Source organism: Pseudophryne corroboree, chromosome 1 (assembly GCF_028390025.1).
Source record: "Pseudophryne corroboree isolate aPseCor3 chromosome 1, aPseCor3.hap2, whole genome shotgun sequence".
NCBI classification, from domain to species: Eukaryota; Metazoa; Chordata; class Amphibia; order Anura; family Myobatrachidae; genus Pseudophryne; species Pseudophryne corroboree.
Genome location: NC_086444.1, coordinates 412,682,465 through 412,826,643, shown reverse-complemented (window position 1 = coordinate 412,826,643; position 144,179 = coordinate 412,682,465). Strand labels below are relative to the sequence as shown.

At 44.0% G+C, this 144,179-nt stretch overlaps 1 protein-coding gene and 1 long non-coding RNA gene across 4 annotated transcripts; one reads left to right on the top strand and one right to left on the bottom strand.

Annotated features, from left to right (window-relative positions):
• Positions 1–95,087: 95,087 nt before the first annotated feature.
• LOC134888417 (uncharacterized) lies at positions 95,088–133,206 on the bottom strand. 3 transcript variants are annotated; one of them, XR_010171141.1, is made up of 6 exons: positions 133,121–133,206; positions 108,306–108,790; positions 107,634–107,696; positions 107,337–107,411; positions 95,824–96,030; positions 95,088–95,197 (listed from the first exon to the last, which is right to left on the bottom strand). It is a non-coding gene; the product is annotated as an uncharacterized LOC134888417 (long non-coding RNA). The 3 variants fall into 3 exon arrangements; XR_010171140.1 differs by lacking the exon at positions 95,088–95,197 and having other exon boundaries at positions 95,217–96,030; XR_010171143.1 differs by lacking the exon at positions 95,088–95,197 and having other exon boundaries at positions 95,217–96,030; positions 107,337–107,408.
• Positions 133,207–133,444: 238 nt separating this feature from the next.
• Positions 133,445–143,830, top strand: TBX3 (T-box transcription factor 3). Its single transcript, XM_063913294.1, has 7 exons — positions 133,445–133,836; positions 134,866–135,133; positions 136,439–136,585; positions 138,005–138,081; positions 139,609–139,766; positions 140,435–141,081; positions 141,979–143,830. Exons 1-7 carry the CDS (start codon positions 133,445–133,447, stop codon positions 142,402–142,404), a joined length of 2,115 nt encoding a protein of 704 aa, XP_063769364.1. The 3' UTR covers positions 142,405–143,830.
• Positions 143,831–144,179: the final 349 nt, after the last annotated feature.

Sequence of the window (144,179 nt, the reverse complement as noted above, 5' to 3'; positions counted from 1 at the left end):
ACGTCCGCAAAATCTGCATAACACCCAGGCAATCCTGGCAAACTTAGCTGCGAGAGCCTGACTGGAAGGCTCAAGCAACTCCTGAAACAATCAGTACCCCAACTAAGAATCTCCCTAGAGACCCAGTCAAATTGAGGATTGTGGGCCCTTAACCAGGGTAACCCCAACACCAATGGGGCAAAAGTACAGACAGTCACATAAAAGGACAATTTTTCAGAGTGTGTGGCTCCAATAAACAAAGAAATCTGGCTAGTGCAAGAGGTAATTTTACCTTGGGATAATGGTTCCCCGTTTAACCCACAAATCTCAATTTCCGATGCCAAGGGTACTAAGGGAACAGAGTGTTTCAGGGCGAATTGGCGGTCCATAAAAACCCCGTCGGCCCCACTGTCCACAAAGGCCTCAGTCTTGACAGTTTGACCGAGGATCTTCAAGGTCACCGGAATGATAAAAGTCTTCTTGGGAAATTCTGACTTCTGGCCTGACAGGATATTTCCCATCACCCTCAGGCCCTGAAGTTTTCCGGCTTTTCTGGGCATGATACTACCACATGACCTTTATTCCCACAGTACAAACACAACCCCTGCTGTCTCCTCCGCGTCTTCTCACGCGAGGAGAGGCGGGTAGCCCCAATCTGCATAGGCTCCTCAGAAAATTCCTCAGAGTCTGAGGTTCCCTTGGGAAGGAAGGAAATCTCAGTCTCCCTTTCAAGCCTACGCTCTCTCAGCCGTCTATCCACCCGGATGGATAACTGCATGAGCTGATCCAAGCTATCAGGCAAGGGATATTGTACCAGTTGGTCCTTTATCTGGTTAGAAAGACCTCTTCGGTACTGGTGTCTCAGGGCTGGGTCATTCCACTGGGTATCATGGGCCAACCTCCGAAACTCCGTACAGTAAACCTCAACTGGCCTTCGCCCTTGCTTAAGGATCGAAATCTGAACCTCGGCTGAGGCCGTCTTGTCAGGGTCATCATACAACATGCCCAGTGCCGTAAAAAAAGCATCAACACTTTTAAGCGACGGACAGTCAGGCTGCAACCCATATGCCCAGACCTGTGGGTCTCCTTGTAGCAAGGAAATCACTATGCCCACCCGCTGAATCTCCGACCCAGAAGACTGAGGCCTAAGCCGGAAGTATAGCTTGCAGCTCTCCTTGAAACAAAAGAACTGCGAGCGATCTCCAGAAAAACGATCCGGGAGATTTACTTTCGGCTCCTTAACCCCTGCAGGTGCTGCTGCTGCGGGAGCTCCGCCAGCAGCCTGGGAGGTGTGCATTTTAATGGACAAATCATTAAATTGTCGAGTCAGGACCTGCACCTGATCGACCACCTGTTGCAACGTATTTTGAGGGGTATGCTCCATATTCCCACAAAATTTCAACAGGAGTATTAGGCTGCTGAATATGTTATGCACACCAGTGCCTGCAGGAAAGTACTGGTGTCAGAACTGTTATGCACTCCAGTGTCTGCAGGAATGTACTGGTGTTTGAACTGTTATGCAAAACAAATGGACTCACAGACAAACTGGGGAATATGACATAACATACACAGAAGGTAATAGGGTAACAAAATACACACAAAGTGAACAGAGAAGCCCAGAGGCTAGGGAACTGGGTATCTCCTTTGTATTAGAACTGCACAGATGGAAAAAGCAAGATGTTGTGTTTTAATACATAGAGAACCCGAAATGCTGTTGCTAAGGGCAACAGCAAAACCCTAAAGGGTTACCAACGGGTGTGGCAGTAAACTCCTTGGTCAGAGATGGAATGATAGACACAAGGAGAGTCTCCACAATCCTATTTCTCACTTGCAGTGCACAGGTTTTAGCTTACTGCCACTAAACTGACCCCTGACACCTAGCACAGTGAGACAGGATTAGACAGGCAAGTCTTAGAATACAGCCGCAAACTTGCTAAGTTCACAGAGTGGTAACAGAACCCCAGCAAGCTAAACGACTGACTCCAGTCTTACTGCTAGGTCTGGATTGGCAGAGTGTAATACCAAATCCCCAGGCCTATTTGCAGTAAGCAACAAACAAATACAAAGCTACACAGTACTGGCTAACTTTCATGAACTGACTAACCAACAAAGATTCAGCAGCATCTGCTTACCCTGAAAAGAGGCCTTATAAAGCAGGTGCTGTCCACGCCCCACTCAGACCTCACAGACTGTGAGCACAAAAACCAGCACCGGATCCCCTGCCGTGCACAGAGCCTATAACCACTGCACAGCAAAAGACCCGAACCGGAGTATCAGCTGCGCTCAGGTTACTCCACTAGCACTTGTCTCCCGGTTGCCATGACGACGTGGCAGCACAGGGCAGGAGACCCTAACAGCCACACTGCCATTGTGACCACACTGACCACCAGTATATATTGTGATTGTCTGCTTAGGAGTACTACTTGCAAGTTGCTGATAGTGTGACCAGTGACCTGACCACCAGTTTCATTAATCACCACCAGTTTAATATATATATATAATTGTATATAATATATATATATAATTGTATATGTATACCACCTACCCGTGTTTTTTTTTTTCTTTCTTCTTGATACATACTACTATAGTAGCTTACTGTAGCAGTCTGCGGTGCTGCTGAGCTGACAGTGTCCAGCAGGTCCGTCATCAGTCATTACATAATAAATATATATACCTGTCCGGCTGCAGTACTAGTGATATTATATATATATATATATATATATATATATATTAATTTCATCTCATTATCATCCAGTCTATATTAGCAGCAGACACAGTACGGTAGTCCACGGCTGTAGCTACCTCTGTGTCGGCAGTCGCTGGTCCATCCATAATTATATACCACCTACCCGTGGTTTTTTTTTTTCTCTTTCTTCTTGATACATACTACTATAGTAGCTTACTGTAGCAGTCTGCGGTGCTGCTGAGCTGACAGTGTCCAGCAGGTCCGTCATCAGTCATTACATAATAAATATATATACCTGTCCGGCTGCAGTACTAGTGATATTATATATATATATATATTAATTTCATCTCATTATCATCCAGTCTATATTAGCAGCAGACACAGTACGGTAGTCCACGGCTGTAGCTACCTCTGTGTCGGCAGTCGCTGGTCCATCCATAATTGTATACCACCTACCCGTGGTTTTTTTTTTCTCTTTCTTCTTGATACATACTACTATAGTAGCTTACTGTAGCAGTCTGCGGTGCTGCTGAGCTGACAGTGTCCAGCAGGTCCGTCATCAGTCATTACATAATAAATATATATACCTGTCCGGCTGCAGTACTAGTGATATTATATATATATATATATATATATATTAATTTCATCTCATTATCATCCAGTCTATATTAGCAGCAGACACAGTACGGTAGTCCACGGCTGTAGCTACCTCTGTGTCGGCAGTCGCTGGTCCATCCATAATTGTATACCACCTACCCGTGGTTTTTTTTTTTTTTCTTTCTTCTTGATACATACTACTATAGTAGCTTACTGTAGCAGTCTGCGGTGCTGCTGAGCTGACAGTGTCCAGCAGGTCCATCATCAGTCATTACATAATAAATATATATACCTGTCCGGCTGCAGTACTAGTGATATTATATATATATATATATTAATTTCATCTCATTATCATCCAGTCTATATTAGCAGCAGACACAGTACGGTAGTCCACGGCTGTAGCTACCTCTGTGTCGGCAGTCGCTGGTCCATCCATAAGTATACTAGTATCCATCCATCTCCATTGTTTACCTGAGGTGCCTTTTAGTTGTGCCTATTAAAATATGGAGAACAAAAATGTTGAGGTTCCAAAATTAGGGAAAGCTCAAGATCCACTTCCACCTCGTGCTGAAGCTGCTGCCACTAGTCATGGCCGAGACGATGAAATGCCAGCAACGTCGTCTGCCAAGGCCGATGCCCAATGTCATAGTACAGAGCATGTAAAATCCAAAACACCAAATATCAGTAAAAAAAGGACTCCAAAATCTAAAATAAAATTGTCGGAGGAGAAGCGTAAACTTGCCAATATGCCATTTACCACACGGAGTGGCAAGGAACGGCTGAGGCCCTGGCCTATGTTCATGGCTAGTGGTTCAGCTTCACATGAGGATGGAAGCACTCAGCCTCTCGCTAGAAAAATGAAAAGACTCAAGCTGGCAAAAGCACCGCAAAGAACTGTGCGTTCTTCCAAATCCCAAATCCACAAGGAGAGTCCAATTGTGTCGGTTGCGATGCCTGACCTTCCCAACACTGGACGTGAAGAGCATGGGCCTTCCACCATTTGCACGCCCCCTGCAAGTGCTGGAAGGAGCACCCGCAGTCCAGTTCCTGATAGTCAGATTGAAGATGTCAGTGTTGAAGTACACCAGGATAAGGAGGATATGGGTGTTGCTGGCGCTGGGGAGGAAATTGACAAGGAGGATTCTGATGGTGAGGTGGTTTGTTTAAGTCAGGCACCCGGGGAGACACCTGTTGTCCGTGGGAGGAATAGGGCCGTTGACATGCCTGGTGAAAATACCAAAAAAATCAGCTCTTCAGTGTGGAAGTATTTCACCAGAAATGCGGACAACATTTGTCAAGCCGTGTGTTGCCTTTGTCAAGCTGTAATAAGTAGGGGTAAGGACGTTAACCACCTCGGAACATCCTCCCTTATACGTCACCTGCAGCGCATTCATAATAAGTCAGTGACAAGTTCAAAAACTTTGGGCGACAGCGGAAGCAGTCCACTGACCAGTAAATCCCTTCCTCTTGTAACCAAGCTCACGCAAACCACCCCACCAACTCCCTCAGTGTCAATTTCCTCCTTCCCCAGGAATGCCAATAGTCCTGCAGGCCATGTCACTGGCAATTCTGACGAGTCCTCTCCTGCCTGGGATTCCTCCGATGCATCCTTGCGTGTAACGCCTACTGCTGCTGGCGCTGCTGTTGTTGCTGCTGGGAGTCGATGGTCATCCCAGAGGGGAAGTCGTAAGCCCACTTTTACTACTTCCACCAAGCAATTGACTGTCCAACAGTCCTTTGCGAGGAAGATGAAATATCACAGCAGTCATCCTGCTGCAAAGCGGATAACTGAGGCCTTGGCATCCTGGGTGGTGAGAAACGTGGTTCCGGTATCCATCATTACTGCAGAGCCAACTAGAGACTTGTTGGAGGTACTGTGTCCCCGGTACCAAATACCATCTAGGTTCCATTTCTCTAGGCAGGCGATACCAAAAATGTACACAGACCTCAGAAAAAGAGTCACCAGTGTCCTAAAAAATGCAGCTGTACCCAATGTCCACTTAATCACGGACATGTGGACAAGTGGCGCAGGGCAGGGTCAGGACTATATGACTGTGACAGCCCACTGGGTAGATGTATGGACTCCCGCCGCAAGAACAGCAGCGGCGGCACCAGTAGCAGCATCTCGCAAACGCCAACTCTTTCCTAGGCAGGCTACGCTTTGTATCACCGGTTTCCAGAATACGCACACAGCTGAAAACCTCTTACGGCAACTGAGGAAGATCATCGCGGAATGGCTTACCCCAATTGGACTCTCCTGTGGATTTGTGGCATCGGACAACGCCAGCAATATTGTGTGTGCATTAAATATGGGCAAATTCCAGCACGTCCCATGTTTTGCACATACCTTGAATTTGGTGGTGCAGAATTTTTTTAAAAACGACAGGGGCGTGCAAGAGATGCTGTCGGTGGCCAGAAGAATTGCGGGACACTTTCGGCGTACAGGCACCACGTACAGAAGACTGGAGCACCACCAAAAACGCCTGAACCTGCCCTGCCATCATCTGAAGCAAGAAGTGGTAACGAGGTGGAATTCAACCCTATATATGCTTCAGAGGTTGGAGGAGCAGCAAAAGGCCATTCAAGCCTATACAATTGAGCACAATATAGGAGGTGGAATGTACCTGTCTCAAGCGCAGTGGAGAATGATTTCAACGTTGTGCAAGGTTCTGCAACCTTTTGAACTTGCCACACGTGAAGTCAGTTCAGACACTGCCAGCCTGAGTCAGGTCATTCCCCTCATCAGGCTTTTGCAGAAGAAGCTGGAGGCATTGAAGGAGGAGCTAAAAGGGAGCGATTCCGCTAGGCATGTGGGACTTGTGGATGGAGCCCTTAATTCGCTTAACAAGGATTCACGGGTGGTCAATCTGTTGAAATCAGAGCACTACATTTTGGCCACCGTGCTCGATCCTAGATTTAAAACCTACCTTGGATCTCTCTTTCCGGCAGACACAAGTCTGCTGGGGTTCAAAGACCTGCTGGTGACAAAATTGTCAAGTCAAGCGGAACGCGACCTGTCAACATCTCCTCCTTCACATTCTCCCGCAACTGGGGGTGCGAGGAAAAGGCTCAGAATTCCGAGCCCACCCGCTGGCGGTGATGCAGGGCAGTCTGGAGCGACTGCTGATGCTGACATCTGGTCCGGACTGAAGTACCTGACAACGATTACGGACATGTCGTCTACTGTCACTGCATATGATTCTCTCCCCATTGAAAGAATGGTGGAGGATTATATGAGTGACCGCATCCAAGTAGGCACGTCAGACAGTCCGTACTTATACTGGCAGGAAAAAGAGGCAATTTGGAGGCCCTTGCACAAACTGGCTTTATTCTACCTAAGTAGCCCTCCCACAAGTGTGTACTCCGAAAGAGTGTTTAGTGCCGCCGCTCACCTTGACAGCAATTGGCGTACGAGGTTACTTCCAGAAAATGTGGAGAAGATGATGTTCATTAAAATGAATTATAATCAATTCCTCCGTGGAGACATTGACCAGCAGCAAATGCCTCCACAAAGTACACAGGGAGCTGAGATGGTGGATTCCAGTGGGGACGAATTGATAATCTGTGAGGAGCGGGATGTACACAGTGATATATCGGAGGATGATGATGAGGTGGACATCTTGCCTCTATAGAGCCAGTTTGTGCAAGGAGAGATTAATTGCTTCTTTTTCGGTGGGGGTCCAAACCAACCCGTCATTTCAGTCACAGTCGTGTGGCAGACCCTGTCACTGAAATGATGGGTTGGTTAAAGTGTGCATGTCCTGTTTATACAACATAAGGGTGGGTGGGAGGGCCCAAGGACAATTCCATCTTGCACCTCTTTTTTCTTTCATTTTTATTTGCGTCATGTTCTGTTTGGGGAGTGTTTTTTGGAAGGGCCATCCTGCGTGACACTGCAGTGCCACTCCTAGATGGGCCAGGTGTTTGTGTCGGCCACTAGGGTCGCTTAGCTTACTCACACAGCTACCTCATTGCGCCTCTTTTTTTCTTCTTTGTGTCATGTGCTGTTTGGGGAGTGTTTTTTGGAAGGGCCATCCTGCGTGACACTGCAGTGCCACTCCTAGATGGGCTAGGTGTTTGTGTCGGCCACTAGGGTCGCTTAGCTTACTCACACAGCTACCTCATTGCGCCTCTTTTTTTCTTCTTTGCGTCATGTGCTGTTTGGGGAGTGTTTTTTGGAAGGGCCATCCTGCGTGACACTGCAGTGCCACTCCTAGATGGGCCAGGTGTTTGTGTCGGCCACTAGGGTCGCTTAGCTTACTCACACAGCTACCTCATTGCGCCTCTTTTTTTCTTCTTTGCGTCATGTGCTGTTTGGGGAGTGTTTTTTGGAAGGGCCATCCTGCGTGACACTGCAGTGCCACTCCTAGATGGGCCAGGTGTTTGTGTCGGCCACTAGGGTCGCTTAGCTTACTCACACAGCTACCTCATTGCGCCTCTTTTTTTCTTCTTTGCGTCATGTGCTGTTTGGGGAGTGTTTTTTGGAAGGGCCATCCTGCGTGACACTGCAGTGCCACTCCTAGATGGGCCAGGTGTTTGTGTCGGCCACTAGGGTCGCTTAGCTTACTCACACAGCTACCTCATTGCGCCTCTTTTTTTCTTCTTTGCGTCATGTGCTGTTTGGGGAGTGTTTTTTGGAAGGGCCATCCTGCGTGACACTGCAGTGCCACTCCTAGATGGGCCAGGTGTTTGTGTCGGCCACTAGGGTCGCTTAGCTTACTCACACAGCTACCTCATTGCGCCTCTTTTTTTCTTCTTTGCGTCATGTGCTGTTTGGGGAGTGTTTTTTGGAAGGGCCATCCTGCGTGACACTGCAGTGCCACTCCTAGATGGGCCAGGTGTTTGTGTCGGCCACTAGGGTCGCTTAGCTTACTCACACAGCTACCTCATTGCTCCTCTTTTTTTCTTCTTTGCGTCATGTGCTGTTTGGGGAGTGTTTTTTGGAAGGGCCATCCTGCGTGACACTGCAGTGCCACTCCTAGATGGGCCAGGTGTTTGTGTCGGCCACTAGGGTCGCTTAGCTTACTCACACAGCTACCTCATTGCGCCTCTTTTTTTCTTCTTTGCGTCATGTGCTGTTTGGGGAGTGTTTTTTGGAAGGGCCATCCTGCGTGACACTGCAGTGCCACTCCTAGATGGGCCAGGTGTTTGTGTCGGCCACTAGGGTCGCTTAGCTTACTCACACAGCTACCTCATTGCGCCTCTTTTTTTATTCTTTGCGTCATGTGCTGTTTGGGGAGTGTTTTTTGGAAGGGCCATCCTGCGTGACACTGCAGTGCCACTCCTAGATGGGCCAGGTGTTTGTGTTGGCCACTAGGGTCGCTTAGCTTACTCACACAGCTACCTCATTGCGCCTCTTTTTTTCTTCTTTGCGTCATGTGCTGTTTGGGGAGTGTTTTTTGGAAGGGCCATCCTGCGTGACACTGCAGTGCCACTCCTAGATGGGCCAGGTGTTTGTGTCGGCCACTAGGGTCGCTTAGCTTACTCACACAGCTACCTCATTGCGCCTCTTTTTTTCTTCTTTGCGTCATGTGCTGTTTGGGGAGTGTTTTTTGGAAGGGCCATCCTGCGTGACACTGCAGTGCCACTCCTAGATGGGCCAGGTGTTTGTGTCGGCCACTAGGGTCGCTTAGCTTACTCACACAGCTACCTCATTGCGCCTCTTTTTTTCTTCTTTGCGTCATGTGCTGTTTGGGGAGTGTTTTTTGGAAGGGCCATCCTGCGTGACACTGCAGTGCCACTCCTAGATGGGCCAGGTGTTTGTGTCGGCCACTAGGGTCGCTTAGCTTACTCACACAGCTACCTCGTTGCGCCTCTTTTTTTCTTCTTTGCGTCATGTGCTGTTTGGGGAGTGTTTTTTGGAAGGGCCATCCTGCGTGACACTGCAGTGCCACTCCTAGATGGGCCAGGTGTTTGTGTCGGCCACTAGGGTCGCTTAGCTTACTCACACAGCTACCTCATTGCGCCTCTTTTTTTCTTCTTTGCGTCATGTGCTGTTTGGGGAGTGTTTTTTGGAAGGGCCATCCTGCGTGACACTGCAGTGCCACTCCTAGATGGGCCAGGTGTTTGTGTCGGCCACTAGGGTCGCTTAGCTTACTCACACAGCTACCTCATTGCGCCTCTTTTTTTCTTCTTTGCGTCATGTGCTGTTTGGGGAGTGTTTTTTGGAAGGGCCATCCTGCGTGACACTGCAGTGCCACTCCTAGATGGGCCAGGTGTTTGTGTCGGCCACTAGGGTCGCTTAGCTTACTCACACAGCTACCTCATTGCGCCTCTTTTTTTCTTCTTTGCGTCATGTGCTGTTTGGGGAGTGTTTTTTGGAAGGGCCATCCTGCGTGACACTGCAGTGCCACTCCTAGATGGGCCAGGTGTTTGTGTCGGCCACTAGGGTCGCTTAGCTTACTCACACAGCTACCTCATTGCGCCTCTTTTTTTCTTCTTTGCGTCATGTGCTGTTTGGGGAGTGTTTTTTGGAAGGGCCATCCTGCGTGACACTGCAGTGCCACTCCTAGATGGGCCAGGTGTTTGTGTCGGCCACTAGGGTCGCTTAGCTTACTCACACAGCTACCTCATTGCTCCTCTTTTTTTCTTCTTTGCGTCATGTGCTGTTTGGGGAGTGTTTTTTGGAAGGGCCATCCTGCGTGACACTGCAGTGCCACTCCTAGATGGGCCAGGTGTTTGTGTCGGCCACTAGGGTCGCTTAGCTTACTCACACAGCTACCTCATTGCGCCTCTTTTTTTCTTCTTTGCGTCATGTGCTGTTTGGGGAGTGTTTTTTGGAAGGGCCATCCTGCGTGACACTGCAGTGCCACTCCTAGATGGGCCAGGTGTTTGTGTCGGCCACTAGGGTCGCTTAGCTTACTCACACAGCTACCTCATTGCGCCTCTTTTTTTATTCTTTGCGTCATGTGCTGTTTGGGGAGTGTTTTTTGGAAGGGCCATCCTGCGTGACACTGCAGTGCCACTCCTAGATGGGCCAGGTGTTTGTGTTGGCCACTAGGGTCGCTTAGCTTACTCACACAGCTACCTCATTGCGCCTCTTTTTTTCTTCTTTGCGTCATGTGCTGTTTGGGGAGTGTTTTTTGGAAGGGCCATCCTGCGTGACACTGCAGTGCCACTCCTAGATGGGCCAGGTGTTTGTGTCGGCCACTAGGGTCGCTTAGCTTACTCACACAGCTACCTCATTGCGCCTCTTTTTTTCTTCTTTGCGTCATGTGCTGTTTGGGGAGTGTTTTTTGGAAGGGCCATCCTGCGTGACACTGCAGTGCCACTCCTAGATGGGCCAGGTGTTTGTGTCGGCCACTAGGGTCGCTTAGCTTACTCACACAGCTACCTCATTGCGCCTCTTTTTTTCTTCTTTGCGTCATGTGCTGTTTGGGGAGTGTTTTTTGGAAGGGCCATCCTGCGTGACACTGCAGTGCCACTCCTAGATGGGCCAGGTGTTTGTGTCGGCCACTAGGGTCGCTTAGCTTACTCACACAGCTACCTCGTTGCGCCTCTTTTTTTCTTCTTTGCGTCATGTGCTGTTTGGGGAGTGTTTTTTGGAAGGGCCATCCTGCGTGACACTGCAGTGCCACTCCTAGATGGGCCAGGTGTTTGTGTCGGCCACTAGGGTCGCTTAGCTTACTCACACAGCTACCTCATTGCGCCTCTTTTTTTCTTCTTTGCGTCATGTGCTGTTTGGGGAGTGTTTTTTGGAAGGGCCATCCTGCGTGACACTGCAGTGCCACTCCTAGATGGGCCAGGTGTTTGTGTCGGCCACTAGGGTCGCTTAGCTTACTCACACAGCTACCTCATTGCGCCTCTTTTTTTCTTCTTTGCGTCATGTGCTGTTTGGGGAGTGTTTTTTGGAAGGGCCATCCTGCGTGACACTGCAGTGCCACTCCTAGATGGGCCAGGTGTTTGTGTCGGCCACTAGGGTCGCTTAGCTTACTCACACAGCTACCTCATTGCGCCTCTTTTTTTCTTCTTTGCGTCATGTGCTGTTTGGGGAGTGTTTTTTGGAAGGGCCATCCTGCGTGACACTGCAGTGCCACTCCTAGATGGGCCAGGTGTTTGTGTCGGCCACTAGGGTCGCTTAGCTTACTCACACAGCTACCTCATTGCGCCTCTTTTTTTCTTCTTTGCGTCATGTGCTGTTTGGGGAGTGTTTTTTGGAAGGGCCATCCTGCGTGACACTGCAGTGCCACTCCTAGATGGGCCAGGTGTTTGTGTCGGCCACTAGGGTCGCTTAGCTTAGTCATCCAGCGACCTTGGTGCAAATTTTAGGACTAAAAATAATATTGTGAGGTGTGAGGTATTCAGAATAGACTGAAAATGAGTGGAAATTATGGTTTTTGAGGTTAATAATACTTTGGGATCAAAATGACCCCCAAATTCTATGATTTAAGCTGTTTTTTAGTGTTTTTTGAAAAAAACACCCGAATCCAAAACACACCCGAATCCGACAAAAAAAATTCGGTGAGGTTTTGCCAAAACGCGGTCGACCCCAAAACACGGCCGCGGAACCGAACCCAAAACCAAAACACAAAACCCGAAAAATTTCAAGTGCACATCTCTAGCAATAATACGCTGACAGTACATGCGGTGACAGTCATGTAACATTAGGTGCAGTAGTGCGCTGTAAAATTAGGTGCAGTAGTACGCTGGCAGTACATGCGGTGACACTCACGTAACATTAGTAGGTGCAGAAGTGCGCAGGTAGTACATGAGAAGACAGTCATGTAACAATAGGTGCAGTAGTGCGCTGGCAGTACATGCGGTGACAGTCATGTAACATTAGGTGCAGTAGTGCGCTGGCAGTACATGCATTAACAGTCATGTAACATTAGGTGCAGTAGTGCAATAGCAGTACATGCGGTGACACTCATGTAACATTAGGTCACAAAGTAAACCTTTATTTTTAGTTTCACAGATGTCTTCATAGGGTGGCCCATATGGTCACATGATGCGAGGGTTCTCACCAACTCCCATCTTTACAATATTGCTGAGGACAAGCTCGGTGGATGGCTTTTGCCTAGAGAGGTAAGATTATTTACTCCTTAAACTAATGTTCACCCATAAACCAATATTCATGTTTTACCCCTGGAATAATATTAATATTTTATTTACAGAAATCGGTGATCGTAGATGGTGTGGACATCCCGTTCCACCTCATTGGTGATGCAGCATACCCGTTATAGCGCTGGCTAATGAAGGGTTACACCCAGCATGTTGAGTTATCGCCCGAATAGATATCATACACCCATGCCCTAAGTTTGGCCCGTATGGCAGTTGAGAATGCTTTCAGGAGTTTAAAAGGACGCTGGCGCTTCCTCATGAAGAGGAATGATGTGGACTTAAAAATCATGCCAGATATAGTAGCAGCCTGCTGCATTCTCCATAATATATGTGAGATACAAAAGGAAAACTTTCTCCCCTAGTGGAATGTGCATGATCATGGCGTGGGGGTCACTGTACGTGATGCATCAGGCTTGGTGGGGAGGGGGGTCGGGGGGGGGGGGCATGACATAGGTGGCGAGCGCATCAGGGCCACCACTGCAGCCAATCTTCCCTCAATGTTGCAGTAGATAGAGAAGACAAAAAAGTTGTTGTGTGCAAACAGTTTAGCGTTTATTTTGTTTTCTACAATTTCTCAGTTCTAAAAATTGTTCAAAAGTTATTAGTTGTATATTTTTGCTTTTAAGCAGTTGGCAAACAGTTGACACACATTTTCTGAGGTAACAATATTAAATACTGAAGTGCAAACAGAACTCTCTGTAAAAATCCCCGTAACACAGGGGGTCTTCAACATGTGGCCCTCCAGCTGTTGTGGAATTACATGTCCCAGCATGCCTTGCTATGTATTTCCACAACAGCTAGAGGGCCACAGGTTGAAGACACCTGCCCTAATGTTTGGCAGGTATCAGGGTAATCCCAATATTTGGATCCCACTGCCGCACATCCTTGAGGTAACAAGATAAAAGCATAAGTGCAAACAGAACACTCTGTAAAAATCCCCTAACGTTTGGCATTCTAGGTATCAGGGTAACCCCAATATTTGGATCCCACTGCAGCATATTTTCTGAGGTAGCAATATAAAATAGTAAAGTGCAAGCAGAACACTCTGTAAAGATCCTTATAATGCAGGGGGTCTTCAACATGTGACCCTACAGCTGTTGTGGAACTACATGCCCCAGCATGCCTTGCTATGCATTTCCACAACAGCTAGAGCACCACAGGTTTTCTAGGTATCAGGGTAACCTCAATATTTGGATCCCACTGCCTCACATTTTTGAGGTAACAATATAACATGTAAAAATGCAAACAGAACCTTAACACGCAAACATTGTTTTATCAACAGCTGGCCTTATTGAAGGCAATTGTCTATACACCCGATATTCTGAAGATTGCGAAATTTGTATTGTGGGATTTGAGGGAGGTTCATAGTTGTATGGACCATATGGGTGCTGTGGGTAGGCTGGGTCTTGCTGTTGTGCTTGTGTTGTATTCCCTAGAGTACGTACAAACGTACGCTCAAAAAATGACATCTGCCTATCATGCATGGCCTTTAACTGCGTCATAAATGATTAATGCATTTCCTTTTTGGACGCATGATATCTCTCTTCCTGGGAATTAAGCTCACTATCCACCTCACGCAGGAAAACCACGATAATGGACGTCATTGCTGACCGTTTGTTCTGTTTTGTTCATTTTCTTTTTCCGCTGTGGAATGTTATAGACTTTGAAGGGAATGAATTTTTTTTTTAATCAACAATGACTATATATAAAAATAGCAGTGGTAGTATATATATATATATATATATATATTCTGACGAAGTGATACACGAAACGCGTTGGGGCGTGGCCTGTCAGACGATCTTTCCCTGCAAGTGTGCTGTATGATCTGCTCGATTCCTCGTCACGGTGGCTTGACGGGTCCTGGTCAACTCAACGGCCGGATATGGTGCTTGGTCCCGGACTGCGGTAGGCGATCACAGCTACAGCCTTGTGGAATATTCACTAACCATGTGGTAAACAGCCCACAGTGTGGGTGTTAAGGGTACGAGTTTTAACTACCTGTGCTGGATTGTATATACAAGTGTTTTATCCATTAAAGTACTGATTTGCACTATGAGCGCACTTTCTCCTCATTTTTATTTTTAGAAAACATTTCTCCCGGAGTCTGGAGTGAATATAGGAGAGACGTGCAGCGGTAATTAGTTTTACCTGTGCTTCAAACCCGGACTGTTGGTCTGTGGATTGCATATTAAAGAGTCACCAGCGCACCTGTATATGCTTCATCAAATATATATATATATATATATATATATATATATATATACGTGTTTGTGGCCTTCTCCCACCTGCACACTAGCTATACTCTGCAACATTTCCATGCTCCAATCAGTGGCGGAACTAGCAAGCGATGGGCCCAGGTGCGACAAAATGCTTGCCCCCCCATCCCATCCAAGTCCACCCCCTCACCCCTGGAGAGGATCTGGTGAGGGGTGACCTGCTCAGGGCCAGGGAAATGGATACCTAGCAACAGTGCTGTAACTAGACATTTTAGCGCTGTGCGCAAGAAACGGCATCGGAACCCCCCTCTATGTAAAACAGGGCCAGTGCAAAAAATATAGGGCCGTGGCCACAAAATAATACCAATTTATATAACGGTGAACTGTAGTCTCCATTATTCAAATTACGCCACGCAGTAGCACCACTTCACCAGGTAGAGCCCCTTTCACACATTACGGCGGACAGATTCCCCTTTTTACACATTACGGCAGAGAGCATCCCCTTTTTACACATTACGGCAGACAGCGTCCCCTTTTTACACATTACGGCAGACAGCGTCCCCTTTTTAAACATTACGGCAGACAGCGTCCCCTTTTTTACACATTACGGCAGACAGCGTCCCCTTTTTACACATAACGGCAGACAGTGTCCCCTTTTTACACATTACGGCAGACAGCGTCCCGTTTTACACATTATGGCAGACAGCGTCCTTTTTTTTACACATTACGGCAGACAGCGTCCCCTTTTTACACATAACGGCAGACAGCGTCCCCTTTTTACACATTACGGCAGACAGTGTCCCTTTTTTACACATTACGGCAGACAGCGTCCCCTTTTTACACATTACGGCAGACAGCGTCCCCTTTTTACACATTACGGCAGACAGCGTCCCCCTTTTTACATATTAATGCAAAGACAGACAGAATAGATAGATAGATAGATAGATAGATAGATAGATAGATAGATAGATAGATAGATAGATAGAAGATTATACTTACTGTCTCCGCTGGCAGTCAGGCTCCTCGATGCAGCTTGATGGCGGATGATGATCCCAGGCAGGGGAGAAGAAGGAGGAGGGAGGTGGAGGAGGGAGTCGCAGCAGCCAGTGTAATTGGTGGAGGCGCTGCTGCTGCTGTCCCTCTCCTTCACCATAGGCTGTCCTCCACCGCTGCAAATGCTGGGATGCGCTTCCCAGCAATCACAGCGGCGGAGGGCAGTCTATGGTGAAGGAGAGGGACAGCAGCAGCGTCTCCACCAATTACACTGTGCTGCTGTGGCTCCCTCCTCCTCCTCCTCCCCCCCCCCCCCTGTGGCGCAGCACGCCTCTCCTCGTGGGCGGCGGACAGTGGCATGTAATGAGTCAGTTTGACTCATTACATGCCGCGCTGGCTTTGGGCCCCTGGACAGTGGCGGGCCCCAGGGCAAGGCACTACTTGCACTGGCGGTAGTTCCGCCACTGGCTCCAATCATTGACAAGGCACAGTATTGACTGGAGCACCCCCACTGCTACTGAAAAAGCTAAAACTTGTTGAGAAATGAGCCTGTAGGGCTGGAGTGTTAAACTTGCAGCCCTCCAGCTGTTGTGGAACTACACATCTCAGCATGCATTTACATAGATTTTATATAGGGACTGCTGCAACTGTGGCACAGGGCCATATTTAGGGAGGGGGGGAGAAGGGGGCAACAGCCCCCCCTAACAAAGTCATAGCCACGCCCACTTTTGAGCAGAAGAGAGCTCTGCCTCAGGGAGAGCCTGAGGCAGAATGCTGTGCTGCAGCCTGTGCTTCCTGGCCAGCGGAGATTGCGGATGCACAATCCCAGTTATGGGCAAGGTGAAGGATGAAGCCTGGGGACACAACTTTGTGCAACATCGCCCAGACTGAGACATGGAGGGGATGCCCGGCCTGCAGACCTTGTATCAGGCAGTGCAGGCACTAAACTATGACCCGGAGCCGAGCGGAAAGGAGAGGGTATCGCTACAGCTGGGGGGAGCTGCAGAGAACGGTAAGAGAGGGAGACTTTCATGCTGGCTGGGGACAGGGCTGGGAGCCGCTGCTGCTGCCTTTGTGGGAGTGTGTGTGCTCTGCTCAGCATCCTCCCCTGTGGTAACAGAAAGGAAAATAAAAACATGTGAACCCGGTGCTTTCTCAGATGTATAGTTTACAAACTGCAGCTCTCTTGTTGGTGGGTTGTTGAGCCATGTATAATAAGAAAGTTAGACTAGGAGATGGAGGCGCAGTGTCATAAACATACAAACATACGTTTATTACAACATGCTGTAAACCACTGCAGCACAGAGGAGCCAGGAGAGCAAGGGTTACAGAGCATTCACCCCTCACTTACGGGTGTGTGGGTACTAGGGCTAATAAATACAATTACCCCACAGCACAGTCACATGGACATAAAACAATCTCAAAGCACTATCTCAGTCTCACTCAAAAAGTTTACTTTTTCAGAAATTAAGAGAGGAGGAGTTAGGATTGCAGATGGGAGGAGTTGGGACTGGAGAGGGGCGGAGTCAAGATTAAACAGTAAACCGCTCCCCCTAAAAGAAAAATCTAGATCCGTCCCTGCTGTGGCAGGTCATGTTAGTATGTGTAGTTCTACATAAGCTGAAGGGCCTGGAGTTTTTACACCCCTGCTGCACGGTGGTTTGTATGTATGTAAATAAAAAATGTTTGTAAATGTTAATACTTACTATATGAGCGCAAAGTCATGGTCTTGGGGGGTTGCGGCATCTCCGCCTGAGACTCTGGTACGTCCTCAATAGTGGTGCTGATGGAATGATTGTTGCCAGTTGATTCTTTGAAACTGCTGTCCGATATAAGCAGCGGGAATGGTGGGCTGCATTGTGAGCTGGGAAGGTTGTGCTGTGTTTCCTCACATTCCTCCTGTACTGACATCTGGTACTGGCACAGCTGGATGACGATAGTGCTATGGGATTTGTTAGCGCAGTTTTGCCGAAGGTACTATAGCATAGGTCATAATATGCCCATTATAATAGCATAGGTCATAATATGCCGATTCAATCTGTCCAGCGCCACTTTTCTTGCGGTTATCGTGTACTTTAGTAAATTGTTTGTGTAGTGCCTTCAATTTGTTAAGGACTTGTTGCTGTTTTTTTGGGATGCCTCTCTCTGCCAGAATAAGTGATATGTTCTTAAACATGACAACATCCTTAACTCTTCCAGTCACCTGCCTTCTAGTTTCTTCCTCTCCCTGAATATTAAGCAGCTTTTTTATCTCTGTGTTGTCGAAGTCGAAAATATTATACCCACATGCATCAAGTACAAACACCACACAGAGTGGCATCCGTGCGTGTGCTTGTTCTGCCATGCGTGCACATGCCCGCACGCTGCGTACATTGGCTCACAAAGTCCTGCGTATTAGCGCGTGGTATGAGTAAATACGGTAGCATACGCATTCGCATGGAAAAGCCGCAAAGACATAACTGACATTTCATCCCCATAGTGCATAATTTACACATAGCCCCCACACACCACACCAGCAAGTTACATTTACTTAAGAAATGGAACAATAGAGATATTCAACTTTACAGGATATGAGGGGACAGAATTAGGTTAGGAGGGGGTGTTTGGTATCCAGTTGTACAGTATTTCAAGGGCAATATTCCGATGGCAGTTTGCAGAAAGTAGCACGCTCCTGCGCATAGATATGTGCAGGAGTACAGTATTAATATTACACTGTATTTACTGTACTCTTGATATTTGGCGGGAACCCAGTGGAGGACATCTGCAAGTGCACCTGGACCAGGCATCGCCCACCTATTCAAACCGACCTATGACCCCTCATGTACTGTAAATGACCAACCCTTTAACCTATGGATGAAGAGATTACAGTTTCCTTTGTTTCATGCTTTGGACCATTGTATAAAAACCAAGCCTCCTGGCCGGGCTCAGTCTATTCTCTGAAGGTCATCTATCCAGAATGATTGAGGACCGGAACCGGGTGGCGCAGGCGAACAAATGTATGTATCCATTGGTTGTAGCCTTTTTCTCTTGTGTTATTGTATTTCTGTTGTACCCCCTTTTAAGTAAATATTTGTTGCTGGGTTGGACCACAACATTACATATACAATTGGTGTTGCATTTCCTTTCCTGTTAGGGGTTAAAGTGTATAGGCCGCACGTGTAGCTATTTTGTGCTTACAGCGTGACGGTGTGCTTATGCAAAGTGTACGCATTTCATAGAGGTTTAACCCACACACGCTTAGAGGTTGCAGCAGCCTGAACATTTCTGTATTTAAGGTATTGCTTTTTCTTCCTGTAAGTTAATTAAATTTAACAGTGTCTGACCAGGTATGGGTAGCCATGTTGATGGGCTGGAGCTTCTACTGCTGTATAGTGTCTGTGTGTTTGGAAGTTGCTGCAATATCTGCATGTGCCCAGCGTGACTTCAGAGTGTCTGTTTGCAAGCTGCTTCAATGCCTACATGTGCTCAGCGGAGTGTCTTTCTGCAAGCTGCTGCAATAGCTGTACCCAGCGTGTCTCCCAGCGTGTCAACTCCGCCACATTTAGAAGCTGCTGCTGCAATGCCTGCATGTGCCCAACATGTCTCCCAGGGATGACATCATCTTCCTGTGCCCCAGAAGCACCAATCAGTGTCTCAGAGTGTTACTCGGGTCTGAAAACACGGGTAATGACTGTTTCCACTGCACAATTACCCGGGTCATTACCGTGTTCAACCCAGGTAGCTACCCGGGTAGGATTCCAGGGTCACTCAACCCGTGTTTTTTGTTTGGGAGCTGTTTCCACTTACTAAAAACCTGTGTCGATGCACACCCCCGCACAAAAACACAGGTAAATTTAGCTAGTGGGAAAGGGGTATTAATTTATGATTGCCATCACCTGTGTTGAACAAGTTAATAGATCAGAAAGGTGTTTCACCACAGGTGAGGGAAATCATAAATTAAGAGGGAAGTGCAGGAGCAGAGCATACTGTCCTTCCTGGAGAGGGTCATGTTGGGAGGTATGCAGTGTTGACAGCAGACGATCGACATTTATGATGCCAACATGTCAACTTCATTAATCTTGACACCTGCAAAATGTTGGCATTAACAGAATATTGTCATTGGATATGTCGACACTGTCATAATGGTAACATTTCCAGAAGACTTGGTGCTAGGACTAGGAACAGAGGGAGAAATGTAATAAGCCTTGGAGAGTGTTAAAGCTGAGAGAAATAAACTACCAACCAACTAGCTAGATCAGAGTTTCCCAAACGCAGTCCTCAAGGCACCCTAACGGTCCAGGTTTTAAGTATATTCATGCTTGGCCACAAGTGATTTAATTAGTAACGCAGTCAATCTGATTTAGCCATCTGTGCTGAGCCATGGATAACTTTAAACCTGGGCCATTTGGGATCCTTGAGGACCGTGTTAGGGAACCTCTGAGCTAGATAAACTACCAACTAGCTCTTAACTGCCATGTTATAGGCTTTGTTTGAAAAGTATGTTACAGGCTGTGGGGGAGATGTACTAAGCAGTGATAAGAGTAGAGAAGTGAGCCAGCTGCTCTGTATACTTTTATAGTATGCAAATTATAAATGTTATGTCAATGCTGATTGGTTGCCATGGGCAACTTCTCTACTAGCTCACTTCTCCCCTGTTTTCACTGCTTAGTACATCTTCCCCTGTGTTTGAAAAATGACAGGAGCTGATTGGTTTGTAGTTTATCTCTTTCCAATTTATCACTCTCCAAAGCTTAGTACATCTGTTCAGGGCCATCTTAACGTATGGGCTTCCTGGACAGCTGCCCAAGGCCCCAATTCAAGTGGCCTTCAAAAAGGGGCGGGTAAATAATGTTGCCCAGGCACTCTGATTGTGAATGATACACAAACAGAATGGCCAGGCAGCATTCTCTATCTTCCTCCCAGTCTGCAGTGAGAAAGGGGATAGCTGTCGGCATGCTGATTGGTGGATGGCTAAAGCTATCCACCAATCACAGTGCTGACAGGCATTCACTTTATGGAAGCATGTGGACAGAATGGCACAAGATACCTTTATAAAAAAAATGTACATTGTTCCTGTGAATGGGTGGATAGGGGCCCCAGGGCATTGCTGTTAAGACTGTCCTGCTGATTTGCCCAAGCATGAGAACAAAAGCAGTATATCAACATTGTAACTATGTTGATGTAACATTAGTGTAAACATGCTGAATGTCAAAATTTTTACATTATAAAGTTCTAGACATGTTCAACATTATGAAATTACGACTATGGGGTGTATTAAATTGCAGTCGGAAACTGCCTTCTTGACGGAAAGACAGCAGGTTCCGACTTTTTTAGGTTGGTAGGTGTTCCGACCTATTCAATCCCCCCTCCATTTTTCCAACAAGTTGAGAATTCTGACTTGTTGGAAAACACGTGGATTGGTGGAATAGCCGCGGATCCACAGGTTTTAGCCCCATTTGCGACAATGTCAATCCAACTTTAAAAAAAGTCGGTTTGGCATTGTCGGGAACGGATTGAATACTGAGATGTCTGATCCTTTTCGTTGTAAAGAATCCGACATCTATGGAATACGCCCCTATGCTGACATTCTCATTACAACATGATGAACCTTGTGACTGTCTGACACAAAACCATATGAAATACAGAGGATAACAACTGTCCTTAAACTTTGACATTGGAAAGATAATAGATATCCACAACAGAGTGGCTTGTGTTGCTTAGGCCATGTGCAGTGCAAGGTTAATTATTCAATTACCTGTTAATTAAATAAATGGAAATATTCTGGACTGGAAGCAGGGTTCCAGAGGAAGTCATTTCTAAATGCATGGCAAAGATACAAGGTTATCCTTAATAAAAGAAGCTAATAATGTAATAATACCTAATACAAGATTTTACTGCACAATAAAGATAAAATTGTGCAATTTAGAATGATTAACATTACCTGTTCTAAAGTTTTACGCAATGCATTTTGTGTCGTAATGGTATGTAATATTGGTGTTGACATAAAAAAACTAGAATATATATTTATCATAAGTAAATACTAACATAAAGCTATATATGCAAGGGCATGCAGCTAAAAATGGGAAACCCTGAGTCCTATGAATAATGGCCATACAATACCTGTAAGTGCAGGATACATCATGGACATACTGTATGATAATAGTGCTACAGTGGATGGTTGTGTGATGTCTATGGAATTCAAATGTGGTAGCAAATAAATCAATGTCAATAATAATGTGTGTGTACATGGTTGTATTATATATATGTGTATGATCATCTTGATGTATGTTGTGTATTTAACACTACAACATACATCAAGAAAATCATAAACATATTAAAATAACAACCATGTTGATGCAGTACTTAGCAGTGATATTTTTTATTAGATGACAATTATATAATTTCAATTTGTCAAGATGGAATTTCATTTAATCAAAAGTAGTGGTCATTATCAGTACAGATGGAGTCTCCCACACTGTTTTTTTTTCAGCTCAACTGAAATAGTGACAGCTTTGCTCAATGTACACACACTTAAGGGGGGTACACACGGAGAGATCAGTGTTTAAAATCTGTCGAAGTCAAAAATATTACCTAGAGAGAACATACAGACTCCGCACATTATAAGTCGCTAAGCTTGCAAATACGCGCAGCGAGCACAGCAATATATGGTAACATATGCATTTACACAGACATGCCACAAAGATAGATTCGACACATATTTCATACAGCACATAAATTGAACATATCAAGCGCCAGACATCATAATGTTTTAAATTATATAATGGAGTACTGTCATGTATGTGTATTATTGGAGCGGAGCAAGATGGACATGTCGTGCTTGGTGTCACAGTAACCAGATTAATGTGTAGATTAATTTGATGCCTGTTATTAAATTGTAGCACATTGCCATGAGTAGTTATGATTGAATGTAGAAATACAAAGCCACAATTCTGATGAGAACAATGAAAATTCCATTTAAAGCATGTGAGGGACAGGAAACTCAGGCCAACCCTTTTGATGTCTTCAAGGATTGCATATGAACTGACCAATGACACATCATGAATGAGAAAGTTCCCTCCCCTAGACTAGTAACAAGAGATCTGTATACGCCCCCAAGAGACTCAGTGTATATGTGATCACACACACAACCGGCTGCTTTCTTTGTCCCAGATGATGGTGGAGATGCTGACTGTCCAGTGGCTGCATGATTTTACTGAGAGAGAGAGAGTGATATGGAGCGTAGTGAGCATTTGAACAATATATGGTAATTGTATTGCTGGCCATGTATGTATTTGAATTAGTTTGTAATAACTGCTTACTGTGTAAATTGTAACCATGTAACTATATATATATATATACACTGTACATTGTGATCTATTGAATACATATCCTTTTAATAACAAATATATACATCAATGAGCTTTGGAACTTAGATAATGTGTGGGTGTATTGTTTTCTCTTATGGGATGCAGTGTTTTGCGATGTATAGCGCACATTCATAGCACATGGTAATAAGATGCGCAGGCGTCCACAGTATATATTAGAGCTGGCATTTTAAATATTTGTTAGAAAGCAATTTGACTTTTACAAATCTAAGCAATCTGACTAGATTGCTTAGATTTTAATACGGATCTGTTGAGTGTATGCCCCCAGCGATAGCGATGCGCGGCCCCACGCATCACTATCGCCGGTGCTAGATTGAGCCTGCATGCCATATCATATGTGATACTGACACTGGATTAATATCTCCTTATACTTGCTTTAAATGTTTTTCCACACTTTTGGACCACCCTGTATATATATATAGGTGGAGGATGGCCACCGTGAGCAGTAGTACCACTGGCTGGGCGCGGCTCTGTTCTGTGGCTGTCTCAGCCCCAGCTCCTACGCGCCTCCCTCCATGGCTACATCGAAGTCCCGCCGGGCTCCCCTGTGCTGGTGCTGACTATCATGAAAGTGGCTACCGGGGCGCCATGCATCTGCTGCCGGAAGCTCCGTCCAGCTAGAAGACGGAGGAGGTCACCACTCAGGTGCAGCGGGCTGTGTATATGTGGGGGATAATGTGTGTATTAGGGAGGCCAATCCCGGGATCGGGATCGGCGGGATCCCGTGATTTGGGCCCAAAAATGCCGGGATTTGAATCCCAGGATTGGAGCCTCCAATCCCGGGATTCACGGGATTAGAGTGCGCATACGCAGTTTTTACCAGACAGCGCTGATCACTATAGCTCAGTGCTGCCCGGCTGTCATCGAGGTAGTTCTACACACACACTGACCGCGCCGGCTGCCAGCCAATCAGAGCTGGCAGACCGGCAGCCAATCAGGGACGCGGCAGCGGACGCGGCTCCTGATTGGCTGCCGGACTGCCAGTTCTGACTGGCTGGCGGCCAGCACTACATTTGAAATGCGGCCAGCGCGGTCAGTGTGTGTGTGTCCATGGCTGCTGCCCGCGGCCCGCCGCCCAATTAGTAAGTACTATCGCTACCTACACCCACACTCCCTTACTGCTGCAGGCATCCTCCCTCTCTCTCTCTACTCCTGACATCCTCCCTGCTCGCTACACCCACCTTCCCTTCCTGCTCCTCACATGCTCCCTACACAGCCACCCTCCCGCTGCTCCCTACAACCACCCTCCCTTCCTGCTCCTTACATTCTCCCTACACCCACCCTGCCTTGCTCCCTACATCCACCCTCCCTCCCTCGCTGCCTTCCACCCCTCGCTGCCCTCCACATTTACTCTCTCTGCTCCCTACACTGATCCCTACTGCAATCCCGGGATCCCGGGAATCCCGGGATTGAGCATTTTTCAATCCCGAATCCCGGGATTGAAAAAATGCCCCGGGATTGGCCTCCCTAGTGTGTATGTAGGGGGACAGGGAGACATAGTAATGTGTGTAAATGCATATGGGGTGTATTTGGGGAACAGGGGGAGTAGAGCATGGGGTTATTGGGGGGGGGGGGGGCTGTGTGCTGCAGGATTGCAGTCCCAGGGGTTATTAGAGGTGATGGAGTTTCTGCCCCCAGGGTAAGAGTCCTGTGAGTGAAGTCCAGCTTGTGAACCATATCTTTCAGTGAGAGGGTTGTCTTCAGTCACTGTGGCCCTTGTCCAGTGCTTGTGGTATGTGAATTTCGGCTCATACCGTGTGCTATAATGTGAATTTTGGCTCATACCGTGTGCTACAATGTGAATTTCGGCTCACATTGTGCGCTATAATGTGAATTTCAGCTCACATCGTGTGCTATAATGTGAATTTCGGCTCACACCGTGTGCTATAATGTGAATTTCGGCTCACACCGTGTGCTATAATGTAAATTTCGGCTCATACCGTGTGCTATAATGTAAATTTCAGCTCACAACGTGTGCTATAATGTGAATTTCGGCTCACACCGTGTGCTATAATGTGAATTTCGGCTCATACCGTGTGCTAGAATGTGAATTTCGGCTCATACCATGTGCTATAATATGAAAGGGGCACCAGTAATAGATAGTATAAGGGGTCCTACTACACTGAAGGACACACCCACTTTTGAGTGGCCATGCCCCTTTTTCCGAAGGAGCGTGCATAATTACAACTTTAACTTTTCCATACCCCCACTTCAAAATTTCCACTTTATGTGTATATAGTAAGTATACTGTGTTTATATATATATATATATATATATATATATAAGCAAAGGAAATCAGCGGCACTCAGCAGACTTGTAGTAAAGTAAAAGAGTCTTTAATCCGGTCCTACGCCGTTTCGGGGACTGCGCCCCGTCTTCAGGGACAAATCATACACAAGTACAATCCACAAAGAATACACTTATATACCCACCCAGACAGGTACTCAGTATCAGGATTAAACTCACCTGTCCCACGCCGCCGCCGGCGTCCCGTCCGTCAGAGCGTGTACACTCGTCCCGGAGCGATGACGTCAGAAGACAGCGCCGGGCAAGGAGCCAATCCGGAGTCGTGAGGTCTGCGTTACTAGGTAACAACTGTAATCAAACCGACCCGAGGGTTGGTCTTGCGCGCTGTCATAAAAACATAACAAAACAAAAAAATGTAACACTGACATCACATGACAAACCAATAGACACGTACATCAGTTAAAAAACACGGTCAACCAGCAGAACAAAGCAATTCCCGGCATCACAGCTAATACCTAAGTCTAAGCTATTGTGACTTAGTCACCTGATAATTACTTGATGTTAGAAATACTTTTCACTATCCTGTTGTATATTTAAGTACTTAAAGGTGATTTTGAAGAATTTAAAATTATATTCAGCAATTAGGGGATAAAGCATTCAAATGGAGTACTATACTGTTTTTAATGTTTATAAGAAGCATTTTAGACCCAATGTCTCATTCAGCCCCCTCGGTGACAGGGTGCCAAGGACATAAATCCACCTGCTTTCCCGTTGCATGAGGATTTTGTTCCGATTCCCACCCCGATGGGAGAGAGGAACACGATCAATAATGATAGCTCGCATGCTGGCTACCGTGTGCCTTGCCTGTAGGCAGTGCCGAGCAATCGGCTGTTCACTCGTACCCTTTTCTATCGCTTGCTTGATGGCACTGCGATGCAGTGCCATCCTTTCTCGGAATTGCCTCTGTGTCTTGCCAACATAGGCAAGTCCACAGGGACATTTTAACATATAAATTACATGTGTAGTGGTACAAGTGACTCGGTGACGGATCTTATATTGTTTCCCCGTTATGGGGTGACTAAAAGTGGACCCTGTCATGAGTGTGTTGCACGTAGAGCAACCAAGGCAGCGAAAACAGCCTACTTTAGGGCGCAAAAAGTGGGATGATATTTGTTTGGTCAGTGGAAAAACATCCAATTTAACCACTTTATCTGCAATGCTTTGTCCTTTAGTGTAACTGGGGAGTAGTCTAGTACCTTGTAGGGCTGGTAATGTGTGATCTGTATTGACTAGTGGCCACAATCTCTTAGCCTGACTGACTATAGAGGTGGTGGCTGTGGTGTACCTATTGACCCACGGGATCCTAGGAGCCTCGTGTGTCAAGGCTGCCGATGGAGTTACTACAGAGGTCAGTAAGGACTCCCTGGTGTGTTGCATGACTTTGGTCTTGCTGGCTAATAGTTCCTCTCGTGGGTATCCTCTTGCCTGAAATTTATCCACCATCTGGTCTAGTGTCTCAACTAATTGCTGTGGGTCAGAGATGATACGCCTGGCCCTCAGCATTTGGGAATATGGTAAACCCTTACGTGTGGAATACGGAAGAAAACTGGCGTGATGTAAAACCGAGTTCCTGTCAGTTGGTTTAACATATAAATTGGTATGTATCACTCCTGATGTTACCTTAATGGCTACATCTAGAAAGTGAATCTCGGACTCAGACATCTGGTAAGTAAGTTTAACTGCCCCATCTGTTGCGTTATGCTTATCTAATAATGTTGATAAGGACTCAGCACTGCCCCTCCAGAAGATAGGTAGGTCGTCTATGTACCGTGCTGAGTCCTTATCAACATTATTAGATAAGCATAACGCAACAGATGGGGCAGTTAAACTTACTTACCAGACGTCTGAGTCCGAGATTCACTTTCTAGATGTAGCCATTAAGGTAACATCCCTAGGATCCCGTGGGTCAAAAGGTACACCACAGCCACCACCTCTATAGTCAGTCAGGCTAAGAGATTGTGGCCACTAGTCAATACAGATCACACATTACCAGCCCTACAAGGTACTAGACTACTCCCCAGTTACACTAAAGGACAAAGCATTGCAGATAAAGTGGTTAAATTGGATGTTTTTCCACTGACCAAACAAATATCATCCCACTTTTTGCGCCCTAAAGTAGGCTGTTTACGCTGCCTTGGTTGCTCTACGTGCAACACACTCATGACAGGGTCCACTTTTAGTCACCCCATTACGGGGAAACAATATAAGATCCGTCACCGAGTCACTTGTACCACTACACATGTCATTTATATGTTAAAATGTCCCTGTGGACTTGCCTATGTTGGCAAGACACAGAGGCAATTCCGAGAAAGGATGGCACTGCATCGCAGTGCCATCAAGCAAGCGATAGAAAAGGGTACGAGTGAACTGCCGATTGCTCGGCACTGCCTACAGGCAAGGCACACGGTGGCCAGCATGCGAGCTATCATTATTGATCATGTTCCTCTCTCCCATCGGGGTGGGGATCGGAACAAAATCCTCATGCAACGGGAAAGCAGGTGGATTTATGTCCTTGGCACCCTGTCACCGAGGGGGCTGAATGAGACATTGGGTCTACAATGCTTCTTATAAACATTAAAAACAGTATAGTACTCCATTTGAATGCTTTATCCCCTAATTGCTGAATATAATTTTAAATTCTTCAAAATCACCTTTAAGTACTTAAATATACAACAGGATAGTGAAAAGTATTTCTAACATCAAGTAATTATCAGGTGACTAAGTCACAATAGCTTAGACTTAGGTATTAGCTGTGATGCCAGGAATTGCTTTGTTCTGCTGGTTGACCGTGTTTTTTAACTGATGTACGTGTCTATTGGTTTGTTATGTGATGTCAGTGTTACATTTTTTTGTTTTGTTATGTTTTTATGACAGCGCGCAAGACCAACCCTCGGGTCGGTTTGATTACAGTTGTTACCTAGTAACGCAGACCTCACGACTCCGGATTGGCTCCTTGCCCGGCGCTGTCTTCTGACGTCATCGCTCCGGGACGAGTGTACACGCTCTGACGGACGGGACGCCGGCGGCGGCGTGGGACAGGTGAGTTTAATCCTGATACTGAGTACCTGTCTGGGTGGGTATATAAGTGTATTCTTTGTGGATTGTACTTGTGTATGATTTGTCCCTGAAGATGGGGCGCAGTCCCCGAAACGGCGTAGGACCGGATTAAAGACTCTTTTACTTTACTACAAGTCTGCTGAGTGCCGCTGATTTCCTTTGCTTCTATATTGGATCTTGCCTTTGATCCTCGGAGGGCACCGCAGCAAGTAAACTGACACCACTACCTCTGAGTGCCGAACCACAGCCGCTACCTATATATATATATATATATATATAACAAGCAAAAAAGACTGCGGCACTCAGAGGCTTAATGCAAAGTTCTTAGTGTATTAAAAGTAACACCTGATATCCAACGTTTCGGGGTTGGCACACCCCTTTGTCAAGGAAAAACAGCAATGAAGTGAATAAGAGATAACTTACCTAAATACCCGGAAGAAGCCCGCCAAGTGAACAGCGCCGCCCTGGGTTCCGTTCCCTGAGCCCTGGTCCGGCGCGCACCATACGCGTCATTGATGACAAGAGGTCGGGTTGTCAGGGAAACCGAGACGCCCGGCACTCCTGTCAGCTAGCGTTAAGTAAACAAAGCTGTGTGGTAACTATAGTACCCGTGCTTAGAAACCCGGAGACCAAAAGAGAGATCATGCAGAAAAAACATATATTGAGGGACCCTGCTCGCCAGGCATGGACCTGATAGAAATTATATTAAAGGCAACAGCATGTAACCAGTGAAAAAGTGTACGGGAGCCGTGTCTATATATAACGGACCCGTTGATAAAGCATTAGTGCGCTCTGAAAGACGGATATTGTCTGACAGGAGTGATGTGGGCTGAGCTTGAGTCAGAAAGTGCCTGCCATGTCAAAAATGGTACACGGCAGTTGTGAATGCCAGCGAGAGCTGGCTGAAGCATATTGGTAAGAATAAAAATAAAAATCCACAACACGAGGTAAGTGACTGGAAACTTAAGTGAAAAAACATACCAATGTGGGGGGTGATATGGAAAAGAATTTGACAGAAACAATTAACTGATGTCAGTGTGGTAACATGTGATCCATGCCGGATGCTGGTTTTAAATGCTGGTGCCTCGCAGCACTGGCGGCAGGGAATCTCTTTCAGGGAATGTCAGATGGGTGACTCGTGCAGAGTATAAGGAGATAGAATAATCATAGACTGTAACACTGAGGAAAATATGCCACATCCCATCTAGGGGAAATCAATAGGCGCCATAATAGCGGGGGAGGGTCTGATCTAAAAGTGAAGCATATTCAAAGAAAAACATTCCACGGCATAATTTCATTGAGGCCGTGGGGGTTAATGGTTTTCAATCGGTATATCCATCTAGCTTCTAGCTTCAACAGGAGTCCGTCCCTGTCACCCCCTCTGCGGTTCTTGGGGATATGGTCAATCACCATCTGTCGTAGATCACTCAGCGAATGTCCTTTTTCCAGAAAGTGTTTCGCCACTGGTTGGTCGGAGCCCTTCCCACTGGTCGCTTGCTTGATAGCGGACCGGTGGAGGGCCATCCTTTCTCTTAAAGACCTGATCGATTTGCCCACATAAAGTAAATTGCAGGGGCAACTAATGATGTACACTATATGTGTCGACGTGCACGTCAACACATGGTTGATCTTATACGTGCGGTCTGAATGAGGGTGTTTAAAGGACGTGCCGGTAATCATGTGTGAACATGTAGTGCACTTGGGGCACTTATAGCAGCCCGGTGGCCGTTTGAGGAAACTGATGTATTCTTTGGTCTCTGGGTGAAAGTCCGTTATGTCGGCATGGACCACTTGGTCCTTGATGCTCTTTCCCCGAGTGAAGCACATAAGAGGGCGTTTATGGGCTAAGCCCTGAAGGTTTTCATCGGTGGAGATCATCGGCCACAAGGCTCTCACTGCCCTGGGCAAGATCGTGCTGACTGTGTTCTGTCGGCTCACAAATGGAATCACCGCCTCTTCTGTTCTAGTTCGGGTGGACAACAGATCCCTCCTTGGCATTAACAAGACCTCTTTCTTCTGTTGTACTAATTGATCCAGGTTGTATCCTCTGGCGACAAACTTCTGGATCATATCATCCAGTGTTGCTTCTACGGTTGATCGGTCGCTGATGATCCTGCTGGCTCTGATCATCTGGGACCACGGCAGCCCTCTTTTGAGGGATTTGGGGTGATGGCTGTTGGACCTTAGGAACGTGTTTTTATCGGTCGGTTTGGTGAATAGTCCCGTAATGATACCATTGTCCTTTAAGGTGACTCTAACGTCCAGGTAATTGACAGAACTGTTGCTGAATTGGAATGTGTACTTGATGGGCAAGTCTCTGGAATTGATGTCATTAATGGTATCCTGGAATTCACGTTCCGTTCCTGTCCAAATCAAAAAGAGGTCGTCTATGAACCTAGTATACATCAGAATGTTGGCAGATATTTCTGGAACGTTGAAAAAAATCTCCTCTTCTTCTTGGAACATAAAAATGTTCGCTACCGACGGGGAGACGTTGCTCCCCATGGCACACCCGTTTTTTTGGTGGTAAAAATGGGCGTTAAATAAAAAATAATTTCTAAGGAGAGTCAGTTCCAGTAATTGCATGAAAAGGTCTAAGTCGATGGTCTCCATTTTCTCTCTGATCAAAAACCTTTTTATTTCCTGTAGTCCCTCTTTGTGTGGGATGCTCGTGTATAAACTACACACGTCCACCACACAGAGAAGGGATCCTGCCGGAATGTGCACTACCGACTCTAGTTTAGTAAGAAAGCTGGTTGTATCTTTAATGTATCTGTGATGTTTGGATACCAGCTGCTGGAGTATGGCATCCAAAAACACCGAAATGGGCTGAAATATAGAGTCTCTGGCCGAGATTATGGGTCGACCCGGAGGAAACTCCTTATTTTTATGCACTTTGGGGACCGTGAAGAACACCGGGACTACCGGGTGGTTTTGCTTTAACGCCATACATAATTTTGAAGAGATTGTACCCCTGGTTTGGGCCTCGTCCAGAAGCCTGTCTACCTCTCTCTTGTACACGGAGGTGGGATCTGACGGTAATATCTTGTATGTCACTTCATCCGACAGTTGTTTATAAATGTCTTGCTTATAATACGACAGGTCAAGAACCACAACCCCGCCCCCCTTGTCGGCGAGGCAGATAACAACATCCTCATATCGGCTAAGATTTTTCAATGCTGTCTTCTCTGATCTAGATAAGTTGTGGTTGATGTGCGGATCTGCGTGGTGGAACTTCATCACCGATTGATCTAACAATCTGTTAAACGTGGTAATCGAGGAATTGGAGGAGTTGGGGTCAAAAGTTGACTTGTGTCTATCACTGATGAATTGTTGTTGTATATGGTTACTGGCACTGGTTGCATGGGTGGCCGGCTGGTGCTGAAAAAATTATCCTAGCCTCAGCTTTCGGGTAAACTTGTGTAATTCAATTTTCCAAGTGAGCTCGTCAAATCGGGTAGTGGGTACAAAGGACAGGCCTTTTTCAAGGACCCTGGTTTCATCGCCTGTAAGTACCCTGTGGGACAAATTGAAGACTAGCGAGTCCGTTTGGCACCTGGACCTTTGGATCCTGTCGTTTTGTTTGGATCTATGGGTGGGCGACCGCGGTGGCCTCTTGGTGTTTCTGGTTCCGCGATCTTTTTTGGGCGTGCTCCTAAAGGGATACTGCCAGAAGAAGAAGGGCCATCGGTGTCCAATGTGGTAACCTCATTGACACTATTTGAAGTGGCAGAAGTACCCCGTTGGAGTTCCCGCCTCCTGCGCCAGCCTTGTTTGGCCCTGGGATGCTGTGTCCTCTGGTCACCTGGAGCACCCCCCATTAGCCACCTATACACTCTGTTCGTCTCGTAGTCCTCTCTCACCACCTGTATTTTATTGCACTTAAATTTGATGAGATCTTTCCTATACGATTCAGATTGATTTTTCAATTTAAGCAGCCAGTCTTGGTGACCATCACTCTGTAAGGTGGTATGGTGCTCTGCCTCCATCTTGGTCATTTATCTCTCCATATCACCCCCCACGTTGGTATGTTTTTTCACTTAAGTTTCCAGTCACTTACCTCATGTTGTGGATTTTTATTTTTATTCTTACCAATATGCTTCAGCCAGCTCTCGCTGGCATTCACATCTGCCGTGTACCATTTTTGACATGGCAGGCACTTTCTGACTCAAGCTCAGCCCACATCACTCCTGTCAGACAATAGCCGTCTTTCAGAGCGCACTAATGCTTTATCAACGGGTCCGTTATATATAGACACGGCTCCCGTACACTTTTTCACTGGTTACATGCTGTTGCCTTTAATATAATTTCTATCAGGTCCATGCCTGGCGAGCAGGGTCCCTCAATATATGTTTTTTCTGCATGATCTCTCTTTTGGTCTCCGGGTTTCTAAGCACGGGTACTATAGTTACCACACAGCTTTGTTTACTTAACGCTAGCTGACAGGAGTGCCGGGCGTCTCGGTTTCCCTGACAACCCGACCTCTTGTCATCAATGACGCGTATGGTGCGTGCCGGACCAGGGCTCAGGGAACGGAACCCAGGGCGGCGCTGTTCACTTGGCGGGCTTCTTCCGGGTATTTAGGTAAGTTTTCTCTCATTCACTTCATTGCTGTTTTTCCTTGACAAAGGGGTGTGCCAACCCCAAAACGTTGGATATCAGGTGTTACTTTTAATACACTAAGAACTTTCCATTAAGCCTCTGAGTGCCGCAGTCTTTTTTGCTTGTTTTACATTCCATGTTTTCTGGAGGCAGCAGAGCGTCTGAGCCCATTAGGAGTGCCGGTCCGCACATTGACCATATATATATATATATATATATAGATAGATAGATAGATAGATAGATAGATAGATAGATAGATAGATAGATAGATAGATAGATAGATATGGGTGGTATTCATGTGACCGGCGGTCGGGAGACCGACGGTCACATGACCTACACCGACATCCCGCCCCCTCACTATCCCGATGGTCGGCATGCCGACCAACAAGGACTATTTCCACTCGTGGGTGTCCACGACACCCATAGAGTGGGAATAGAACCCGTGGCAACCGCAGGTCGCCACCGAGCCCGCAGTGTGACGAGCGCAGCGAGCCTGCAAGGGGCTTGCTGCACTCGCCCCTCCCCGCCGGGATCCCTGCGTCGGTATGCTGCCGGGATCCCGGCGTCGGTATGCTGATCGGCAGTATCCTGACCGCCGGTCAGACATACTACACCTATATATATATATATATACACTGCTCAAAAATATAAAGGGAACACTTAAACAACACAATGTAACTACAAGTCAATCACACTTCTGTGAAATCAAACTGTCCACTTAGGAAGCAACACTGATTGACATTCAATTTCACATGCTGTTGTGCAAATGGAATAGACAACAGGTGGGAATTATAGACAATTAGCAAGACACCCCCAATAAAGGAGTTGTTCTGCAGGTGGTGACCACAGACCACTTCTCAGCTCCTATGCTTTCTGGCTGATGTTTTGGTCACTTTTGAAAGCTGGCGGTGCTTTCACTCTAGTGGTAGCATGAGACGGAGTCTACAACCCACACAAGTGGCACGGGTAGTGCTGCTCATCCAGGATGGCAAATCAATGCGAGCTGTGGCAAGAAGGTTTGCTGTGTCTGTCAGCGTAGTGTCCAGAGCATGGAGGCGCTACCAGGCCAGTACATCAGGAGATGTGGAGGAGGCCGTAGGAGGGCAACAAGCCAGCAGCAGGATCGCTACCTCCGCCTTTGTGCAAGGAGGAACAGGAGGAGCACTGCCAGAGCCCTGCAAAATGACCTCCAGCAAGCCACAAATGTGCATGTGTCTACTCAAACGATCAGAAACAGACTCCATGAGGGTGGTATGAGGGCCCGACGTCCACAGGTGGGGGTTGTGCTTACAGCCCAACACCGTGCAGGATGTTTGGCATTTGCCAGAGAACACCAAGAATGGCAAATTCGCCACTGGTGCCCTGTGCTCTTCACAGATTTAAGCAAGTTCTCACTGAGCACATGTGACAGACGTGACAGAGTCTGGAGACGCCAAGGAGAACGTTCTGCTGCCTGCAACATCCTCCAGCATGACCGGTTTGGCAGTGGGTCAGTAATGGTGTGGGGTGGAATTTCTTTGGGGGGCCGCACAGCCCTCCATGTGCTCACCAGAGGTAGCATGAATCCCATTAGGTACCGAGATGAGATCCTCAGACCCCTTGTGAGACCATATGATGGTGCGGTTGGCCCTGGGTTCCTCCTAATGCAAGACAATGCTAGACCTCATGTGGCTGGAGTGTGTCAGCAGTTCCTGCAAGACGAAGGCATTGATGCTATGGACTGGCCCGCCCGTTCCCCAGACCTGAATCCAATTGAGCACATCTGGGACATCATGTCTCGCTCCATCCACCAACGCCACGTTGCACCACAGACTGTCCAGGAGTTGGCGGATGCTTTAGTCCAGGTCTGGGAGGAGATCCCTCAGGAGACCATCCGCCATCTCATCAGGAGGGGTGGTCTTCTGTATGCCGGCGGTCGGGCTCCCGGCGCTCAGTATACCGGCGCCGGGAGCCCGACAGCTGGCATACCGACACTTATTTTCCCTCGTGGGGGTCCACGACCCCCATAGAGGGAGAATAAAATAGTGTGATGCCCGTAGCGTGGTGAGCGCAGCGAGCCCGCAAGGGGCTCATTTGCGCTCGCCACGCTGTCGGTAAGCCGGTGGTCGGGCTCCCGGCGCCGGGATGCTGGTCACCGGGAGCCCGACCGCCGGCCAGCCGTAGTGAACCCCATCAGGAGCATGCCCAGGCGTTGTAGGGAGGTCATACAGGCACGTGGAGGCCACACACACACTACTGAGCCTCATTTTGACTTGTTTTAAGGACATTACATCAAAGTTGGATCAGCCTGTAGTGTGTTTTTCCACTTTAATTTTGAGTGTGACTCCAAATCCAGACCTCCATGGGTTAATAAATTTGATTTCCATTGATAATTTTTGTGTGATTTTGTTGTCAGCACATTCAACTATGTAAAGAACGAAGTATTTTAAGAATATTTTATTCAGTCAGATCTAGGATGTGTTATTTTAGTGTTCCCTTTATTTTTTTGAGCAGTGTAACTGTATATATATATATATATATATATATATATATATATATATACATACAGTGGTACTTAAAAGTGCACTCACCAGTCCATATTGTGGTCAGCAAAGAAGAAAACGTCTGAATGATGTTTCTCTTTATGCCACAATAAACCTTCTTTGCTAACCACAATATGGACTGGTGAGTGCACTTTTAAGTACCACTTTATGCATTCATGCCTGAGGATACTCTCCAAAACATGAAGATTGAGTGACACCCCAGCAAGCTGATTTTTGTATTGTGTGCGCAGACATCTTTGATTTTATATATATATATATATATATATATATATATATATAGTTTTAGGCAAGTGATGAAAAAAAAGCTGCAGAATAAGAATGCTTTCAAAAGTAGAGGTGTTAATAGGGAATACATATGGAAGACCGGCAGATAGGATGCCGGCTGTCACTATCCCAACAGTGACATCCCATCAGCCGGAATCTCGGTTGCGTGGCAGCGATTCCCCTCATGGTCTCACTGTGCTCACCATGGTTCGGGCCCAGCGGTGATCTTCCTTCACTCGCCACAGGTTATATTCCCACTTGGGTGGTGGCGTGGAAACACCCCCCGAGTCGGAATACGGGGCTGTGGTCAGGATTAAGACCACCAACATTTCACCAGCTGTTGGGATTCCGATGTCAGTATCCTGAGTGCTGGGATCCCAACAACCAGTATATTAACTGCATCCCATTAATAGTTTATTTTTAGCAATTAACAAAATGCTATGTGAATGAACAGAAGAGAATTCTACATCAAATCAGTATTTGGGGGGTCATTCCGAGTCGTTCGCTCTGTATTTTTCTTCGCATCGCAGCGTTTTTCTGCTTAGTACACATGCGCAATGTTCGCACTGCGACTGCGCCAAGTAATTTTGCTATGAAGATAGTATTTTTACTCACGGCTTTTTCTTCGCTCCGGCGATCGTAGTGTGATTGACAGGAAATGGGTGTTACTGGGCGGAAACACGGCGTTTTATGGGCGTGTGGATAAAAACGCTACCGTTTCCGGAAAAAACGCGGAAGGGGCTGGAGAAACGGAGGAGTGTCTGGGCGAAAGCTGGGTGTGTTTATGACGTCAAACCAGGAACGACAAGCACTGAACTGATCGCAGATGCCGAGTAAGGTTGAAGCTACTCAGAAACTGCTAAGTAGTTTGTAATCGCAATATTGCGAATACATCGTTCGCAATTTTAAGAAGCTAAGATTCACTCCCAGTAGGCGGCGGCTTAGCGTGTGTAACTCTGCTAAAATCGCCTTGCGAGCGAACAACTCGGAATGAGGGCCTTGGTGTGACCACCCTTTGCCCTCAAAACAGCATCAATTCTTCTAGGTACACTTGCACACAGTTTTTGAAGAACAGCTGTCAGCCTCTCTCCTATGTGTAGTAATGTATGGTGGGGAGGCAATCTCACCTGCCTCCCAATGCCTACCAAATCTAACATAGGTACCCCCACGCGTGGGCACACATAAAACATATTTTTTCTTATTTTGTTAGGTAGGGGCCTGGCCACACCTCCCCATTGGCCACACACCCTCCTATTTGTGGGGCCCAGAAGATCCGTCGGCACCCTGGGTACACACAGGTAAATTTCCAGAGATGTGACACCAGAGTAGTAGCAGTAGTCAAGGATGGATTGGGCCACCGGCAGCGTGGTACTGTTGCTGCTGGGCCAGGCCCCATGCTCTCTCAGTGGCTAGCCAGAGTGTTCGTCCTCCCCACCAGGACCAATTCACAAGCCCCCAATAGACGTCTGCCTGAGCCACTGCAGTGATCAGCAGTCACAGGCATGATGTCTCACTACACAGTTCTGCTGAGAGGCAGAGGAAAAGGTAAGTGACTGTGGGCTGGAGCTAGAGGGATTTATTGGTAGCTAGAGATGGAGAAACACTGGGTGGGGGGGGCTGAAGCTGGAGAGACATTGGGGAACAGAAGGGACAGAAGGGGGCTGGACAGACTGAAGGTAGCTGAAGCTGGAGAGACACTGGCGGGTTGGAGGTGCACAAGTAGGCTGAATCTGGGAAGACACTAGGGGCTGTACAGACAGAAGTGTGCTGGAGCTGGAGAAATTCTTGGGGGCTGGAGAGACAGAAGGAGACTGCAGCTCGAGAGACACTGGGGGCTGAAAAGATAGAAGGAGACTGGAGCTGGGAAGACACCGGGTGCTGGAAAGATACAAAGGGGCTGGATATGGAGAGAAACTGGGAGGCTGAAGCTAGAGAGACACTGGGAGCTGGACAGACCAAATGGGACTGTAGCTGGAGAGTCTCTGGGAGTTGGCAAGACAGAAGGAAGCTGGAGAGACTCTGGGAGACAGGTGAGGCACAAGGAGACCGGAGCTGTGAAGACACTTTAGGGCTCGAGATGGAGAGACACTGGGGGAGGGGCAGGAGAGACAATGGGTGCTGGAGAGACACTGGGGAGCTTAAGAGACAGAAGTAGGCTTGGTGGCAAAAGGAAGGGGGAGCTGGGAAGACACTGAAGGCTGGAGAGACAGGAGGGTACTGGGGCTGGAGAGACAGAAGGGGGCTGGAAAGACAGAAGGGAGTTGAGGCTGCAGCTGGAGAGACACTAAGGGCTGGAGGTGGAGAGATACTGGGCGTTGCAGTTGGAGAGACATTAGGCAGTTGGAAAGGCACAAGGAGGTTGGAGTGGGAAGACACTGGGGGTCTAATGAGATAGGTGGGGGCTATAGCTGTGGAAACACAGGGGAATGAGACTATGTATAAACTCCTAGGCGCTGAACCACATAATGTCTATAAGGCTGCAGCTATGAGCGGTTGTAAACCCAACACAAAAAATGTATAGCAGTGGAAGCACTATATAAACACTAAACAAAGTACAATTCAAATATGCTTGAGCTAAATTTTATATTTAATATATCAAGAACAATAAATGATCATAAATAAATTAACATATAAACATGCACATAATATAGAAAAAACTAAAAATTACCAAACTGAATAATAGTAGTAAAAAAAACTCATGTATTGTTGTAAATTAGAACCAACAAAAACTGGCAATTAAAAAACAGATACATCTGCATAAATGTTCACACAAACAAAATATTCAAACAACCATATTTTGTAATCCACAGTTCATTGTGTATGTACAGTACAGTGGGGGAAATTTACTAAGCTCCCGATTTTGACCGAGATGGTGTTTTTTCTTCAAAGTGTCATCTCGGGAATTTACTAAACTCAAATCACGGCAGTGATGAGGGCATTCGTATTTTTTGGAACTCTAAGAAAAAAAATACGAATGAATACACCATCGGTTAAATACGCCTGTTATTTGGTAAAACTCTGTAATTTACTAAAAAGTGTAATTCACAAACACTGCCGGCAATTGCCAAACACTGCCGTGAAACAATACAAATCGTAAAAAAATGCTAAAATAAAACAGACCTGCTTTTTTTTACCGTGTTCTGATAGGCATGCATGGATCCATGAGATCCGTGCATGTTTATCAGTGGGAAGGGGTGGGAAAGTGTTAAATTTGCAGGAAAAAAATGCGTGGGGTCTCCCCTCCTAAGCAAAACCAGCCTCGGGCTCTTTGAGCCGATCCTGGTTGAAAAAATATGGGGGGAAAAATGACAGGGGTTCCCCCATATTTAATCAACCAGCACCGGGCTCTGTGCCTGGTCCTGGTTCCAAAAATACGGGGGACAAAAAGCGTAGGGGTCCACCGTATTTTTGAAACCAGCACCGGGCTCCACTAGCCAGGTACATAATGCCACAGCCGGGGGACACTTTTATATTGGTCCCTGCGGCCCTGGCATTACATACCCAACTAGTCACCCCTGGCCGGGGTACCCTGGAGGAGTGGGAACCCCTTAAATCAAGGGGACCCCCTCCAGCCACCCAAGGGCCAGGGGTGAAGCCCGAGGCTGTCCCCCCCATCCAAGGGCGGCGGATGGGGGGCTAATAGCCTTTTTGTAAAGATGTGAATATTGTTTTTAGTAGCAGTACTACAAGTCCCAGCAAGCCTCCCCGCAAGCTGGTACTTGGAGAACCACAAGTACCAGCATGCGGTGGAAAACCGGGCCCGCTGGTACCTGTTGTACTACTACTAAAAAAATACCCCAATAAAAACAGGAGACACACACCTTGAAAGTATAAGTTTATTACATACATGCACACCGCCAAACATACATACTTACCTATGTTCACACGGGGTCGGTCCTCTTCTCCATGTAGAATCCATGGGGTACCTGTTGGAAAAATTATACTCACATAATCCAGTGTAGATCGGTCCTCTTCTGTTCTTTATATAATCCACGTACTTTGCAAAATAAAAAAACGAACACCCGACCACGCACTGAAAGGGGCCCCATGTTTTCACATGGGACCCCTTTCCCCAACTGCCAGGACCCCCCCCTGACTCCTCTCTAAGAGGGTTCCTTCAGCCAATCAGGGAGCGCCACGTCGTGGCACCCTCCTGATTGGCTGTGTGCTCCTGTAGTGTCTGTCAGGCAGCACACGGCAGTGATACAATGTAGCGCCTATGCGCTCCATTGTAACCAATGGTGGGAACTTTGCGGACAGCGGTTGACCGAAAGTAACCTCACCGCTGTCCGCAAAGTTCCCACCATTGGTTACAATGGGGCGCATAGGCGCTACATTGTATCACTGCCGTGTGCTGCCTGACAGACACTACAGGAGCACACAGCCAATCAGGAGGGTGCCACGACGTGGCGCTCCCTGATTGGCTGAAGGAACCCTCTTAGACAGGAGTCAGGGGGGGGGTCCTGGCAGTCGGGGAAAGGGGTCCCATGTGAAAACATGGGGCTCCTTTCAGTGCGTGGTCGGGTGTTCGTTTTTTTATTTTGCAAAGTACGTGGATTATACAAAGAACAGAAGAGGACCGATCTACACTGGATTATGTGAGTATAATTTTTCCAACAGGTACTCCATGGATTCTACATGGAGAAGAGGACCGACCCTCGTGTGAACATAGGTAAGTATGTATGTTTGGCGGTGTGCATGTATGTAATAAACTTATACTTTCAAGGTGTGTGTCTCCTGTTTTTATTGGGGTATTTTTTTAGTAGTAGTACAACAGGTACCAGCGGGCCCGGTTTTCCACCGCATGCTGGTACTTGTGGTTCTCCAAGTACCAGCTTGCGGGGGAGGCTTGCTGGGACTTGTAGTACTGCTACTAAAAACAATATTCACATCTTTACAAAAAGGCTATAAGCCCCCCATCCGCCACCCTTGGATGGGGGGGACAGCCTCGGGCTTCACCCCTGGCCCTTGGGTGGCTGGAGGGGGGACCCCTTGATTTAAGGGGCTCCCACTCCTCCAGGGTACCCCGGCCAGGGGTGACTAGTTAGGTATGTAATGCCAGGGCCGCAGGGACCAATATAAAAGTGTCCCCCGGCTGTGGCATTATGTACCTGGCTAGTGGAGCCCGGTGCTGGTTTCAAAAATACGGGGGACCCCTACGCTTTTTGTCCCCCATATTTTTGGAACCAGGACCAGGCGCAGAGCCCGGTGCTGGTTGATTAAATATGGGGGAACCCCTGTCATTTTTCCCCCCATATTTTTTCAACCAGGACCGAGGCTGGTTTTGTTTAGGAGGGGGGACCCCACGCATTTTTTTATTTTTTTTTAACAATGTTTTTTTTTTTACGAAAGGTGCACAATGAAGCCCAGCACGGATCTCACAGATCCGGCCGAGATTCATTGTGTTAATGTCGGCAGTGTTTTACAATTCACTCCCATAAAACACTGCCAAAAAATACGAATGACATCGACATCGGAAAATACGAAAATGCAGAATACGACAGCTTCGTAAATTAGTCGGAATAAATTCAAAAAGTTGCAATTTTACACTTTCGATGTCATTCGTGTTTGAACTTTAACCTCATTCGGAAAAATACGAATTTTAGTAAATATACCCCAGTGTCTTTAAAAGAAACACATTTATCAGATGTAAGATCTGTTATGAAGTAATGAGCCACAAGGAGCTAAGATATTGAAGTCAATACAATATAGGCAGCTGGTAATTAGCCGCTGTAGTGGTGGTAATAATAAGTACTTGTGAAGGAGGCTGCTGTAGCTCTAAATATGTCATGGAGCAATAGATGATACAAAAAGTAGGCAGGTACAAAAGACCACTGATAATAAACACCTTGTAAATCTGATCAAATAAGTAATAATTGCAACTCCTAAATCTGGTAACTCTAAAGGTGATATTTAACCTTTATAAAATAGTGCATACAATTTATAATATACAAGTTACCAGCCCATCCAAGTTACAGAACAACATAACAGTAATATCAGCGCTAATGGCTGTGTGCCCGAATGAAGCAACACTTAAATTGCCCCTTTGGGCGCTATCTAGTGGCAAAACACTTGAATTCCCCCCCCCAAAGAGGTGAGGAGCAACATTAGCCTTTTATTATATAGGACTAAACATAAATTTCAACATTTAAAGCTGGCTGCTCTGCTATTTACAGCAGCAATGAACAGGTCATACCACCCAACAATTCTAAATTGTAATGGGAATTACATATCAATACTAGATTAGCTGAAGGCTTCATAAGCCTGAGGCCATATAAGAGCCCAACTTTTTGTGATTGGTTGTTTTATGACTAAGCAGTTGCTAGGTAAATCATGGTTTCCGGTTGTTTTTTCCTATATGATCATAGGGCTGTCCGTCAAGTTTTAAGGGGTTGGTCTCAGGATAATATATAATGCATAGTCATGTGCCTCAGACTTCCTCTTGCCATTATTGTATGGCCCAGGAAGGCTGAGTATATTGCATCTGTGTGATTGCATTGTGTACTGTACTGTTTTGCCTCCCCCTTTATTACAGTGCCCAACTTGCTGTTTTCTCTGCGGTGTCACAGTTGCCGTATACCTCCCCCCCTCCTGCTTCTCTAACCATTGCTGTTCTTGCTAATTTCTTCCCCACCTCCAGCATGCCTAGACCCCGCAGGTCCGCTCCCCCCTCCCGCCGCCTCTTAGAAGAACCCAGTGCCCAGCGCTCCAGTTCCCCGAGCGCAGCCTCCCCCAGGTTGGTCCCCGCGACTGTGGGATCGCGGCGGAGTCGGGCCGCTGCGGCCCGCGCCGCTGCTGCTACCTGCGCTGCTGCTGCTGCTGCTCGTCCGGCCGGGGAGCGCGCTGCCCCGGCCGTGACGGGTGTTGTCTCTGCTGGTCTTCGGGCGTGGGCGGCCCCGGCGAGCGGTGTTCGCCTGGCGGCCCCCTCGCCCGGCCCGGCTGCTTTCAGTGCCTCCACTGTCTCTTCCCCGCGGCGGCCCCGGCCAGCGGCGCTGGCGCCCACGTGGCGCCCGGCGTTCGCGGGCGGGCTGCGGGGGGGAGGGGGGGCGGCCACCGCTGGGAGTCAGTGTCACTATGGGGCAGCAGGTTTTTCCTGTGCCCCCACTTGAGTTGGGAGGTCCCGGTTTTTATGGACCCCCCCATGCGGGGGGGCCTTTTCGCCCTGCATATATAGTGGGTGCTGCGACGGATGGGGTTGGCAGCAGCACTTTAACAGGGATTGCTGCCTCGTCCGAGCCGCCAGGTAGGGGGTCCACGGCTGGGGTGTCCCCGGCGGGTGCTCTTCTGCACGGCCCCCATTCCCCCGCAGGTTCGTTGCGTGCTGCTGCGCCCCCTTCTGTCGGGCCCAATGTTCCACCTGCCGCCCCGGTGAGTGCAGGGCGAGTGGTAGCGTCGCGGTCGTCCATTACGGCTACGTTCCACTTGCCCGGCCCTCCTCTGTCCTTTGCTTTGCCCATGGGGGTTGACCGAGGGTCCGTGGTTCCCCGGTGGCCTCTCCTGGCCCGTCGCGCAGGCATTCCCTGCAACCTCTTGGGCGCTTTCCGCGGGGCCCCCAGTTTTCTCCGTGCCGCGTTTGGCGACAGGTTTCCCTAATTCGGTAGCTGGGGTCCTGCCCACGTGGCCGGTCAGCGGCCCCAGGGTTGCACTTCCGCCCCAGCGTTTTCGGGCCTGTATCCCTGGTCTTCCCCAGCCACTCCGGCCCCATTTGCCCAGTTTTGGCGCACACTCCCCTCTCCCGCTCAGTTACCCCCCATTTCGGCAGGGTCTCCTGGGTCGACTGGCTACATGCCCTCGGCCCCGTGGCTGCCTGTGTACAACAGCGGTTGCGCGCCGGCGGTCCCCTCCCGCCGCTGCCCCCTGGCCCCCCGCCATCAAGCGAGGCTGCTGTGCCCCCGCCCCCGCCTGTTTCCCCCATTGCTGTTGATGCGCAGGTTTCTCCTGCACCTGTTGTCCCTTCTGTTTCCTCCGCTCGGATGATGGCGAGTTCGGAGACATCGGGGACTTCGTCACGGAAGGGCCGGGGCTCGGGGAGAGTGGCTGCCGCGGCACCGACGGGAGATGTTCCGCCCCGACCGGAGGTGGGTGAAGCGGATGACGCTGTTCCGGGTCCTTCAGGCGCTGGTGAGCATGCTATTCCTTCTCATTGTTATTCTAGCACTTCTTCCACCTCTTCAAGTAGTGTTTCTTCAGGTCCTCCGCGGCGCCCACGTAAACTGGCTAGGCTGATTGCGCGGCACATGGCTAAGGAAGCGCGGAAGGCGGCGGCGCCGGCGATGTCGGTTCCCTCTGATCCACCCCGTTATACGGAAATGGTGCATTGCGCCGATACGGCCGTTACGCGGGGGGTTCGCAAGCGGACCAGGCTTTTGACGCAGCCAAGAAAATGGGGGGCATGGGCGGACGCCACGGGCAAGACGCCCTTGGCGACCGGTGCTTCGGGTTCCCACTCCTCGGGGTAGGGCAGGTGTTTTGCCTACAACGAAGGTAAATGCACCAGGGGGCGTAAATTGTAGTTTTCGTCACTCATGCAAGTTGTGCGGGGCCAGTCACCCGGCCAAGGACTGCGCCTCGGCGGCGAGCGGTAAGTCCTCTGCTCCAGCCGAGGCTGGAGGAGTTGGTAAGTAAGGCTCCCTCCCCTATTCTGCTTCCCGAATTGCGTCGCTGCCTTAGTTTATACCCCGACAAGTCGGCAGCGTTATTCCGTTTGGAGGGTTTTAGTCATGGTTTTCGCCTGCCCATGTCGGATTTGGAGTACGTGGTGGCGCGCCGGAATTTGAAGGCAGCTCGCGAATACCCGCACAAGGTCCGGCGGAAAGTGGACGCGGAGATCGGCGTGGGGTGCATGTGTGGGCCCTACGCCTTTCCCCTTCTGCCCTCCTTGTGCATCTCCCCCTTTGGGGTGGTGCCCGAGAGGGCCCCGGGTAAGTTCCGCCTGATACAGCACTTGTCGCATCCTCCTGGCATTTCGGTTACTGACTCCATTCCCGAGGCCGGGTGCAGGGTGCGTTTTCAGTCTTTTGATGAGGCTCTGCGTTTGGTTCGGGACTGTGGTCCGGGGGGCCTGTTGGCAAAATTAGACATGGAATCGACTTTTTGGCTCCTTCCCCTGCACCCTGGGTCCCTGCGGTTTCTGGGTTTCAAATTGGGGGCAGAGTTTTACGTGGGTCGGTGTCTCCCCATGGGCTGTTCAGTCTCCTGCACCTATTTTGAGAGATTTAGCACCTTTTTGCATTGGTGCGTCCAGGCCGCCTCCGGTCAACCGAGGTGGCCCACTACCTGGACGATTTTCTCTTCATGGGCCCAGGGGGAAGTTCGGTCTGTGGCGATATTCTGTCGGTTGCCAGGTCCTTGTTCGAAAGTTTGGGGGTTCCCACCACGACGGACAAGTGTGAGGGCCCCTGCAGTTGGCTCAGCTAATTGGGAATTGAAATAGATACGGTGGCGGGTTGCTGTCGCCTCACCGATGATAAAGTGCGTAAGCTTTTGGGTTTAATTCACGATTGTTTGGGCAAGCGCAGGGTTCGGCTTAAGCAGGTACAGTCATTGCTGGGTTCCTTCAACTTTGCGTGCCGGATTATCCCCATGGGTAGGGTTTTCTGTCGCAGACTTGATCGGGCCGCTGCGGCGACGGTCAGGCAGCGTCACACCGTGTACCTCTCCCGCAAGATCAGGGATGATTTGCGAGTTTGGGTTTCTTTCCTGGTGTCCTTCAACAGGGAGGTTTTGTGGCCTCCCCCTTCTTGTTCCAACAGTTGGCTCCAGTTGTTCACTGATGCCTCGAGCAGTCATGGCTTTGGGGCATTTTTTGCCGGGTGCGCTGCTGCTTGGCCGTCCTCTTGGGTGGCACGGGGTTTCACCAAGAACCTCCTTTTGCTGGAGTTGTTCCAGATCATAGTTGCCCTGGAATTGTGGGCCTGCCAGTTCTCGAATCGGGACATCTCATTCCGTTGCGACAACTTGGGAGTGGTGCATGCTATCAATAATCAGCGTTTCTTCCTCTCCACAGGCTTTGTGGCTTTTGCGATATCTGGTGCTAGTTTGCTTGCGGCGCGATATTAATTTCAGGTCCCATCACGTTCCCGGAATCGACAACGGAATTGCGGATGCGTTGTCTCTGTTCCAGTTTGATAAATTCCGGGCATTGGTTCCGGGAGCAGCGGCGGAGGGTTTCCCGTGCCCGCCTTCTGTCTGGCAGATTGTCGAGTCGGGTTAGCTGCTCTGGCCGGGTGGGCGTTGGCTCCTTCCACGCTTTCAAAGTAAGTACGGTGTGGCAGGTGAGTCCCCGGGTGACGTTTTGCTGGCCTTTGTTTGGGAATATTATCAAGGGGGTAGGTCAAAAGCGGCCATGTCTTCTGCCCTTGCGGGCATTTTCCTTTCACTCTCGGCTCCACGGGATGTCGGACCCCACCGGGTCTTTTGTCCTTTCCAGAGCACTTAAAGGATGGGCTAGGACTCCCGTATACCCGTGACTTTGCAGCTTCTAACGGAGTTTCTGCGTGTGCTGCCTCGAATTGCGACCTCGGAGTTCGAGGTGGCCCTATTTAGTTGTGCTTTTGCCCTAGCTTTCTTTGGGGCTTTCCGAGTGAGCGAGTTAGTGGCGTGCAGTAAGTCATCTCGTGAGTCCGGTATGCTTTACGAGAATGTGCGCCTGCAGGATGGCCTGTTGCTCTGTAGGATTGTGCGGTCCAAGACAGATCAAACAGGTCGGGGTCGCTTGGTGTCCTTGGAGGCCCGGGAGGATGCGAGTGTTTGCCCGCTGCGGCTTGCTCAGGAGTATCTCCGGTCGAGGCCTTCCGGTGGCGACCAGTTGCTAGTGCACGCGCACGCTGGCCCGCTGACTAAGTTCCAATTTGCTGCAGTGTTTCGAAATGTTTGGAGGCGATCGGCTTGCGCGGGGCGGACTTCGGTACCCATTTCTTTCGGATTGGGGCAGCTACCCATGCCGCGGCTACGGGCTCCTCCCTGGCGGCTATTCGGCAGCTGGGCCGTTGGAAGTCTGCCTCCTATAAGTCTTATGTTCGTTTTGATAAGATGTAGGTGCGCCTGTTGCGCTAACCCAAAAACTTGTTTACTCGTCGGTTTTTGAACGCTTACCGTTCAGGAATTGAGGGTGTGAAGTGAATTTTAAATTTTCCTCCGAGGGGCCCTAATTTCAATTGGCTGTTCTCTTAAGGTCCACGGGAGGTTTTTTGAGTTTTCTCCTTCACTTGGGTTATTTCTGTTTATTGCATTTATCTAAGTTTTGTGTTCAAATTTCAGATGTTAGGGTGTTTTTCTCTTTCAGCTGTCGTTGATTTTGGGGAGCAAGTGTGGCTGGTTGGCCATTCTTATATTTTTTGGGCGGCAAGGCATCCTATGGCACTTAGGGCGGCTGACGTTTTTGGGACTAGAGAGTTGCGTTGGTTAGGTGTTAGGGGCATGCTTTGGGGTGATTTGTTGTCTCCTTTTTCACCGTGAGCGCCGCTGGGGTCGCCCCAGCTGTCTTGTGCTGCATTTAGGCGGCAATGATTTGGGCCGAGTTAAAGGCATCGATTTAATTTTGTCCATTAAGGCGGATTTGGTGGCGATTCATTGTCATTGGCCGGGAGTCCGTATTGTGTGGTCTGAGATAGTTCCGCGTTTTCATTGGCAAGGTGCGGTGTGTTTCTCAGCTCTGGAGAAGGCTCGCAAGATGGTGAATTCGGCGGTGTCGCTGTTTGTTAGGGCAATAGGTGGCGTAGCTGTCAGGCATCCTTTACTTGTGCTGCGTAACAGGCAGTTCTACAAGGAGGATGGGGTTCATCTTTCTCCGGCCGGAGTTCAGGTTCTCCTGGAGGATGTTTTTGGTCCTTTCCGTTAGGGCTCTTTATTTTGTTCTTGTTTGCTTGTTTGGATGGCGGTGGCGGTTTGTTAAACCTTTGTGGCGGGAAGTCGCTACCAACCAGCGGTCAAACAGGCATAAGTGGTCATTGTGAAACACCCTCTTTAGAAGGACGGCAGGTGTGTCCTTCTCTTGCTGTTGGACATTTAGACGTTCCCCTGCGGGAACCGAACGTTTGCCAGAGAAAAGAGTGGTGAGGCCAGCACAATGCGGGTTATGCAGGAAGGAGGCGGGGTTTGGGTACTCCCCTCCTTGGTTTGTTGGATTTCATCTAAGTGACTGGAGCTGGTGTCTGGTAGCGACTTTTCCTTTGCCATCCTCCAATCTAAATTTAACTTTATAATCTAATTTAATTCCAAGTTCAATTACAATTATAGTTTAAAGAGTTGGTCAGCGATCAATAAATATCGTCTGACCTTTAACTCCAGCTACCGTGTCCGTGTCTTTATTTCAGTGTGTGTCATTTTAATTTAGTGATAAGCTAGCTTAAGAAAGGTTTATGTTAATCACAATAAAGTTATGGGCGCCTTAGATTAGCTGAAGGCTACATAAGCCTGAGGCCATATAAGAGCCCAACTTTTTGTGATTGGTTGTTTTATGACTAAGCAGTTGCTAGGTAGATCATGGTTTTTGGTTGTTTTTTCCTATAGGATCATAGGGCTGTCCGTCAAGTTTTAAGGGGTTGGTCTCAGGATAATATATAATGCATAGTCATGTGCCTCAGACTTCCTCTTGCCATTATTGTATGCCCTCCCGCCCTCCCTGATTATTTTTCATTTGTTCTTGTCCTCTACAGTTGGCTATTGACATCCAGATTGGCGGGAAGTCGCTACCAACCAGCGGTCAATCAGGCATAAGTGGTCATTGTGGGGCACCCTCTTTAGAAGGATGGCAGGTGTGTCCTTCTTTTGCGGTTGGACATTTAGACGTTCCCCTGCGGGAACCGAACGTTTGCCAGAGAAAAGAGTGGTGAGGCCAGCACAATGCGGGTTATGCAGGAAGGAGGCGGGGTTTGGGTACTCCCTCCTTGGTTTGTTGGATTTCATCTAAGTAACTGGAGCTGGTGTCTGGTAGCGACTTTTCCTTTGCCATCCTCCAATCTAAATTTAACTTTATAATCTAAATTAATTCCAAGTTCAATTACAATTATAGTTTAAAGAGTTGGTCAGCGATCAATAAATGTCGTCTGACCTTTAACTCCAGCTACCGTGTCCGTGTCTTTATTTCAGTGTGTGTCATTTTAATTTAGTGATAAGCTAGCTTAAGAAAGGTTTATGTTAATCACAATAAAGTTATGGGAGCCTTATATATTGTGACATTCACATGTGCAAGGGTAAAATGTATACATTGCAGTTTTCATGATTTACTATTTTTCTTCTTTCTAATACAGTCTCTGATTTAACACTGGGACTTAAGAAGACTGAATTCAGATCCATCTGCTTTATTAATAGTACTAGTAGTAACTGATTTAGCACAACAAAGGAATAGCAGCTATTATTGAATGAACTTCATGTCACATACTTGTCTTGGGTTTTCTGTTTCAAAATACTGAGTTCCCTAATCAAGACACTTTCATTTATTGACATGCAATCATTTGTAAAGGAGGAAAGGCTGGTACTTTTCCCCTGTCGACTGTGGGTAAAATAGAGATCGACACCCCCCTACACTGCGAGAGGCAAAGGCAGAAATGGTCCGAGGCTGGTGGTACACATGGGAGCCCAGGTAAAGAGAGAAGTGCACATACAAAACTGTACACAGAGACAAATATAAGTAGAGAGACAATCAACTATATTTTGGAGTGAGCAGAGGGCTGCTGACATAAGGCTCATTACATGCAGCAGTGACTCCAGAGATGGGGCTGTAGCACAGTTCAACATTCAAATAGGGAAGCCACACAAACTGCCACCCCAAACACTGCCAAACATCACCTGGATCTCACTGGCCGTTGGTGTGTGACTACCGGGCTGACAGAGAGGTAAACTGTACATGAGGTAAACTGTACATGGGGGGGTGGAGGGGCTGGATGGGCAGGTGTAGGCTGTGGGTGTAAGGTTAGGTTTAGGCTGCGGAAAGTGGAGGTTAGGTATAGGCACCACAGGGGTGGGTTAGGCTGTGGGAAGGGGGGGGGGGGGGTTAGGTTTATGCTGCTTTAAGGCAGGGTTAGGGTTATGGGGTGAGGGGTAGCATGCTTACCCGACCCCTGATGGGATTGTACACATCGGGATGCCAGCGGTTGTCGGTAGTCTTACCGCAGGCATTTCAGCCCCAACCCACTGATACTGTATAAATAATAAAGGCAGTTCTATTAGATCCAGTTTACTCTGAATCATTCATGCTAGCCAATAACACAAACCAGACAGTTAGATAAAGAATAATGATTTCAATCATTTTTTTTATAAAATATTAAAATATTTAAACAGTTGGGGGGAGATTTAAATGTTTAAAAAGTCAGTTGGGAGTCTCTTTTTTCCTATCTAATAGACAGGAAAAAACAGACACCCAACCGACTTTTCAAACATTTGAATCTCCCCCTTAGAGTGCGACTTTAAAACATGATTTCATTGTGCGTCTAACTGCCATGTTACAGGCTGTGTTTGAAAGGATGACAGGAGCTCGTTGGTTGGTACTTTGGTGTAGACTTATTAAGCCTGGAGAAGTGATAAAGTGGAAGGTGAAAAAGTGCAGCAGCCACTCAGCTCCTTACAGTCATGTCACAGGCTGGGTTTGAAAAATGACAGGAGCTGATTGGCTGGTGCTTTATCACCATACACTTTATCACTTCTCCAGACTTAATACATCTGGCCCTTTATCTCTCGCCACTTTATCTCTTTCCAAGGCTTAATAAATAGTCCCCGTAGTAGGCTAACATACAATGTGGTTAGTGAATGTAGAAATACTTTATTATAAGTAAATCTTGCTCTTGTTCTGTAGAACTGTAAAATACTTGCCAATTGCTGTCATAGCGCGAGTTACCTGTTACCTGAGACATGAGTGGAAAACAAATACCAACATACTGATAATAAATGGCAAAAAAAACAATTACTCTTTAGTTGTCAGTTTCCCAAATTGGACAACTGGTGCTTGAGACATTTATGTTAACCTTTTCATTGCCACTAAATCATCTCAATCTGTGATTGGGGTAATGTCACAGAGATTTCAGGAGCTTTGGCTTTCTTGATTAAGTGACCCCCCCTCTATCCATAGGATCAGACATGAGATAATGAGCCCTGGACAGGCTCCTTTGCTTCAGCTTTCACTCTTTTTCCCATGCACCAAACATGTAGCAATGTGGAGAGACACAGTGCCGCCCCGCTCAAATCCAATTTACCTCAGACAAAAGCTGATCGACCAAATCCCCTACTAACAAACCGGTCACCACAGACAATTCGTATAATGTTTGGTTTTTATTCATTTCGAGACTAATTAACTTGAATCCCCCACTCTGCTCTGTACAGTACCCAATTAATTTGCAATGCATGTCAAAGGGCTTCAACCTTCTGAGTCTGTGGAAAGCTTTGTTGAGAATTGTATTGATCTAACTACAGTTTCCTACACATATTTACTTTTTATTCTCCATGGCGTAAGCAGGGATTTTTTTGTTGTTGTTAAAAGCTCAGCCTTACAAAGTTTAATAGGATTTTAAAGCCACCCTTAACCCTCCCCACCTCTTTTTGTTTCTAGTGCCCTCTAAACACAAACTCTTACGGGGTCTTACAAATCCATTGCATTAGAGGCATTTATATATGGGAAATCTTGGAATGGAGAGGTGTAAGTATTGTGAAATCCTAAAAATGAATACACTGAAAAGAAACACAAATTATTGATGTATGTAATTCCTTTAGGGATTACATTTTCTCTTAACCCATTTGTTACCAAGTGAGATACTGCTAAAGTTCCCTGAAGCTTTTTAGGGGGTTAATGAATCTGATTTGTTACTCAATTAAGTATAAAGGGATTTTAAGATCTAGTCAGCACTGCAGGGACCTCTCGCCTTTTGTCCCACTGCTTGTCATTGTATTGTTAGTACTTACATGCTCACATTGTTTTCTCTGATTAAGCATTTTGCAGAACATGCTATATATAAAGATGATAATACAGGTTGAGTATCCCATATCCAAATATTCCGAAATACGGAATATTCCGAAATACGGACTTTTTTTAATGAGAGTGAGATAGTGAAACCTTTGTTTTTTGATGACTTAATGTACTTTGTTTAATACACAAAGTTATTAAAAAATATTGTATTAAATGACCTTTAGGCTGTGTGTATAAGGTGTATATGAAACATAAATGAATTGTGTGAATGTAGACACACTTTGTTTAATGCACAAAGTTATAAAAAATATTGGCTAAAATGACCTTCAGGCTGTGTGTATAAGGTGTGTATGAAACATAAATGCATTCTGTGCTTAGACTTAGGTCCCATCACCATGATATCTCATTATGGTATGCAATTATTCCAAAATACGGAAAAATCCGATATCCAAAATACGTCTGGTCCCAAGCATTTTGGATAAGGGATACTCAACCTGTAATAAGTTTTAGAAGAAGAATTGATGTCCTCCTCAGAGTTAAGTGGTACCGTGGTTTTGGCCTGAGCATGCTAGGAGTTATAGTCACAGAAGAAAGCAGACATATACCGGTGAGTTCTCCACTAAGGATCCGCCTTCTACTATCATCTGGGCCTCTGAATCTATCTGGAGGAGGGATGGGACATGGAAAGAAAATAATAGTAGCAATATTTTTAACATTGATTCAGAGTTATACGTAAATCGATGATTTACACACAACTCCATCATTTACAGATTGTCACGTGTGCAGGATATGTACTGCAATTGTGCCAATCTCTGTCTGCGAAATCACTCGTAGTGCCCCAAAGCCAAAAAATGATTGACATGTTGCGGCCATCTGGGGGCTGAGCAGTGGCAGAGATGGAGACCGCTTTGTAGTGTGTGCCAAGGTCAGGGTCTACGTCTTCCGATTAAGGAGATTTCCTAGCACCCAGCAGAGGAGTTCCATCACCCATTCTGAGTAAGCATAGACATTCTCAGATGGACAGATGGACAATGACTGCCGCCATCGTGACCAGTGATCCGATTTTGCATCTTCCTATGCAGCTCTTAGATCTGCGATGGCAGCAGAGAGTGTCTTTTTTCTTCAGATGCCTCCTGCGGAATTAACATATTTTCACTGCGTCCAAAGACACAGCATCGATGCAAATAGGGTCCACCTATGAATCAGGCCTCTGAATCAGAAACAATGATTCAGGAACACCGATAGTTTCCGCTAACAAATTGTTTGATGTAAACTAGCTACTTAGCCACATTACCCTCAAGGGACTTGAACATAAAGGGCATGATTTAGAGGTGGATGCAATGCCGATGTATGCTCAGTAGAGTGATTTTTTGCTACTGCGATATTATTATTATTATTATTATTATTATTATTATTACATTATTACATGCATGCCAAATCATGTCAGGTTGCTCACTTCACCGCTGTGTGAAATGAGCAGACCCCAATGCTCAGCACACATTGCGAGTGCTGAGCGGGGGGAGAGATGTGTGCTGAGCAGTCTGTGATAGATCGCTCAGCACACATCTCTACATGTTCCAGCAGCACACTGCACTGAATTCACACTTTAGACTATGCTCTAGAAAACACCCAAGACATTGGGCTCCATTGTGAGAGTATCGACCTCAGGACTGAAAGTGGTGAAATATTTACCTACATAATAGATAAGGAGACAAATACTGGTAGCAAAATAAAAATTGATAGTGGCGCAAAGTGTAACGTGATATTATGCAAACTCCTCTGGTGCACAAACCCAAAACACCTATTGACTGCTCACACACTGTGAATCTAATTGCTTATGGTGGCCAGGTAATCAAGATACTGGGTTTGGCCATGCAGCAATCTACAAATTTTCTGCTGCGGTTTCAAATAGTAGACAGTAATGTCAAACTGCTCCTAGCAAAAAGCTGGGGTTAATAACTAAGTGCTGATGTGTGTGTCATTCAAAAGGATGTTCCAGAGTTAAAGGACTTTGCTGATATTTTCAGTTATAATACCATTGGGAAATTCCAAGTCACCTATCATATTTTTAGATTTAACTGTTTCTCTCAGAGTATGTGCTCCCAAACATGTGCCCATGGCCATAATGGACAAAGCGGAGTTAAATTGCATGGCTGCAGTAAGTGTCATACAGTGGTACAGACGCGTTGGGTATGGGATATTAGCATACCGATGCCGGGATCCTGGCCGCTAGAATGCCGGCAGGGGCGAGTGCAACAAAGCCCCTTCCAGGCTCACTGCGCTCGCCACAGGTTCTATTTCCACTCTATGGGTGTCGTGGATACCCACGAGTGGGAAGAGCTCCTGCTAGCTGGGATTCTGGCTGGCGGCATTGTCAGTGGTCGGGATTCCGCCGTCGGTATACTGACCGCCGGGATCTCAACTGCCGGAATGGTAACTACATCCCGTACAGACAACCCCGTGGATGTAGGATATGGTTGCTGCAGTAAAAAAAGAGGGTTTGGTACACATCTGCATTGACCCTGTACATCTGAACAAAGCTCTGATGAGACCACATCTCCCCTCAGAACTGTGGTGCAAGTAAGAGCTGATATGCCAAATGCAAAGATATTTACCTCTCTGGATGCCAAATGTTTATTCTGGCAGATCACATTGGACAAGGAATCATCCATGCTCACCACGTTCTTGAAACCTGTTTGCAGGAACCCCTTCCTCCAAATGGGCTATGGCATATGCACTGGCAATAAAGTACTATTACGCTACATGGAGTAACTCTTCGAGGGATACCCTTGAGAGATCATTGTGTTTGACAACCTAGTTTAGGGTCGCACCATGGAAGAACACAACATGCGCATCCGCAACGTCCTTCAAAGAATTTGTAAAATCAACATGGTAAACCCTGACAAGTGTTGTTTCAGAGTCACTTAGGACCTGTATGTTGGTCAGCCCCTTATTTCAGAGGGTGTTATGTTGGATCCTGCCAAGACACAGGCTATCCAACACATTCCTACCCCCACAGATAAGTTAAGTTTGCAGCACTTTTTGGCTATGACCAACTACCTCTCAAGATTTCTGCTGCACTACAGTGCTTTGATGTGCATATTCCTGTTGTAGTCTCTGCCTATGCCTTCAAGCATGGTCTTGACGCTGTCTGCCTACAGTGTAACCTATCCATCAGTTTTGCTTTAAGGGCCCTTAATGAGTTGCATTATGCCCAGATTGAAAAGAAACCACAGTGTCGACACTAAAATGACAACATGGTTCAATGTGTCGATATCAGAATGCTGACATGTTCACACTGTCAACCTGGAGTATAATTGAAGTTCTTAGCACACATTTGCGCAAATGTGTGGGCCCATGTACCGCGGCCAGGTGACTTCATCACATGGGTCCCTAACATTCCTAATACTATCACATTCTATAAATGTATTAAGGACTTACCTCTAAATAGGGCCTTATCAATGTGTGATCTGAAATGCAGGAACCCATTAATTAAACACCTGAGGGTGAATGGGAGGAGTGCCAATCCAGAGGAAGGAAGCCTTGCCATCCAGTGTACAAATATAGTGGAAAAAAGGGGGGAATCTGGATTGCACATCCTATAACTAAAGATATCATGAGGTGCTATCATGCTGAGGTTTCTAATACTATGCTGGAGGAAGAGAGATGCAGATGCACACTCTTAGCACTAAGTTCTTAGTGCTAAGAGTGTGCATCTGCATCTCTCTTCATCCAGCATAGTATTAGAAACCTCAGCATGATAGCACCTCTTGATATCTTTAGTAATAGGATAATACATTGATAAGGCCCTATTTAGAGGTAAGTCCTGAATAAATTTATAGAATGTGATAGTATTAGGAATGTTAGGGACCCATGTGATGAAGTCACCTGGCCGCGGTACATGGGCCCACATATTTGCGCAAATGTGTGCTAAGAACTTCAATTATGCTCCATGTTAATTGTGAGGGTTTATTTAAATTATTTTTACTATCAGTGTTCTTAGTGCTAAGAGTGTGCATCTGCATCTCTCTTCCTCCTGCATGTTCACACTGTCGACTTTCTCAGAATGCTAATGTTAGGGTTAGGCTGCAAGGATAGTCAGGGCTAGGCTTGAAGGGGGTTTAGGATTAGTTAATAGTTGGAGAGTTAGGGACGCGGTAAAAATACTCACCCAAAAGGTTTTGTGTCGGCAGTGATTGCTAGGACCCAAAAGCTGTGCTGGAGCTGCTGCAGCTGCCGGTGCCAGATAAGTGACCAATGGGATGCCAGGGACATTACATCGACAGTCTATCATGTCGACATGTCATCTGTGTAGACATAATTAATGTTGACATGCTGCATATTGACATTGTGACCATGTCAACATGAGAGCTGCCAACCTAACATACCTTCTATGGATGTTGACAGCACATAGCACATATCCTACCATTGAAAACAAAGAAAAACCTTTCAATGAGGCTCCCAGAGCAACCCAGGCATGGAAAATAGCAACATCCACTGATCCATCAATGGGGGTAATTCTGAGTTGATCGCAGCAGGAACTTTGTTAGCAGTTGGGCAAAACCATGTGCACTGCAGGGGGGACAGATATAATATGTGCAGAGAGGGTTAGATTTGGGTAGGTTATTTTGTTTCTGTGCAGGGTAAATACTGGCTGCTTTATTTTTACACTGCAATTTAGATTTTAGTTTGAACACACCCCACCCAAATCTAACTTCCACTGCATTTGTTATATTTGCCTCCCCTGTAGTGCACATGGTTTTGCCCAACTGCTAACAAAGTTCCTGCTGCGATCAACTCTGAATTACCCCCAATGTACAATATGCAAGTAGAAAGTGTGATTAGATATTAGATACTGGTAGACTAATCAACATGAATGGACTTGGAAACTGTATTTAAATAAATAAATAAAAATCTGAGCAAAAATTGGTGTAACAATTTCCAGTCTAGTTTTGTCAGGGATTTTTGTCCACCTTCACCCTGCTTAGAAACATTTTGCATGCTTGTATTAGAAAACATGTCTGCCATGGCCATTCCATGTGTAATGTGTACGAGGAAATGACGAGTTAGAGAAATTTAATTGAACCTGCTAGATAGTCTTGAAGGGGGATGTCATTTATTAGCTTCCAGGCCAGGAAGGAATAAACATTGATTTCATTGACCAAATTAGGATGTACGTGACCTTTTGTGTGGCTCCATTGAACTACACCATAAAAAGGTGAAAGATGAGCATGTGTTTACATTAACTCCTTCGTGGCTGAAACTGATCAAATCATGTAACAAATATAAGTAATTTGCAAAGTTGTGCGTTAGAATAGATTGTATAGGACTATGAAGCACATGCTTGGCTTTATCAGTCTGGTTTAAGGTTAGACTTCATGGTTTTATACCCATTCTCCCACTTTTCATCCAAAACCAAAAATACTATAGACACATTGGGGTTCATTTTAAAGGGGATGTGTAATGAAAAGGCGCCTGTACCTTGATGCATGTAGCAGAGGCACCGGCCGTTACACTTATTGCCTCCCCTTTCTGCTCCTTCCATCTCCCTGAGCCCCTGTGTCAGGGACGTCAGTGAAGTAAATGGCTGGTGAGGCACTGGCTAGTACCAGAGCCAGACTTACAAACAATATATGAGCCCAAGGGTGCATGTAGGCATTATACACATGTGCAGCAGTATATGCTGCTGAAAATTTGGTGAGTGTTGATCTAAGATGTGCGGAAAAGACAGATAGGTGCCTCACCTGCCATAGACTTTTTACTTCAGTGTTTTGACTATAAAAATTATTAGAATAATACAAAGAAAATATTTATCATATATTCTTTTTATTTTTCATATACTTTATATAGTCAAAACTCTAGCGTATACGTTAGTATGACAGGAAAGGCTCTGCCTGACCTGCCTCACCTCACCACACATCACTGCGTCTGCACCCATATTCTATTGCCCCAATACCTGGCTGTTCTATATGACCAATTACCAGAGAGATATCTTCAATGAGAGGTAAGAGAGGAGTTGGAGTATATTATCTTAACCTGGGACTGGGTGTAGTGTGTATAAAATATTATATCTGGATGGGATATACTGAAATTATTTGAAGGGGAGAAAGGTAAAATTAACCACAAATGCTATGTAAGTTTGTGTGTGCATTTGTGTATGTGTTAAATGAAACATAAATATAGCAACCACGTTTCCCAAATGACAAGTATTGGGAGTAGATGGTTACGACTTCATGTAATGCAAACGCCATGCTAATGGATTAGATACTATCATCCAGAGGGGTCAGTATGAAAGTAGATAATCAATAGTGGCTAGACAGTTATGTTGATTGTCATCTTCATCATTTAGTATTGTTGCGCCTGTTCTCCAGCATAAGCAAGACATATTTAAAAAAAAAAAAAAACTTCAAATCTTCGGCTGCGTCCACATCGAATTATGTAAACATGCCATTTTTATACTCGGTTTCTTCTTTATTATCATTGCCCTCTCCCATTCCATCCCTCTAGGCATACGGAGCTAGAAGTCAATAATATGCAAAATTGTATACATGGAAGTATGCATACATATTTTTGGCACAATACAGAGTCGACTGTATCCTAATGGTCTCCATGCTTAAACAACTAGGTCCAGAGAAGATCTCCAACATAAGTGACCCACTGATGAATTCTACAAATAGATTGCTCTCTGAGCTGATTGGTATTTCGAATGGCTCCAGACAATAATGGCAATATCCCCAGTAACTATACATTGTAACCAGTGGCAGCTCCAGAGGTGGAGCTGCAGCGCAGTCCCAAGTTCAAAGAGGGGAGCTGCGCCAACTGCTACCAGCTATCATCCCAAACTGACTCACTGGCAGTTGGTGCGCCTCCCCTATTTTAACTTTGGACTGCGCTGCAGCCCCAGCTCTGGAGCCGCCACGGATTGTAACAATAGAACACGTGGTACTGTGGAGATTAGCAATAACTCAAACATATTACATTTCTCCCCTGGTGGCTCCCGCCACCTGACAACCTTCTCTTTTCCTGATCTGCTCTCCCAGTGATGGAAATGCAGAAATTCAGCCCTTTTGAAACTGATGTGACCACTGATCTCACTTTGACTTTCTAATTCCAATTGTCGATAATCCTCTGAGCACAGTATTGCACCAGAGTTGAAGGTCTCTTCTACTCTTACCTTCATGTGATTTATCTTCCATTGGGATTTGCTGTGTGTCAGCTAACGTCCTGTTCTGACTTTGCTTGTGACCTTGAACTGGATTGCCCTGGCCACTTTTCCCCCTACCAAATTTGTTCCTTATCTGCCTGCCCATTACTGAGCTATGGCCATGGCAGCCAAGCAGCATCTAAAGTATCTTTTCTTTTCTAGAATGACTTGATAAAAGCTAACTCAAAGCTGATTGGCTATTATGGGCAACTTCTCCACTGGTCCACTTCTCCACTCTTATCACTGCTTTATACCTCTCCCCCCAGATTGCTTGATCAGCTGACAGTATAGGACCTGCAACTTCTTAGCCTTAGAATAACATTCCCATCTCCTGCTTTATTCATTCATAATAGATATGTGCTGGTGGCACTCTCTGTACAATATTATTTGATGTAACATGAGTGATGGGCACTGCCTGCATTGAATTAGAAACTGGCAACACATATCAGGTAGCTAGAGGGCTCGTATGGCTGGCACCAAATCTAAACAAAGTCTGAGTCTGCTGCCATGTATAAAGAAGTAAGCTTCCTAAAACTTGCAAAAATCATAGAGAAATAAATTACTTCACCAGCACTTACTAGGAACATGTGTATAATAACCCTTTTCTTCAAGATTTTGGGGTCTATTTGCCAAGCCTTGGATGTAGATAAAGTGGACAGAGATAAAGTATCAACTGCTAAATGCTGTGTCACATGATGGGTTTGAAAAATGACAGTTCGGAGCTGGTTGGCTGGTACTTTATCTCCGTCTACTTTATCTCAATCCAAGGCTTAGTAAATAGACCCCATTGTGGCCCATGTATCAATTATCAGGCTTTTAGTCCATTAAGTATAATTTCATATCGTAGCACATCGCAACAACAAGAAAATATTTTTCAGCAGAATGTATTAAAAATGTACAGCCAGAGCAGCCAATGCAAAAATGGCTCTTCCACCCATGTCCAGATGACTTTCAAAACTACTGTTCAGCAGCTGTGGAAGTAATCCTTCATTAGATGGCCACTGCTCATGCACTTATCACAGTTCGGGCATGCTCAGTGTATGTCGCAGAAGATTCGGAGCTCTGTGGACAGCGGTGGAATGGATGAAGAAATAAATATTAAAAAAATGTAGATGATCATTTTAATTATACAGAAAAAAATGCAATTTATTTTATTTTAACCCTCAAGTGCCTGCTTTGTTGCAGACTCCACGAGAAAGCAGGGTAATAGGATTGGGAAAGACAGGACCAATAGAGGAATCCCCCACATGCTGGACGCTTAAAAAAAGATAGCTTACAACAGCTCAAGGTGCCATAATCTATCCAATGCTAACTCTGATAGATATATATATATATATATATATATATATATATACAGTATTTCTTTGGGGTTTGCTACATTGGAATAATATTGCAAGAAACATTGTGCTCTATGGTTCAGGCAATATTTAGCAATAATTTGTTAATGCTAAGATAATGTAGAAGATACTTGTGATACTGTATCTCCTATGTTTCAGCATTAATACATGAAGCTGAACTTAAGTAATGCAAAGAAAATGCATTCATCAGCCCCCATAATGTCCAAAAGCTGTTATGTGGAACAGCCTTGGGATATTATGGGGTAAATATAATAGCCAGCGTGAGGCAGGCATCAGCAAGGTCTTGGCAGGTTTGCTCATCGTTTTAAAGGGGCATTCATTTAAAAGGCAAAACCAGGTTGGTTCTTGCCTTTTAAATGATTGCCACTGTTAGGGGTCTATTCATGAAGCAGTGAAAAGAGTGGAGAAGTGAGCCTGTGGAGAAGTTGCCCATGGAAACCAATAAGTTGCTTCATACAATTGTATAGTATGCAAATTTTAAAATGTTACTTCAATGTCAATTGGTTGCCATGGGCAACTTCTCCACTGGCTCACTTCTCCACACTTTTCACTGCTTCATGAATAGACCCCTAAAACATTAGGCAGACTCTCCAGGAACTCTAATGTCTGTATTGCGCTAGCCAGTATATTTACCAATCTTCTCTAGAAGTCCATTCTACTTTTGGAGAAGCTTCTTCCAGGCATATATTATGTATCAGATATTATCTCACAATAATAAGGCGTTTATGTGCAGTATGAAGATTTTATGATCGTTTCAAGTTATATAAACATACCCATGATATTATATGCCTTCAGGACATATACCTCTCCCAGCTTTTTCCAAAATATTTGCTTTTCATCTTCATTAGGAAAGGACAAGACAGAGTTGTGCTCTGTCACTTCTTGTAATGACTGATTAAACTGCTACGGGCCATGGGCAGTACTCGAGGCATGGGCCCCTTCTTACATTCAGTTTTGTGTGCTTCATCACCCACTTAAACAGTCATAATTCTCTCCATTACAGACCACTTGAATTTACATTAGCAACCAGCAATCCCTCACTATACTACTATTTTGCTGACCCAGGAGTAACCCCTCTGTGCGATTTGAATCAGGTTATCATACAGCATTCAGCTTACTCAGCAATACGCCTCTTGTTGGGAGGCCAGCAGGAAGTAGGCCCAAGAGTGCATAATGCTCAAAGAGCATACTCAATTCAAATGCTTTTTTCTGTGCAGGTAAGATTAAGAACATGTTCCTTACACCTTTCCCCAGGGTCTGGCTCATAGTGCTGGAGCAATACTTACAGTTATCGGGCTAGATGCATCATCGCTTGGAAAGTGATAAAATGGAGAGTGAAAAAGTGCCAGCCAATCAGGTCCTACCTGCCATGTCACAGGCTGTGTTTGAAAAATGGCAGTTAGGAGCTGATTGGCTGGCACTTTTTCACTGTCCATTTTATCACTTTCCAAGCAATGATGCATCTAGCTGATCACCTTACACCAGTGGTTCCCAAACTGTGTGCCTAGATACCCTGGGGTGCCTCAGGACACTTGCAGGGGTGCCTTGGATTGGTGGTCCAGGACCAATTCAAACTATTTGTGGTCAAAGTAATAGACAAAACCAGTGCTTGTGGATGCCAATTATAAAATGAGGACAAAGAGAAGCAAATATTGTGCTGCACCACACTAAAGAAACTAAGGATGACACATAAACATAATTTACTTATTGTTTCATAAAATTCTCAATAAGAAACCTTTGGCCTAGGGGTGCCGTGAAAAAATTCTGATACTCTATGGCGCCATGATTCAAAAAAGTTTGTGAACCACTGCCTTACACACATTGGGTGGAATTCAATTCTATGTGATGGCTGCAAACTACTTCCGGAACGGTTGGGCATAATGGACAGCTATGTGCACAGCACTGTGATGTTTGCACACTGCAGTGTCTTGAATCCCTCCCTTAGTGTATTGATGTAGCCTCAGAGTTGAATACACTGTATTCCTTACAAGTAAGGAGCACAGTAATGGCATACATAGGATTACTCATCTGATCACCTACAGCTGTGTTGACTGGATTACGGCAAATGCCACTGTCCGTTTCCATGTCAGCAATATATATTTCAAGCTACTATTAAACCAGCAAGAACTGCAACTGAATTGTTATTACTTAGTGCAATTTTAGGATGGATTCAGTATGATTTGCCGATGGACAGGTTGCCGGATGTCAGTATACTGAAAGCGGCATCCTGTCCATCATAATCCCGGCAGGCCTCCATAATCCCAAACAGCGACATCCTGTCCATCATAATCCCGACAGGCCTCCATAATCCCAAACAACGGCATCCTGTCCATCATAATCCCGACAGGCCTCCATAATCCCAAACAGCGGCGTCCTGTCCATCATAATCCCGACAGGACTCCATAATCCCAAACAGCGGCATCCTGTCCATCATAATCCCATAAAACCCCTAACCCTCCTCTGCCCCCTACCCTAACCCTCCCTTGTGGGTGCCTAACCCTAATCCTCCCCGCTTGGTGCCTAACCCTAACCATCCCTTCCCCGCTACCTAAACCTAACCCTCCCTCCCTGGTCCCTAACCCTAACCTTCCCGGCCCTGCACTCTAACCCTAACCCTCCTTCTCCTGCCTAAACCTAAAATTCCCCCCTCCACGGCAGGACGCCAGTGCGTCCTTCTGTTAGGACGTTCGGAATGCTTGCTGTCTGTAATGTGACACTGGCATCCAGAACGGCGTCGGTATCTAGACGCTGGCATTGCGTCCTACTTCGGGATCCTGGCAACGGTATATCAACCACAGGGATTGCGTCTGTCGGAAAGCTAACTGCATCCCCTTTGGATGTGACTCTTGTCTCACTTGTTTTCACATAAGCACAACTCAGGCAAGTGTCAAAGTTTGGAAAGGGCAATTTTATCTTAGGCAATATTCACTGTTAACCATTTTCATTGGTTGAATGGTTAATGGACTAAGGCCTTTTTGTGATCTGCCATATAATCCATAAACTACAGTGACAAACAGTGTCGGACTGGGACATGTAGGGCCCACCAGGGGAATGCAGTGGTAGGGGCCCATGTTAGGGGTGTGGCCATTCTGCAGAGGGGGTGAGGCTTGCTACCTCATTGGTTTGATTAACCATTAGAGAGTTCAAAGTTTGGGCCCCTTCATAAAAATATACAGTAAATTCAGCTGCTGCATGCATGATAATGTGAATGCCAAATTGCTTTCTCACAAATATTTAAAATGCCCGCTCTAATATATATTGTAAACGCCTGCACCTCTTATTACCATATCCCATGAATGTGCGCTATATATCGCAAAACACTGCATCCCATAAGAGAAAACAATACACCCACACATTATCTGAGTTCCAAAGTTCATTGATGTATATATTTGTTATTAAAAGGATATGGATTCGATATATTACAAAGTACAGTATACCTATAGTTACATGGTTACAACTCACACAGTAAGCAGTTAAAACATACTGTTACAGTCACAGTTACATACAGTTACAGGCCAGCATACAATACCATTATCCTTAAGTTATATAAATTCGTCTTTCCATATCACTCTCTCTCTCTCTGTAAATAAATGCAGGAACTGGTCTGCCAGCAACTCCTTCATCCTCTGGTACCAAAAAAGCAACTGCCCTACTGTGTGGTCAGCAATGTGTTATCTAGTTTCTGGGGGAGGGGACTCACTCATTCATGATGAGTCACTAGGCTCTTTGTATACGCTGAACAGGTTCAGCCTTGGGGACGTCCAAAGGGGCTGGCGTGAGCTTCCTGTCCACTACCTGTTTGGAATATCTATTGTTCTAATAAAAGTGATTTTAGCTTACATACATTTAATCATAATTATTTGTTGCAATGTCCTACAACTTTATAACAAGTATCAAATGAATCTACACATTAATCTGGTTGCTTTAATAGTAAATATGAACGGTCTATCTTGTTTCGTTCAAATAATACACATACATGACATTACTTCATTATATATCATTTTAAATCATCATGATGTCTGGCGCTTGATATTATTATAGTTATGTACTGTAGGAAATAAGTGTCGAATCCCTCTCTGTGGCATGTCCGTGTAAATGCATGTGTTACCATATATGGCTGTACTCGCTGCGCATATTTGCAAGTATAGCGACTTATATGTGTGTAGTTTGTATGTTCTTTATATGTAATATTTTTGACTTCGACAGTCCACCCTTTGGAAGCAAACAATAACTGCCATCAATTATTAACATAAGAAAAAAATATTTCATACAATAATCTGTGACCTAGACACAAGTATGTATGCATTTCGCAAATCAGACACTTGACTATATTTAGGGAAGACAGGGAGGAGGACGAGACATCCTCTATATGCACTCGGCGGTCACGGGACCACTGGTTGGGTGTGGGACAACATTCAAATTATAGAGTATGCTGGGACAGTGTTTTGGCCTATAATGTCTGATTTGCGATGAACATTTCACACATACATGTACCTACGTCTTTGTACACTGATGTTTGGATTCGATTGAGGTTCTGCTGGGTAGATGAAGAAGACACAAATAAATCGTGACAGTGAAATTTTCATGATCTACATATTCCTATCATTTTCTGAACATTGTTTCCATTTCTGGAACGTATGCTAGGTCTGTTTCATCATTGAACAAAGGTTATAAGTAGTGTCCTTCCTAAATAACATAAACCTTCGGAGTTCGGGGAGAGCCACTCATAAACCTTTCTTCCACATAAATGAATGAGCTCTTTATCTGCAATGTGTGAATAGCCATTGTCTGATTGTTCCTGATCACCACTCCATAACTACTAGAACTTTGATTTTTCTCTGACTTTAACAAACTGATCGGCTAATCCTGGGATCCTATAAGGAAATCACTCCTTCCTCCAGAACCAGTTCCAGTCCCACACTCGACTCCTCATAAAAAAACCTTGCAAAAATAGAATATCCTGAAAGAAAATGTTTGTCAGCGGGAATGAGAGAAAAGAGAAATAGAACAAAACAACTCTTGTTCATAACAAATCAATTACAATGACTGGTCTTTCTGCAATCCTTTAGTACGCTCAGGTAGTGTTCAACAGTGCCGCCTCTCAGTCTTCACGGAACAGAGTCTCTAGTGATACGAGGTTCACTTTGCCTTGCTCTTTGAATACACAGTTCATTTGGAACATACAGTTCACTTTGCACTCCACCTTGCTCTTTGAACACACAGTTCACTTGGAACACACAGTTCACTTCGAACACACAGTTACCAAACTACACAAACTCAATGAATGTGAGCAATAAACTACTTTGTCACGAGTTCTCTCCGGGTCAGCGACCTTTTTGCAGTGGGACGAGTGGACCTAAGTCTCTCTTTCAGCGACCTTTAGTGCTGTCAACAAAACTTGGTATGGTCCTTCCCACCTGTCTATTAGGCAATCTGAACGTAAGAACAATCACACAGTCTCTTGGTTCACAATCAAGACAATTAGTATTTGGCATACCAGCAATCAACAGTTTCAAGTTCTTTTGTCAAGTTCTCAAATGCTGGCTCATCTCAATAAGGTACTGTACTGTCACCTCATTGGTGTATTTTTGATCATTGTGTAGATCAATCATGACATGAGGTTGTCTTCCAAAAACAACCAAAAAAACACAAATACCAAAACAAAAACAAATTTCGAAGAGGGTGATTCGTTAAGTGAAGATCTGGGAGTGGTTCCGAAGCTACATAATACTAGTGGCAGTATCTATGATCACAATAGTACAATTTCAAGCTTTGCTCCTACTTCTAGGGGTACCATTATCTACACACAAATTTCTGCGCAATTTTCCTTTGCAGTAAACACAGCAGCATCAGTGGCGGCAGGAAATGCCTCTACCCAGTTTGAGAAAACATCAGTGCACACCAATACATAACAATAATTCCTAAAGGGTGTTAACTGTACGAAGTCGATTTGTATTTCCTAAAAAGATCCGTCTGCAGGAGGGAAATGGGATGGCTCTGTTGGTATTGCTTTACCAATATTCTTCCTCAAGCAAGCAAGACAGGTCATTGCTCTCTTACCTGCATGAGAATAGAATCCTGGCTCACACCAGTAGGCTCTCATCAGCCTGCACCTACCCTCTTTGCCTAGATGAGTCAGACCGTGTGCCACCTCAGCTAGACTTGGAAGGTATGCTCTGGGGGCTACTGGCTTACCGTGTCCTCCTGCCCACAGTCCTGAGGACTCCTGCCTTTTCCTGTAGGGAACACAATTTTTTTGTATCTTAATTTAACTATCGTGTGTTTGCAATGTAGAGTACCATGAGCATAACTCAAAAAAAAAAAAAGAAAAAGAAACATCTGTAGAGGAGAGAAAGGAGAAGAAAATGAAAAAGAAAATGTCAGGTTTGCCATTCACCAACAGGCATATCAGTGTCTATACAAAATTTCCCTTCACCAGTATTCCCATTCTCCACCCTTTGTGCATGACAAGGCACACTGCAGTAATACTGGTGTCATAGTGCTGTTGAGATATACTGGGTTCGGGCAGAACTCTGAAGGACCTAGGCATGTGGAGTTTGAACTGTACTTGGGTCCATGTATTGTACCACCCTGTGTGAACGCAAAAGATGAAGAGGAAACTGTAGAGAAACAGAATAGAGGTTGGTGACAGATGAGTTTGTAGAGGTGAAGAAGATTTTATAAAAATTTGACAACTGGATTGGGCACTACGGGGAAGTGATACTCTACTTGGTCTACTCCCCTTAAAAAAAATTGTGTTTGTCGTATCACTATTGGGACTATCCCAGCCATCAATCCAGTGTCCTGTCCATCCTAAGTTCATGGGGAACCCGGTATCTGTGAGATAATTTCCTCTACCTGTGATGGACATGCATCTAGAACAGTAGAATGCGACATTAGTCTTCGTGGGTGTCTAACATACTTTGTACTTCCTGAGCGGGAGCATAGTATATGTATCATATCTAACAAAATTAAGTTAATCAGGGGCCATTTTTGCTAGGAAAAAGAAGCAAAAGTTTAGAGGCCCCATCTTAACCCCAGCAAGTTTTGTCAAAGGGTAATGTTGCATTTATTTTGTTCTTCCCATTAGCCGAACCTTTGTTTTCTATATGGCTTATGATTCCTTACTATATGTCCCTTGGTCCCGTCTATGTGTTTAATAATGTGGCTTGTGTTTTCTGTCTAGGGGATCTATATTGACTATGTGTCCTACTACTCCTACAATCTCTGGCAAAATGCCCTTCCTTCCTACAAGTGTAACATATTATTGACCATTAGGGATCTGCGGTTTGGACTGATGGGTCTTTCCTGTATGTGCCAGTATATTTACCGTCCTCAACCTCTCCACCTGTTGTTCTCTGCGCCTAGCACTATTCTTGTGATGTTCAATTGCACACTATCTAAGATTAGCTACTGTGACCCCTTTCCAATTTTGCAAAGAAGTCTGCACCCTGACACTCAATGCCTTATTGAGCCCATCCATTTGCACAGAGACAGCCACCTCCCATTTGCCGAATTAGTGTTTACCAGTGGTCTTATCCAGATGGAGAGTTTTCTATTACTGCAAGAGACAAAAACAAAAAAAAAGTTTAACAAGCTTCTAGGTCATGTGAAGTATTTCATTCAATCCTTTTCATCCCGTATTAAGGGTCTGTACATGGTCCAACAAACATTTCCGAGCTCATCTTTACTAGGGGCATTACTAGGAATGAATACTTCTTATATGGTACCTGAAAGAAATACCCGGGGGTTACCTTGTCTCTGTCCGCTTTCCTACTGGCAAATACTAATGTGCGGACAGGTTTTTCTCCATTTCTGACGTTACTTTCTTGATTTTTTTTTTTTTGGGGGGGGGGTTTTACCATATATGTACACAAATGATACCATACTTACCTGTTCCACTGGTCACAGCCACTTCCCCCACAGGCTACTGCTCTTCTTTTACCGGTTGGATACTCCTCTGGGTGCATGAGAAATGGCTGAAAACAATCATGTCACCTTCTCCTCCTAAATAAAACTTCAACATTCATTAGTCATATTTTTCATATTTTTATTATTTTCTATAGTTTGTATGCTGGCCGTAACTGCTTCCACATCTACATATGGCGGTGTACTTGCATTCTCTTTTTTTTTCCTGCTTGTTTATTGGTGCTACATGTTCAAACAGTTCTTATATTTCCATTCTTGTCTTATATGACTTTGGTTAAACATACCACCTGCAATACCTTAGCATCAAACTCACCAACCCCTTTTGCTGCCACAGGTTTAAACACTTTGTATGTCTAACCCTTTGTTTTCTGGATTTTATCAGACATTCTTATCCTTAAGTTCTGCAATACCTCTGGTTCAAAGCTGCCCACCCTAGGGAATGGTACCCTATCTTTGTCAGTCATACATAACCATTCATTGCAAAAAGCCTCCGTGTGTGAACCATACTTTTCACACGTAATAAACCTTGCTGACCCTCTCGGTCGCAATTCTGACCTTTTCGGTCCCTCTTCTTCAGCCTGAACCCTAGCTACTAAAGGCCCACTGCTTGTGCAATTGGATCTCATCGCGCACTTTTTGCCAATAAACGCAATCCCCAATGGACACCGCAGATAGACGGTGAGAGACACCTATCGCTTTCACTCGCTCCTTCTCCGCTGAGTACCACGACTCACTCCAATAGTGACCACCGCGTACCCAGTGAGGCCCTATCTAGTTTCTATTTACTGGAAGTGTTAGAAGTAGTGATGAGCGGATTCGGTTTTACTCGGTTTTACTCGGTTCTCAAAACCGAATCTTATTGGCTATCCAAAACACGTGACATCAGTGAGCCAATAAGATTCGGTTTTGAGAACCGAGTAAAACCGAGTAAAACCGAATCCGCTCATCACTAGTTAGAAGTGACTTACCTTTTCCAGTAAATATCTGCCGCTGGAGATTTTCTTGAGAGAGACCAGCGAAAACTCCCTATACACTTATACACAAATCACGCTTGCTTATGCTCTATACAGCGCTAATGATACCGCGATTTTACGCAAAAAGCTCGTAAAAGGGGTATCAAGTTGAGCTATATATCGCACCCACAAACGCGCGGTCCAATCGCACAGCATATAGGTACTTGTTACCTATCTGCTGTACAACCACGGGTCGATGTACAAACTGCGACCCTCAGCTCGGAGCGTAACAAAAATCCTTTTTACTTCAATACTACACAATGCACAATTCCCTATTACGCTCCTCTGCAAATCTCCTCATGATTTGCGTATTTCAATCTATATTAACGTGAGTCAGCCGCCTCACGCCACCAAGCCTCCACTTACTTGGTGTACCACGGGACCCGATTTCCGGAGTTCAAATCCACTCACTCCTACGTTCGCTCACTCAAATACACTTTGGTTTTTCTGTACAGAAAATTTTAATTCATTCAGATAGGCAGCTTTACCCCAGAGGCAATACAGTTTAAACAAAAGTTTTATACTAATCTGCTTTAGAAACCGAGTAGTTTTGTGCTATTGTAGCATGGCTACTGTCCCACCTTTGAACTTAAATGACACAATTGTGTAATTTGTACTTATCGCCCACACTTCTTACGCACTTTGCGTAAACACGTGACCGTGCGTGTCTTTTTACCCTGCGTCCGCAATAAAACAAATCACCCAGCTCTATAAATGTGAACAATACTAATTACTATTGCCCACTAGACACAACTTGTTCTGTATAAACTTTTATGCAGACCTGCGTTTGTGTCTTTACACTTACTTCCTTAAAATACTGTTATTTCAAATTTACCTATATAGCAACAAATGTATACTATTTCACACAGATCTATAATGACTCTAGCAATAATTTAAATGATATGATTCAGATTGGATAGCTATCTTGCAGAACATACACTGATATAAATATACACATAATTATAATAATATTATATATATGTACCATTCACTGGTCTCCTATGAGACACCTTACCTCTTATTTGCATATCAAAGCTATTTGCTTTTCCCTGCTAAGAAAAAGCAGTTACACAGGTTAATTTGCATTTCAATGGCTATCTTATAGCAAGCAGATTCTACAAGTCTTGGAAGGAAAAAGAGGGAAAAGAAACCAAACCCCTTTCTTTCCTTTTTCTATCTGTGCAATTTCTTTCCCCAAGCTAAGCATTTATCTTACCATTTACTCTCACTAGGCCCAATTGAAACTATTTGTAATTGACTATGGCATGGGTTAAATAAATGCATTGGTAACTCATAAATAGTGTTTGATGTGACCAAGGAAAGCTGATTGTTCTGAGCAGAATTAAAATCAGCTATTTAGAAAATGACCTTCCTAAAATGACCACTGCTCCTCCCCCTTCCACATCCATGAGGTTTACACAAAATGGTGGACAGGCCATGTGGTTAGTCCAAAATGGAGGATAGACCGTGCGGCTTCCTTTGTCACAAAGAAATCACACATTATACAATCACCAGAAGTTATTTTAGGCCTGAGTTTAAAAAAACTATATCAAGGCTATGCAGCAACTTTTAAATGTACTTTTAACCCTACTTAACAGATAAACAATCCAATCTGAATCAAACACAATATGACTTATTTGAACTTTGTTTTGCAAGAATAAAAATACATTTTAGCATCTTAAATATTTTGAGAAACGCATTGTACCTTGAAATTTCATATCATTGGCTTACTGATACCACAACAATACACGTGGATGTTATTTTCATCAGCGTCGCGATGCGTCCATTGGAGCCGGTCAATTACAGCCACCTTTGTAATGTACAGTGCATCATTAAGACCCTGATATCCCGTAAGAGCCCCCATCTGTGAATGCCAAATTGCTTTCTCACAAATATTTAAAATGCCCGCTCTAATATATATTGTAAACGCCTGCACCTCTTACTACCATATCCCATGAATGTGCGCTATATATCGCAAAATACTGCATCCCATAAGAGAAAACAATACACCCACACATTATCTGAGTTCCAAAGCTCATTGATGTATTTATTTGTTATTAAAAGGATATGGATTCGATATATTACAAAGTACAGTATACCTATAGTTACATGGTTACAACTCACACAGTAAGCAGTTAAAACATACAGTTACAGTCAGTTACATACAGTTACATACAGTTACAGGCCAGCATACAATACCATTATCCTTAAGTTATATAAATTCGTCTTTCCATATCACTCTCTCTCTCTCTCTCTCTCTCTCTCTCTCTCTCTCTCTCTGTAAATAAATGCAGGAACTGGTCTGCCAGCAACTCCTTCATCCTCTGGTACCAAAAAAGCAACTGCCCTACTGTGTGGTCAGCAATGTGTTATCTAGTTTCTGGGGGAGGGGACTCACTCATTCATGATGAGTCACTAGTCTCTTTGTATATGCTGAACAGGTTCAGCCTTGGGGACGTCCAAAGGGGCTGGCCTGAGCTTCCTGTCCACTACCTGTTTGGAATATCTATTGTTCTAATAAAAGTGATTTTAGCTTACATACATTTAATCATAATTATTTGTTGCAATGTTCTACAACTTTATAACAAGTATCAAATGAATCTACACATTAATCTGGTTGCTTTAATAGTAAATATGACCGGTCTATCTTGTTTCGTTCAAATAATACACATACGTGACATTACTTCATTATATATCATTTTAAATCATCATGATGTCTGGCGCTTGATATTATTATAGTTATGTACTTTATGAAATAAGTGTCGAATCCATCTCTGTGGCATGTTGGTGTAAATGCGTGTGTTTTCATATATGGCTGTGCTCGCTGCGCGTATTTGCAAGTATAGCGACTTATATGTGTGTAGTTTGTATGTTCTTTTTATGTAATATTTTTGACTTCGACAATAATGTGCCAGATTAATAACAGATTCATAACAGTAATGCACTGTAGAAAATACACCATAGTCCAGTATAAGGTAACATATGTATAATGTTTAATTCAAGTGCACAGTCTGGAACCTGATCCTTAGAGCAGGAGGCGGGCCCCCAGGCAGTGGGGCCCACTGGTGGTTTCCCCTGTACCCCTGTGGGCCAGTCTAAGCCTGGTGACAAACACCAATAATGTTCTACATAACCTTTTTGAAAAAAATAGATATTGCTAGACCAAAGCATGCACTCACTGAGAATTATATAAACAAGGGCTCTATTATTTATTTAAAAATACACATGGGCACTAGTTTTAAATACCAAATACCAACATAGGGGCAAATACTACTAGGAGCAGGGGCCTCATAAAACTTGAAGCACCGGGACAGACGCTAGGTGGCACAACATAAAGAAATGGGAGGGAAATACTCTACACTATATATATATATATATATATATATATATATAACAACAACGGTATCATAGAATATGTCACTCATAAAAGTCAGCCTTCTGCTATTATTATTATGTTGTTGTTATTATTATCATCTATACATTATATTAATAGCAGAAGGCTGACTTTTATTAGTGACATATTCTATGATGCCGTTGTCTGAGTATGGCACATCATATACCAAACTAAAGGTTTTGGTACTTAGATTTACAGAAAAATATTGGTGTTGTAACTGATTGCTTTGGTTCAGACTTATGTGACAAAAACACCTGCCATTTACAATTCGCTTGAAAATGTGACAGTTGGTGAACTCTCCCTGTGAACCTGCTGGGTGACATGGAACATGTGACCCGCTGGGTGGTCTGGAAACTGTGACAGTTATTTGCAGCCATCCACTAAACAGGGATTTTTTTTAAATTCGCCTCCTAAGGTTGTGAAAAGGGGTAAAATGTTCTGCCCAGGAAACCTTTGCCAGGTTTAAACTGGGCACATCAGCTAGTTATTATTATTATTATTATTATTATTATTATTATACATGATGATAGCCAAGATCCTTTGAACTTATTGTGATTTCATCTATCTTACTGCTATTATTTTGGCTTTTTTCAGCTGGTTTACAGCATTTGTTCAAACCGATGCTTCATACATGTCACAATTTGTATTTTTATAATGGCTAAAAATCAGTATGGTGATTTGTAATGTAGCGCTTTTGAAAATGAAGGCTTGCTGTCCTATTGCGTTTTCATACATCAGCAGTTCCCATCAGACCACGCCCACCAAAAAAAAAAATGTAACCCAGAAAACTGTAGCTTGATACATTTGCCCCTATGCTCCAGTACCAACACTGTTGCAGTCTTCCGAATGCTTACACCCACAGGAAAAAAATGCTTTGTTATTACAATAAAGCATTTTTCCATTTCTAGCTATTCTTCTTGTAGTTGAACCTTGTACTAGAAGTCAAGGCTGAACTCCCAGTACCAGGGGATGTAGGTCCCAAAAACTGACACACCGGGCCGGATGTAATGATGTCCGAGTTGGCAGAAGGTGTGGATTCTCAGTCTAACTCAGACGTTATAAAACCATGCCTTGTAAATTATTGACGCTTTTAAAAAATGTCAGAATTCGGACAGGAACATGCACTTTCGTCCAACTCGGGCGTCATTACGTCCGACCCATAGAATTTGAAGACAGATAAGAACCATTTAGACCATCTAGTCTGACCATGTACACGCAAACACACACTAGAGTTCATTTGTGTCAGGGGCAGTTAACCTACCAGTATATTTTTGGATTGTGGTAGAAAACCCACGCAAGCAGGGGGAGAATATACAAATTCCACACAGTTAGGGCCATGGTGGGAATTAAACCCATGACCTCAGTGCTGTGAGGCAGTAATGCTAACCATTAGGCTTGGGCCACATATAGGTTTTCGCATGACTCATTTTGCAGGACCCATTGATAAAGCTGAATATTTATCTTATATAAAACCCTTTGTGAGGTCTAAGAACACTGTACGCTATTCACGTATGGAGTACCGTAAGGGTACGCTCGTTGCGTAGCAATCGCTTAGCCGTAGTCGAGACGCTCAAGCGTCACGTTCGCTCATGGCCAAGAGATCACAGGCAGGCACGCTATTGGCTGCTGACTAACGTAATGATTCGCTATAGCGTAGCGGACGCTCGGGACCACGAGGAGATCACCAGCGGCGCTGAACGCTAACAATGTTAAACCTTTGTATCTAAACCATAAACAGTATATTATGCAGTAAAACCTTTGTGTAGAAATAGGGTGTAGATGCAACCTAGTGTAACCTTATTAACTTAAAAGCTGTTTGAGCGTCACCGACGCTCTGAGAATACTTAGCACTATAAGAAATACACAGATACCTGGGCTTAGGGTCCAACGCCTAATATATATATATTATGAATGATATACTTGCATAAGAATTAACACAAATACAAATCATACACTACAATATAACATAGACTACCTAACCAGATAACTACACAGGAAATACAATACAATACAATTACGTTTTTAAGGGAAAATAAGAGAGAAAGAGGAGAAGAGAGAGACAGAAATTGGCCCACAATAACAAGAAGATCAATATGGCTGCGGAGAAAACTTACGCACAAAGGAAACGATCGCATGCGCCTCTGGACATCTAGCTCCCGATTTTCAGCAATGATAACCGTTGAAGAGTGAGAGCTGGATGTGATCGGCTTGTCTATTTATGCCCCACACACAATACAATTCAATGGTCCCTACAATCTCATTGTTCATTGGACACAGGAATTCCTCCTCGCATTATAACAAAAGGTCATAGGTTGATTCATACAGGTGGGCCGTGACTATTTCCAATAGCTCAGGTGGGAGGGAAACTGGGTTTCCCGCCGCATGGATAAGTAAGTGCAAATACAGTAAATGTTCATAAACTTCTTATGTCCATAACTATTCGCACGAGCGATTAATCTGCTTCAAACCAACACCGGAATATTGCTAATTAAATACTCTTCCGATGGGTACTAAACACCACTGTATTACTCCTGTCTGACCCTTCGTATCAAACAAAGAGGGATTTCTCTGTTCAGGAACATTCTATATTAACCAAACTTTCAGGATCTATCAAAGGGACCATGATCTACAAAATACATTATATAGTGGAAATATGTAATGATTGAGTCGCACTCTACGATCACATAAACTCTACCGTAAATACGCATACCGTGCGCCTGCGGGTGCCCGCGACTGTGAGTATGCGCACGTACGGGAGAGCGTACGCATGCGCAGCACGGACCTGTGTGAGGTGCAAATATGGTAGTGTGCATAGAGATATTTTTCTGACTTTGACAGTCCACCCTTTGGCAGTCAACAATAACTGCCACTTCCTAAAACATTTCAAAGGGAGAAAAATATATGTCAGGGGTTAATACATTTACATGGTTGGGTAGGGGAGGAGAGGAGAAGGTAGGAAAAAAAAGGGTATGACCTAGTGAGATAGCAGAAGCATGTGTGTATGAATCCGTGCTTGGGGGTCATGTATCATCGTGCCGTACGTGTTTTAAATCAAGCTTCGAGGTATTGCGAAGTATACATTTGAATTCCTTTTTATCGCGTGGTACGGGTCTGTGGATGGGCTGTCAAACTTTACCGAGCTCTTTTCGGCTTTGGTTGTAACAAAATGGGGGAGCACATTTTAGTTGATGATACATGAATGGGGGAGATATGTGATTGCTGATATCTGTGCCTGTATTCCCTATCGACTATGTGTGTCATTACCTGAGGGTTGTAGAAATGAAGAAAAGACATAATTACGGTAAATGCGGTGGTATTCTATGTCAGGTAAATGTACATTCGTCGATTGAGGTCTTGTTTGGTGTCTGTTGGTTGCAGTCTTCTTTGTGCTTTTGCCCATAAGGTGCGAGCAAAAGCTGTCAATGTCCATAGATTTACAAAAGTGTTGGGCTAGCGTAATTTTAAAATTTCTAGGGAAACTGGGGATCCATGGCATAGTTCATCAAAAATCTGTGTATCAGGTTGTCAAAACTTCTTCTTTAATCCATCTGTTGTCTGTATATCGGCTCATCAAATTCCTCGTTCAAGTGGGTCTTTTTACCTTGGAGGAAACGGAAAAACAGGTGAAAGAAACGGACCGTAGAAATCGCATTTTCATCACATCATTGTTTCTACATTTGGGTCATAAATCAAATCCATTGGAATTACAGTTTCCTTACTCCTTAAACTCATCACCCTAGTACGACGATTGCACTTCATTAAAGCCTGACCGCATCTAAATATCAAGCCAATCGTTATGATAACACCTAAGATACATAGGAGAAACTTCCCAACATCCATTATGACTCCTTGAGCCCAGTCTCCTAAACCAGAGAACCAATTTCGCGGGTTCAACCATGACACCCAACCAGTCAGCTCATTACCTACAGCAGCAAGAGTGAGATTGTGTCTCCTGCGAAATTCCCACTTCAGTTGGAGAATATCGTCCATCTTTTGGTCTATGACCTCGACCGGATCCTCGGTGCTATTCGTAATATATGTGCAACATTTCACGCCGTATTGTGTTGCCAGTGTGACACAATATCCGCCTGTTACTGCTGTGAGGTAATTAAGAACCATTCTATGCTGTACCAGTTCTGTTTTATAAGCTTGAAGTTCTCTTCCAGCATACCTAAACGTGTCATCATACATTTCAGTGATATTATCTAACAAATTTGCAAGTGCAGATATGTATTTATAATTCAACACTCCTCTGGCGGTGCGAGTGATGTCTAACGCGATTAGAAACTGAATCCCGGTGGATTCATGGATCATGTCAGAGGCCGGATGCTCTGTTCTTTCTATCAGGTGCCGTTTAACTACGTGCTCGTAATGGGTGTGAGTATAAGGAGTTTGGGCAACACGGTGTATGTCTTTCATTTTGTCATGTGATACAGTCATTACTTCAGGCAGTACTTTTCCAATATAACACAATCCTTCAGAGTTTGGGGCAAGCCACTTATACGCCTTTCTCCCGCATATGAAATATGCATCATCGGGGAGAAAATATGGGACGGAGTAGGACATAACCATATTACACACCTTCCATGTGAAATCTCCTAACCCTAATTCTTCCATCTGCTTAGTACAAGTATCAGGTTGTACGATATGTGCACAGTATCCTGGTGATACCTCTCCAACTCTCGTAATCCTATTTCCTAAGGTATACCTATATCGGAAAGATTTTCCTCTACTGGCTATGTGGCGTATAAGCTCTGTATCTGTAGGCATTCTATCTGCTCTATGTGAAAAGGTCATGGTTTGATTACTCCATGACACTTCCCAATTTCCCGGCTTTCGGGGATTGGAGATGTTAAAACATAATAGGGACCTATCCACATGGTATTGGTGGAGCTTCAAACTAGGAGGGCTGGAGATATTAAACCTCCTGTCCACCGGTCTCCCACCACTTAACTCAAGTACCTCCCCTAACGTTAAAGGAAATGGTACTAGCCCTGATTTGCTATGACCTTGAGGTACTTGAGAGCATACCCAACAATCTGTTTTATTTAACACACTACCCACTAAGGAGTGATAGTCACTCAATGGATGCCGGTCCATATGGATATTAAAACTGGATTGGCATTTCTTTATGCACCCATCCTCAATGACATTGTTACAGAGCCGACAGATACAGTTTTCTTCAGCTAACAATCCTTCACAATTCCTTCTATGGTCAATGCTATCGGATTGTTTTCTGATACTCGCCTTTACTTGTTGGTTAAGTTGTTCTTGGAAAACTACGCCTCCATCTTTATCATCAGAACCCATTCCAGAACCTCTCTCGACCTCCATGGTACTCTCGCCGGAACAGACTGCTCTGGTCAACATCATGGTCAACAGGAAAATCTGGATCACAGTCTCTTGGGGCAAGTCCATCTTGTAGGAGGAAACGGAGAAGAATGAGAAGGGGGAAAAAATAATTTGAGGGAGAGGGGATGGGAAGTTGGAGAAAAACAATAAAAGGGAACAAGGGATCGACAACTGCTTTTGGTCTTGTGATTTTCAATGCTCAGGTGCTGCCTCAATCCTCCTGGAACAGACACTCCAGTGATACAACCTCTACCGTCTGTTCCTTATCACGGGACCTCTCTGGATCAGCAACCTTCTTACAGTGGGACGAATGAACCCAAGTCTCTCTCTCAGCAACCTTCAATGCTGTAGTGCTAGTCAATAAGACCTGGTATGGTCCTTCCCATCTGTCAATAAGGAAACCTGAGCGTAGAAAATTCCGTATCATTACATAATCCCCAGGTTCAATGTCATGACAATTACTATCTGGTAAATCAGGAATCACTAACTTCAGATTATCATTTTGATTCCTTAACTGTTTACTCATGTTAATCAAGTATTTTACAGTCACTTCATTGTTACACTTCAAATCATCCTGAGGGTTAATCATAACATGCGGTTGTCGACCAAACAAGATTTCAAAGGGAGACAGATTAAGAGGGGACCTGGGAGTGGTTCTGATGCTGTACAGTACAATGGGTAAAGCTTCTGGCCATGTCAATCCTGTCTCTGCCATCACTTTACTCAGTTTATTTTTAATAGTGCTGTTCACTCTTTCCACTTTCGCACTCGCCTGTGGACGGTATGGAGTGTGCAGCTTGCTATCAATTCCCATCAACTTACACATTCCTTGAAAGACATCACCTGTAAAATGGGTACCCCTATCACTTTCGATAATTCTAGGGATACCATATCTACATACAAATTCCTGCACAATTTTCTTAGCAGTAAACATAGCGGTATTTGTGGCCGCCGGAAATGCTTCGACCCAATTTGAGAAAACATCTATACAAACAAGTACATATTTCAAATTTCGACAAGGGGGTAATTGAATAAAGTCAATCTGTATTACCTGGAAAGGGCCGCCGGCAGGTGGGATATGAGATGGTTCTGTAGGTATTGCCTTTCCAATGTTCTTTCTCAAACAGGTAAGGCATGACATTGCTCTTTTACTCGCATGAGATAAAAATCCTGGGGCACACCAATATGCTCTTACCAACTTGCACATCCCTTCCTTGCCCAGATGAGTCAGCCCGTGAGCTGCCTCAGCTAAACATGGAAGGTATGCCTTGGGGGCCACTGGTTTACCATGTCCATCCGTCCAGAGTCCTGAGGACTCCTGGCCATATCCTTTTGCCTTCCAGACTGCCTTTTCCTGTGTGGAACACAAATTTTGCATTTCACACAACTTCTGTGTGTTGATGGTATTGAATACCATCAGTTGTGTGGTGTCTGTCTGTCTGGGGGTAGCAGCTGCTAACTTAGCAGCTTCGTCTGCTCGGCTGTTACCAAGTGATACTGGGTCTTGGCTATATGTGTGTGCTTTACACTTGATAACAGCCACTCTGTCGGGTTCCTGTATCGCTGTTAGAAGCCTTTTTATGTGGGCTGCATGCGCTATCGGTGTACCAGCTGCCGTCATGAAATTTCTGAGGCGCCATAGGGCTCCGAAATCATGGACTACCCCGAATGCGTATCTAGAGTCGGTGTAGATATTAGCTGATTTGCCCTTAGCCAATTCACATGCTCTGGTTAGGGCGACCAGTTCAGCAACCTGGGCTGAGTGAGGTGGGCCTAGCGGTTCCGCTTCTATGGTGCCTTGGTCATCTACGACTGCGTATCCAGTACACAAGTCTCCCGAGTCTGACTGTCTATGACAACTACCGTCCGTGTAGAACGTAAGTTCTACATCTTCCAGTGGGTTTTCACTGATGTCAGGCCTTGCGGTAAAATTTTGGGTCAAATATTCCATACAATCATGTGTGTCTTCCTTTGTATTAAATCCTCCTTCCCCACCACTCTCATCCTCCACCCTTTGTGCCTGTCCAGGCACACCTGGGAGATATGTTGCAGGATTTAATGCACTGCATCTCCTTATGGTGATGTTTACGGGGGCCATTAGTGCCAATTCCCATCTTGTAAACCGCGCTGATGAGACGTGTCTGGTTTGGGCAGAATTTAACAAGGCTGACACTGCATGTGGTGTATGAATTGTGAGGTTGTGACCTAGCACGACGTCTTCGCTTTTCGTTACTAGCAATGCTATCGCAGCAACGCTTCGCAAGCATGTGGGGAGGGATCGCGCTACCGTATCTAGCTGAGCGCTGTAATATGCTACCGGCCTGCTGGCATCACCGTGCTTTTGGGTTAGTACGCCTGCCGCGCAACCAGCACTTTCTGTTCCGTATAGTTCAAAGGGTTTCCCATAGTCTGGCATACCTAATGCTGGTGCCTGCGTTAGGCACTGTTTAAGTCTCTCAAATGCTGTCTCAGACTCGTCTGTATGCGAAATCCGATCAGGTTTGTTTGAGGAGACCATCTCCTGCAAGGGTAACGCTAGAATGGAAAACCCTGGGATCCAATTACGGCAATACCCACACATTCCTAAAAACGTTCTGATCTGTTGCTGGGTTTGTGGCAGAGTCATGTCTCTAATTGCTTGAATTCTATCAGCGGTCAGGTGTCTCAGTCCTTGTGTTAGACAGTGTCCCAAATATTTTACCTTAGTTTGGCATAATTGCAACTTGTCTTTGGAAACCTTGTGTCCTGTGTCTGAAAGATGAAACAGGAGCTGTTTCGTATCCTTCAGGGATGCTTCCAATGAATCAGAACACAGTAGTAGATCATCCACGTACTGTATTAATACTGATCCACTCTCTGGTTGGAAAGACTGTAAACAATCATGCAAAGCCTGGGAAAATATACTTGGACTATCTATGAATCCTTGTGGTAATCGAGTCCATGTGTATTGGACTCCTCTGTATGTAAATGCAAACAAATATTGACTGTCAGGGTGCAGAGGTACCGAAAAGAAAGCGGAGCAGAGGTCAATAACAGTGAAAAATTTCGCAGTGGGAGGGATTTGCATAAGGATGACAGCTGGATTTGGCACTACGGGGAACTGACTCTCAACTATTTTGTTAATCCCCCTTAGATCCTGCACTAGCCGGTAACCCCTCCCCCCACTCTTTTTAACAGGGAAGATGGGACTATTGGCAGTGCTGGACGTTCTTACCAGAATGCCCTGTTGTAGCAAGCGCTCTATTACTGGGTAAACTCCTAATTCCACCTCTGGCTTCAGAGGGTACTGTGGGATTTTTGGAGCTATCCTACCATCTTTTACTTGTACAACTACCGGAGCTACGTTTGCCATTAATCCAGTGTCCTGTCCATCTTTAGTCCAAAGTGACTCTGGTATCTGAGATGTCATTTCTTCTACTTGGGAGGGAGTCCTATTTGTCATAATGGTATGTGACATTAATTTTGATGGGGAGTCTAACATGTCTCGCACTTCCTGAGCGTGATTCTCAGGTATGTCCAAGAATACACCTTCAGGAGTACAATAAATGACGCACCCCATTTTACACAGTAAGTCTCTTCCCAGGAGATTAGTCGGTGCTGATGCAGCCAGCAAAAAGGAATGCTTGGTATGTAACGGCCCTACTGTAATCTCGGCTGGTTTGCTAACAGGGTAGTGCTGGACTACTCCCGTTACCAGGGGTTAAAGTGAGCCGGAACGGGGCGGAACTGCCTTCCGTCAGTTCCACTTGGAGACGGAACGCAGTTCCGCCTCCTCTGGCTCACCTAACCCGGCGATGTGTCCCCCGTCGCTGCAGGGAGATGACGGGCGCCCGCGGCAGCCGGAGGCAGGAGCTCAGTACTGAGCTCCACCTTCCGGCTCAGTCAGTGCGCGCTATGGGAGAGACGTCATGACGTCTCTCTCATAGTGCAGAGGATGGGCGACGAGAGGACTGCAGCGGCCGGACACGGAGCGGGACTTGGTAAGTATGGTGTGTGCTGTGTTTTTTTATTTTTTTTATTTGTGTAGCAGCTGGGGGGCAAACTACTGAGAGGTCATTACTACGGGGGCATTATTACTGGGGGGGCAAACTACTGAGGGGCATCTACTGGGGTCATTACTACTGGGGGGCATTTACTGGGGGACATTACTACTGGGAGCAAACTACAGGGGGCAAACTACAGAAGGGCATTACTACTGGGGGACAGACTACTGAGGGGCAGTACTACTGGGGGACATTACTACAAGGGGGCAAACTACAGGAGGGCATTACTACTGAGGGGCAAGCTACTGAGGGGCATCTACTGGGGGGCATTTACTGGGGGGCATTACTACTGGGGGACATTACTACAGAAGGGCATTACTACTGGGCAGGGCCGTAACTACGTGTGTGCCAAGGGGGCTTGGCACACAGCGCAGTTGCCCTGGGGGCGCAACGGCCAGCGGCATGTAATGAGTCAAATTGACTCATTACATGCCGCCTCTGTGTGCGCCGTGCGCCGCGCTGGAGGAGAGAGACCAGCGCCGGGTTCAAGGAGGAGGAGGGAGGGGGAGCAGGGAGCCGCAGCAGCGCTATTTGATTGGTAGTAAGCGCCGCTGCAGCATCCCCCTCTCCTTCTGTATTGGCTGCCCGGCGCTGCTATGGATGCTGGGATGCGGTTCCTTCATCCCAGCATCCACAGCAGCGCCAGGCAACCAATACAGAAGGAGAGGGTGATGCTGCAGCGGCGCTTACTACCAATCAAATAGCGCTGCTGCGGCTCCCTGCTCCCCCTCCCTCCTCCTCCTTCTCACCTCACACAGCCTGCACCGAGAGGGAGCTGCACGAGGAGCCTGTCAGCGGGGAGAAGGTAAGTATGTCTCTCTCTCTCTTTCTCTCTCTCAGGGGGACACCGGCTGCCGCAATGTGTAAAAAGGGGTCCTGGCTGCCGCAATGTATAAAAAGGGGGTCTGGCTGCCGCAATGTGTAAAAAGGGGGCTGGCTGCCGCAATGTGTAAAATGGGGTCCTGGCTGCCGCAATGTGTAAAAAGGGGGACTGGCTGCCGCAATGTGTAAAAAGGGGTCCTGGCTGCCGCAATGTGTAAAAAGGGGGACTGGCTGCCGTAATGTGTAAAAAGGGGGAGTCCTGGCTGCCGCAATGTGTAAAATGGGGTCCTGGCTGCCGCAATGTGTAAAATGGGGTCCTGGCTGCCGCAATGTGTAAAAAGGGGGACTGGCTGCCACAATGTATAAAAAGGGGGTCTGGCTGCCGCAATGTGTAAAAAGGGTGCCTGGCTGCCGCAATGTGTAAAGAGGGGGCCTGGCTGCCGCAATGTGTAAAGAGGGGGCCTGGCTGCCGCAATGTGTAAAGAGGGGGACTGGCTGCCGTAATGTGTAAAAAGGGGGACGCTGTCTGCTGTAATGTATAAAAGGGGCTCTACCTGGTGTAGTGGCGCTACTGTGCAGCGTAATTTGAATAATGTAGACTACTGTGCACCGTAGTATGAATTGCTGTTATTTCGTGGCCACGCCCCTTCCCCGTGAAGCCACACCCCTATAAATTTTTCACGCGCCTGCGGCGCGCACTGCCACTTTCTTACATGGGGGGGGGGGGGGGGGGCGCCACTGTCGTTTCTTGCACACAGCGCTAAAATGGCTAGTTACGGCACTGCTACTGGGAAACAGACTACTGAGGGGCAGTACTACTGGGGGACAGTACTACAGGAGGGCATTACTACTGAGGGGCATCTACTGGGGGACATTACTACTGGGGGGCATTACTACTGGGGGACATTACTACAGGAGGGTATTACTACTGGGGGGGCATTACTACTGGTGGGCAAACTACAGAGGGGCATCTACTGGGGTCATTACTACTGGGGGGCATTTACTGGGGGACATTACTACTGGGAGCAAACTACAGGGGGCAAACTACAGAAGGGCATTACTACTGGGGGACAGACTACTGAGGGGCAGTACTACTGGGGGACATTACTACAAGGGGGCAAACTACAGGAGGGCATTACTACTGGGGGGCAAGCTACTGAGGGGCATCTACTGGGGGGCATTTACTAGGGGGCATTACTACTGGGGGACATTACTACAGAAGGGCATTACTACTGGGGGACAGACTACTGAGGGGCAGTACTACTGGGGGACATTACTACAAGGGGGCAAACTACAGGAGGGCATTACTACTAAGGGGCATCTACTGGGGGGCATTTACTGGGGGACATTACTACTGGGGGGCATTACTACTGGGGGGCATTACTACAGGAGGGTATTACTACTGGGGGGCAAACTACAGGAGGGTATTACTACTGGGGGGCAAACTACAGAGGGGCATCTACTGGGGGCATTACTACTGGTGGCATTACTACTGGGAGACATTACTACTGGGTGCAAACTACAGGGGGCAAACTACAGGAGGGCATTACTACTTGGGGCATAACTACAGTGGCATTACTACTGGGGGCGTAACTACAGGGGTTATAAACTACTGGGGGCATTACTACTTGGAGGCATTACTACTGGGGGCTAAACTACAAGGGGGCATAACTACAGGGGCTAAACGACTGGGGGCATTACCATTAAGGGCATTACTACTGGGGGCACTACTAATGAGGGCATTGTAAAGGGGGCACTTCATAAGGGGCATCAATCCTGGGGTCATAAGGGGCACTGCTATTGCGAGCATTGCATAAGGGGCACCACTACTATGGGCTCTATATAAGGGGCGCTACCACTGTGGGCATTGTATAAGAGGTGCTACTGCTGTAGGCATTATGTGTATTATGGGGTGCTACTACTGTGGGCGTTATTACTATTGTGTAACACGCCCCTTTTTTGAGACCACGCCCCTTTTTGCGGCGCGCGCCTACGGCGCGCGCAATACCTTTGTTGAATTGCCACCGTGGGGAGGGGGGTGAGTTCCACCACCTCTCTAGGACCACTTTAAGCACTGCCCGTTACCCCTATGGCTGGAATTGTCTTACCAGTGGTTCTCATGCCCACTGTCGAATTTATCACTGATTTGGCCGCCCCTGTATCTACAAGAAAGTTTAATGATTTACCAGCTACATTGATTGCAATTTCTGGTTCACTCCCAAGACTTGCAATCAATTTTACTGGCTGCAGATTACAGGTATGGCCACACCCCTATTGGGTATGGTGACCTCCCTGAATCCCGCTGGCAGCAACTACTTGTGATGGAGTTAATTGGGAGCTACCAGAGGCTTGCCAGTCTCTGTTCGGGGGATATCTTTTTGTTTCCCCTGCATGTGGCTCATAACTCCGTTTCTGCGGACCCTGATCCCAATGTCGTGTGTCGTGTCGTTGTCTAGGGGGTTGATAAGATTTTTGTATATTTCTCGATCTACAGTCTCGTGCAAAGTGTCCCTGTTTGTGACAAAAATAACATGTTACCACATTTGACTTACCCACAGGGTTTGGTGATATTAACACAGGCTGTTTTGTGGTCAAGGCCTGTATACTTACTGCCATTAACTTATCACCTTGTTGTTCCCTGTGTCTGGTGATGTTCCTATCGTGATCAATAGCAGCCTCTCTCAAAGTAGCCACAGACAGACCTCGCCAACATGGTTGTGTGGTCTGTACCCTAGTCTTTAATGATTCTTTTAAACCATCCATCAGTACCGATACTGCTACTTCTCGATGGTTTATGTTTGTTTTAATGTCCTCTATGCCTGTGTATTTTGCCATCTCTAATAATGCCCTGTGAAAATACTCTGTAGCTGTTTCTGACTCCTTTTGTTTAATGGAGAAAATCTTGTTCCACTTAACTACTGCTGGGAAATACTCTTTTAACTGTAAACTTATTCTTTTTACGTTGTCTTTGTTGTACACATCTGTAAGAGGTACATCCTGATCTAATCCACAGTCAGCTAAAAATTGAGTTGCGTCAACATTGGAGGGTAAACATGCTCTCAGCAATATCTGCCAGTCTTTGTTGTTGGGCTCTACCGTGTTACCTAGGTCTCTGATGTATTTTTGGCTGGCAACTAAGTCTTTTCTAGGGTCAGGGAATTCAGACACTATGGTCCTTAATTCCATTCGGGAAAATGGGCTATACATGGCAATGTTCCTAACAGGAGTGACTCCTGAAGTGTCTGTTTTCCCATTTGGAACTACTATTACCTTAACAGGATTAACTCTAACAACCTCATTCTGTGTAGATTCTACAGGCTGTGGTGAAATAGTTTCAGCATAGTGTATGGTGCCGTACTTACCCGTTGATACGACCTCACCTATCCCTCCGCTAGGGGCCTTTGTTACTAATCTCGGGGGTGGAGCTGTGCCTACTGTGGTCTCTGCTATGGTGGCTGCTAGAGAGAGCGCTGAAATTGTTGCCGATTCGTCCTCTTGATCACACTCCTGAGGAAAGTTCAAAACAGGGTACAACTTGCACGGGTTAATACTTGCATTGGTTAATTGGTTAACATTATCTTTAACATTTACACAGTTGCTAAGAGTTTGTTTGTTTGTTACACCTTAGTGCGTCATTCTCCACAACCAATTTCTCTCCTGATATGTATGGTGGCGGTGGGGCCGTGGCTATCAGTTTCCTGATTGAGCCAGATCCCGGCGCCTGAGCCAATCCTCTCTGTATGTCACCCTCCTGTTGCCACAACTGCAAATAATCATAATGCTTGATTCGTCTCTTTGCTGATTTAATGAGACATATCCTTCTCCTTAAATTCGTTAACACTTCTGTGCTGAAGCTACCTACTCTTGGGAATTTCTCCCCGTCATGTACTGTCATTCTCTCCCATTCATCACATAAAGCTTCTGTGTGACTTCCGTACTTTTCACACATTACGTACCTTGCCGACCCGACTGGTCGGTTTATGGAATCAACCCGAACCGAGGTTGATCGCCCCCTTCCTGAACAACTGGCCCCCATAATTTGCAGGTGTTACGGACCCTTACAAAAAACCAAGATATTCACGATAGGTTGACGGTAAGGTTTACCGAGCACCTTACTCACTCTGCCCACGCCGACCAATACGACCTGATCACACCGATATGGTGCTGGCGTACTCGACCCAGGGCACCTATTTAACCTTTGTTTACTGGAACATGCGAGGGATATCCGCAGAACACTTACTCTTTCCAGTAAAGGTGAGGTTGTTGGATAATTCCTGAGTGACCAGCGAACTTCCCTTTGTAAAAATAAAAAATTACACAAATCACGTCAGAATGTACAAATAGCGTTTATGACCTTCGTACACAAATAGTACCGGTCAGGTTTACTAATGTACACAATTACGTGCGGTACAATCGTTCAGCACATAAGCAACTAATCTTATGTACGGAGCGACCAGCGGAATCGAAAATTGCGGCTGCGAATTCCTTCAGCAAGAGCTTGTATGGCCTATATGGGTGTTGCACCAACCCTTTTTTTGGTGTTGTGCCTGTGGACTGTATAGCGGACTTCCTTGTCTGCTGTACCTGAACCTGCTGGTCTGTTATGACCTCCTGGTCTGCTACAGTATGACCTCCTGGTCTGCTATACTCTAATGCTCAAATTTTATGTTTAACCAAGGATGCCTCCCTAGCCACCGTGCATGTCACTTACACGTATGTACCTCACGAGAACTCGATGATTTCTTTTGGTTCAACCTCAAAATTGTATGTAAAAACACTCACTCACCACATGTACACTTTTGTTTCTATTTCTATTTCTGCGCAGAAATTTCTCTTTAGACCAGATGTGTTACAAATTAGGAGAAGGATCTGTTAATTTAAATTTCGAATGTTAAAATAAATTTTTCGCTATTTATCGCCTGTTGCGTTATTTATCGCGTGTTGTTTGAGTTACGTGGGCGTACCCAGACGCTCCGTTGCGTAATTTACGCTGCGTGCGTCGGCCTTTGCGTACGCGAGTCTCTCCCTTTGTTAGAGACATGTGTACACCAGTCTTTGTCTACCGTAACACAACTAACACGTTTTATCAATGTAGATGACCCTTGATCATCTACCAAGCACCACACCAATCTCTCTTTATACCTTTAGGTAGAGTTGCGTGTGCGCTTTACACTTTATCCCTTTACTTTTACACTTTAACTATGGAATAGCGACAAATCTCTCTTAGTACGTTTATCAATTATACAATGGCAAACAGGAGAGTGATATATGAAAATACACGAATGAAAAGAAATGCAGATATGCGTGCGTGTGTACGCAAAACAGAAATAAATAGTTTTAAAAAGACACTATCGTTTTGTTCTTACCTCCGGTCCCGGATTCCTTCAGCACCCTTTACTAAGCGAAGCAGACGCTTATCCAAACAGCACTATGAGGAATATGATCTCCCGCCCTTTGCTGCTGGATAATGTCTGCTGAAATTACCTAGTGCAGATATGTGAAGGACGGGCGAGCCGCCAATTGATAAAGCTGAATATTTATCTTATATAAAACCCTTTGTGAGGTCTAAGAACACTGTACGCTATTCACGTATGGAGTACCGTAAGGGTACGCTCGTTGCGTAGCAATCGCTTAGCCGTAGTCGAGACGCTCAAGCGTCACGTTCGCTCACGGCCAAGAGATCACAGGCAGGCACGCTATTGGCTGCTGACTAACGTAATGATTCGCTATAGCGTAGCGGACGCTCGGGACCACGAGGAGATCACCAGCGGCGCTGAACGCTAACAATGTTAAACCTTTGTATCTAAACCATAAACAGTATATTATGCAGTAAAACCTTTGTGTAGAAATAGGGTGTAGATGCAACCTAGTGTAACCTTATTAACTTAAAAGCTGTTTGAGCGTCACCGACGCTCTGAGAATACTTAGCACTATAAGAAATACACAGATACCTGGGCTTAGGGTCCAACGCCTAATATATATATATTATGAATGATATACTTGCATAAGAATTAACACAAATACAAATCATACACTACAATATAACATAGACTACCTAACCAGATAACTACACAGGAAATACAATACAATACAATTACGTTTTTAAGGGAAAATAAGAGAGAAAGAGGAGAAGAGAGAGAGAGAGAGAGAAATTGGCCCACAATAACAAGAAGATCAATATGGCTGCGGAGAAAACTTACGCACAAAGGAAACGATCGCATGCGCCTCTGGACATCCAGCTCCCGATTTTCAGCAATGATAACCGTTGAAGAGTGAGAGCTGAATGTGATCGGCTTGTCTATTTATGCCCCACACACAATACAATTCAATGGTCCCTACAATCTCATTGTTCATTGGACACAGGAATTCCTCCTCGCATTATAACAAAAGGTCATAGGTTGATTCATACAGGTGGGCCGTGACTATTTCCAATAGCTCAGGTGGGAGGGAAACTGGGTTTCCCGCCGCATGGATAAGTAAGTGCAAATACAGTAAATGTTCATAAACTTCTTATGTCCATAACTATTCGCACGAGCAATTAATCTGCTTCAAACCAACACCGGAATATTGCTAATTAAATACTCTTCCGATGGGTACTAAACACCACTGTATTACTCCTGTCTGACCCTTCGTATCAAACAAAGAGGGATTTCTCTGTTCAGGAACATTCTATATTAACCAAACTTTCAGGATCTATCAAAGGGACCATGATCTACAAAATACATTATATAGTGGAAATATGTAATGATTGAGTCGCACTCTACGATCACATAAACTCTACCGTAAATACGCATACCGTGCGCCTGCGGGTGCCCGCGACTGTGAGTATGCGCACGTACGGGAGAGCGTACGCATGCGCAGCACGGACCTGTGTGAGGTGCAAATATGGTAGTGTGCATAGAGATATTTTTCTGACTTTGACACCATTCAATAGGAAGGAGCCTTTTGGATTCACACATATGCTTTTTCGCCGCAGAACAGGATCCGGCCAGTGCCACGATGGGATCAGACAGAACACAGGCCCTCATTCCGAGTTGATCGCACGTAGCAACTTTTTGCTACTTGACGCCGCCTATGGAGGAGTGTATTTTAGCATAGCAGTGCTGCGATCGCTTGTGCAGCCCTGCTATGCTAAAAAAGTTTCCTGCAAAACAAGACCAGGGTCAGACCTACTTACCCTGTGCGACGGATCCAGTGACGAAGGTCCCGGAATTGACATCAGACATCCGCCCTCAAAACGCTTGGACATACCTGCATACACCGAACCACGCCTGGAAAACGGTCAGCTGATGCCGCGGCACGTCTCCCGCCTGTCAGTCTTCTTGTGATAACCGCTGCGATCACTTTTTCCGCTGGCGGTGTCGCTGCCTGGCGACAACCATCGCTGGGCAATGCCACGCGTGCGCAATGTGTCCACCGCGCATGCGCAATTCCGAGCCGTTCGTACCGCTGTGAAAAACTGCAGCTTGCGAACGGGTCGGTATGACCCCCACAGTGCGGCACAGCCACACTGTGTGACGACATACATTCAAATGTATGTGTTCTACTTGAAATCCGGTGATGCTGTCATCCTGTTCAACCGCAGCATGCTGTGGTTGGATCTGGCGGGTGCGGCACTGACGCATATGTGTAGACGGCCAGATAGAAGACCATGTGCAGGCTCCTTCCTGTTTACCTGGTCCTGCAAAATGGGTCCAGCGAAAACACTATGGGGGTAATTCCAAGTTGATCGCAGCAGGATTTTTGATAGCAATTGGGCAAAACAATGTGCACTGCAGGGGAGGCAGATATAACATGTGCAGAGAGAGTTAGATTCGGGTGGGTTATTTTGTTTCTGTGCAGGGTAAATACTGGCTGCTTTATTTTTACACTGCAAATTAGCACCACACCCAAATCTAACTCTCTCTGCACACGTTATATCTGCCTCCCCTGCAGTGCACATGGTTTGCCCAATTGCTAACAAAAATCCTGCTGCGATCAACTTGGATTTACCCCCTATGTGTGGCCCAAGCCTAACACCGTTCGTACTGCACATGTGCTGTTTGGCAACCAGCAGGTCTGGGGAACCTGTGAGTGTTATCTGGCAGCTGATCGCCAGCTTTTTCTTTTTCTTCATATATATAAATCATACCTCCCAACATGACCCTCTCCAGGAGGGACAGAATGCTCTGTTCTGGACTTCCCTCTAAATGTATGGTTGCCGGCACCTGTGCTGAAACACCTTTCTTATCCATTAACCTGTGCAACACTGGTGCCGGCAATCATAAATAAGATAAAAGTGCAGAAGCAGAGCATTCTGTCCCTCCTGGAGAGGGTCATGTTGGGAGGTATGTATAAATTACACAAACACAAAAATGTATATCATTGTGAGGAGCAGCAATATTGTTTTTTGTTTAAATTGTTTGATAAATAGACTCCTGATACTTGAAATATTCTGGCATGTACACCCTCTCCCACCTGTTGTGAAAGTTATGCATGTTTACAAACATAAGGCTTTCCTATGATGTTTTATGATTTATAGCAGTGACTCTCATCCTCAAACCTCAAGTTTTCCTAACAGGTCATATATGCATACCTCCCAACATGACCCTCTCCAGGAGGGACAGAATGCTCTGCTTCTGGACTTCCCTTTTAATTTGTGATTGCCATCACCTGATTTTAACAGGTGAATAGATAAGAAAGGCGTTTCAGCACAGGTGCCGGCAATCATACGTTAGGTGGGAAGTCCAGGAGCAGAGCATTCTGTCCCTCCTGGAGAGGGTCATGTTGGGAGGTATGTATATGGAGGATTTCTGTCTGTGGGAGCAGGTGGGATAATTAGAGACCCAGAAAAATAGATTAACTCACCTGTGCATGATTAAAGAAATCACCAGTGGTTTAGATGCCATTTTTTGCTCAATCTCTAATCTGTTGAACATAAGGCATACCTCCCAACATGACCCTCTCCAGGAGGGACACAATGCTCTGCTCCTGGACTTCCTTCTTAATTTATGATTGCATCACCTGTAGTGAAACACCTTCCTTATCCATTACCTGTTCAACACAGGTGCCGGCAATTATAAATGAAGAGAAAAGTCCAGAAGCAGAGCATTGTGTCTCTCCTGGAGAGGGTCATGTTGGGAGGTATGATAAGGGTGTATTTTTTACTAAAGTGTGGGTTTGTAGAGATATTGCCTATAACAATCAACCAAATTCTAGATATTATCTTTTAGAAGGTCCTAGATAAATGATAACTAGAATCTGATTGGTTGCTGTCTGCAACATCTCCACTTTTATAATCCCACACTTTAGTAAATGGGATTTGGTCTCTAGGTCGACAAGACTTAGGTCGACACTGTCTAGGTTGACCACTATTGGTCGACAGTAAGTAGGTCGATATGGTTTCTAGGTCAACAGAAACTCTAGGTTGACATGTACTAGGTCAACATGACAAAAGGTCGACATGAGTTTTTCACATTTTTTTCCATTTTTTGAACTTTTTCATACTTTACGATCCACATGGACTACAATTGGGATTGGTAACCTGTGCGAAGCGAGCCATGCGAGGGAACATGGTGCACTAATTGGGGTTCCCGATCACTATACAAAGAAAACGACACCAAAAACAATTTAAAAACTCATGTCGACCTTTTTTCATGTGGACCTACTACTTGTCAATCTAGAGCCCCTGTCGACCTAGAAACCATGTCGACCTACTTACTGTCGACCTAGACACTATCGACCTAAGTCTAGTCTATCTAACATACCATACCCTTAGTAAATATACACACAGGTCTCAAGAACTGAACATAGTATGACATACACAGTCAGTGGCAAACACAGGATTTCTATAGGGGGGTTTCCAAATGCAGTCCACAATCTCCCACTCTGCGGAACATTGGAACAAGTGTGGGAGTCTGGGGGAGTGGTAGAAGAACCATTTTCACCCGTTTTTAAGGCATTTTCTCCTATGTCTTTTCACCTTTTTTTAAGTAAAAAGGCATTTGCTAAAATTGCCTCAAAATTGGCTAAAAATGGCCCGTGTTTTCGCCGGTGTAGGTGGGAAAACACGTGGATTCATCGATCCACGTGTATTTTGCTCCTGCTGCATTTTTTGCCTAGGCAAAAAAAAAGCCCTAAAAAATAGCGAAAAAGTGCGTTTTTTCGACTAGGTGAAAAAAATTTACCTAATTGAATAGCCCCCTACAAATAACCTCCCACGTTTGCCAATGATAGTGGCATTTCCACCTGTGTCTTTCTGCTACTAAAGAGCATAAACGTGAATATATTTTGTTTGTTTGTTACATTGATATATAACCAGTAGTTTCTTGTAAATGTGATTTGATGTGTATTTTTTTCATTATGCATTTATACAGTATTATGTTTTGTTCCTTTACAGTAATGGAACCTTCCTAGTTGTATTGAGTGTTCAGTCCTGACCAAACCCTTGTCCACAATTTCATAGTTTAACATCATAATTAATACCATCTTAATGTATAAACTAAGCAGTTGTAATTGTTGAATTACAAATAACAAGAGGAAGTTTTGCCTCTCTACGGAAAACGACCATCTGCAGAACAGTTTTAGAGAGACCTGCATTTTTATATGGGAGGTCTTGAAGTCCAGAGACATGCCAAAACCCACTATACAGAGATTGGAGATATGACTGGCAAGCGATCAGTTATAATTTCTACAGTAACACCCCGTTTCCATTGTGTGAAAGCAATAGACTGTAAAAACATAAGGGTTCAATTGCCTCCTAGTAGTGTCTGCAATTACAAAAATAAATACTGTTGTGCTGTACTGAGCTATTGTAATTATTGTTGTTATTAAGTATCGATACATTGATGAAGATGTAAAAGGCTATGACATCACTAAAGATTTTAATGTTTTCTGTCATTCTCCAAACGGAAGGAAATATTGGAAGGGATATTTAATTGTCACCATGAAAGCGACTGCCAGGAACCAATCAGGAATTTTCCCCTTATGAACTGGTAGAAAAGGCTTTTGCTTTATCAGTAAATTTACTGAGTTCTTACATGTACTGTGGACTTGAGGTATTTCTCTTTGATATCTCGTGCCTTAGGCTTTTCTGAAATAGCTCCCTCTGATACCAAAATATGCCTAAGCCATGCGGAAGCAGCATAATATTAGGCTTCATAAATAAGCACCATACGTTGGGTCTGTCTATGTCTGTGAGCGACTTCCCAAGTCTAAAGTGCTCTTTAATTATTGTGTGACCTATTTACATTATGTAGAGACTACAATACTGAAGGACACTTTCTCTCTTGGGGAGCATTTGCAAAGGCTGACCCTATATGGGGATGTGTACATGAACATGTTGGTGGGGGATACATCACACTCAGGTGGTGTTAATTTAAATCTATCATTAAAATGTTCAAATAAAGTAAATATTGTACTTTATATACAGACTAGTTACCAGCCCGTCAAAATGACGTGACAACATAACAGTAATGTCAGGCACCAATGGCCGTGCGCACCCAAACGGAACAACACTTGAATTGCTTTATCGGGCACCATCTAGTTACTGCCGGTGCGCAAACCACTTTAATTCCCCCCATAGGGGTGAGGAGCAGTGTTAGCCTTTTAATATATAGTATTTTGCAAAACAAGAATGCCTCCTCTTCTGATTTTGATGTTTATCTGCAACACTATGTAGCTTTTGTAAGTGGGTTTTCCAACCATCAATAATATTGATCAGTTCTACAGTATGGGCATCTGTGTCTTCTGTTCTTTACTTCTTTTTTTCTTTGTAGGCATCCTGCTAATGGAGTGGAAACCTGAGTTATAGTGGATGGAACTTCTGCTTCCACTGGTGGATCACCACAAGATAGACCAGATACACTATGCGCTTCTCCATTTGAAAGCCTCATTGATTCATCCTCTACTTTAGCAGGGGCATTAGTAGAGCACAAGGAGGCATTAATTGACATCCTCTACAATGCCAGATGTTGTTTGCAATGTAAAAAAAAGAAAACCGGCAATCGCAAAAATAAATATTTTTTTAAATAATATCCGACACACATCTAAATGTCTAGAGTCTCAGGACCTTTGTTTAAAGAACTCTAATTGGCGGAACAAAGGGTGAGTATGTATATTCTGTGGTGCAGAGGTGACTGCCTGAGGACCTATCTAGAACTATTTTTCATTGTTACTTACGTGAGCACAATTTCTACAACTGTAAACACAAGTCCCCTATCAAATATAGCAAACTAGAGAAACTATATTTGTTTCTGGCTTATTTCCTAAGGATCTGAATGCACAATGGATTGACTTTGACATTGAAATAACAATTATGAATATGCCACTGCTGAGTGGCCATTTTTGCACCGGATTTATTGAGTATTTGATTTACTTTTATTGTTTGTCAGTGAGAACTCCATTGTTATAAAGGTCACTTCATCACAAGTCTTATTCATCCCTTTATTATAGCAAGACTTTCTTCAACTTTCTTAAATATGATTTGTTGTAATGTTTCCCCACTAATATGCATTCATATTTGACCGCAGTCCGATTGTTCTGAAATAAAACAAGAGGAACAAAGTAACACAGTGAGGTGCACATCAGGCTGACACAAACAGTATGCATGGTTACGTGTGACACAATGATTTGTTCATCTATATCCATCTACATGCATTTAATTGGTGACACACACACACACACACACACACACAGCAAACACATTTTAAGCACTTCATTTTGACACCAGTGGATGTGTTCCACAGGCCGCATTTATTCTGAAAATCAAAAGCCCTTTTATCACATGGGCCAGACTGTCCAGTCAGTCTTGTAATATTTCAAGTAGAGCATGCAACTAATATCAATCAGATACATGGAATCTCCTTTGTAATGGGTGATAAAAACAAAACAGAAATGCCTTGAATTTATAGTCTGTTAAATGTCAAAAAGGGTTATTGTGGAGCCACCCGGTGGTTACTCTGGTTTGATTGCTATGGTGCCTGCTGCACATACTGTAGCTGTCTCTCCTGTGCTCAGAACCAGGCTGATCTCCCAGCAGCTGGAGACTTCCCTTACACTGGTTCACATTTCATTCAGCCCCTCCTCTCTAATAATGAAATGTTTTATGTAAAACAGCTGGAATGGGAGGCTTGATACATGAGTGCATTTATGCAACCACTTCCTACCCCCTTCCTCTCTCATGTGGCTTGTCTCTGTTCTCCACAGCATTTGTGGCATTTCTGTCTTATTTAGATGTTTATCCATGTTGAACTCTGCCCAGGACATGTCCGGCTGGAAGTATGGTTGCACTCTGGTGGCATGGAAGTGATTTCCCTTTTCTTTTTGATCCATGAAGGATGGGATCACTTCAACTCAGCGCTGAATTCAGTATCCTAAAAAAGAGACAAATTGTTATTGACCAACAGTAAAGTTCGGAAGCTAGATTGATTCTCTCAAACTATACCACAGCCCAACAATTGTGGACTTCTGTTTGGTGATAGAAATTTGAACTTGTGATCCAATATGTACTGTATTTACAGGTTGTTACAGATAGATAGATAGATAGATAGATAGATAGATAGATAGATAGATAGATAGATAGATAGATAGATATTACATTTTATTTATAGGGCGCCACAAGTGTTTTGCAGCACTGTACATACAGCAGACATTAGAACAATACAGGGTACACAGAGCTTAGTATTACAGTAACAGAAAAACTAAAACAGAGCACAGGTAACAATTAACAACACCATTCTCAGTATACACTACAGCCGAGATAAAAGGAAGCAAAGGAGTAGTCATCACACTACTAGGGGCAGTTAGCCACTGGAAGAGATAAACAGTAATGAAGTAGAGTAGATGCAGGTATAGACATTTGGTACGTAGGAGAGAGCTATAATTGAAGTGTGAGAGAAGAGGAATGTGAGACCAGAAGGGAAGAGGACCCTGCTCCAAGGAGCTCACAATCTAGGGGGTGGGGGGAGACCGACAGGTGAAATAGATAGATAGATAGATAGATAGATAGATAGATAGATAGATAGATAGATAGATAGATAGATAGATAGAGGAAGAAGAAGAAGAAGATTTTTACTTATATAGCGCTTTTCTTCCGCAGGACTCAAAGTCGTTTTACAGACATCAAAAAAATGGTACATGGGCCCTCATTCCGAGTTGTTCGCTCGGTAATTTTCTTCGCATTGCAGCGATTTTCCGCTAATTGCGTACGCGCAATGTTCGCACTGCGACTGCGCCAAGTAAATTTGCTAAGAAGTTTGGTATTTTACTCACGGCATTACAAGGTTTTTTCTTCGTTCTGGTGATCGGAGTGTGATTGACAGGAAGTGGGTGTTTCTGGGCGGAAACTGGCTGTTTTTGGGAGTGTGTGAAAAAACGCTGCAGTTTCTGGGAAAAACGCGGGAGTGGCTGAAGAAACGGGGGAGTGCCTGGACGAACGCTGGGTGTGTTTGTGACGTCAAACCAGGAACGACAAGCACTGAACTGATCGCACTGGAAGAGTAAGTCTCGAGCTACTCAGAAACTGCACAGAAAAATCTTTTCGCAATATTGCGAATACTTCGTTCGCAATTCTCCTAAGCTAAGATACACTCCCAGAGGGCGGCGGCTTAGCGTGTGTACTGCTGCGAAAAGCGGCTAGCGAGCGAACAACTCGGAATGAGGGCCATTGTACAAAGAAATTAGAATTTCAGCAAGTAATAGTAATAATAATAATAATTTTATTTATATAGCACTCTTTCTCCAATAGGCCTCAAGGCACTTTAGTAAAAAGTCATACAGAAATAATGAAATCAAAATGTAGTGAGTACAATAAGCATACAGCAGTATTGCTTCAGCCATTTTTGGTAATAATATCCATGGGTTGTATATTCCACCCACAAAATGTACCAGACGAGGCAGACGTCTTAAGCGCACTACAACTACATAGGATTAACCTGGGTGGAATAGGTTACACCTAAAAAAGATAGCCCAAAGTGGGTGGTTGCAGCATCCTAACGCTAGAAGTATTGCCAACATGATCGTCAGGTCCATGTATTTCCATCCCATCCAGACAAGGCAGCAATGCTGGGTCCACTACAATGGTTACACTGTGGGAGCCTTTTCATACAATGACCCGAGGCATATGTGGGAAGACTGACACGTGTGTAGTAACATGGTATACCATATGTGAATAGAAACAGGTGAGGCAGCTATGTCGGGTGCACTAAACTGGCTACAATGAGCTAAAAATTGCTTAAAAAACACTATAGCAAGAAATGATACTTCTTGATTAAAACGAATAGCCAATATGGGATATGTTGCGACTGAACAATGGCTGTCACCGTCTCTGAAAAAAATTACTCAGCCGATCGGGTGGGTTCTGCCTACTCAACCCCCCCCCCCCCCCTCCCCAATTTCAAAACTACAGCAACTCAGTCACGAAGCGGAAGACCACATAAAATCACAAAGCAGGGTCAACAATTGCTAAGGCGCATTGTGCGTAAAAGTTGGCAACACTCTGCTGATTCCATAGGTGAAAAGTTCTGAACTTCCACTGGCATTAATGTAAGCACAAAAACTGTGCGGTGGGAATTTAATGTAATGGGTTTCCATGGCAGAGCAGCTGTATGCAAGCCTCACTTCACCAAGTCCAATGTCAAGCGTCGGATGGAGTGGTGTAAAGCACACTGACACTGGACTGTAGAGCAGTGGAAATGTGTTCTGTGGACTGATGAATCACGCTTCTCTGTTTGGCAGTCAGATGGTCTGGGTTTGCCGGGAGAACGTTACTTGTCTGATCTCATTGTACCAACTGGGAAGTTTGGAGGAGGAGGGATAATGGTATGGGGCTGGTTTTCAGGGTTTGGTCTAGGCCCCTTATCTCCAGTGGAGAGCAAACTTGATGTATCAGCATACTAAGACAGTTTGGACAATGCTATGGTTCCAACTTTGTGGCAACAGTTTGGGGAAGGCCCTTTTCTACTCCAATATGACTGCTCCACTGCGCAAAGCAAGGACTAAAAAGGGAATGAGTTTAAGATGCCGGCTTTCAGAATCTCTGCAATTGGAATGCCGATGCTGGAATACCGACACCCGTCAAAATGTCAACGGTGGAATTCCGGCAAGGTCAGGAAACCGACGCCTGAACCTGACAGCCGGCTTCCTGACAACTGGCACCACGAATGTAAGTATAGCGGGCAGGTTAGGACTGGGGGAGAGGTTAGGTTCCTCCCGTGGGGGTTATGGTTAGGCGGTGGGGGGGGGGTTAGGGTTATGCTACAGGGAGGGGTTTAGGGTTAGGCACCGCTGGGGGAGGTTAGGTTTAGGCACTAAGGAGGGGGGGGTAGGGATTAGGCTGTGTTGCAGGCGGGATTAGGTTAGGCACTACTGGGGGGAAGTTAGGATTAGGCACTAAGGAAGGAAGTTAGGGTTATGGGAGAGGGGGTAACATACTTACCTTGCTCCAGTCGGGATTTTACACTTTGAGATTCCAGCATCGGTATTGTGACTGCCCTCATTCCGTTCGCTGGTCAATCATACTGATCCCCTATAAAGACATGGTTTGATAAGTTCGGTGTGGAAGAATTTGGCTGTTCCGCACAGAGCCCCAACCTCAACCCCATCAAGCACCTTTTCGGATAAACTGGAACGGATATTGCGATACAGGCCTACTCATCCAACATCAGTGCCTGACCTCACAAATGTCCTACAGGATGAATGGGCATAAATTCCTTCAGAAACATTCCAAAATCTTGTGGAAAGCCTTCCAAAAAGAGTGGAAGCTCTCGTAGCTGCAAAATAGAGACCAACTCCATATAAAAGTATATGTATTTGAATGCAGTGTCATACTGGCAAACTCGGACTTTATTACATATGTCCCATAGTCTGAGGGTGGTCAGAAGGTTAGCTAGCCAATAGATGTCTGTTGGCAGTGAAGGTCGGTGTCTTGTCTGCTTTGCTGCTGCTCCCGGTTGTTTCCCGTTGGCTTCACACTGACAGTGAGTCCTAGCCGGCTATATGGGGGTGTCAGTTGCTGTGGCTCCCCTATTTCAAGTTTGGTCTGTGCTGCAGCCCCGCCACAGCAAGCACCACTGGACTGCAATGCTCTCTCTAGGGGGATGGGAGCCAGTCCCTTACTTTGCCAGGGGTGCTTGGACCCCTAGATACACCCCTGCACAGCCTCATTGTACATTGACATAGATTGAAACCTTAGAAAAAGATTAAGCACCTATTGTAGAATATAAGTAGCTGAGTACCATGTCAGCAAAAGACTTTGCAAAGTAAACCAAAAGCTGTCAGGTACATTATGTCCTTCTCAACACTTGCTCTTCCAAGATGTCCTCATTGCTACTTTTTCTCTTGTGTAGGCTGTCTTCTTCAGCATTTGTTCTGTTGTCTATGATGTCCTCCTCTACACTTATTCTCTTGGGAAGACAGTCATCCTCAAAACTAATTCTCTCGTGCAGGTATTCCCCCTCAACACTTGTTCTCATTTCAGTTGTCCTCCCCAGCACTTGTTCTATTTTCAGGTTGTCCTTCTCAACACTTGTTCTCTTGCTGGTTTTACTCTTTGCCACTTGCTCATTTGTGCAGCATGTTCACATCTCAAGTTGTTCTTATGCTAGTTGACTTCCTCACTGCTTTTTCTCTTCTGCAGGATGTCCTCCTCACCACTTGCTGTATAGGAAATAATCCTTACCATTTATTATCTTGTCAAGGATGTCCTACTTGCCACTTGTCACTTGCCACTTGCTTTTCTTGAGCAAGAAATTTTCCTCACCACTTGCTATCTTCTGCAGGATGTCTTCTTCGCTACTAATACTCTACTGCAGAATATACTCAAGTAATTTGTTCTCTTGTTCAGGATGTCTTACTGGCCACTATTTGTTTGTGCATGCTGCCCATGCCACTTTGGCTCATTTTCCTCCTTGCCGCTTTTTCTCTTCTGCAGGTTGTCCTCACCATTTGATTTTTTCCAGGAAATTCTGCTTGCCACTTATTCTGAAGAATATCCTCCTCACCGCTTTTTCTCTTGTACTTCTCACTTATTCTATAAGTGCATGATAACCTTAAGTCTACGTATTCTCTTGTTATGGTTGTTCTCCTTGTCACTGATTTTTTTTTTGTGCAGCTGTCCTCCATGCTACTTGGTCTCTTGTGCAGGTTCTCCTCACAACTTGTTCTCTTGTGAAGGTTGTCCTCCTCACCTATTGTTCTCTTTAACATGATGTCCATCTTCTTCACAACTTGTTTTCTTGTGCGGGATAACCTTCTTTCCACTTATTCACTTTGTGCAAGCAGTCCTAGTTTTTTCTATTCACCATTTGTTTTCTTATCCAAGGTCTCCTCCTCACATGAATAATCCTTAAGTATAGTGAGTGGATAGACTAGAACATCCCCAATCTTGGACAAAACTGTACATTGCCAGGCCCTATTTGAAAATGTGAAAGAGAGTCAAGCAATAAAGTTTTACCCTACTCGGCCAGCTTTGCTCTACAGACAGCAGAGAAGAGGCTTCTTCTGGGCGTATTCAGCCAATACATGACCCCACTGCATAGCTGTTGCAGAGAAGATGCTCTTTATTGAAAAGAGTGTGGTCTCAGTGAGGGTGGGCAGTACATCTGTGGAGTCTCAATCCCTACATTGCCCTATGCCAGGCACTGTAGCAGACGCACCACCTACAACCACTGTAGTTCTGCCGCTGGACTTAATACTATTAAGGGATATATCTCTGCCTTCTTTAGACAATATCATTTGATACTATTATATTTAGAAGTAGGTCCTTTTTAATATTGGTTATTAACAATGAATGTATTGTATTTGTTAACAGTTAATTATATTGTGCACAAATATTATGCATCACTTTACAGAAAATAGGTATGCCTTCATATCAGTCCCTGCCACAGTGGAGCCTGCAATCTATATTTGCCTACCATATAGACACACATATGATTCATTTTTGTAAGAATCCAATTAACCTTGCGGTGTGTTTTTGTAATGAACGTTGCTTGGAATGTCTTCAAAAGAGTGGATGAATGAAATACTCAAATATAACTGCTATAAGATGATATAATTTACTTTTAAAAGACTATATTAAGTACATATTAAAAGATCATATCCGCATTCAGCAGCATACCCTATATGAAACTGTGTACATCAGTCTACATCTCACATATTCAAACTTGCACATGTTTCTCTTCTGACAGCTACAATCTAGAATTAACAGCTGATTATCCTGTATGACAAAAATTAATCCACAAGTTGTATATCCATGTCACTCCAGTGTGTTATTAGCAATAGAACCACAAACACTTGTTCTTTCAGTTCCTATATAAGTGTTCACTAGCAGCCACCTCCAGCATATTTACATTTAAGTAGCACGCTATGAAATCAAGACAATAGTAATAATATAATTGAAATCATAATGCCCCTAAACAGACTACAGGGCTTCTGTATGTACCTAGGACAAATAAATATGGTTTGCAGTGTTTAGACTAGACATTAATGTAAAAGGTCATTGCTAATGTGGCTAAATAAACATCCCATTTAGTGTGTAACTTGCAGGTTTCAAAACATATGCAGTTCTATAATGTGTATACATCCATCCACATCCTTTTATGGAAAGATCTATTGACTCATTGCATACACTTGCCAGACAGGTCTCACTGTCGGAGGTTATAAGCAACTTTGTTGTCAACAGGTATTACAGTAAGCTAGACACATATGAGATAGATAGATAGATAGATAGATAGATAGATAGATAGATAGATAGATAGATAGATAGATAGATACTGTTTCCTACTTTGTTGCATTAAAATGACATATTATTGTAATCAGTCAATGTATGGTTCCGGGCTTGCTGTATTTTTCTTTTACATATTTGTATCTTATTTTGGGTTACACCATTGTGAAATGTGTGATGGGATTATCTTTATTGTACAATGGATAATTGTTCATAATGTGTGCTGACTCATATACATATAAAGATGCACTTTTGATGTACTCCTATGTCATGCTTCAATAAAAGAAACTTTTGAAGAAAAAATAAATAAAATGTATTTGCTGAAGTTTCAGGGCAGCACAACTGGTGTATGGGTTAGCATTACTGACTCACAGCACTGAGGTCATGTGTTCGCTTCCCACCATGGCTCTGTGTGGAGTTTGTATATTCTCCTTGTGCTTTATGACGCTGGACATTGTGTATAAGGGAACTCTGGTTTCCTCCTACAATCCAAAAATATACTGGTAAGTTAATTGGTTCCCAACAAAAATTAACCCTAGGATTAATGTGTGTGTGTTTGTACATGTGGTAGGGAATATAGATTGTAAGCTCCACTGGGGTAGGGAGTCCAGGGACATGCAGTGAGGTAAATAGCTGGGGAGGCACTGGCTAGTACCAGAGTCAGATTTACACAATATATAAGTCAAAGGGTTCATGTGGACATTATATATTGCTGGAAATGTGGTGAGTTTTGATCAGAGATGTGCGCAAAAGGTAATCCTGCAATAGACGTTTTACTCCAGATTTTTCACTATAAAAATTATTAGAAATATACAAAGATGATATTTTTAATATATCCTTCGTGTTTTAATATACTTCATATAGTCAAAACTTTGGCATATATGTTAGTACGACAGGAAAGACTGTGCCTCACCTCACCACACGTCACTGGCAGGGACTGATGTGAATGGCCAAATATTCTCTGTAAAGCTCTGCGGAATATGTGTGCACTATATAAATAACTGGTAATAAATAATAATAAAGTTTATACACATATAAATTTGTAAAATAGAATTAATTTTGTACAGTAAAATGTTTTAATGTGTATTTTCCCATAGATAGATAGATAGATAGATAGATAGATAGATAGATAGATAGATAGATAGATAGATAGATAGATAATTGCTTATAGGTCTATTTATTAATGTGCTAAATGCCCCTGATGCATTATTTAGTAGCTTTTAACCTAAGGGTATTTCTATTCTCTCTTAGGTGTAGACCCTTTAGTTTTGTATGGGAGCTGTGAAAGTCCTATTTACTAAGCTGGCATCTAGTAGCCAAAGCCATCATAAAATGTTGTTACTTATTGTAGTCTATAGGCAATCTTCTGCAACCTTTTTGCCAGAAATGGATCTTTAGATCTCTCCTTGGCAGCCTATACTTGCACATAAGTGGCGCAATGGCAGTGAATACGCATAAGCATGCCCATTCCAAATACACAGTAAAGTGATAGTTTCAGCTATCACTTTACTTTTCACTCTATAAAGGAATGGAATCGTATTAGAGACATTGTCCCTGCAAGAGGATTTTGTCATATTGGCAATAAAAATATTTGTTACTGCCTCAGTATGCCACCAAAGGAAAGTACAGCTGACAAGGCTCCACAGCACCTAATGATAAATAGACTAGGTAGATAGGTAGGTAGATAGATAGATAGATAGATAGATAGATAGATAGATAGATAGATAGATAGATAGATAGATAGATAGATAAACAAATTATGAAGTAGATGTGGCTAAAGATTGTATACAGTATGCAGTACAACTCTGAGTGCAAATGAAGAAATCAAAGCATCATTAACAGAACTGGAAGTATCTGTCTATCAATCTATCTATCTATCTATCTATCTATCTATCTTACTGGTATTAATTTAAATTGATGAGGACAGAGTTTTTAAACATTGAAATTGTTATTGTAATTGATCAGCCTCTTGCGATCCAGAGTAAATAAAGGTGTGGGTGTAGTCCTGTGTATAATGTAGGTAAACACATATCCAGTAGGTTGAGAAGAAGTGTGTTAAGTGACAAGAATGAACAATTCCCAATAAAATGACCTATAAACATTGAATTGTAATGTCTCCTTGTCGATAAACAAAGTCCCTTACACAGTACGTGTTCCTGTATCAGTACAATTTGTATTTAATGTAATATTCTCCTTAATAATCCATAGCTTGCACAGGTTACTATATACATCACAGCCTCTTTATATGATGTGTTCTCAGTCGGCAACGCATTCTCAAGACACCCAAGCATTGCTGCAGAGAAAGTTAATGCCTGTATATCCCCTTTATTCCCCTTACATTCCATACCGGATAGTCATTATTTTAGGCATGTTAATATTTCCCGATTTGCCATTTTACAAAAAAAGAAGAAAAAAAAAAAGAATCTTCAAACCTCTTTTGTCAACCAAAAAAGCATTTTTAAGACCACATTAAATGTAGTTTGCTTTTTCCTGTAAAAGCTGAAAAATGTTCAGTGTATCAGATTTTCAATGCCAGGTTTTACTTTAACTTTACTTTGAAACCCCACAGCCATGTCACCTCCACAGAGTCAGTCGTGCGAGGCTAGATTCTCCATTAATGGAGCCCAGCTCACAAACACGTCACGTTATTTGCTTTCTTTAAAGGGGCTGAAAGCTCATATATTGCTGGGATTTTATTGGCCTATCTGTCATCGCGTGGTTAGGAGGGAAGGAGCCTTCCAAATTATGAAGGTAGAGAAAGATTCTTGGTTACAAAAAATAGTACCCAGAACAGCTTCCGAATATATATATATATATATATATATATATATATATATATATATATATATATAGACACACACACACACACACACACACACACACACACACACACATAAACATATTAATTTATAGGGGCCACGCACAAGCACACACTACGATCTGTGTGCGTGTATGCAACTACATTGTACCTGTTGTAAGATATTTTATATATGTGTGTATATATATATATATATATACATGCAGTCACACACACACACACACACACACACTGCGTTGATCCCACGAAACTGTATTTATTTTCGGTCGATGTGTTTTCAAATCACAGAGATGGATATGCAGTATAATGTGAGATGTAAGTGAATTATAGAACTAATGATAACAGCTGTATAATACTTACAAAGTTTATAAAATTTAATTTGTCAACAGTTTGAAAATCTAAACATCTGTAGCGTCAATATAAAAAAACTATCTGTCTAAATTAAATAACAAATGTAAACATTTTTACTGTACAATATTAATCATGTTCTACTAATTTATGTGTAGAAAGTTCTATCTATCTATCTATCTATCTATCTATCTATCTATCTATCTATCTATCTATCTACCTATCGCTAATATCTGTCTATACTTGATCTGTCTACCCATCTGTCTCAGTGATCCGCATAAAGATATGAAACGAGCATTTGGGCGCAGCATGGGCCAGATTCATGTAAAGTTTCAGCAATTCCTGTGTATATGCTGTCAACGGGATGACTCCAAAGTAATGAGATTGAGGTATGATGCAAGCAGGCGATTTTCCAGTAATGAAAGCCAGGCCAGAGGAAGATTCATATTTACTCTGGCTGAGTCTGTGTTTGGTAGGTTACAAAAGCTCACCGGTACCGTTTGAAGTCCTTGATTAGATTTGTCAGAGAAAGACACTGTTATTACCCTGAGCGTGCTGGGGAGAGCCTGCCTCACTGCCAGACCCATGTACCAACGGCTGAATGAAATCGATAGTGAATATTGCTAAACCATATGGATAGAGTGAGAGCAAAAGAAGATAGGGTTACACAAAATAAGGTGATTTGTTCATATGGTAGGAAAAAATTATCAATAGAGTTAAAGACACAACTTTAACAAATTTTGCAAAGAGAAGAGAAACATGATGATCATTTATTTTATTACATTTGAGTGGCAAGTGTGTGTATCTATCTATCTATCTATCTATCTATCTATCTATCTATCTATCTATCTATCTATCTATCTATCTATCTAGCTGTCTGTCTGTCTGTCTGTCTGTCTGTCTGTCTGTCTGTCTGTCTGCCTGTCTGTCTAATCTATCTATCTATCTATCTATCTATCTATCTATCTATCTATCTATCTATCTGTCTGACTGTCTTTATATTTATAAACACACAGATAAATGTATAAATACACACGCGCATATATAAACACACACTGTATATATAAAAACGTGCACTATAAAACAGTGAGCATAAATAATATCATGTTGTTGGTTTGGCTGTGAGGCTGCTCCTGGGGAGGAACGTGTCACAAATAATAGCAACTGTGTATTTTGTGTTATTATATCATACAGAGTGTCTGCAGCAATGTTGATGAATCCGGGAATGCTGCGACAATAATTACTGCAGAAGGGGTAATGTTGGGGCAACATATAGTGGGAAGCTCCCATGGCGTGGCCAGGTAGAAGGGATGTGTGTCCGTACAGGTTGTGGCTCTGACCTCTCCCTGTGTGTGGCTATTACTGCTGCACATGTTGTGTCTCTCACACCGGCAGGAACCTGATATTAGCACCACATTAGGAAAACGTGTCCCAAGCAGCATTAGGAGTGTTAGTTCAGCAGTTTTGCTGGGTCCATACTTCTTGCGCCTGTCATCTTCCTATTGACAGAAGACAGTATTACATTCTTCTTGCCCTTCTGCTAGTTATGGACCTTTAACCTTTTTCTCTATTTTCTACTAAGGTATCAATCGATGGCTTAAGCACAATATGGCATCTGAAACTTGCTTAAAGAAAATCTGTCATCTGCCACTGTATCAAATACCTCCTGTGATTGCAGCTAATGCTGCTCCTTTAGAGCTGTGTCAGGGAGTCAGGGTCTGATCTTTCTCCTGTATTGACAGCCAAGAGGCCAGCCGCCCATCCTCACCTGAGGGTCAGATAATCACACTTACCTTGCAATGTCACACGGTGAGTGCTAGTAGCACACCATCCAGGAGCACCTCCACCTAGTACAGGACTGACTCCTTCTGTAACAAGAGAAAGAGCTTACAAATACTCTCTGATCAATTTAACTTACAAAAGTAGGCTAAAACTAGGAGAGAGAGAGAGAGAGAGAGAGAGAGAGAGAGAGGAAATGTGGGCATCAGACTGCAATTAACCACCAGGAATGCCTGTATTGTGTATAACAGCCCGGGCTGCACGCTGTACTTACATACATATACCTCTATATGCCGGAGAGATATACTTACATACATGTACCTCTATATGCCGGAGAAATAAGGAACACGTTTGTAATACTTCTAGAAAATCACCTAGAAAGTAATGTAAATGTGAGAAAAGGGAGGTTAACATGTTTACTTTAGGGTCAGCCTAAATCTATGGCGCCTGCTCTATAGGCTACAAATATTGCAGCCTTCAGCAAGACAACCCTGACAAGCTGCCGAAACAGAGAGACCACTGCTCTAGATTGCCCCTGATCAATAATTCAAAGCCTGCCAGAAGCTCAGCGCTACAGGGAAACCAAGATGACCTGGTCCAGGGGCGTGATAGGAAGAGAAACTTATCATCCCTGTAGTTGTAGTAGTAGTAGTAGTAGTAGTAGTAGTAATAATAATAATAATAATAATAATAATAATAATAATAATAATAATAATAATAATATATGCTCTGTTTTAGATGTGATTATATTAATAATGATGGGCAATGGCTTGCAGATAGTGCATGGTTTATAAGTGTATAATTAGTGCATGTACTATAGATGATATGATAAGGAGCAGGCATGAGGGAGGGCTCAGGTCCCGGGACATTAGCTGTGAGTGACAAGTGTACACACATCTGAGCTGAGGTCGGGCGCGGATTCCCTGCCAGTCACATTCAGTTAACCAGTTAGTGCCCAGAAGAGAGGCTTGTGCTGCACTCACTGATACAGGTAGAGAGATCCGGAATTGATGCTGTAGATGGAATAAAACAAGATGTCAGATTGTCAGTCTTCTAGGTTATGTAAGTGGCCACAATGACTGACAGAGATCTTCTTCTAGATATAACCTGACGTTTTGCAGAGTAAACCGAGAACCGTCCATCTATCCATCCATCCAAATCTGGAAAGCTAATCTTTAGTTCAGCTTATATATGTACGGTACTTCAACTCTGGCGTTCACGTGTCTATACTTCTTTTTATTGTACAGATCAACTTTGTATCTAGCGACATTTATAGTCAGTGGCACAGCGCTGTTTAACTGATGGTCTCCCGGTTGGTGGTCTAGACGCACCTGGTTCCCAAGGGGTTAACTCCTGCAATTCTAAACATCGAAATGGGAATTTGCATCCAGACTGGGAGCCATCTCTATGTAACCACATCACTGAGGAGGGCTGGCTTCAGGATGTCGCATTCGGTGGTTTTCTGCACCTAGAATAATAACAACATCTGAATATATCGTTTGTTTGTTTGTTTGTTTGTTTGTTTGTTTGTTTGTTTGTTTGTTTGTTTGTTTGAAATGCACCCTTGTTTTCTTGTTTATGCATGGCCATTCCATTAGCTAAATTGCTGCTGATAGTATCTCTTCAACGTAGGCACTGGTATTTAAGCGGTTAATTTAGGAGGGGTCGGGAGAGGGTTGTGGTGATGCCAACACTGGGTCCTGTTAGGTAGAATTGATGGGATGCGAATGTGGGTAAATTTGCGAAGGAATAAGCGTGTAATGGGCCCAGTGGAGACCTCACAAGCTGCTGGGTATTTACTGCCAACTTGCCAAAGCTCCCACCCGATCCCCGGCTGTAATTCACAGCTAGCTACTATCACACACATAATATAAGCCATAGCACTAGTCATTTTCTCTTTGTCTATGGCCTATGCATACACATAGTGTATATGTTAAATGATATATATATATATATATATATATATATATATATATACACGCCACATACATGCACAGTACTTATATACAAACATACATGCATATAAATGATATGTATGCCACATACATGCACAGTACTTATATACATTCATGCCTCACTTTATAATTTCACAACAACATACAGTATATACAGATGCTGGATATAAAATATAACTATACTTAGGCCTATTTACCAAGCCGCGAAATTTGTTCAAAATAAACTGGTCACAAATGATTGACTTACAGAAATGTATCTATGTTATACTAAGCTGCTACAAATGTTTCCATTATAACATATTGCAGTGCAATAATGGCGCTGCAGGCAGCGCTGTACAGTGCAGAGTAATTTCTAGTCAAGGAATATTAAGCGTGACATAAGATAACAAGCTGCAAACGTGAACAAAAAAATGACATACAATCTGGAATAAAACCCGAAAAGAAAAGCAATACTGTAATCTATCGAACAAAAGAACGAAAAATAGAAGTTCAGGAATATGTTGCCATTTGCACAAAAGTCTGCTACACTGTTTCAGCAAGCTTAGCGGGGGTACTGTCCTTTTTCTGTACAGGCTGATGCGTTGTTTTAAAGTTATTGTGCTATCTATCCCAGGATTTATATTGATTGTTTAAACCCCATGGGAGCAGTTCTACAGCGGGCATCAGAACGTAAAGTCACATACAGTATTCTGAGAATGAAGGCAATTTTTTTCCAAAACGATTTGAGTTTCTCCTCCTTAAGGGGTTTATTCATGAAGCAGTGTAAAGAGTGGAGAAGTGAGCCAGTGGAGAAGTTGCCCATGACAACCAATCTGCTGCTCGGTACAGTTGTATAGTATGCAAATTATAAATGTTACTTCAGTGCTGATTGGTTGCCATGGGCAACTTCTCCACATGCTAATTTCTCCGCTCTTGACACTGCTTCATGAATAGACCCCCTAAGTGGCATATGTATAGATATGAAATATTGCAGCACATACGTTGGGGATGATCAAGTACCACAAGCACCCACAAAGCTGTCTCCTATGATTACGAGTATAAATCACAAATCAAGCTCATATTCAGAAATAATAGTAAAAAAAAAAAATAAGCTGGCCAGTTGAAATTTTATTAAAATAAGAATAAGCAAATTGTCCCCGAGATAGCAGAAAGCTGGAACTTGCTGCAGGTTGTGTCCGTCAACGTATATGGGCCAGGAATAGTGTCCTAAAGAGAGGGGGTTCGGATAATGCAATAGTGAGGAGCTGGAATAATTCACTAGACAGGAGATGGGATATAGAGGAGCTGGGATAGTGCCCTAGACAGGAATTGGGATGGAGAAGGGCTGGGATAGTGCCATAGACAAGAGCTGGGATAGAAAAGGGCTGGGATAGTACCATAGACAGAAGCTGGGATAAAAAAAGGGCTGGGTTAGGGCCATAGACAGGAAATGGGATACAGAGGAGCTGGGATAGTGCCCTAGACAGGAACTGGGGTAGAGAAGGGCTGCGATAGAGCCATAGACAACAGCTCTGGATAGAGAGGAGCTGGGATAATGCCATAGACAGAAGCTGGGATAAAAAAGGGCTGGGTTAGGGCCATAGACAGGAAATGGGATAGAGAAAGAATGGGATAGTGCCATAGACAGGAGTTGGGATAGAGAGGAGCTGGCATACCCAGGAGCTGGGATCGGGAAGGGCTGGGATAGTGCAATAGACAGGAACTGGAATAGAAAAGGACTGGGATAGTACCATAGACAGAAGCTGGGACAGTGCCATAGACAGGAGCTGGGATAAGGAAGTGCTGGGATGGTGCCATAGACAGGAGCTGGGATAGAGAGGAGGTGGGATAGTGCCATAGACAGGAGCTGGGATAGGGAAGGGCTGTGATAGTGCCATGGACAGTAACTGGGATAGAGAGGAGGTGGGATAGTGCCATAGACAGGAGCTGGGATAGGGAAGGGCTGGGATAGTGCCATGGACAGTAACTGGGATAGAGAGGAGGTGGGATAGTGCTATAGACAGGTGCTGGGATAGGGAAGGGCTGGGATAGTGCCATGGACAGTAACTGGGATAGAGAGGAGGTGGGATAGTGCCATAGACAGGAGCTGGGATAAGGAAGGGCTGGGATAGTGCCATAGACAAGAACTGGGATAGAGAGGAGGTGGGATAGTGCCATAGACAGGTGCTGGGAAAGGGAAGGGCTGGGATAGTGCCATAGACAGTAACTGGGATAGAGAGGAGGTGGGATAGTGCCATAGACAGGTGCTGGGATAGGGAAGGGCTGGGATAGTGCCATGGACAGTAACTGGGATAGAGAGGAGGTGGGATAGTGCCATAGACAGGAGCTGGGATAGGGAAGGGCTGGGATAGTGCCATGGACAGTAACTGGGATAGAGAGGAGGTGGGATAGTGCCATAGACAGGAGCTGGGATAAGGAAGGGCTGGGATAGTGCCATGGACAGTAACAGGGATAGAGAGGAGGTGGGATAGTGCCATAGACAGGAGCTGGGATAAGGAAGGGCTGTGATAGTGCCATAGACAAGAACTGGGATAGAGAGGAGGTGGGATAGTGCCATAGACAGGTGCTGGGAAAGGGAAGGGCTGGGATAGTGCCATAGACAGTAACTGGGATAGAGAGGAGGTGGGATAGTGCCATAGACAGGAGCTGGGATAAGGAAGGGCTGGGATAGTGCCATGGACAGTAACTGGGATAGAGAGGAGGTGGGATAGTGCCATAGACAGGAGCTGGGATAAGGAAGGGCTGTGATAGTGCCATAGACAAGAACTGGGATAGAGAGGAGGTGGGATAGTGCCATAGACAGGTGCTGGGAAAGGGAAGGGCTGGGATAGTGCCATAGACAGTAACTGGGATAGAGAGGAGGTGGGATAGTGCCATAGACAGGAGCTGGGATAAGGAAGGGCTGGGATAGTGCCATGGACAGTAACTGGGATAGAGAGGAGGTGGGATAGTGCCATAGACAGGAGCTGGGATAAGGAAGGGCTGTGATAGTGCCATAGACAAGAACTGGGATAGAGAGGAGGTGGGATAGTGCCATAGACAGGTGCTGGGAAAGGGAAGGGCTGGGATAGTGCCATAGACAGTAACTGGGATAGAGAGGAGGTGGGATAGTGCCATAGACAGGAGCTGGGATAAGGAAGGGCTGGGATAGTGCCATAGACAGTAACTGGGATAGAGAGGAGGTGGGATAGTGCCATAGACAGGAGCTGGGATAAGGAAGGGCTGGGATAGTGCCATGGACAGTAACTGGGATAGAGAGGAGGTGGGATAGTGCCATAGACAGGAGCTGGGATAGGGAAGGGCTGGGATAGTGCCATGGACAGTAACTGGGATAGAGAGGAGGTGGGATAGTGCCATAGACAGGAGCTGGGATAAGGAAGGGCTGGGATAGTGCCATGGACAGTAACTGGGATAGAGAGGAGGTGGGATAGTGCCATAGACAGGAGCTGGGATAAGGAAGGGCTGTGATAGTGCCATAGACAAGAACTGGGATAGAGAGGAGGTGGGATAGTGCCATAGACAGGTGCTGGGAAAGGGAAGGGCTGGGATAGTGCCATAGACAGTAACTGGGATAGAGAGGAGGTGGGATAGTGCCATAGACAGGAGCTGGGATAAGGAACGGCTGGGATAGTGCCATGGACAGTAACTGGGATAGAGAGGAGGTGGGATAGTGCCATAGACAGGAGCTGGGATAAGGAAGGGCTGTGACAGTGCCATAGACAAGAACTGGGATAGAGAGGAGGTGGGATAGTGCCATAGACAGGTGCTGGGAAAGGGAAGGGCTGGGATAGTGCCATAGACAGTAACTGGGATAGAGAGGAGGTGGGATAGTGCCATAGACAGGAGCTGGGATAAGGAAGGGCTGGGATAGTGCCATGGACAGTAACTGGGATAGAGAGGAGGTGGGATAGTGCCATAGACAGGAGCTGGGATAAGGAAGGGCTGTGATAGTGCCATAGACAAGAACTGGGATAGAGAGGAGGTGGGATAGTGCCATAGACAGGTGCTGGGAAAGGGAAGGGCTGGGATAGTGCCATAGACAGTAACTGGGATAGAGAGGAGGTGGGATAGTGCCATAGACAGGAGCTGGGATAAGGAAGGGCTGGGATAGTGCCATAGACAGTAACTGGGATAGAGAGGAGGTGGGATAGTGCCATAGACAGGAGCTGGGATAAGGAAGGGCTGTGATAGTGCGTCATAGATAGGAGTAAGGATAAGGAAGGGCTGGGATAGTGCCATAGACAGGAGCTGGGATAGAGAGTAGCTGGGATAGTGCCATAGACGTAGCAGTAAAGATAATTATGTGTTTGTCACCTACTGTAGCTGCCCTCACAGTATAGTAAAATGAAATGATTCTATTTTCTTTGAGATTCAGTACCTTTAATATGGGAGATTTGCAAATACAATGAAAAAGAATAAAATTCTTAAAGCATATATTGGGGCTGTCATACAGGTAATCTAATATCCACGCACATATTGTAAGTGCTAACTGTACAAATCAATATTGTTGAGGTTAAAAGGAAAATCGGGACTGTTTGAAACCGTTTTAAGCTGTTTCGAGACTCCTAAATAAAATGTTATATAAGTTTCTGGCACCCATGTGATAGGAGCGTCACATCACTTTCCCTGCTCTTTCCAGTGTCTATAACTCTCACCAGTCTCTGGCTACTGTTACCATTCTCAGGACGCTACTGCCCCTAGACTGGACAGGTCACTGCTTCCTACATGGGCTTCACAAAGTATGTCCTGGCTGTTGTGAGTCTGCCGATGAAATGAGAGAATAATAAGCAGGATGCACAAAGATGAACAGGAGATTGAATAAAGTGCTTAGAGCAGACTCTTCTTAAATAAACATACAAAAATGCTTATTCCAGAATGTCAAACAAATATTTAACAATCACTAGAAGAAATGCTGGTGTGAATAATAAGTCTAAGGATATCCGATCAGTGTGCTCTATAAGTTGCATATTTGTAACATTGTAAACTGTGTCATTTTTTTGCAGTGAATTTGCTGAAAATAAATAAATAAATAAAATACACTCAGAATAAATTGGTTTCACAATGTCAGGCTCCTTGAAGTCAGAGTTGACTTTAGACCACTTGGATACCCAATATATATCAGGTGATATTGAGAACCGAGACTGATTGTATTGACCATCACATAGTGTGTACCCTCAAAACCACCCAATTGGGTGGTCACATCATCCCTTTGGATGTGTTGTACGTCCACTGGGACGATTCCACACCCAAGCAGTGTTAATACATGCAGCATGTAATGATACATCACATGTACAACAGATAGTACATTGGTGGTCATTCCGAGTTGATTGCTAGCTGCATTTGTTCGCAGCGCAGTGATCAGGCTAAAAATCGGTAGTTCTGCACATGCATATGCGGCGCAATGCACATGCACGTCGTACGGGCACAACGAATGATGTAGTTTTGCACAGGGTCTAGCAAAGCATTTCAGTCGCACTGGTGTCCGCAGAGTGATTGACATGAAGTGGGCATTTCTGGGTGTCAACTGACCGTTTTCAGGGAGTGTTCGGAAAAACGCAGACATGCCAGGAAAAACGCAGGCGTGGCTGGGCGAACGCTGGATGGGTTTGTGACGTCAAAACAGGAACGGAACAGTCTGAAGTGATCGCAAGCGCTGAGTAGATATTGAGCTACTCTGAAACTGCACAACAAAAACTTTGTAGCCGCTCTGTGATCCTTTCGTTCGCACTTCTGCTAAGCTAAAATACACTCCCAGTGGGCGGCGGCATAGCGTTTGCACGGCTGCTACAAACTGCTAGCGAGCAATCAACTCGGAATGACCACCATTGTGTATGGTGGTGTGATTTATCGTTACATTGCGTTGCTGGGTCGCACCGTCATCAGGTGTACAGCCATTGTAAGAAAAATATGCACATTTATTGGGAAATTCTAAATCTATTTAGATTTAACTATGACTACAACATGGAAAATAACAACTGAGCAGGCCCATATTGCCAGAGCAAATAATACCAAGCTTGTATAGTATGGCTCCAGCACTGGGTATTGGGTATATAGCACTGGGTATACAGCATAAATGATTACACATAACAATGTGCCTGCATACAGTATGTTACAGAGACAGATGAGATGGGGAATGTAGTGCTAAGTGCCAGATGCACAGTTTTCAGGCATGCATTACATGTTCCTCATTTCCTGGATTTTCCACCACATCTTACCAGGCCTTTCCTGCCACTGTAAATCTGTGCAAGTCCTATTCTGCTAGTGTGACACAATACTAGTTTACACTAGTTCACATGTTCTGCCAGTAGAACTTGATGCATATGTAGTTTAGACTTTCCCTATTTGACATACTTGCATGTTATATAGACAGGCCCAGATTTAAATGTTGTGCCCCTCAGGCCACTGTTTCTGTGGCGCTTCTCACTGTCATAGAAATAATACTCTACTCTGTAACTGAGCCAATGAGTAAGTGTTTATAATATGTAAACAATTAATTATTAATAAGGATAAAAAACATTGTTGTAAAAGTGATCAGTTTGCTGCTCTAAGCCGGGAACTATGTAACCTAAAATGGCTGCATGTAGGTAGTCAACTGGCTGCATGTAGGTGGTCAGTGATACTGCAATAAGGGGGAGCTGTACTAAGCACTGAAGAGTGGAAAAATGAGCCAGAGTAGAGTTGCCCCTGGCAAACAATCAGCTGCTCTATATAATTTTATAGAATGCAAATAAAAATGTTACTTCAATGCTGATTGGTTACCCTGGGCCACTTCCTCACTGGCTCACTTTTCCACTCCTTTTACTGCACTGTACATAATCCCCAAAGTGTGTATTTGGCTATCTTATAAACAATGGCATACATCCCACCGGTTCCGTTTTTTTGGGACTGTCCCGCTGTCCCACCCACGGGCCGCAGTGTCCCACGGTGGGGGGGGGGGGCCAGTTGGGAGGCTCCTGTCACTGCTGCAGCAGAGGTGAATAGACGCACAGCATCTATTCACTGGAGACAGAGGGAAAGGGGGCATGCCAGCAGCTCATAGAGCACTGGGCATGCCCCCTCAGTGACGGAATCAGGGGCCATGGCTCGCGATCGCAGCCCTTCCGCAAAACCATGCCCCCTTTTGCAGTCCACGCCCCCTTTTGCGGATGTCCCTCTATGCCTGGAACAAATGTTGGGAGGTATATGCAGGGCCGTCTTTTTGTATGGGCTCAATGGGCTCTTGCCCAAGGGCCCCAGGAGTAAAATGGCCTTAAGCTGATAGCTGAGGGTCCCCATTTTCCAGGGGTACCAGATTTTTGAAAATCGGCCTTAGGGAACCAGAGATATCCGACTTCAAAGCAGTGGTCCCCATTCAAGCCTGTTAAATGCTCTTCCCAGCCAGATATCTCGGGCTCTGTATGACTTAGAGTTTTTCAACTCATTTCAAAAGTTGGGACTCTCCACTTTCGGTGGACACTGGCAGCTTGTCTCTACTATGCCGAGAACCAGAGATATCAGCCTTCAAGCAGGTGGTCCCTGCTCAAGCTCCACACGCCTAATATGCAGTTTTATATATTTTTTGGTGGATTGCTCTAGCTCCTGAACTCTGATCCTCAAGTCCCCAGTACCTCCTGACAAGTGAGACACTCTAATTTTTTATCCCATTCAAAGCTAAGAAATCTTTTTCCAGGAACTTGAGCTATCTGCAGTCAAGCAAGCTGCTCTCCCACCAGAAAATGATGAATATTAAGCCCACTCCACTATCGACCCCTCCCTTATGTATTAAACACCCCCCTACCACCCTGGAAGTCATGTACCGGGGCCCCTTCATTCAGCCCAATGCCTCCTTCTACAGTTTAGTGTTCTACCTCCCCCCCATCTGTGTAGTAAAGGATTAATTAGCAGAAATTACTGCTCCAGGTCCTACATGCTTAGCGGAAGATAGAATACCCCCTGCCGCCCGCGGGACATCAAAGCTGCCGCTGATATCACCCCCACCCATAGAGGATGGGTAGGGGCCCTAGTGCATTGCTGCGCCCAGGGCCCCACACTGCTGTTAAGACGGCCCTGGGTATATGACAATGGTGAAACATAGTCCAACAGCCCATGAGACAGCACAGGGGGTCCTATCCCAGAGGAAATATGTCCCTTATATGTCTCTCTGCACATGTTACATCTGCCCCCCCCATCCCCCTGCAGTGCACATGGCTTTGCCCATTGGCTAAACAAATTTGCTGCTACGATCAGGTCTGAATTAGGCCCATAGATTGTAAGCTCCACTGGGACAGGGACTGATGTGAATGGGCAAATAGTCTCTGTAAAGCGCTGTGGAATATGTGTGTGCTATATAAATAACTGGTTATAAATAATTAGTGGAGCATATCCTGCGTGTTTCTGCACTGTGTATTCTCCAGAAATGATCATATGGATGTATGCATTTCAATCATATATCCATTTGTGATTGGGCTGTTTCATTTTCATGTAGGCAAAGTTAAGGGAGAGCAATGCAGGTTGGATGTAAGTGTATCATTTGCAAGTGCTCACTGATAATGACAAGAAGCACACCAAGCAAATGACAGGGGGCATTTATTTTTGTGCACACATTGATAGACCTTGTGTGGTTGATTTGTGTTCAACTCTTACAAATGCTCTATTCTCCATCATTCTCTTCACTACCTTCATGTTTGGAGTCAGGAGCTGAGGTCTTCCTAAAACATTGCAGGATGAAGGGCAGTACAGTGTTGGACTGGGGCATGAAGGGCCCACCGGGGGGATGCAGTGGTAGGGGCCCATGCTTAGAGGCTTGGCACGAGTGCATCTATTGGGCCCCTTAATAAATACATATAGTAAATACTGCGAGTGCATGTATGATAATGTATCAGATTAATAAGCATATCACATTCCAGAACCGCCCACATAACTTTCATAAACCTTCCTATCAAATTGCATCCACTCTGTACAGTCCACACATATCCTCACATGTCTTCTCATCCTTCCTCTCGTCCCCGGTTCATCATTGCTGTGTGACCATATCATACAGCCCACCAAGAACCTTTGCAATCTGGCGGACAATTATGCAATAGATAGCACCTTTCCTTGTGTATACATGCCTATTTCCCTATAGATTGTAAGCTTGCAAGCAGGGCCTTCCTACCTCTATGACTGTCTGTTATATCATTGTTTGCGCTATATAAGAAACTGTTAATAAATAAATAAGTAAATAACAGCAATGCTTTGTACAAAATACACCATAGTCCTGTGCAGTATATAGTAACATATGTATAATGTATAACTCAAGTACACAGTCTGGATCCTGGTGCCTAGACCCCCCAGCAGGGGGACCCACCGGTGGTTTCCCCTGTACCCCTGTGGGCCAGTCCAACCCTGGGGCAGTGTGCCACATACATCCATCCCCTGAGAGTCCTCTGGCAGTCACTGTACTAAGAACCAAATGACTGATTAGAGAAGGTAATTCACTGACCTATTGTATGGCATTATGGCACAAAGCTTAGCATTGCTGCAGCAGCAGAAAATTGTGTTTGATTCTGACCAAGTGTGCTATATATGTGCAGTTTGTATGTTCTCTCTGGTCTGTCTGGGTTCCTTCTTAGTGCTCTAATTTTCTCAAATGAGGTAAAACTTACTGGTAAGTTAATCTTACATATAAAATTCATTGATCTGTTTGTTTGTTTGTTTGTTTGTTTGTTTGTTTGTTTGTCCGGTTATGCATTCTGAAACCCTTGCACTGTTTTGGCTGAAACCAATGTGAGATGGTCCAGTTGGATCCTGGACAGGTTTTAGGGGGGGTTGGATCCTCCCATTGGTGTACGCTGGGCAGAACTTTGAACTGGGGAACCTGTTCTGAGCCTTTCAATTACTGGATGGATTTGGACGAAAAATTCACAGAGTGGTAACATTGGATCCCAAAAGACATATTAGGGGGTGTCCCAGTTGGACCTCCCGTTGGTGTGCACTGGGCAGAGCTTTGACCCAATGAGCCTGTTCTGGGCCTTCTACTGGATGGATTTATACAAAAACTTCACAGAGTGGTAATTTTGGATCCCAGAAGACATATTAGGGGGTGAGGTCCCAGTCAGACCTCCCGTTGGTGTGCACTTGGCAGAGCTTTGAACTAATGAGCCTGTTCTGGGCCTTCTACTTAATGGATTTATACAAACACTTCACAGAGTGGTAATTTTGGATCCCAGAAGACATATTAGGGGGTGAGGTCCCAGTCAGACCTCCCGTTGGTGTGCACTGGGCAGAGCTTTGAACCAATGAGCCTGTTCTGGGCCGTCTACTGGGTGGATTTGGACAAAAACTTCACAGATTGGTAATATTGGATCCCAGAAGACATACTAAGGGGGGTTGGGCTTCTGGTTGGATCTCCTGTTAGTGTTCACCAAGCAAAACTTTGACCCAGTGAGCCTGTTCTGGGCCTTCCACTGGATGGATTTGTATGAAAACTTCACTGAGTGTTAACATTAAGTCCAAGAAGACATACTAAAGAGTTGAGGACCTGGTCGGACCTTCTGTTGGTGTACTCCAGACAGAACTTTGACACAGGTAGCCTGTTCTGGGCCTTCCACTGGATGGATTTGGATGAACAATGTTAATGAACTGTGCTAACTGACTGAAATACCAATAAATCAATGAATTAAAATAACTGACAGAAATGGAGATGGAAAGACAAAAAATTTTGCTCACCCAAAAGCCTTGGAATAGCAACATTGATAACAGAAGAAAAACTTTAAATCCATCTCACAATGTAAAAGTGATTATAAAACTGAACAGAAAGGAACACTGGGGATCAGGGCTACTGGCGACACCCCAAAAACAACACTGGGCAACCACCTCATGGGTGTGTTGAAAGAGCTGCTAAGCTGCTAATTATTTTTAAAATGTGGACAATTACATCCAACTCATTGATAACTTAATAACGTGAGGATTTAGACCCAGGCAACGCTGAGTACTTCAGCTAGTTGGCTATACATTAAAATAGTGTAGCATATATTGTAATGTGATTGTTGCAGGTAAATTAGATTTTAAACTCCACTGTGGTGAGCATTGGTTTATTAAATGAATTTGATTTCTCTTTACAGCACTGCATCATATGTTGGATCTAAATAAATACAGAATAATCATACAGTTACTATGGGGTAAGCTCAGATGGGCGCCTGTGACACACTGTGCTTCTATTTGCAATCAATGACTCAGCATATAGTAACAGTTTTATAGGTAACAATTATATCTTCCACTACCCTCTTAAACAAGGTTTGGTTACATATCCTTGAAAGAATATATCCTGATTCTGCCCGAATCTTGGAAAGATCCATCCATCTACTGAACAACTGACATTACAATATATAAATAATGGAGTAGAGGATGCATGTGGAGTGTCCATTTATTAAATTAGGCCATAGTCATTCACAAAGCCTTTATCAAATCTAGCATTACTTCATGTATGGGTAACCACATCACACTGTGTTAAATGTTACACAATTCTTACTTCATATAGGTATGTCATATCATCAGGCTTGGACTGGCCCACAGGGGTACAATGGAAACCACTAGTGGGCCCTACTGCCTGGGGGCCCACCTCCTGCTCTAACGATCAGGTTCCAGACTGTGCACTTGAATTATACATGTTACCTTATACTGGACTATGGTGTATTTTCTATGGTACATTGCTGTTATTAATCTGGTACATTATCATGCTTGCAGCAGCTAAATTTGCTGTATATATTTATGAAGGGCACAGACGTTGCACTCTCTGATGGTTAGTCAAACCAATAAGGTGGCAGGCCACACCACCTCTGCGGACCGGTCACACCAATGCATTCCCCCCGGTGGCCCCTGCATGCCCCAGTCTGACACTGCATATCACTCACTGGTGCAATTTGAGTCATTTTGCTTGGCAAGACCTCTCTAAGAAGGTGCCATTTAATCATCGTATTGTTAAATAAATATAATGTCTGGTGAACAGTCCACTACACATATATAAGGTATATGATTACACTTTTTTGGCTTTAGGAATGCAAAGAATAACTTCCATCATTATTTATTCTGATGACAATACATAGAAGGCTAGAAGGCTATCTGGAGGTAGAGATATATATGGATTCTCTTGGTATCTTTGAGTTTAATTGTTCAGTAATCCTTTTTTCCCCTAATGATATTTCATGGTGGATTTTGAATACTGTCTACGATATTTAATTTCCCGCACCGATTGCGGGTGTTAAAGTTTCACCGGGAGGACTATCTAATTAGCCCCGATAAGCCGGCATGTGCCGTGGCTTATCTGGGATTTTGTTTCACCTGCCTCCGGCAGGCGAAGCAAAGTCCCCGATAACAGCCCCGTTTTCATCCGAAAATGGGGCTATTTCACCCGAAAACACACAGGTTTCACTGAACCTGTGTGTTTACGGGTGTAACTGCAACTTTTACCAGCCGAGCTAATCAAATAGCCCGACCGCGGCACCCGAAGACACATCGGGGGTTTTTACTCCTAAAGTCTCTTCGGGCAAAATTGAATATCCCTCAATTTTGTCCGAAGAGTAAAAACCCCCAATGTGTCGTCGGGTGCTGCGGTTGGTCTATTTGATTAGCTCGGCCGGTAAAAGTTGCAGTTACACCCGTAAACACAAAGGTTCAGCGAAACCTGTGTGTTGTCAGGTGAAATAGCCCCATTTTCGGATGAAAATGGGGCTGTTATCGGGGATTTTGCTTTGCCTGCCGGAGGCAGGTGAAACAAAATCCCTGATAAGCCGTGACACGCGCCGGCTTATCGGGGCTAATTAGATAGCCCCCCCAGTGAAACTTTAACACCCGCAATCGGTGCGGGAAATTGAATATCGTAGTGTGTGTGATTTCACTAGTGTACTGTATGTTTGTTCTTTCCTTTCTTACTGGACTGTGCCATATAAAGGAGATTGTTTTCTGTATGCATCTCATTTTGGTAAATCCAGCCTTAAGGATTTCCAGGATTTTCATTTTTAAGGTAAACTTAGCATCAATTTTATAAAGGCTTGATTTATATATTTGACCTTATTGAATATCTTCCTACATCTACTTTTAAATTATAACCTGAAAATTATATTTGGGTTCAGTAGAGCCTCACCCCAAATAAGATGCATTGAGGGTACCCCTCCCAAACTGAACACTATGTGCTGCCAAAAAGTACTACTGCTTTTTGGAAAATCATAGGTGTGTAAACTGCCTGAGGTGGCACTGTATGCCAAAATATTCATGTAATACTAGATTTACATGGTGCCTCACATCATTCTTCTAACCTGCTGTGGGGCATGCGCCTTTCACTTTCCAAACCTCTGGATGCCTCCATTCCCCTACTCATATCATGTCCATTCCACATGGCTTCCGCAAGATCAGTGCACTCATTCCTGAAATAGTATGTGCTGCTGTGAGAGTTCTAACTATCTGAATACTGATACAGGTTGTTCAATCCCCACCCTCCACAAAGTAAGGTACACAGAGAAGAACAGAATACTAGGGAGTCTACATGAAAGGTACTCAGATCCCAGTCAAACACACATTAACAACAGTTCCTTACCTAATGCCTTAAAATGAAACTATTTTTCCTGAATTTATAACTTTCAGATTGATTTGCCTATAACTTCATTATTTTATTATTATAATTTAAAAAGGGAACCACACACTGACAGAAATTAAATTTCAGAAGAGAACACATACTTTGGCTGAAGAGATGGGCATGATATGGCAACAGAGGTCTCCAGCGCATTTTGGGGCACCATATACTACAGTATCAGGCCAGTTACCATAATATTATACAAACCAGTAAAGCAAACTTTTATGCTTGGCATATCAGATCTTTTTCACAGAATACACAGAGCTGGGGATTTCCTCTTCCTATTAATCCTTTGCTGGATCCATATTATAGTGATGATAAATATGATTTATCGGTTCTGGGTAAAATTGTATCAAACTGCATTTTGTTCCACTAGATTGTTGTAAAAATAATTAATATTTGTATGAACTGAAAGAGGCTGTCCCAATATATAGCAAACATGCAGACTTTTAGTTTAGAAGGGACTGGATCTTTACAGCTGCAGAGGGGGCATTCTCAGCAGAAGGCATCCTAGTGTTAGATTGGAAATAAGATCTGTAGGACTGAGCATACATTCATTGTATATAATATGTCACCATAGTTCTGTGACACATGTGTGTATTATGTATTATATAAAATATATAAATAATGATGCAATATACACAACATCATCTATAGTTCTGCTCTTGTTTTCCGTTACTACTAAAGAGGGTAATTCACTGGAAAGCCTTTCTCAGACAATGCTGTGCATCAGCAAATTTAAGAATCCATCCCATACAGCCTCATACTGTATGCCTTATATACAGTACCATGCATGCCTTATATACAGTACCTGTCTGTAATGTGGGAATGGAATAGGAGCAGTCACAAGGTCCATTACAAAATTGAAACACATAACATAGAGAGTATTTGTGTATATATAAAAGTTATTTTAGGAAAGGTAAAATATTGGATGATAATTGTCACTCTCACTTTTTGTATTTCTGGAATTTGTACACAAAAGAATGTGCTGTGAGTATGAGAGTACTCTTCCCTAGAAATACTCGATGCTATCCTTGTTTTGGCCTATTAAGTGCTGCCCTATGGTACATTATGATTAAAGAGAAGTCATTACCAGCATACCTGAGCCGAATATTTGCACCTGTATTCCAGCATATGTCTGAGAAATAACAAAATCATGAGATGTGAATAGGTAGTCAGCACATTGTTATTTTGCAAAGAGTACAATCAGATAAATGCCATTAAAATGATGAGCAGAGCAGTCTGTTTTGTACTAGTAAGCTTTGATATTATATACCCTTCCTGGTCTTAAACAGATTAAGGGAGGTATGGATTTACAGAGATGTAGAAAGGTGGAAAGCAAAGTAGTTAATGCAGCTGCATTAGAGTGTGAGGGAGAGACATGTGTTCTCTTGTCCTATTATTGTACATTCTGGGGCCTATTGGGGTTGATTAGTTCTAGTCTTCCAAACATCTGCCCAAACCATTTCATTAGCTCTGTATCTCCACTCAACCAGGCCAATATGGGTGTTGCAAAAATATTGCTAGGAAAGACTATACAATTGCATCAGGACTACATGGAGACCATTGGTTCAAAAGAGACACTTATTGGCACAAGTGGTGACTGTTGGAAGGAAATTATGACATTTGTACATAGTATCAAGGTTCAAGAATTGTAATTTGCAGAACACACAAGAAGCCACTATTGCTATATATTACATCAGTGTCTATCACCATGTTATGCACAGCAAGATCTTAGATTGGTTAATCCAAACTGGTGTGTTTACAATCCCAGTAACACTGAAAGCATCACTATAGTGAGAAGTGTGTGAATGTTCTGTGACACTTGCAGGAAAATAAAATAGACATTTGAAGTAGAGATGAGCGGGTTCGGTTTCTCTGAATCCGAACCCGCCCGAACTTCATGTTTTTTTTCACGGGTCCGAGCGACTCGGATCTTCCCGCCTTGCTCGGTTAACCCGAGCGCGCCCGAACGTCATCATGACGCTGTCGGATTCTCGCGAGGCTCGGATTCTATCGCGAGACTCGGATTCTATATAAGGAGCCGCGCGTCGCCGCCATTTTCACACGTGCATTGAGATTGATAGGGAGAGGACGTGGCTGGCGTCCTCTCCGTTTAGAATTAGAATAGATTAGAGAGACACTTGATTTACTAATTTTGGGGAGCATTAGGAGTACTCAGTAGTGTACAGTGCAGAGTTTTGCTGATAGTGACCAGTGACCACCACTTTTATTTATAATCCGTTCTCTGCCTGAAAAAAGCGATACACAGCACACAGTGACTCAGTCACATACCATATCTGTGTGCACTGCTCAGGCTCAGGCCAGTGTGCTGCATCATCTATTATCTATATATAATATTATATATATCTGTCTGACTGCTCAGCTCACACAGCTTATAATTGTGGGGGAGACTGGGGAGCACTACTGCAGTGCCAGTTATAGGTTATAGCAGGAGCCAGGAGTACATAATATATTATATAGTGAGTGACCACCAGACACACAGTGCAGTTTATTTAATATATCCGTTCTCTGCCTGAAAAAAGCGATACACACAGTGACTCAGTCAGTCACATACCATATCTGTGTGCACTGCTCAGGCTCAGGCCAGTGTGCTGCCTCATCTATATATATATTATATATCTGTCTGACTGCTCAGCTCACACAGCTTATAATTGTGGGGGAGACTGGGGAGCACTACTGCAGTGCCAGTTATAGGTTATAGCAGGAGCCAGGAGTACATAATATTATATTAAAATTAAACAGTGCACACTTTTGCTGCAGGAGTGCCACTGCCAGTGTGACTAGTGACCAGTGACCTGACCACCAGTATATAATATTAGTAGTATACTATCTCTTTATCAACCAGTCTATATTAGCAGCAGACACAGTACAGTGCGGTAGTTCACGGCTGTGGCTACCTCTGTGTCGGCACTCGGCAGCCCGTCCATAATTGTATATACCACCTAACCGTGGTTTTTTTTTCTTTCTTTATACATACATACTAGTTACGAGTATACTATCTCTTTATCAACCAGTCTATATATTAGCAGCAGACACAGTACAGTGCGGTAGTTCACGGCTGTGGCTACCTCTGTGTCGGCACTCGGCAGCCCGTCCATAATTGTATATACCACCTAACCGTGGTTTTTTTTTCTTTCTTTATACATACATACTAGTTACGAGTATACTATCTCTTTATCAACCAGTCTATATATTAGCAGCAGACACAGTACAGTGCGGTAGTTCACGGCTGTGGCTACCTCTGTGTCGGCACTCGGCAGCCCGTCCATAATTGTATATACCACCTAACCGTGGTTTTTTTTTCTTTCTTTATACATACATACTAGTTACGAGTATACTATCTCTTTATCAACCAGTCTATATATTAGCAGCAGACACAGTACAGTGCGGTAGTTCACGGCTGTGGCTACCTCTGTGTCGGCACTCGGCAGCCCGTCCATAATTGTATATACCACCTAACTGTGTTTTTTTTTTCTTTCTTTATACATACATACTAGTTACGAGTATACTATCTCTTTATCAACCAGTCTATATATTAGCAGCAGACACAGTACAGTGCGGTAGTTCACGGCTGTGGCTACCTCTGTGTCGGCACTCGGCAGCCCGTCCATAATTGTATATACCACCTAACCGTGGGTTTTTTTTCTTTCTTTATACATACATACTAGTTACGAGTATACTATCTCTTTATCAACCAGTCTATATATTAGCAGCAGACACAGTACAGTGCGGTAGTTCACGGCTGTGGCTACCTCTGTGTCGGCACTCGGCAGCCCGTCCATAATTGTATATACCACCTAACCGTGGTTTTTTTTCCTTTCTTTATACATACATACTAGTTACGAGTATACTATCTCTTTATCAACCAGTCTATATATTAGCAGCAGACACAGTACAGTGCGGTAGTTCACGGCTGTGGCTACCTCTGTGTCGGCACTCGGCAGCCCGTCCATAATTGTATATACCACCTAACCGTGGTTTTTTTTTCTTTATACATACATACTAGTTACGAGTATACTATCTCTTTATCAACCAGTCTATATATTAGCAGCAGACACAGTACAGTGCGGTAGTTCACGGCTGTGGCTACCTCTGTGTCGGCACTCGGCAGCCCGTCCATAATTGTATATACCACCTAACCGTGGTTTTTTTTTCTTTCTTTATACATACATACTAGTTACGAGTATACTATCTCTTTATCAACCAGTCTATATATTAGCAGCAGACACAGTACAGTGCGGTAGTTCACGGCTGTGGCTACCTCTGTGTCGGCACTCGGCAGCCCGTCCATAATTGTATATACCACCTAACCGTGGTTTTTTTTTCTTTCTTTATACATACATACTAGTTACGAGTATACTATCTCTTTATCAACCAGTCTATATATTAGCAGCAGACACAGTACAGTGCGGTAGTTCACGGCTGTGGCTACCTCTGTGTCGGCACTCGGCAGCCCGTCCATAATTGTATATACCACCTAACCGTGGTTTTTTTTTCTTTCTTTATACATACATACTAGTTACGAGTATACTATCTCTTTATCAACCAGTCTATATATTAGCAGCAGACACAGTACAGTGCGGTAGTTCACGGCTGTGGCTACCTCTGTGTCGGCACTCGGCAGCCCGTCCATAATTGTATATACCACCTAACCGTGGTTTTTCTTTCTTTCTTTATACATACATACTAGTTACGAGTATACTATCTCTTTATCAACCAGTCTATATATTAGCAGCAGACACAGTACAGTGCGGTAGTTCACGGCTGTGGCTACCTCTGTGTCGGCACTCGGCAGCCCGTCCATAATTGTATATACCACCTAACCGTGGTTTTTTTTTCTTTCTTTATACATACATACTAGTTACGAGTATACTATCTCTTTATCAACCAGTCTATATATTAGCAGCAGACACAGTACAGTGCGGTAGTTCACGGCTGTGGCTACCTCTGTGTCGGCACTCGGCAGCCCGTCCATAATTGTATACTAGTATCCAATCCATCCATCTCCATTGTTTACCTGAGGTGCCTTTTAGTTGTGCCTATTAAAATATGGAGAACAAAAATGTTGAGGTTCCAAAATTAGGGAAAGATCAAGATCCACTTCCACCTCGTGCTGAAGCTGCTGCCACTAGTCATGGCCGAGACGATGAAATGCCAGCAACGTCGTCTGCCAAGGCCGATGCCCAATGTCATAGTACAGAGCATGTCAAATCCAAAACACCAAATATCAGTAAAAAGCCTCTTTTTTTCTTTGCGTCATGTGCTGTTTGGGGAGGGTTTTTTGGAAGGGACATCCTGCGTGACACTGCAGTGCCACTCCTAGATGGGCCCGGTGTTTGTGTCGGCCACTAGGGTCGCTAATCTTACTCACACAGCTACCTCATTGCGCCTCTTTTTTTCTTTGCGTCATGTGCTGATTGGGGAGGGTTTTTTGGAAGGGACATCCTGCGTGACACTGCAGTGCCACTCCTAGATGGGCCAGGTGTTTGTGTCGGCCACTAGTGTCGCTTAGCTTAGTCATCCAGCGACCTTGGTGCAAATTTTAGGACTAAAAATAATATTGTGAGGTGTGAGGTATTCAGAATAGACTGAAAATGAGTGGAAATTATGGTTTTTGAGGTTAATAATAATATGGGATCAAAATGACCCCCAAATTCTATGATTTAAGCTGTTTTTTAGTGTTTTTTTAAAAAAACACCCGAATCCAAAACACACCCGAATCCGACAAAAAAAATTCGGTGAGGTTTTGCCAAAACGCGGTCGAACCCAAAACACGGCCGCGGAACCGAACCCAAAACCAAAACACAAAACCCGAAAAATTTCAGGCGCTCATCTCTAATTTGAAGAGCCATGCCAAACCCTACATATTCAATATGCAATGTCCAATTTGTGATTTAAAGACAGTAAAGAATATGCTTGAAAGAATATAAAAATGTTATGTATGTATTGGAAAGTAAATGGCATTTGTCTAATTTTCACATTATTTTGGTCATAAAATTGATTTAACTTACACCATAGATTCTGTCTTTGTCACATGTGATGTTATCTACTCTAATCTGTTTCTAGAGAACATGGAATAAAAATATTCTTTTTTACACTGTAGCACAAAGAAAAGCCCATACAGCCACTTTTAGATATATGGATTTGAGTGAAGTACCTACACTTAGCTTCTGATCAACTTCTGGGGGATCAGGAAGGGTTAGCTGCCAGGGTACATGGTGTACCACATGCACCTAAACAGATTTAAGAAGTGCAGTGCACCCCTGATTTCCTTTGTTTTATGATTACACTTGTATATAAATGGTTTTATATATATATATATATATATATATATATATATATATATATATATATATATATATAAATCATTGGATCTTTAATCACCCTGAATTTGACAAATATGCAGGTAAAACAGTGTTGGAAAGGAAAGTTATCTAGTTAGTCTGTTATATACTACCCTATATCTTGTGCCCACAAAATTATACATTTGTGCACAGAGTATTGTAAAAGAGAGGTAGGTACAGACACTAAAAAGCACAAAAAATATTCCTAATGTATACTGGGATGGGTGTAAATTTCAGATCTAAAAACAAAATAGAAACATCTGGCAGCCAGTTGTGTACTTTTTACATACAAGTTTACATATGCACCCAAATGAGGGACAGTTTGGATGGAAATGGGACAGGAGTATTTAGATTTAACAGTGGACACAATAGCACACACTTTTAAAAGTTGTTTTCAGTGTATTGAAAAGTATATATACTTATTATGTTTAATTAATGTTTAATAAGAACAACAGTACACTGGTTACAGCAACAATGAATATGAAGCTAAATGTAGTGTCATTTATACTAATAGCTGCTGCACAAAAAGAGACGATAACCTAATAAAAACAACAAGAAAGTGAATGTTACTAGCTGGCCCGATGCGTCCAGACACAGCATATCGCTCACGCTGTGATTACAGAACTCAGCTTCCAGGTAGAGGAGTGTGGGCTTGGGATGCTCCTGGACTTTGGTTAGTGGCTGGAAGGAGGGATAACAAGTAGCTGCCAATATTTAACTAGGATGGCTGGCCATCAGATCTTTCTTTGTTTGCTTGCAAATGAATCACCCAGCGCACAGTCGGCGCCAGTGTAGATTTATCGCACTCTGGAGGGTGAGCAGGGGCGGCCACAGGACACAAAGCCGCTTCGCACCTTCCTGCTTTTCATCCTAGATTATCGCAGCCTCCCCAGCAATAATAATAGTCACCAGGGAGTTGAAGATGGGAGGTCACTCATTAGGGAGGGCAGGCTTAGCTTTATTAGGGAAGGGCACAAATAAGACCTCAAGGGTGAATGGGTATAACTGGTGTCAGGGCATTAGGGCACTGACAGTGCAGCACTCGTGTGGCCCTTTCAATATTCACCATGTTGTCTGATAGTATAATATATGGGAGACAGAGGCAGTTTTCTGAATACAGGTAATAGCAACAGTATACCAATAGACAATGAGAAGTTCTATCCAAATATGAAGAATTCTGTATTATACACATTTAAAAAGTCACCAAGCACGCCCAGCATTTTATCAACCCAGCATAATGACGCTATGGCATTATACATGACTTTATAAAACCCATTCAAGTTAAAGCAGAAATGCCCTTGCTATTTAGTATCTCCTCCCCTACATAAACCCTGCCAGGCTGTGTGATTATTCATGCTGGGAATAAGATTTGGGATTTTCAGCAGGGAAGAGGCCCGGTCCATCCTTGGCTGTCCTCTTCCACAGTGTTATTCTTTGTGGCGAGAGGAGGTGAAAATTGCAGCCAATTAAGTGACACACGCAGCTAAAGGCTACAGACCTCAAATCAATTGCAACCACAAGGATTTAACTACGGCTCCTCTGGGACAAGGAACGCATCCAGAGTACATCCTATGTATTTACTTAGATAAAGCAGTATTATTAGTATTATTCTAATTGCACCCGCAGAAAGGTAAATAGTAAAATCCATAACGTAGAATGTATCGTAGAATGTAGAACATAGGATGTAAGGCGCGCAACACACACACACACACACACACACACACACACACACACACACACACACACACACACACACACACACACATTTCTCATTATAAATATAGGCTTATTATATAAACACAGGGAAACTGCATATGCTACTAAAAGGATGCGGGCTGGCCTTGATCCCTCTTCTTGCAGACTGAGCCCCCTCCCATACAATATATCCTGGTGAATGAGAGTGATCCGAGACTCTGGCCACTAAACAGACTTGACCAGGCTGGCGCCGAATGCTCTTAAGTATGTGAGTCAAAAATGCAATGTTGGGAGAGCTAATCACTTCAGATGTTCCGCTCCTATCTCACTGCATTTAGCTCACAATGCTGCTCCTTTCTTCCTTCACTGGCAATCTGCTCTCCCATCTACCCTGTTTAACCCTTTCTGCTGGAGCGCCTGTGTAGTTAGGAACCATACTGTATATACCAACGCATTCTGTGCCAGTTTTCACAGGCAGTTTGGACCTGTTTAACAGACCACAAGTTTATACAATTATCTTTAGTAAGTACCATGTGGTAATAATTTTATGTGCGTTTAAAATGTACAAGTCTACATAGGCTCTACCTCTCTCATATCGTAGAATCAATAAACATTTGACAACTAATCAGGAAGAGTGGACTAGATGATATAATTGTATGATACGAAGCATTAGTACCTAAATTCCCAGCAGGGTTACCCCTTCCTCACCTCCGCCCCCTCTGAGAACAGGCAGCAGACCCAGTGACTGGACATTTCACGGTTTGTCTTACAAATGATGTCTTGATTACTGGACAGATAGGGCCGGGGTGAAGAAAGGCTACAGGGCCGGCAATCTGTCCAAGTGATCCCAGGGCGAGATATCACACGGAATTAGTGCAAAGAAGAAACAGTGATGTCTGGGAGATTACAGGCTTTCTATCCCTACAAAACACACTTTCTCCAGTCCTGGGAGGAGAAGAATCAACAGGACCCTCACGGGGTACAATGTACAGTAAAAATCTAGTTCAGGCTGGACAGGCACATATTTTGAGGTCTCATTTTAATACTGAGAAAATGGTCCAAAAAATCCGTGAATGCGAAAAAAAAAGTTATTTGTGCAGTACAGTTCAAATTACAGTAGCAAAGCATATATATATATATATATATATATATATATGCTTTGCTACTTTATACTGTATATACGGATATATATATATATATATATATATTCATATATAAAACATACAATGGGTCTCTATAGTGTGTGTGTGTGTGTGTGTGTGTGTGTGTGTGTGTGTGTGTGTGTGTGTGTGTGTGTGTGTGTGTGTGTGTGTGTGTGTGTGTGTGTGTGTGTGTGTCAAGTTTCCCTGATCCCTGTCCCAGATTTCTGTGCTGCTCGCACTTATCCTTCCTGCCATTGTACAGGAACAAGGCGATGAAATCGGATCCCCACTGAGTAGCTGTTGATAAGTCAAAATTGGAAGTGGCCAGAGGAGTGTGGGACAGAACCCGGAGATAGAGATGGGGTGTCAGGGAAAAGCCTGCCCTCTGTGGACACATCCAGTTACAGGCAGCTCCCCTCCCCCTGCACTCGCTAACTGTATGTGTTTATTCTCTGTCTCTCTTTCCTACAAAGCCACCTAGAGGTTACTGACTTTCTCTGCCAGTGATTAAATAGCCTGTTCTGTTCTTCCACCCCCTACACCTTCCTGCTCTATCCCCTCCCATCTGATCTGATCATGTTGACATATTCACACGGCATTATGTAGTAGTGATGCTTTGCTGCAACGTTACAGCTTCCGACACCTTCTTTTTATAACTCAGCCCTGTCCCCATCCACCAGACCTGTCAAAACCACGCCTATGGAGCCACACAATTGGTCCAAAAGCGTCAAAGGGCCAATCAACTAGGTCTGGACTACTTGGATTGCCACAACACATCCCTAGGATCTGGTGTAAGGAGAGAGACTACTTTCACACAGAGGATACTTGGAGCAGAGAGTGTCCTTTCTATTATTTCTCCTGTGTCCCCCTCTTTATGTCTATCTCTCTCTTCTTTCTAAACAGTACTATTCTACAAACATATCTCAGAAAACAGGAGAAGCTGCACACTGGGGGCATAGAGATCCTGCACTTTGGCAGAAGTCAGCACGATCCTAGATTGTGGAGGAAAAGTAAGAAAAATATACATATACAAAAGTGTTGCTGATTCCTTACCAGGCTGCAGAGCTGAAAGGAGGAAGAGTCTGCACGGAAGCTGCTTGCAGAGAAGAACAAGAACTCTGGGACTAGATTTCCTGCCTCCTCAGAGCACAAAGGTGGACTCTCCTCTTCTTGGCAGTAAGGAGCTGGGGATTTTCTCTTGCACGCTACTTTTAGGAGCATTACTTATTTTTGTTCATTTTGTGGACTGATCATTTTGCAACTGCCATTTTGTTTATTACTGACGTTCTGGACGCTGTGCTGCTACTAATATGTACTTGTAAAGGTCCCTGAGCGTGGACCAAGTCCTTAGCTGTGATATCCAAAGGGTCGGAGTGGATGAATTTATCCATGAGAGATCCAGTAATTGCAGGGTCAAGCATGGCTTACCACCCATTCCTATCACATCGGGCACCGGACTTTGCAATGAGTGCAGTTCTTGGACACCAGCCTCCTTTTTTCCCAACTCTGGCTCTACCACCCAATGGGGCTGCTCTTTCCCTTCCTGGTGTCCTGGCCAAACCCATCATGGATCAATTAGTGGGTGCTGCAGAGACTGGCATCCCTTTCGCATCTCTGGGTCACCAGGCAGCTTCTCATTTAAGGCCTCTCAAAACTCTTGAACCAGAAGAAGAAGTTGAAGACGATCCAAAAGTTCATCTGGAAGCCAAGGATCTCTGGGAACAGTTCCACAAGAGGGGAACTGAGATGGTCATCACCAAGTCTGGAAGGTGAGTCATAGTCTTTGTTTTTATTATCTATTAATTGGCCCAAACACTAAACATATACAGAGACACACCAAGTACAGACAATGAGGAGCTTGTATAAGAAAAAGACGATAATAGGCTCAATGGAAATTCTTCAACTATCGTTTCAAAGATCTGCTGTTGTCATGCCAAGGAGAATACAGATTACCTGGGAATAAGAAGCCGGTGTACGTGTTCGCCCTTCATGCTTTCTATATATATATTTATATTTAATTGCCGGATGAGGATCTATCTGCTATAGGCACAATAAGTATAAGTACTGTAGTTAAATCTTACACACACACACACACACACACACACACACACACACACACACACACACACACACACACACACACATATTAACATGTAAACACACACATCTCATTTAGAAATATCGTTAGGGAGTTGTAGCAGGTATATTACCAGAATACTTCATGAGAATGTAATCCTAAAGTTAAAGAGCTCAGGTAAGGAATGAACAACACCCTGTACACCCCCCCCCCCCCCCCTTACTCCGCCTGCTTATTTATGATTGTTGTGGTCAAAGTTTTGCATCAAAGGTTAGTGTAGAATGATGATTCTTTCATGATGTCATGTGTTTCCTGGTGAGCTGCTGCATAAGATAGTGACTTTGTGGCCCTCTGCTAAAGTTTAATCACAATGTACACGTCTGGATAAGGCTTGTATACAATTATATGACACGGCGCCTATACAATAAAAATATCATTGACATGTACAATTTCAATTCAAAGAAAAAATGTAAAAAAATATCTAATGAGGTCATAAGCAGCTTACATGTGATATTAACTCCTTCCGTGCAAATGAAGCAGCACTAACTGCAACTGACAAGGTTAAACATTAAACTGCAGAGCTTTGATCTTTTGGTTATAGTGCCCTGTTCGTTATATTGCAGAAAGAGAGGCTGTATATATGTAAATAGAAGTAGTTTCTAGGATGCAACCAAGGTTGACAGAACTGAATTTCTAAATCCCCTTCTTTTAATTTTTTCAGGAGAATGTTCCCTCCATTTAAAGTACGGTGCACAGGCCTTGACAAAAAAGCCAAATACATTCTGCTTATGGATATAGTCGCTGCAGATGACTGCAGATACAAGTTCCATAACTCCCGCTGGATGGTGGCTGGGAAGGCTGACCCCGAAATGCCCAAGCGAATGTACATCCACCCCGACAGCCCGGCCACGGGAGAACAATGGATGTCCAAAGTAGTGACCTTCCATAAACTCAAACTCACTAACAACATATCCGACAAGCATGGATTTGTGAGTTGGCTCCTCATTATTGTTTATAATACACCATAAGTCATTCATTATTATATACTTTATCAAAGCTAAACAAATATTAGATATCACTGCTAAATGTTGAGAGCAATTTTAAGAATGTGTGTGTGTGTGTGTGTGTGTGTGTGTGTGTGTGTGTGTGTGTGTGTGTGTGTGTGTGTGTGTGTGTGTGTGTGTGTGTGTGTATATATATATATATATAAATATAAATTGTAATATTGGTCTTAGAGTAATTTCAGTGTTTTATTCAGTGTTTAAGTTTGGTGATATTTTACCTGTGAAAGTGGAGTTTGACTGGAACATTTGAACACATTGACCTTACCAAAAGTTATTTTGTGTACAACTTAAAAACAGGGCCAGCATAAAAGTGTGCAGTTTTAAACAAGTAATCAATGGCTGAGTTACATATTATTCTAAAACTGAGGGGTAGCTTTATGGCTGTAGTTGATGAAAGGGACTTATTAATCAGATAAAATAAGTACAATGATTGGATAAGGGTGGGTGATAAATCAAGTCAGAGTCTACTTAAACAACAAACAAAAAAGAGAGAGGGTTTCATAATCAATTTTGTGGCTCTTCACACATAAGCGGCCATATACTGAGACCTGCTGTATAGCATGGTGCAGCGGGATTTCACCTTTTTGTATTATATAGTCAGTTTTTTTATTATTTGGTATTGTAAGCATCTACCATTTAATATACATTTGTGTGTAAGAGATACATACGTACAGATCACATTATAGATTGAATCTCATTTTATATTTGCCTGTTTCTAATTTATATTGTATACTCATCCCAAAGTGTATATTTACTTATTCATCGATCTGTTACAAGCAATAATCTTTGTTTCGCAGACAAGGACAACATTTGTCTCTGCTAAAAAGGTAGAAAATTGAATAGAGAGTTTTTAATTTATATTTTTTTTATTAATTCATTGTTTTCATTTGGCGACTTCGCAGTGCTTTACCACGAACTGTGCCACACGCCATAATGGAATATAATTAATGTTGCAATGCTAACGCCAGGAAGCCCGTAGTTTTTTCCTCTGTACACGTATTTATTTAATTTGTTGTGTTTTATTTAAAATAATGTAGTTTGTTCCTTTAATTATAGATAGATAGATAGATAGATAGATAGATAGATAGATAGATAGATAGATAGATAGATAGATAGATAGATAGATAGATAGATAATGTATATATCATGCGTTTTCTTCAGAGGAAACCTAATCAGTGAGATGGGTTGGAATAGTTCTCATTACTGATTGATTTCTATTATATTTTGCAGACTATTTTAAATTCCATGCACAAATATCAGCCCAGGTTCCACATAGTAAGAGCGAATGACATTTTGAAACTACCCTACAGCACATTCAGAACCTATGTGTTCCCTGAGACCGATTTCATAGCAGTGACTGCATACCAGAATGATAAGGTAAGAATCTTAAAGGGATTTATCAAACGTGGTTTGGCTTTTTTCCACAAAGATTTTTTATTATACATTGATACTCCCAAGTCAAGAAGTTAGCCCCTTCCCCCCACAACACCTTCAGTCTGTCTATCTTATCTGGTAGAGGGGTCATCATCTATGTATATATGACTTTAGAAAATGAGTGTATGCATTTCATTGCTGTCTAAAGAGTGGACTTTCCACTTTTGTCTGTACAAAGTATGTCTGAAAAAGATCAAAGTGCTAATGCATGTGTTGCTTGTAAATATTTAACAATATGGAGACTAAACGATGTTTAACATTGTTATATAGCTGGTTAAGGATATCTGCTAGGGAATTCTGTCCTTATTATGTTACCAGAATATTCTGCCTCTAATTGGATACATTAGAACCCTACTACTTTTCATTGAGTATCTCATATTGAATATATATTTTTATACCCATCTTCAAATGATTTCAGGCCCCTGCCTCCTGGTATTATTTTATCTATATATATATATATATATATATATATATATATATATATATATTACCAAACATCACAAAATCAGATATGATTGCGGTCTTATAACACTGTCATTGGTAACTACATATGCATTCTGATTAGTGACTATTATTAATTATGCATATGTTAACCATAGTTACTGATATCAGTTTTACTGTTATATGTCCCACTTGCGCATTCAGTAGACGTTTAATCACGCGTATTTCAAATTCAGCAATAGGGTATGTGAAATGTAGATTGCAATTTGCACATAAGAGGAAATCTAAATTCTGTAGATGTATTAATCTGTGAAGTGCCCACATTCACATTACATTATTTGCTTGTTCACTAAAGACCTCTAATGAATAATCATTAAATAAAGGAGTTTGAGCCAACGTTAAATAAAACCCCAATGTAGTGACTTTGGTTTGGGTCTGCAATAAGGTGAGACAGGGAAAGAGGGGGGATGGGGCGAGTGAGGGGTAGAGGGAGAGAGAGAGAAAGAGAGAGAGAGATAACTGGAAACAAATGCTAACAGCACAATCACAATCCGCGTCCCCTTTATAATTTAAAAAACATTTGCCCTTTGGAAATCGAGGCTTCTAATGAAGCACAGTCAGAGCACCCTACAGCACGATTCATACTGAAAGAAACTGAGTTGATTCCTGTATTTATTGATCATTGGACACATTGAACATAAGTTAGCTGCTGAGGCTGTAATACAGGGGTTTTTTTTTTTAACCCGTTCCGCACCGGAAAAGAAAGTAGAAACAGAAAAGTATTTCCAAGAAAAATTGAGGCACTATTTTATATTTATATTTAAACGTGTGTAATTGGTGTGATTAGGGGGAAATATTGTCATATATGTATGTGCTTGTGCGTCCATGCCCACACACGTGATCTCTCCTTTCTACCCTTAGATCACACAATTAAAAATCGATAACAATCCTTTTGCCAAAGGTTTTCGTGACACAGGTAATGGAAGAAGGGAGAAAAGGTGAGTCTATGGCAGACTGTAATTGTTTATTTAACATACAGAAAGCAAGCGTTTGGGGTTTTGTTTTCGTATTAACCTCACAATTCCAGTCAGTTTGAATTTAAATTGAGCCACTCAAATGCAATCTTTATTTTCTTTGTATATATTGAAAATGTATTTTCAGCTGAAGTTATGTAATATTATTGTGCAAATTACTGATTGGTGAATTGTTTGCACATTCGATATCATGCATAATTAATAACTTGGGATTTGTTTATTAAACGACAATGCCACAAATGTAATTAAACTGTTTTGATAAACTGCGATTTTGAATGTGAATAGTAACATTATTATCTATTATTATCCGCCTGCTGAAATCAGAATCAGTTCTGCTACAGATTGTACCGTCTCAGACTAGTGTTGCGAATATAAAGTTGTTAATTTTACTCAAACCTCGTGAAAGTTACGAGGAAATGTTCATTTCTATTAAATTACCAAGCAAAAGAAATACGGTTTTTAAAAACTGATCATAAAACCAAACGCAGTTAAAATAAACATGGAGGAGGGAAACACTGCGTATTTTGGCTGCCCTAGTAATGTGAAGGTAAATGTTATTACAGATCAAGAAAAAACGCAGGGTCCAGCAACATCCATCGTATATTTGGGGAATTCGCCAAAATGTTTACAGTCTAAATTTATAAGAAAAGAAAATAATTTGTTTATGCAGTTATTTTTATGTAATATATGTAGATATAATACGCAAATCTCTAAAATGTTGTGGAATTGGGCGAATAGGCTAATATTTAGCAATACTTTGTGAAACTTCTTATAATTAGGGATTTTACAGTTAAACGCTGAGCTGCCGTGTATTCCTCACATGGGGTCAATTTTTTCGACCCTCTCTAAGAATTTCTTACACCTCGGATTGAAAAAGTAGAATGACACTTTCCTGTCACATAGTTTGGCCATCTGACTGGTGGATAATAGAACCCATTTCAGATGTTTGTTTTCTAACTCCAATGCTAGATAACTTTGTCTCTTTCTGTAACAGTTCTCAGCTATGTGTGTGTCCACTGACACATATAAGATAGATAGATAGATAGATAGATAGATAGATAGATAGATAGATAGATAGATAGATAGATTTTATAAATTCCTGGATTATAATTGCTAATCGCCGAAAGGCATACAATCGTGCAACTTTATAGAGAGTGTGACTGGTAACTGCGATTACGATTTTAAAGTAACACTGGCATTGTGATGTTCATAGACAATATATTTAAGTCAAATGGCAAATGGTACTACTGTTATGATGAGTTGCATTGGGGGTTTATTATTACATAGATTTTGGCCAATCAAAAGTATGCTGTGAAATTAGGAAGCATCTGTCCCATTTTCTGCAGCCCCCATTCTCCAGAGTACTCGTGGTCTGCCAGGTCTCCAGTAGTTAGTACTTTGTGCCAGAGGTCAGATACTTCTGTCTCCCGGCAGTTTATATTGTGTGTAGGGAATTATAAACATTAAATGTGCGATTTCTTTTTTTCCTAGGAAACAACTGACCCTTCAGTCCATGCGGGCCTTTGATGAACAGCAGAAAAAGGATAATGGCAGTTCAGATGAGTCCTCCAGTGAACAGAATGCGTTTAAATGCTTCGCCCAGACCTCCTCTCCAACCGCATCCGCAGTGGGCACTTCAAACCTTAAAGGTACATTCCTAATCTCCCATTAACCCCATCACTCAGACCTTCCTATCCTCTTGAGATCCCATATACGGTGGCTGAAGTTAGTTTTTGCTAATCCCTCTTCTAGTGTGCTAAATGGGGCAACTTGGGTTAACGGGAAGAAGTTAGTACAAAGGGGGAGGGGGGTTGCTGCTGTTAACCCTTTCAGGATTGATTTGTTAGACTGCAAACAGTATACTGAATGTGACCGCATAGGAGGGGCATTGGGCCACTAACAATGAATGCCGATTCCCCAGCCGTGTCCCATACCATTTTTTTTTTACGTTTTTAAATCAGACTATTTGTTACAGTTACATTCGAAATATAAATATAGCCCATTCTAAAAAAATAGATTGTTGTACTATGCAAATATTGCAGTCAAAGTAAAAATGATTATGATAAAAAGTGGTCTCCCATATAATTGTTTAACCCACTGATAATCATTGTTTTATTCATATTTTGTTATAAGGAAAATATTTTCTGCTAGGGTATATTATAGCACAGCAGTGTTTCATTGTACATCATTTTCCATATTAACCTGTGAACATAAATATATATGGATTCAGAAGTCAGTGAGCTATGTTTTCTTAATGCTATATGGGAGTAAATAAAGTTTCTTGTAACCAATGAGATTAACTTTGTCCTTGTTTTAGGTCTGTGTGATAGTGATGGTGAAAGTGATGAAGATATTAAAGATGAAGCAGGACAAGACGCTGGGGACTCCACCAATATATCCACTACCACCGGTGAGCACCCCAAGGAGATGAGGAGCCCGCCCAAACTCCCTCTGTTTCCCTCGGAAATGGGAAGCAGGGGCAGGGAGCATGGCATAAGGACTGGCAAGAGTTCACCTGACTCCAGGCACAGCCCGGGGCAGATCTCCTCCAGCAGCAGAGTTCTGAGCGTTGAGGACCTCAAGACCCCGTCTAGGGATTCCCATAAACTGGAAGAGCCTAAACTCTCCAAGGAGCATTACCCACCACTCACTGTGCAGACAGACGGCAACTCTCATCATTTAAACCAAGGTCATCTACAGAACCTGGGCTTCCCTCCTGGGTTAACTGGGCAGCAGTTCTTTAACCCATTGGGGGCTTCACACCCACTACTTTTTCACCCCAGCCAGTTTGCAATGGGGGGAGCATTTTCTAGCATGGCAGCTGGCATGAGTCCATTGCTGGCCTCAGTTTCAGGAGCTACATCAGGTGTTAACAGCATAGAGACAGTGATGGCCTCATCTCAAGGACTACCAGTCACATCAGCGTTGCCTTTCCACCTTCAACAGCATGTCCTTGCCTCTCAGGTAACGAGTCATATCTAGTCACTCCGACGTTTATATTGCTTCACTCCATGTATATGGCCTCAACATACAGTATACCACAGAGCTGAATAGACTATATATTAGCAAGAAAGCACTTATAATAAAGAAGGTTCCCACAGCCATTCATCTACCTCATGTTGGAAACCATCAAATAATCTGTTCTCCAATTTTAGTTCCATAATATTCACATGTGAAGTAAAAAACTATATATAAAACATCTACATATATTTTGAATATTTGATAATTTAGTGAGATTTTGTTTGTCTGTAGTTAGTACATAGGGCAACAGTCCAACACTTTGCTTTTGCCAGGAAGGTATTCAGAGTCTCCTACTCTCAGGCTGCACAATTTAGCTCTCTCATCATCTAGCTACAGCATACTACATGGGTTAAATATTGCGTGTGTGTGTGTGTGTGTGTGTGTGTGTGTGTGTGTGTGTGTGTGTGTGTGTGTGTGTGTGTGTGTGTGTGTGTGTGTGTGTGTGTGTGCAAAGATACACGCACAGAGTTCTATGTTCTGTCTGCACTTCCTGGTTCTTCTTTCATCTCTTTACCTTTCATAGCATGATGATTTCTGTGTTTGATTTGTGTGTTAGATATGAATTATGCATAATTTGACCTCCATTCACTGCCAGACAAGGGCTTGTACACTGGAGAATAAAAAAACCCTCCAATCTGTAATTTCTGTACTTTCAATTCAGTATATAAGATTCTAGAAAGCATTAATACACATTAATAATGCAGATGTACTCTGGCTTTATGTAGAGCAGTGTTTTTTTATGACTACTTTAATGAGAATTCGTCTCTGAATATTTTTAGCAGTTATTTCCTTTTAATACAGAACGTTAGATTTCTTATATGATTGTATTTTATTTTCCAGGGTCTGGCTATGTCCCCATTCGGAGGGCTCTTTTCATACCCTTACACCTATATGGCTGCAGCTGCTGCAGCCTCTTCTGCTGCCCACAGGCACCCTTTCCTAAATGCAGTGCGCCCCAGGCTGCGGTACAACCCATACTCCTTCCCAGTTACCCTGCCTGAGAGTAGCAACCTGCTGACCACTGCCCTCCACTCACTACCCAATGGCACAATAGACGGTAAAGCCCCGAGACTGGTGCCCAGCCCCGCATCTGCTGCCCTGGACTCTGAACTAAACAGTAGATCTTCAACCCTGTCTTCTGGATCTGTCTCCTTGTCCCCCAAATTGTGCCCAGAGAAAGAGCCCAGCAGTGAACTGCAAAACATCCAGCGTCTTGTCAGTGGACTGGATTCCAAGCAGGACAGATCAAGAAGTGACTCCCCATGACGGGCGCATCCCTTTCTCCGGAGAGGGGCATCAGCTTCTTCTCTCATTCCAAACTCAGTTTGTCATTGCACTTTGTATGTTCCAGAAACGTACCTCCACCATGTCCTAGTCAGTGTATGCACACATGGTCCATTCACAGCTACAAAGATGGGAAGTAGAAGGGGGTTGTTTATAAGCTGCTAACCAGATATTATCATGATATATACTACCACTATTCAGTCCCTTACACTACAAGTGCTTACCTGCATGTTTAATGAAACATATCTCTACTGCACAGGACATAGAAAAGGCGTCGTTTCATTGCAGACTAAAACTTGAATATCGGTTAAATGTAATTTATACATATATCTGATTTTAACAGTTCAAACGATACTTTTATTGTTTGTGTACATTAAGGAAATATATGTCTGTTTATTGTGCTATGGAGCCTTAGAATGACTATCTGCATGCCAAACAATCTGTTGCTCTTAAGTACCCTGATTTCTCAGACGTTTTGGGAAGAGCAAGCTTACCCTCCCTGCTTGCGTCAGTTTAACAGAATATATATATATATATATATATATATATATACACACACACACACACACACACACACACACACACACACACACACACACACACACACACACACACACACACACACACACTATATACACACATGTATTGAGCAGTTGCTGTTTTATTGCTTAAACATCCAGTCCTCACAAGTCGCAAATGCAATAACAGTATAAAGTAATTGTGAAAGGGAGGCAATTTTAAAAAGAAAGAAAAGTATTTATGTAATTATTTGATATCTCCTGTAAATAAATCAGAATACAAATTCTGATTATTAAACTTTAATTTATTTATATTGTACATATTTATGTAAATACGTCTCCATTGTGTTTATTTTCGCGTGTGTTTAACCTGTTAGGTGCCAAAGGGAAAGCATTACACTGCGTGGCACACAAATAGTTAAGTCATTTCCATTTCAAACATACATGACATTATTGCCATTAGTAATCATTTGAGGGGGTAGGGGGATGTAAAATTGCTGGGCTATTTTTATCTGATGTGTCTGTGAAGTGGAAGGAGTGAGGGTACACTGATAGCACACCAGGTGACTGTAGGAAAGCATATCTGGGTTAGCTGCTCCCTGCCATCCCGTATACATCCTTACGAGACAGCGTCACATATCGCCCTCTAATTCTACATTACTGAGCATTTCACCAGACAAAATGCGTTTCATTCTCCATAGAACCCTGTGTTGGATATACCTGCTGGTATTTGTACAGCTTCTTCCTGAGCTGTGTGGCTAATAATAATATATGAAGGTATAAATACATACATAAATATATATATCTATACGATGTAATGAATGTTTCATAGGTAATGTTTCCCCTGTATTTCTTTATTTTCAAAGTCTCTACAAGTTTCAATAAATTTTTTATTGAATTGTACCTCATTTCTTATTATGTTCTCAATATGATGTCGATATAAGTACATGAAGCTCTGACATTTTGCAATTTCTTCTGAAAGTGTATACATTTTATTTGTAAATATCGACAACGGGTTATTCGTGTTGGTGCCAATATATATTTCTACACTAGTACCAACATCATTAACACGTGTCTGCCTATGTGTGTGTTGCACACACCAAACTATTAAGGAATATTGCGGATGCCTACAATTTCCATCAAATAGAGCAATACCATCCTCGACAAAATGTCACAATATACATGAAACGTTGGTACTGATTAGTGTCTGTGGCCCTTATGATTGTAGTACGTACTGGG

Excerpts from the sequence above, each read along its gene's own strand:
- TBX3 (XM_063913294.1), top strand. The coding sequence starts at position 133,445 with ATGAATTTATCCATGAGAGATCCAGTAATTGCAGGGTCAAGCATGGCT. Across the intron at positions 133,837-134,865 it reads GTCATCACCAAGTCTGGAAG|GAGAATGTTCCCTCCATTTA; the intron begins GTGAGTCATAGT and ends TAATTTTTTCAG. Across the intron at positions 138,082-139,608 it reads AATGGAAGAAGGGAGAAAAG|GAAACAACTGACCCTTCAGT; the intron begins GTGAGTCTATGG and ends TTTTTTTCCTAG.